Here is a 144,179-nt window from a genome sequence, read left to right as displayed (position 1 = left end):
AACACACACTCTCACTAACACACACTCACACTCTCTCACACTCACCAACACACACACACACCAACGCACACCCTCACTAACACACACTCACCAACACACACCCTCACTAACACACACTCTCATTAACACACACCCTCACTAACACACACTCACATTTACACACACACCAACACACACACTCACTAACAGACATTCACCAATACACACACCCTCACTAACACACACCAACACACACCCTCACTAACACACACACCAACACACACACTCACTAACACACACACCCTCACTAACACACACATACCAACACACAGCCTCACTAACACACACACACCAACACACACACCATCGCTAACACACTCACCAACACTCACACACCAACACACACCCTCACCAACACACACCTTCACTAACACACACTCACCAACACACACCCTCACTAACACACACTCACCAACACACACATCCTCACTATCACACTTACACACACACCCTCACTAACACACACTCACTAACACACACACACCAACACACACCCTCACTAACGCGCACACACCAACACAGACACACCAACACACGCCCTCACTAACACACACACACCAACACACACACACACCCTCACTAACACACACACACATCAACACACACCCTCACCAACACACACCCTCACCAACACACACCCTCACCAACACACCCTCACCAACACACCCTCACCAACACACACACACCAACACACACACACCAACACACACACACCAACACACACACACCAACACACACCCTCACTAACACACACACGCACACCCTCAATAACACACACACCCCATCACTAACACACACCCTCACTAACACACACCCTCACTAACATACACACACACTCACTCACACACATCTTCACTAACACACACACACACGCACACCCTCACTAACGCACACACCCCCTCACTAACACTCACACACTCACTAACTCACACACTCACTAACACACACACTCTCACACACCCTCACTAACACACACACACTCACATGCACACATCCTCACTAACACACACACACCCTCACTAACACACACCCTCACTAATATGCACACTCACATACCCTCACTAACACACACTCACACGCACACATCTTCACTAATATGCACACACCAACACATGCTCTCACTAACACACACACTCACTACCACACACCCTCACTAACACACACCCACACTCACGCACACATCCTCACTAACACACACACACCAACACACGCCCTCACTAACAGACACACACCCTCATACTAACACACACACTCACACTAACACACTCACACTGACACACACATGCACACTCACCCTTACACTAACACACACACCCTCACACACATATTCACACTCACACACACTCACACTAACACACACACTCACACTCACTCACACACATGCACTAACATGCTCACTAATACGCACACATTAACACACACACACTAACACACACACATACTCGCTAAAACACAAACACTAACACACTCACTAATACACTCACGCACTAACACACAAAACACCCACACACACATGCTAACACATACACTCACACTCACTCTAACACACACACAAAACACCCCCCACACTCACTAACACACACATGCACTCATTAAAACACACACACACACTCACATGCACTCTAACACACGCACTCACACTTGCTCTAACACACACACTTACTCTAACACACACACACTCACTATCACATACACACATACAATCACATGCACTCTAACACACACACACATTTACACAAACTCACTAATGCGCACACTCATTAACGCACGCGCACACTTTCTCTAACACGCACACTAATTAACACACACACTCTAACACACACACTAACACACACTCACTCTAACAGACACACACTCACTAACACGTGCACACACTCATACTCTAACACAACACACACTAACAGACACTCTAACACACACACTCGCTTTAACACACACACTAACTCTAACACAACACACTCACCAACACACACACACACTAACACACACACTCACCAACACACACACTCACCAACACACACACACACACACTCGCACTCTAACACACTCACTAACACACGCACACTCTAACACACACTCTAATGCGCATACACTCTAATGCACACTCACTCTAACATATATATACACACTAACGCACACACGCTCCCTCTAACACACTCACACTCTTAACACATACTCACGAACACACACACACTCACTGATACACACACACTCACTAACACACACACACTCACTAATACACACACACTCTAACACACACATTCACTCTAATACACACTCCCTCTAACACACACACTCCTTCTAACACACTCTAACACACACTCACTCTAACACACACATTCACACTCTAATACACACACTCACTAACACTCACACTCACTCCCTCTAACACACTCACAGTAACACACTCACACTCTACCACACACACACTCCCTCTAACATACTCTAACACACACTCACTAAAACACACTCTAATAGACACTCTAATATACACACTCACTAACACACATACACACAAATCTAACACACACTCACTCCGAACACACACACATTAATACACACACTCACTAAAACACACGCGCATACTCGCACTCACTAACACACACACAATCTAACACACTAACACACAATCTAACACACACTTGCTAACACACATTCTAACATACACACTCTAACACAAACAATAATGCACATTCACTAAAAACACACACACTAACACACACACCACTAACACACACTCACTAAAAACACACACACGCCAACACACACTCTAACACACATTCACATACACTAACACACGCACTCACTAACACACTCTAACACACTATCTAACAAACGCTCTAACACACGCACATTTGAATACAGTCTCAAACACACACAAGTCTCTAACACGCACATGCTAACACACACTCATTAACACACTTAGTCACTAACAAACACTTAGTCACTAACACACAGTCTCTAACACACACACTAACACGCTAACACACGTACATCCTAACACACACTCACTAACACACTTAGTCACACACTTAGTCACTAACACACACTCTAACACACAAACACTCTAACACTCACACACACACCCCCTAACACAGACACTCACTCTAATCCACATGCACTCACTAACCTAGAGTCATAGAGATGTACAGCATGGAAACAGACCCTTCGGTCCAACCCGTCCATGCCGACCAGGTATCCCAACCCAATCTAGTCCCACCTGCCAGCACCCGGCCCATATCCCTCCAAACCCTTCCTATTCATATACCCATCCAAATGCCTCTTAACTGTTGTAATTGTACCAGCCTCCACCACTTCCTCTGGCAGCTCATTCCATACACGTACCACCCTCTGTGTGAAAAAGTTGCCCCTTTTTTCCCATCTCACCCTAAACCTATGCCCTCTAGCACACACTCACTAATATACACGCACACTCTAACACCCACGCTCACTAACATACACACTCACACACTCTAACACACATACTCACTAACATACACACACCACTAACATACACACACCACTAACACACACACACTCTAATCCACACACACTCACTAACATACATACACACACACTTTAACACACACACTCACTAACATACACACACTCACTAACATACATATATACACTCTAACACACACACACTCACTAACATACACACACTCACAAATATACACACTCTAACACACACTCACTAACATACACACACCACTAACACACACACACTCTAATACACACATACACTCTAATCCATGCACACTCACTAACATACACACTAACATACATACACACACTCTAACACACACTCACTAACATACACACTCACTAACATACACACTCACACTCTAACACACGCACACTCTAACACACACTCTCTAACACACATACTCACTAACATACATACTCACACACTCTAACACACACACACTCACTCTAATCCATGCACACTCACTAACATACACACACTTACTAACATACACACTCACACACTCTTACACACACACTCACTCTAATCCACATACACACACTCACTAACATACACACATCACTAACATACATACACACACACTCTAACACACACACTCACTAACATACACACTCACACACTCTAACACACACTCACTTTAATCCCCACACACTCACTAACATACACACACTTACTAACATACATACACACACACTCTAACACACATACTCATTCACTCTAATCTATGCACACTCACTAACATCCACACATACACTCTAGCACACACACACTCTCAAACACACACACTCTCTAACACACACTCACTAACACAATGTAACATACACACAAACACACACACATTCAAACACATACACTAACACACTGACACACACACACTCACTAACATGTACTCTAACACACACACTCACTGACACACACACACTACTCACTGACACACACACGCTCACCAACACACACTGCCTTTGCTGTTTGAATTCATGTAATGCTGGACATCGGACTGCGTCTGGGAAAATGAACAGTGAAATTCACAACTGATCCTGGAGGAACCTGTTTGGGAAAGGTCACAGCACAGGTCACAGCACAGGAACAGATCAGGGAATAGTTTAAGTGTGGCCTTACAGTAAGTCTGTAGTAGTGAGTAGAGTGAGTTCTTTCTTGATTATATGTTTTATTGAGATATGTCTCTTGATTAAACTTAATATATAAGCCATAAGTATTCATTTAACCTGGAGCAGTGTTTGTAGAGGAATAAGACAGTGCTATTTTCTGGGTATGTAGATTTTGAAGGAGCAAAAATGGCCTTTAGTACATTGATATGTTCTTCTTGTTGGATGTGGGAGTTTAGGGAGAGTTTACGGGTTACTGAATTTGCAGGTTATCTGCAATGAATGCTGTTGGTTGCGAATCCTATCAGATCGAATGGATCAGTTGGAGAGGCTGTTCGAGGCAATGAGGAATTTACAAGAGCAAGGGGAATTGATGGATGACAGGAAGGGGGGAAAGTCTTAGATACAGTCACATAGATGGGTTAACTCCAGGAAAGGTAAGAGAGGTAGGTAGGTGGTGCAGGAGTCTTCTGTGGCTATCCCCATTTCAAACAATATGCTGTTCTGGAAAATGTAGGGGGTGATGGATTCTCAGGGGAACATAGCACGAACAGCCAAGTTTCTGGTATTGAGACTGGCTCTATTGTAATCAGAGGTGCGTCGGGTTCCAAGTGATCGATTGTGTTAGGGTACTCTCTAGTCCGAGGTACAGACAGACGTTTCTGTGGCCAGCAGCAAAAAACCAGCATGGTGTGTTGCTTCCCTGGTGCTAGGATCAAGGATGTCTCAGAGAGGGTGCAGAATGTTCTCACGGGGGAGAGGGGCCAGCAGGAGGTCATTGTCCACACGGGAAGTATATTAGTTCCCTTCCAACTCAGGTACGATCCGTCCTTCTTGTACAGGTCACTTCTACCCCAGAAAAGATCCAATGATCCAAAAATGTGATTTTGGGAAAGCAAATCTTAGCAGGACTTATACACTTAATGGTAGGGTCCTAGGGAGTGTTGCTGAACAAAGAGACCTTGGAGTGCAGGTTCATAGCTCCTTGAAAGTGGAGTCGCAGGTAGATAGGATAGTGAAGAAGGCGTTTGGTATGCTTTCCTTTATTGGTCAGAGTATTGAGTACAGGAGTTGGGAGGTCATGTTGCAGCTGTACAGGACATTGGATAGGCCACTGTTGGAATATTGCGTGCAATTCTGGTCTCCTTCCTATCGGAAAGATGTTGTGAAACTTGAAAGGGTTCAGAAAAGATTTACAAGGATGTTGCCAGGGTTGGAGGATCTGAGCTATAGGGAGAGGCTGAACAGGCTGGGGCTGTTTTCCCTGGAGCGTCGGAGGCTGAGAGGTGACCTTATAGAGGTTTACAAAATCATGAGGGGCATGGATATGGTAAATAGGCAAAGTCTTTTCCCTGGGGTCAGGGAGTCCAGAACTAGAGGTCATAGGTTTAGGGTGAGAGGGAAAAGATATGAAAGAGACCTAAGGGGCAACCTTTTCACCCAGAGGGTGGTACGTGTATGGAATGAGCTGCCAGAGGAAGTGGTGGAGGCTGGTACAATTGCAACATTTAAGAGGCATCTGGATGGGTATATGAATAGGAAGGGTTTGGAGGGACATGGGCCGGGTGCTGGCAGGTGGGACTAGATTGGGTTGGGATATCTGGGTCAGCATGGACGGGTTGGACCGAAGGGTCTGTTTCCGTGCTGTACGTCTCTATGACTCTAAATCACACAACACCAGGTTATCAGCCAACAGGTTCATTTGAAATCGTGAGCCTTCAGAGCACTGAACCTCAGCTGTTTGAGTATAACCATGTGGCTTCAGACCCTTGTCCACTCAGTCCTACAGCAAGCACTTCAGGTTTGGATTGAAGGTGCGGGGTTAATTGGGGGGTTTCAGGGAGATGTATTGCATGTCGGGTAAAACATGATGATATCTTTCTGCGATCTTATAAATGTGTCAATGTTTCAGTCAGTGCTTTGCTAATCTCAAAGTGACCTGCCACTGGAATTGGAATATTTCATTATGATGATCAGATGGCACTGTGCCCCGTGCCCACTGCCCCCTCCCTGTCCTCTGCTATTTCAGGTGGTCTTCATTTCTTCATTAAGATTTTGTCTTGCAGATTGTAACCCCCCCCCCCCACCGTCGTTGACTCTGGTTCCATTCCTGAGCAGGCTAGTTTTGTAAAAATCCTTTCAATTCCAAATTTGTTACAGTCCTGCTCGAGAGGATTCTCTCACTGTCTCAGCCTCATTCTCTTCGCCTTTATCATTTTTAGGGAAATTGTCAAACGGTGCAGCTGAAAAGTATATTTCACAAATCATCTCCTTGTTTCGTCGGCAGAGTGAGGTTCGGCCAGTAACAAGTAGCTGATTGGTAGGTGGGGCTGACTCCAATTGTGGATGACAAAGGCTCTCAGCCTGACAACAGTGATCTGATTGGCTCCTGGAAAGTTGAATCGCTTGTGGGTGTGAACGATCCTCCCAGAAGCCTTGGGATCTCAGGAAGGGGAAGGTGGTGTGTCTTTCTCTCCAGTAACATACCGACAACCTGAAGAGAACCGTTTTATTATCCCTCACCAGTTGTTGTAAGCTTTGGCTTTAAACAGGACCAGAGAGACTTTGCAGTGAATGTACCAGTTGGCCTGTGCCTCCTGGGACCTGGAGAAGGGAGATTGAAAACCAGCGACCCCTGGCAAACAGAACAATCTTCACAGAGAACCCTGAGGGCAGGGCCCCAGTACTGCTCCCCCAGTTTACCCCCCTATCCATAACACCAATATCTTTTAGTGTCTATGTCAATGTTTGTGTGTGAGAATGCATTTATGAGTGTGTGTTAGCGTGAGCACAGGTGTGTGAATGTGGGAGAGTGTATGATTGTGTGTGTGTGTGTCAGGTTGGGAGTGGGGGATGGTTGAAAAGGGGATTAGGGTTTGAACTGGGAGAGTTACATAGTGATAATTAATTCTCATATACCTGTGGCTTGAATCTATTAATTCATAATAACTAGTTCCCCTGGTACAGAGCAGAGGCCAGCTCTCTGCTCTCTGTCACCGGGTCTAAAAACACCGCTGCAGCCGGTGTGGCCTCCTCTATATTGGGGAGACAGGCCGCCTACTTGCGGAGCGATTCAGAGAGCACCTCTGGGCCACCCGGACGAACCAACCCAACCAACCTGTAGCACAGCATTTCAACTCCCCCTCCCACTCCACCGAGGATATGCAGGTCATTGGACTCATCCACCGCCAAACCACAACAACCCGACGGTCGGAGGAGGAGCGTCTTATCTTCCGACTGGGAACCCTCCAACCGCAGGGGATGAACTTGGACTTCACCAGTTTCTTCATCCCCCCTCCCCCCACCTTGTCTCAGCCGAATCCCTCCAGCCCGGCACCGCCTTCCTGACCTGCAGTCGTCTTCTTGACCTCTCCGCCTCCATCCTACTCCGACCTATCACCCTCACCTTGACCTCTTTCCACCTATCACATTTCCAACTCCCCTCCTCCAAGTCCCTCCTCCCTACCTTTTATCTTCTCCTGCTGAACACTCTCTGCTCATTCCTGAAGAAGGGCCTGTGCCCGAAACGTCGAATCTCCTGTTCCCTGGATGCTGCCTGACCTGCTGTGCTGTTCCAGCAATAAAGTTTCAACTTTGATCTCCAGCATCTGCAGACCTCACTTTCTCCTCCTAAAAACACAGCCCCATGGAGGAAATCTGCATACTTTGATAAAAGATTTCACTTCTGTGGTGATGCTGGGCCTTAATCTCCTATAGATTACTGACCTCAGTGAGGAAGGACGGTCTGTGTGGACTGTGGACATTCTCTCTCTCTCTCTCTCTCTGTCCTGTTCTCTCTCTGTCCTGTTCTCTCTCTCTGTCCTGTTCTCTCTCTCTGTCCTGTTCTCTCTCTCTGTCCTGTTCTCTCTCTGTCCTGTTCTCTCTCTCTCTCTGTCCTGTTCTCTCTCTCTCTCTGTCCTGTTCTCTCTCTCTGTCCTGTTCTCTCTCTCTCTGTCCTGTTCTCTCTCTCTCTGTCCTGTTCTCTCTCTCTGTCCTGTTCTCTCTCCCTGTCCTGTTCTCTCTCTCTGTCCTGTTCTCTCTCCCTGTCCTGTTCTCTCTCCCTGTCCTGTTCTCTCTCTCTGTCCTGTTCTCTCTCTCTCTCTCTCTGTCCTGTTCTCTCTCTCTCTCTGTCCTGTTCTAACTCTCTCTCTCTCTCTGTCCTGTTCTCTCTCTGTCCTCTTCTCTCTCGCTCTCTCTGACCTGTTCTCTCTCTCTCTCACTGTCCTGTTCTCTCTTTCTGTCCTCTACTCTCTCTCTCTGTCCTCTTCTCTCTCTCTCTGTCCTGTTCTCTCTCTCTGTCCTGTTCTCTCTCTCTCTCTCTGTCCTGTTCTCTCTCTCTCTCTCTGTCCTGTTCTATCTCTCGGTGTCCTGTTCTCTCTCTCTGTCCTGTTCTCTCTCTCTGTCCTGTTCTCTCTCTCTGTCCTGTTCTCTGTCCTGTTCTCTTTCCCTGTCCTGTTCTCTCTCCCTGTCCTGTTCTCTCTCCCTGTCCTGTTCTCTCTCTGTCCTGTTCTCTCTCTCTCTCTGTCCTGTTCTCTCTCTCTCTGTCCTGTTCTCTCTCTCTCTCTGTCCTGTTCTCTCTCTCTGTCCTGTTCTCTCTCTCTGTCCTGTTCTCTCTCTCTGTCCTGTTCTCTCTCCCTGTCCTGTTCTCTCTCCCTGTCCTGTTCTCTCTCTCTGTCCTGTTCTCTCTCCCTGTCCTGTTCTCTCTCCCTGTCCTGTTCTCTCTCTCTGTCCTGTTCTCTCTCCCTGTCCTGTTCTCTCTCCCTGTCCTGTTCTCTCTCTGTCCTGTTCTCTCTCTCTCTCTCTCTGTCCTGTTCTCTCTCTCTCTCTGTCCTGTTCTAACTCTCTCTCTCTCCCTGTCCTGTTCTCTCTCTGTCCTCTTCTCTCTCTCTCTCTCTGTCCTGTACTCTCTCTCTCTCTGTCCTGTTCTCTCTTTCTGTCCTCTTCTCTCTCTCTCTGTCCTGTTCTCTCTCTCTGTCCTGTTCTCTCTCTCTCTCTGTCCTGTTCTCTCTCTCTCTCTCTGTCCTGTTCTCTCTCTCGGTGTCCTGTTCTCTCTCTCTGTCCTGTTCTCTCTCTCTGTCCTGTTCTCTCTCCCTGTCCTGTTCTCTCTCCCTGTCCTGTTCTCTCTCCCTGTCCTGTTCTCTCTCCCTGTCCTGTTCTCTCTCCCTGTCCTGTTCTCTCTCTGTCCTGTTTTCTCTCTCTCTCTCTCTGTCCTGTTCTAACTCTCTCTCTCTCTCTGTCCTGTTCTCTCTCTCTGTCCTGTTCTCTCTCTCTCTCTCTGTCCTGTTCTCTCTTTCTGTCCTGTTCCCTCTCTCTCTCTCTGTCCTGTTCTCTCTCTCTCTCTCTGTCCTGTTCTCTCTCTCTCTCTCTCTCTCTGTCCTGCTCTCTCTCTCTCTCTCTCTCTCTGTCCTGTTCTCTCTCTCTGTCCTGTTCTCTCTCCCTGTCCTGTTCTCTCTCCCTGTCCTGTTCTCTCTCCCTGTCCTGTTCTCTCTCCCTGTCCTGTTCTCTCTCCCTGTCCTGTTCTCTCTCCCTGTCCTGTTCTCTCTCTCTGTCCTGTTCTCTCTCTCTCTCTCTCTCTCTCTGTCCTGTTCTCTCTCTCTCTCTGTCCTGTTCTAACTCTCTCTCTCTCTGTCCTGTTCTCTCTCTGTCCTCTTCTCTCTCTCTCTCTCTGTCCTCTTCTCTCTCTCTCTCTCTGTCCTGTTCTCTCTCTCTGTCCTCTTCTCTCTCTCTCTGTCCTGTTCTCTCTCTCTGTCCTGTTCTCTCTCTCTGTCCTCTTCTCTCTCTCTCTGTCCTGTTCTCTCTCTCTCTCTCTGTCCTGTTCTCTCTCTCGGTGTCCTGTTCTCTCTCTCTGTCCTGTTCTCTCTCTCTGTCCTGTTCTCTCTCTCTGTCCTGTTCTCTCTCTCTGTCCTGTTCTCTCTCTCTCTGTCCTGTTCTCTCTCCCTGTCCTGTTCTCTCTCCCTGTCCTGTTCTCTCTCCCTGTCCTGTTCTCTCTCTCTGTCCTGTTCTCTCTCTCTCTGTCCTGTTCTCTCTCTCTGTCCTCTCTCTCTGTCCTGTTCTCTCTCTCTGTCCTGTTCTCTCTCTCTCTGTCCTGTTCTCTCTCTCTGTCCTGTTCTCTCTCTCTCTCTCTGTCCTGTTCTCTCTCTCTCTGTCCTGTTCTCTCTCTCTGTCCTGTTCTCTCTCCCTGTCCTGTTCTCTCTCCCTGTCCTGTTCTCTCTCCCTGTCCTGTTCTCTCTCCCTGTCCTGTTCTCTCTCTCTCTCTCTGTCCTGTTCTCTCTCTCTCTCTGTCCTGTTCTAACTCTGTCCTCTTCTCTCTCTCTCTCTCTGTCCTGTTCTCTCTCTCTCTGTCCTGTTCTCTCTTTCTGTCCTCTTCTCTCTCTCTCTCTCTGTCCTGTTCTCTCTCTCGGTGTCCTGTTCTCTCTCTCTGTCCTGTTCTCTCTCTCTGTCCTGTTCTCTTTCCCTGTCCTGTTCTCTCTCCCTGTCCTGTTCTCTCTCCCTGTCCTGTTCTCTCTCTCTCTCTGTCCTGTTCTCTCTCTCTCTCTGTCCTGTTCTCTCTCTCTCTCTGTCCTGTTCTCTCTCTCTCTCTGTCCTGTTCTCTCTCTCTGTCCTGTTCTCTCTCTCTGTCCTGTTCTCTCTCTCTGTCCTGTTCTCTCTCTCTGTCCTGTTCTCTCTCTCTGTCCTGTTCTCTCTCCCTGTCCTGTTCTCTCTCCCTGTCCTGTTCTCTCTCCCTGTCCTGTTCTCTCTCTGTCCTGTTCTCTCTCTCTCTCTGTCCTGTTCTCTCTCTCTCTCTGTCCTGTTCTCTCTCTCTGTCCTGTTCTCTCTCCCTGTCCTGTTCTCTCTCCCTGTCCTGTTCTCTCTCCCTGTCCTGTTCTCTCTCCCTGTCCTGTTCTCTCTCTCTGTCCTGTTCTCTCTCTGTCCTGTTCTCTCTCTCTCTCTCTGTCCTGTTCTCTCTCTCTCTCTGTCCTGTTCTCTCTCTGTCCTGTTCTCTCTCTCTCTCTCTGTCCTGTTCTCTCTCTCTCTCTGTCCTGTTCTCTCTCTGTCCTCTTCTCTCTCTCTCTCTCTGTCCTGTTCTCTCTCTCTCTGTCCTGTTCTCTCTTTCTGTCCTCTTCTCTCTCTCTCTCTGTCCTGTTCTCTCTCTCTCTCTGTCCTGTTCTCTCTCTCTCTCTCTGTCCTGTTCTCTCTCTCGGTGTCCTGTTCTCTCTCTCGGTGTCCTGTTCTCTCTCTCGGTGTCCTGTTCTCTCTCTCTGTCCTGTTCTCTCTCCCTGTCCTGTTCTCTCTCCCTGTCCTGTTCTCTCTCCCTGTCCTGTTCTCTCTCCCTGTCCTGTTCTCTCTCCCTGTCCTGTTCTCTCTCTCTCTCCCTGTCCTGTTCTCTCTCTCTCTCTGTCCTGTTCTAACTCTCTCTCTCTCTCTGTCCTGTTCTCTCTCTGTCCTCTTCTCTCTCTCTCTCTGTCCTGTTCTCTCTCTCTCTCTCTGTCCTGTTCTCTCTCTCTGTCCTGTTCTCTCTCTCTCTGGGTCCTGTTCTCTCTCACTCTCTCTGTCCTGTTCTCTCTCTCTCTCTCTCTCTCTCTCTGTCCTGCTCTCTCTCTCTCTCTGTCCTGTTCTCTCTCTCTGTCCTGTTCTCTCTCTCTGTCCTGTTCTCTCTCTCTGTCCTGTTCTCTCTCTCTGTCCTGTTCTCTCTCCCTGTCCTGTTCTCTCTCCCTGTCCTGTTCTCTCTCTCTGTCCTGTTCTCTCTCTGTCCTGTTCTCTCTCTCTCTCTCTCTGTCCTGTTCTCTCTCTGTCCTGTTCTCTCTCTCTCTCTCTCTGTCCTGTTCTCTCTCTGTCCTGTTCTCTCTCTCTCTCTGTCCTGTTCTCTCTCTCTCTCTCTGTCCTGTTCTCTCTTTCTGTCCTCTTCTCTCTCTCTCTGTCCTGTTCTCTCTCTCTGTCCTGTTCTCTCTCTCTCTGTGTCCTGTTCTCTCTCTCTCTCTGTCCTGTTCTCTCTCTCTCTCTCTCTGTCCTGTTCTCTCTCTCTCTCTGTCCTGTTCTCTCTCTCGGTGTCCTGTTCTCTCTCCCTGTCCTGTTCTCTCTCCCTGTCCTGTTCTCTCTCCCTGTCCTGTTCTCTCTCTGTCCTGTTCTCTCTCTCTCTGTCCTGTTCTCTCTCTCTCTCTGTCCTGTTCTAACTCTGTCCTGTTTTCTCTCTCTCTCTCTCTGTCCTGTTCTCTCTTTCTGTCCTCTTCTCTCTCTCTCTCTCTGTCCTGTTCTCTCTCTCGGTGTCCTGTTCTCTCTCTCTGTCCTGTTCTCTTTCCCTGTCCTGTTCTCTCTCCCTGTCCTGTTCTCTCTCCCTGTCCTGTTCTCTCTCCCTGTCCTGTTCTCTCTCCCTGTCCTGTTCTCTCTCTCTCTCTGTCCTGTTCTCTCTCTGTCCTGTTCTCTCTCTCTCTCTGTCCTGTTCTCTCTCTCTCTCTGTCCTGTTCTCTCTCTCTCTCTGTCCTGTTCTCTCTCTCTCTCTGTCCTGTTCTCTCTCTCTCTCTGTCCTGTTCTCTCTTTCTGTCCTGTTCTCTCTCCCTGTCCTGTTCTCTCTCCCTGTCCTGTTCTCTCTCCCTGTCCTGTTCTCTCTCTCTGTCCTGTTCTCTCTCTGTCCTGTTCTCTCTCTCTCTCTCTGTCCTGTTCTCTCTCTCTCTCTGTCCTGTTCTCTCTCTCTCTCTCTGTCCTGTTCTCTCTCTCTCTCTCTGTCCTGTTCTAACTCTCTCTCTCTCTCTCTCTGTCCTGTTCTCTCTCTGTCCTCTTCTCTCTCTCTCTCTCTGTCCTGTTCTCTCTCTCTCTGTCCTGTTCTCTCTTTCTGTCCTCTTCTCTCTCTCTCTGTCCTGTTCTCTCTCTCTCTCTGTCCTGTTCTCTCTCTCTCTCTCTGTCCTGTTCTCTCTCTCGGTGTCCTGTTCTCTCTCTCGGTGTCCTGTTCTCTCTCTCGGTGTCCTGTTCTCTCTCTCTGTCCTGTTCTCTCTCTCTCTCTCTGTCCTGTTCTCTCTCTCTCTCTGTCCTGTTCTCTCTCTGTCCTGTTCTCTCTCTCTCTCTCTGTCCTGTTCTCTCTCTCTCTCTCTGTCCTGTTCTCTCTCTCTCTCTCTGTCCTGTTCTAACTCTCTCTCTCTCTCTCTGTCCTGTTCTCTCTCTGTCCTCTTCTCTCTCTCTCTCTCTGTCCTGTTCTCTCTCTCTCTGTCCTGTTCTCTCTTTCTGTCCTCTTCTCTCTCTCTCTGTCCTGTTCTCTCTCTCTCTCTGTCCTGTTCTCTCTCTCGGTGTCCTGTTCTCTCTCTCGGTGTCCTGTTCTCTCTCTCTGTCCTGTTCTCTCTCCCTGTCCTGTTCTCTCTCCCTGTCCTGTTCTCTCTCCCTGTCCTGTTCTCTCTCCCTGTCCTGTTCTCTCTCTCTCTCTGTCCTGTTCTCTCTCTCTCTCTGTCCTGTTCTAACTCTCTCTCTCTCTCTGTCCTGTTCTCTCTCTGTCCTCTTCTCTCTCTCTCTCTGTCCTGTTCTCTCTCACTCTCTCTGTCCTGTTCTCTCTCTCTCTCTCTCTCTGTCCTGCTCTCTCTCTCTCTCTGTCCTGCTCTCTCTCTCTCTCTGTCCTGTTCTCTCTCTCTGTCCTGTTCTCTCTCCCTGTCCTGTTCTCTCTCCCTGTCCTGTTCTCTCTCTCTGTCCTGTTCTCTCTCTGTCCTGTTCTCTCTCTCTCTCTCTCTGTCCTGTTCTCTCTCTCTGTCCTGTTCTAACTCTCTCTCTCTCTCTGTCCTGTTCTCTCTCTGTCCTGTTCTCTCTCTCTCTCTGTCCTGTTCTCTCTCTCTCTCTCTGTCCTGTTCTCTCTTTCTGTCCTCTTCTCTCTCTCTCTGTCCTGTTCTCTCTCTCTGTCCTGTTCTCTCTCTCTCTCTGTCCTGTTCTCTCTCTCTCTCTCTGTCCTGTTCTCTCTCTCTGTCCTGTTCTCTCTCTCTGTCCTGTTCTCTCTCTCTCTGTCCTGTTCTCTCTCTCTGTCCTGTTCTCTTTCCCTGTCCTGTTCTCTCTCCCTGTCCTGTTCTCTCTCCCTGTCCTGTCCTCTCTCTGTCCTGTTCTCTCTCTCTCTCTGTCCTGTTCTCTCTCTCTGTCCTGTTCTCTCTCTCTGTCCTGTTCTCTCTCCCTGTCCTGTTCTCTCTCCCTGTCCTGTTCTCTCTCCCTGTCCTGTTCTCTCTCCCTGTCCTGTTCTCTCTCTCTCTCCCTGTCCTGTTCTCTCTCTCTCTCTGTCCTGTTCTAACTCTCTCTCTCTCTCTGTCCTGTTCTCTCTCTGTCCTCTTCTCTCTCTCTCTCTGTCCTGTTCTCTCTCTCTCTCTCTGTCCTGTTCTCTCTCTCTGTCCTCTTCTCTCTCTCTCTCTGTCCTGTTCTCTCTCTCTCTCTCTGTCCTGTTCTCTCTCTCTCTCTCTCTCTCTCTCTGTCCTGCTCTCTCTCTCTCTCTGTCCTGTTCTCTCTCTCTGTCCTGTTCTCTCTCTCTGTCCTGTTCTCTCTCTCTGTCCTGTTCTCTCTCTCTGTCCTGTTCTCTCTCCCTGTCCTGTTCTCTCTCCCTGTCCTGTTCTCTCTCCCTGTCCTGTTCTCTCTCTCTGTCCTGTTCTCTCTCTGTCCTGTTCTCTCTCTCTCTCTCTCTGTCCTGTTCTCTCTCTGTCCTGTTCTCTCTCTCTCTCTGTCCTGTTCTCTCTCTCTCTCTCTGTCCTGTTCTCTCTTTCTGTCCTCTTCTCTCTCTCTCTGTCCTGTTCTCTCTCTCTGTCCTGTTCTCTCTCTCTCTGTGTCCTGTTCTCTCTCTCTCTCTGTCCTGTTCTCTCTCTCTCTCTCTCTGTCCTGTTCTCTCTCTCTCTCTCTGTCCTGTTCTCTCTCTCGGTGTCCTGTTCTCTCTCTCTGTCCTGTTCTCTCTCTCTGTCCTGTTCTCTCTCCCTGTCCTGTTCTCTCTCCCTGTCCTGTTCTCTCTCCCTGTCCTGTTCTCTCTCTGTCCTGTTCTCTCTCTCTCTGTCCTGTTCTCTCTCTCTCTCTGTCCTGTTCTAACTCTGTCCTGTTCTCTCTCTCTCTCTCTGTCCTGTTCTCTCTTTCTGTCCTCTTCTCTCTCTCTCTCTCTGTCCTGTTCTCTCTCTCGGTGTCCTGTTCTCTCTCTCTGTCCTGTTCTCTTTCCCTGTCCTGTTCTCTCTCCCTGTCCTGTTCTCTCTCCCTGTCCTGTTCTCTCTCCCTGTCCTGTTCTCTCTCTCTCTCTCTGTCCTGTTCTCTCTCTGTCCTGTTCTCTCTCTCTCTCTGTCCTGTTCTCTCTCTCTCTCTGTCCTGTTCTCTCTCTCTCTCTGTCCTGTTCTCTCTCTCTCTCTGTCCTGTTCTCTCTCTCTCTCTGTCCTGTTCTCTCTCTCGGTGTCCTGTTCTCTCTCCCTGTCCTGTTCTCTCTCCCTGTCCTGTTCTCTCTCCCTGTCCTGTTCTCTCTCCCTGTCCTGTTCTCTCTCCCTGTCCTGTTCTCTCTCCCTGTCCTGTTCTCTCTCTCTGTCCTGTTCTCTCTCTGTCCTGTTCTCTCTCTCTCTCTCTGTCCTGTTCTCTCTCTCTCTCTGTCCTGTTCTCTCTCTGTCCTGTTCTCTCTCTCTCTCTCTGTCCTGTTCTCTCTCTCTCTCTCTGTCCTGTTCTCTCTCTCTCTCTGTCCTGTTCTAACTCTCTCTCTCTCTCTCTCTGTCCTGTTCTCTCTCTGTCCTCTTCTCTCTCTCTCTCTCTGTCCTGTTCTCTCTCTCTCTGTCCTGTTCTCTCTTTCTGTCCTCTTCTCTCTCTCTCTGTCCTGTTCTCTCTCTCTCTCTGTCCTGTTCTCTCTCTCTCTCTGTCCTGTTCTCTCTCTCTCTCTCTGTCCTGTTCTCTCTCTCGGTGTCCTGTTCTCTCTCTCGGTGTCCTGTTCTCTCTCTCGGTGTCCTGTTCTCTCTCTCTGTCCTGTTCTCTCTCTCTCTCTCTGTCCTGTTCTCTCTCTCTCTCTGTCCTGTTCTCTCTCTGTCCTGTTCTCTCTCTCTCTCTCTGTCCTGTTCTCTCTCTCTCTCTCTGTCCTGTTCTCTCTCTCTCTCTGTCCTGTTCTAACTCTCTCTCTCTCTCTCTCTGTCCTGTTCTCTCTCTGTCCTCTTCTCTCTCTCTCTCTCTGTCCTGTTCTCTCTCTCTCTGTCCTGTTCTCTCTTTCTGTCCTCTTCTCTCTCTCTCTGTCCTGTTCTCTCTCTCTCTCTGTCCTGTTCTCTCTCTCTCTCTGTCCTGTTCTCTCTCTCTGTCCTGTTCTCTCTCTCTGTCCTGTTCTCTCTCCCTGTCCTGTTCTCTCTCCCTGTCCTGTTCTCTCTCCCTGTCCTGTTCTCTCTCCCTGTCCTGTTCTCTCTCTCTCTCTGTCCTGTTCTCTCTCTCTCTCTGTCCTGTTCTAACTCTCTCTCTCTCTCTGTCCTGTTCTCTCTCTGTCCTCTTCTCTCTCTCTCTCTGTCCTGTTCTCTCTCACTCTCTCTGTCCTGTTCTCTCTCTCTCTCTCTCTGTCCTGCTCTCTCTCTCTCTCTGTCCTGCTCTCTCTCTCTCTCTGTCCTGTTCTCTCTCTCTGTCCTGTTCTCTCTCCCTGTCCTGTTCTCTCTCCCTGTCCTGTTCTCTCTCTCTGTCCTGTTCTCTCTCTGTCCTGTTCTCTCTCTCTCTCTCTCTGTCCTGTTCTCTCTCTCTGTCCTGTTCTAACTCTCTCTCTCTCTCTGTCCTGTTCTCTCTCTGTCCTGTTCTCTCTCTGTCCTGTTCTCTCTCTCTCTCTGTCCTGTTCTCTCTCTCTCTCTCTGTCCTGTTCTCTCTTTCTGTCCTCTTCTCTCTCTCTCTGTCCTGTTCTCTCTCTCTGTCCTGTTCTCTCTCTCTCTCTGTCCTGTTCTCTCTCTCTCTCTCTGTCCTGTTCTCTCTCTCTGTCCTGTTCTCTCTCTCTGTCCTGTTCTCTCTCTCTCTGTCCTGTTCTCTCTCTCTGTCCTGTTCTCTCTCTCTGTCCTGTTCTCTTTCCCTGTCCTGTTCTCTCTCCCTGTCCTGTTCTCTCTCCCTGTCCTGTCCTCTCTCTGTCCTGTTCTCTCTCTCTCTCTGTCCTGTTCTCTCTCTCTGTCCTGTTCTCTCTCTCTGTCCTGTTCTCTCTCCCTGTCCTGTTCTCTCTCCCTGTCCTGTTCTCTCTCCCTGTCCTGTTCTCTCTCCCTGTCCTGTTCTCTCTCTCTCTCCCTGTCCTGTTCTCTCTCTCTCTCTGTCCTGTTCTAACTCTCTCTCTCTCTCTGTCCTGTTCTCTCTCTGTCCTCTTCTCTCTCTCTCTCTGTCCTGTTCTCTCTCTCTCTCTCTGTCCTGTTCTCTCTCTCTGTCCTGTTCTCTCTCTCTCTGGGTCCTGTTCTCTCTCACTCTCTCTGTCCTGTTCTCTCTCTCTCTCTCTCTCTCTCTCTGTCCTGCTCTCTCTCTCTCTCTGTCCTGTTCTCTCTCTCTGTCCTGTTCTCTCTCTCTGTCCTGTTCTCTCTCTCTGTCCTGTTCTCTCTCTCTGTCCTGTTCTCTCTCCCTGTCCTGTTCTCTCTCCCTGTCCTGTTCTCTCTCTCTGTCCTGTTCTCTCTCTGTCCTGTTCTCTCTCTCTCTCTCTCTCTGTCCTGTTCTCTCTCTGTCCTGTTCTCTCTCTCTCTCTGTCCTGTTCTCTCTCTCTCTCTCTGTCCTGTTCTCTCTTTCTGTCCTCTTCTCTCTCTCTCTGTCCTGTTCTCTCTCTCTGTCCTGTTCTCTCTCTCTCTGTGTCCTGTTCTCTCTCTCTCTCTGTCCTGTTCTCTCTCTCTCTCTCTCTGTCCTGTTCTCTCTCTCTCTCTCTGTCCTGTTCTCTCTCTCGGTGTCCTGTTCTCTCTCTCTGTCCTGTTCTCTCTCTCTGTCCTGTTCTCTCTCCCTGTCCTGTTCTCTCTCCCTGTCCTGTTCTCTCTCCCTGTCCTGTTCTCTCTCTCTCTGTCCTGTTCTCTCTCTCTCTCTGTCCTGTTCTAACTCTGTCCTGTTCTCTCTCTCTCTCTCTGTCCTGTTCTCTCTTTCTGTCCTCTTCTCTCTCTCTCTCTCTGTCCTGTTCTCTCTCTCGGTGTCCTGTTCTCTCTCTCTGTCCTGTTCTCTTTCCCTGTCCTGTTCTCTCTCCCTGTCCTGTTCTCTCTCCCTGTCCTGTTCTCTCTCCCTGTCCTGTTCTCTCTCTCTCTCTCTGTCCTGTTCTCTCTCTGTCCTGTTCTCTCTCTCTCTCTGTCCTGTTCTCTCTCTCTCTCTGTCCTGTTCTCTCTCTCTCTCTGTCCTGTTCTCTCTCTCTCTCTGTCCTGTTCTCTCTCCCTGTCCTGTTCTCTCTCCCTGTCCTGTTCTCTCTCCCTGTCCTGTTCTCTCTCCCTGTCCTGTTCTCTCTCCCTGTCCTGTTCTCTCTCCCTGTCCTGTTCTCTCTCTCTGTCCTGTTCTCTCTCTGTCCTGTTCTCTCTCTCTCTCTCTGTCCTGTTCTCTCTCTCTCTCTGTCCTGTTCTCTCTCTGTCCTGTTCTCTCTCTCTCTCTCTGTCCTGTTCTCTCTCTCTCTCTCTGTCCTGTTCTCTCTCTCTCTCTGTCCTGTTCTAACTCTCTCTCTCTCTCTCTCTGTCCTGTTCTCTCTCTGTCCTCTTCTCTCTCTCTCTCTCTGTCCTGTTCTCTCTCTCTCTGTCCTGTTCTCTCTTTCTGTCCTCTTCTCTCTCTCTCTGTCCTGTTCTCTCTCTCTCTCTGTCCTGTTCTCTCTCTCTCTCTGTCCTGTTCTCTCTCTCTCTCTCTGTCCTGTTCTCTCTCTCGGTGTCCTGTTCTCTCTCTCGGTGTCCTGTTCTCTCTCTCGGTGTCCTGTTCTCTCTCTCTGTCCTGTTCTCTCTCCCTGTCCTGTTCTCTCTCCCTGTCCTGTTCTCTCTCCCTGTCCTGTTCTCTCTCCCTGTCCTGTTCTCTCTCTCTCTCTGTCCTGTTCTCTCTCTCTCTCTGTCCTGTTCTAACTCTCTCTCTCTCTCTGTCCTGTTCTCTCTCTGTCCTCTTCTCTCTCTCTCTCTGTCCTGTTCTCTCTCACTCTCTCTGTCCTGTTCTCTCTCTCTCTCTCTCTCTGTCCTGCTCTCTCTCTCTCTCTGTCCTGCTCTCTCTCTCTCTCTGTCCTGTTCTCTCTCCCTGTCCTGTTCTCTCTCCCTGTCCTGTTCTCTCTCCCTGTCCTGTTCTCTCTCTCTGTCCTGTTCTCTCTCTGTCCTGTTCTCTCTCTCTCTCTCTCTGTCCTGTTCTCTCTCTCTGTCCTGTTCTAACTCTCTCTCTCTCTCTGTCCTGTTCTCTCTCTGTCCTGTTCTCTCTCTCTCTCTGTCCTGTTCTCTCTCTCTCTCTCTGTCCTGTTCTCTCTTTCTGTCCTCTTCTCTCTCTCTCTGTCCTGTTCTCTCTCTCTGTCCTGTTCTCTCTCTCTGTCCTGTTCTCTCTCTCTCTCTGTCCTGTTCTCTCTCTCTCTCTCTGTCCTGTTCTCTCTCTCTGTCCTGTTCTCTCTCTCTGTCCTGTTCTCTCTCTCTCTGTCCTGTTCTCTCTCTCTGTCCTGTTCTCTCTCTCTGTCCTGTTCTCTTTCCCTGTCCTGTTCTCTCTCCCTGTCCTGTTCTCTCTCCCTGTCCTGTCCTCTCTCTGTCCTGTTCTCTCTCTCTCTCTGTCCTGTTCTCTCTCTCTCTCTCTGTCCTGTTCTCTCTCTCTCTCTCTGTCCTGTTCTCTCTCTCTCTCTCTGTCCTGTTCTCTCTCTCTCTCTGTCCTGTTCTCTCTCTCTCTCCTGTTCTCTCTCCCTGTCCTGTTCTCTCTCTCTGTCCTGTTCTCTCTCTGTCCTGTTCTCTCTCTCTGTCCTGTTCTCTCTCTCTCTCCTGTTCTCTCTCCCTGTCCTGTTCTCTCTCCCTGTCCTGTTCTCTCTCTCTGTCCTGTTCTCTCTCTGTCCTGTTCTCTCTCTCTCTCTCTGTCCTGTTCTCTCTCTCTCCCTGTCCTGTTCTCTCTCCCTGTCCTGTTCTCTCTCCCTGTCCTGTTCTCTCTCTGTCCTGTTCTCTCTCTCTCTCTCTCTCTGTCCTGTTCTCTCTCTCTCTCTGTCCTGTTCTAACTCTCTCTCTCTCCCTGTCCTGTTCTCTCTCTGTCCTCTTCTCTCTCTCTCTCTCTGTCCTGTTCTCTCTCTCTCTCTCTCTCTGTCCTGTTCTCTCTTTCTGTCCTCTTCTCTCTCTCTCTGTCCTGTTCTCTCTCTCTGTCCTGTTCTCTCTCTCTGTCCTGTTTTCTCTCTCTCTCTCTGTCCTGTTCTCTCTCTCTCTCTGTCCTGTTCTCTCTCTCTCTCTCTGTCCTGTTCTCTCTCTCGGTGTCCTGTTCTCTCTCTCGGTGTCCTGTTCTCTCTCTCTGTCCTGTTCTCTCTCTCTGTCCTGTTCTCTCTCTCTGTCCTGTTCTCTCTCCCTGTCCTGTTCTCTCTCCCTGTCCTGTTCTCTCTCCCTGTCCTGTTCTCTCTCCCTGTCCTGTTCTCTCTCTCTCTCTGTCCTGTTCTCTCTCTCTCTCTCTGTCCTGTTCTAACTCTCTCTCTCTGTCCTGTTCTAACTCTCTCTCTCTCTCTCTGTCCTGTTCTCTCTCTGTCCTCTTCTCTCTCTCTCTCTCTCTCTGTCCTGTTCTCTCTCTCTCTCTCTCTCTGTCCTGTTCTCTCTCTCTCTCTCTCTGTCCTGTTCTCTCTTTCTGTCCTGTTTTCTCTCTCTCTCTCTCTGTTCTGTTCTCTCTCTCTGTCCTGTTCTCTCTCTCTCTCTCTCTGTCCTGTTCTCTCTCTCTCTCTCTCTCTCTCTCTGTCCTGTACTCTCTCTCTCCCTGTCCTGTTCTCTCTCTCTCTCTGTCCTGTTCTCTCTCTCTGTCCTGCTCTCTCTTTCTCTCTGTCCTGCTCTCTCTCTGTCCTGCTCTCTCTCTCCTGTTCTCTCTCTCTCTCTCCTGTTCTCTCTTTATCTCTGTGTCCTGTTCTCTCTTTCTCTCTCTGTCCTGTTCTCTCTCTCTCTCTCTGTCCTGTTCTCTCTCTCTCTCTGTCCTGTTCTCTCTCCTCTCTGTCCTGTTCTCTCTCTCTCTGTCCTGTTCTCTCTCTCTCTCTGTCCTGTTCTCTCTCTCTCTCTGTCCTGTTCTCTCTCTCTGTCCTGTTCTCTCTCCATCTCTGTCCTGTTCTCTCTCTCTCTCTGTCCTGTTCTCTCTCTCTCTCTGTCCTGTTCTCTCTCCTCTCTGTCCTGTTCTCTCTTTCTGTCCTGTTCTCTCTCTGTCCTGTTCTCTCTCTCTCTCTGTCCTGTTCTCTCTCTCTCTCTCTCTGTCCTGTTCTCTCTCTCTCTGTGTCCTGTTCTCTCTCTCTCTCTCTCTCTCTGTCCTGTTCTCTCTCTCTCTCTCTCTCTGTCCTGTTCTCTCTCTCTCTCTGTCCTGTTCTCTCTCTCTCTCTGTCCTGTTCTCTCTCTCTCTCTGTCCTGTTCTCTCTCTCTCTCTCTGTCCTGTTCTCTCTCTCTCTGTCCTGTTCTCTCTCTCTGTCCTGTTCTCTCTCCCTGTCCTGTTCTCTCTCCCTGTCCTGTTCTCTCTCCCTGTCCTGTTCTCTCTCTCTCTCTGTCCTGTTCTCTCTCTCTGTCCTGTTCTCTCTCTCTGTCCTGTTCTCTCTCTCGGTGTCCTGTTCTCTCTCTCTGTCCTGTTCTCTCTCTCTGTCCTGTTCTCTCTCTCTGTCCTGTTCTCTCTCTCTGTCCTGTTCTCTCTCCCTGTCCTGTTCTCTCTCCCTGTCCTGTTCTCTCTCTGTCCTGTTCTCTCTCTCTCTCTCTGTCCTGTTCTCTCTCTCTCTGTCCTGTTCTCTCTCTCTCTCTCTCTGTCCTGTTCTCTCTCTCTCTGTGTCCTGTTCTCTCTCTCTCTCTCTCTCTCTGTCCTGTTCTCTCTCTCTCTCTCTCTCTGTCCTGTTCTCTCTCTCTCTCTGTCCTGTTCTCTCTCTCTCTCTGTCCTGTTCTCTCTCTCTCTCTGTCCTGTTCTCTCTCTCTCTCTCTGTCCTGTTCTCTCTCTCTCTGTCCTGTTCTCTCTCTCTGTCCTGTTCTCTCTCCCTGTCCTGTTCTCTCTCCCTGTCCTGTTCTCTCTCCCTGTCCTGTTCTCTCTCCCTGTCCTGTTCTCTCTCTCTGTCCTGTTCTCTCTCTCGGTGTCCTGTTCTCTCTCTCTGTCCTGTTCTCTCTCTCTGTCCTGTTCTCTCTCTCTGTCCTGTTCTCTCTCCCTGTCCTGTTCTCTCTCCCTGTCCTGTTCTCTCTCCCTGTCCTGTTCTCTCTCTGTCCTGTTCTCTCTCTCTCTCTCTGTCCTGTTCTAACTCTCTCTCTCTCTCTCTCTGTCCTGTTCTAACTCTCTCTCTCTCTCTCTCTCTGTCCTGTTCTCTCTCTGTCCTCTTCTCTCTCTCTCTCTCTGTCCTGTTCTCTCTCTCTCTCTGTCCTGTTCTCTCTTTCTGTCCTATTCTCTCTCTCTCTCTCTGTCCTGTTCTCTCTCTCTGTCCTGTTCTCTCTCTCTCTGTCCTGTTCTCTCTCTCTCTCTCTGTCCTGTTCTCTCTTTCTGTCCTATTCTCTCTCTCTCTCTCTCTGTCCTGTTCTCTCTCTCTGTCCTGTTCTCTCTCTCTCTGTCCTGTTCTTTCTCTCTCTGGGTCCTGTTCTCTCTCACTCTCTCTGTCCTGTTCTCTCTCTCTCTCTCTCTCTCTGTCCTGTTCTCTCTCTCTCTCTCTGTCCTGTTTTCTCTCTCTCTCTCTCTCTCTGTCCTGTCTCTCTCTCTCTGTCCTGTTTTCTCTCTCTATCTCTCTCTGTCCTGCTCTCTCTCTATCTCTCTCTGTCCTGTTCTCTCTCTCTGTCCTGTTTTCTCTCTCTGTCCTATTCTCTCTTTCTCTCTCTGTCCTGTTTTCTCTCTCTCTCTCTCTGTCCTGTTCTCTCTTTCTCTCTCTGTCCTGTTCTCTCTCTCTCTTTATCCTGTTCTCTCTCTCTCTGTCCTGTTCTCTCTCTCTGTCCTGTTTTCTCTCTCTCTCTCTCTGTCCTGTTCTCTCTTTCTCTCTCTGTCCTGTTCTCTCTCTCTCTGTCCTGTTCTCTCTCTCTGTCCTGTTTTCTCTCTCTCTCTCTCTCTGTCCTGTTCTCTCTTTCTCTCTCTGTCCTGTTCTCTCTCTCTCTCTGTCCTGTTCTCTCTCTCTCTGTCCTGTTCTCTCTCTCTGTCCTGTTCTATCTCTCTCTCTGTCCTGTTCTCTCTCCTCTCTCTCTGTCCTGTTCTCTCTCTCTCTCTCTGTCCTGTTCTCTCTCCTCTCTGTCCTGTTCTCTCTCCTCTCTCTCTGTCCTGTTCTCTCTCTCTGTCCTGTTCTCTCTCTCTGTCCTGTTCTCTCTCTCTCTCTCTGTCCTGTTCTCTCTCTCTCTCTCTCTGTCCTGTTCTATCTCTCTCTCTGTCCTGTTCTCTCTCTCTCTCTGTCCTGTTCTCTCTCCTCTCTCTCTGTCCTGTTCTATCTCTCTCTGTCCTGTTCTCTCTCTCTCTCTGTCTCTCTCTCATGTCCCTCTCTCTCTGTTCCTCTCTCTCTCTGTCCTTCTCTCTCTGTCGCTCTCTCTGTGTCTCTCTATCTCTCTATCTGTGTCTCTCTCCGTCTCTCTCTATCCCTCTCTCTGTCCCTCTCTCTCTCTGTCTTGTTCTCACTCTCTCTGTCCTGTTCTCTCTCTCTCTCTAGAACATAGAACATAGAACATAGAAGAATACAGCGCAGTACAGGCCCTTTGGCCCTCGATGTTGCGCCGATCCAAGCCCACCTAACCTACACTAGCCCACTATCCTCCATATACCTATCCAATGCCCGCTTAAATGCCCATAAAGAGGGAGAGTCCACCACTGCTACTGGCAGGGCATTCCATGAACTTACGACTCGCTGAGTGAAGAACCTACCCCTAACTTCAGTCCTATATCTACCCCCCCTTAACTTAAAGCTATGCCCCCTTGTAATACCCGACTCAATACGCGGGAAAAGGTTCATACTGTCGACCCTATCTAACCCCCTAATCATCTTGTACACCTCAATCAAGTCACCCCTAAACCTTCTTTTCTCTAATGAAAACAGCCCCAAGTGTCTCAGTCTTTCCTCATACGATTTTCCTTCCATACCAGGCAACATCCTGGTAAACCTCCTCTGCACCCGTTCCAATGCCTCCACATCCTTCCTATAGTATGGCGACCAAAACTGCACACAATATTCCAGATGCGGCCGTACCAGAGTCTTATACAACTGCATCATGACCTCAGGACTCCGGAACTCAATTCCTCTACCAATAAAAGCCAGTACGCCATATGCCTTCTTCACCGCACTATTTACCTGGGTGGCAACTTTCAAAGATCTGTGTACATGGACACCAAGATCCCTCTGCTCTTCCACACTACCAAGTATCCGACCATTAGCCCAGTACCCCATCTTTTTGTTATTCTTCCCAAAGTGAATCACCTCGCACTTAGCTACATTGAATTCCATTTGCCACCTTTCTGCCCAGCTCTGCAGCTTCTCTATATCCTGCTGTAACCTGCCACATGCTTCCTCACTGTCAACAACTCCTCCGACTTTCGTGTCATCCGCAAACTTGCTCACCCAACCTTCTAACCCCTCTTCCAGGTCATTTATAAAAATGACAAACAGCAATGGTCCCAAAACAGATCCTTGCGGAACACCGCTAGTGACGGCACTCCATGAAGAAACTTTGCCATCAACTACTACCCTCTGTCTTCTTCCATCCAGCCAATTCCTAATCCAAACCTCCAACTCACCCTCAATGCCATATCTCTCTCTGTCCTGTTCTCTCTTTCTCTGTCCTGATCTCTCTTTCTCTCTGTCCTGTTCTCTCTCTCTCTGTCCTGTTCTCTCTCTCTGTCCTGTTTTCTCTCTCTCTCTCTCTCTGCCCTGTTTTCTCTCTCTCTGTCTGTCCTGTTCTGTCTCTCTGTCCTGTTCTCACTCTCTCTGTCCTGTTCTCTCTCTCTGTCCTGTCCTCTCTCTCTCTGTCCTGTCCTCTCTCTCTCTGTCCTGTCCTCTCTCTCTCTGTCCTGTTCTCACTCTCTCTCTCTGTCCTGTTCTCACTCTCTCTCTCTGTCCTGTTCTCACTCTCTCTCTCTGTCCTGTTCTCACTCTCTCTCTCTGTCCTGTTCTCTCTCTGTCCTGTTCTCTCTCCACTCTCTCTGTCCTGTTCTCTCTCTCTCTCTCTGTCCTGTTCTATCTTTCTCTGTCCTGTTCTCACTCTCTCTCTCTCTCTCTCTCTGTCCTGTTCTCTCTCTCTCTGTCCTGTTGTCTCTCCTCTCTCTCTGACCTGTTCTCTCTCTCTGTCCTATTCTCTCTCTCTCTGTCCTGTTCTATCTTTCTCTCTGTCCTGCTCTCTCTCTCTCTCTCTCTGTCCTGTTCTTACTCTCTCTCTGTCTCTCTCTCTCATGTCCCTCTCTCTCTGTTCCTCTCTCTCTCTGTCCCTCTCTCTCTGTCCTGTTCTTTCTCTCTCTCTCATGTCCCTCTCTCTCTCTCCCCCCTCTCTCTCTGTATCTCTCTCTCTTTATCCCTCTCTCTCTCTCTTTATCTATCTCTCTCTCTGTCCCTCTCTCTCTCTATCCCTGTCTCTCTCTCTCTCTGTCTCTCTGTGTGTCTATCTCTCTCTCTCTCTGTCCCTCTCTCTCTATCCCTCTCTCTCTCTCTCTCTCTCTCTCTCTATCCCTCTCTCTCTCTCTGTGTCTCTGTGTGTGTGTGTCTCTCTCTCTCTCTGTCCCTCTCTCTCTCTTTAGCCCTCTCTCTCTCTTTATCTCTCTCTCTCTCTCTCTCTGTCCTGTTCTCTCTCTCTCTGTCCTGTTCTCTCTCTCTCTGTCCTGTTCTCTCTCTCTGTCCTATTCTCTCTCCTCTCTCTCTGTCCCTCTCTCTCTGTCCCTCTCTCTCTCTCTCTGTCCCTCTCTCTCTCTGTCCCTCTCTCTCTCTCTCTATCCCTTTCTCTCTCTCTCTGTGTCTCTCTGTGTGTGTCTCTCTCTCTCTCGGGTTGATCAGTTTCAGCTTGTTGCTCACATTAATCCCAGGAGCAGTCTCCTGTCCCGTTTGTCTGTCAGCGGTTCTCTGAGGGGGATTACTGCTGGGGGATTAGAGTAATCAGTGATGAGGTGACAGAAAAACAAGCTGTTTAAGGTTGACCCAGCAACTAAACAAATGATGGGAGATAAGCCATCAATAATCCAGCTTTATGACAACAGGCTATCGGTAGCTAATTTAATAAACTATACACGATCTTACAGATAGATACAGATAGATTTTACAGAGAAATAACTGAAAACCACAAAAAAATTACATTCACGTTTCTCCATGAACTGCAGTCTGCAACAGGAAAAAAAGACAGCTCAAGATTTCAGGTTCTACAGTGTTCACCCCGAATAGATTCCCACCGTCGGAGGGTCAGTGCTGAGGGAGTGGGCACTGTCGGAGGGTCAGTGCTGAGGGAGTGCCGCACTGTCGGAGGGTCAGTGCTGAGGGAGTGCCGCACTGTCAGAGGGTCAGTGCTGAGGGAGTGGGCACTGTCGGAGGGTCAGTGCTGAGGGAGTGCCGCACTGTCGGAGGGTCAGTGCTGAGGGAGTGGGCACTGTCGGAGGGTCAGTGCTGAGGGAGTGCCGCACTGTCGGAGGGTCAGTGCTGAGGGAGTGGGCACTGTCGGAGGGTCAGTGCTGAGGGAGAGGGCACTGTCGGAGGGTCAGTGCTGAGGGAGTGCCTCACTGTCGGAGGGTCAGTGCTGAGGGAGAGGGCACTGTCGGAGGGTCAGTGCTGAGGGAGTGGGCACTGTCGGAGGGTCAGTGCTGAGGGAGGGGGCACTGTCGGAGGGTCAGTGCTGAGGGAGGGGGCACTGTCGGAGGGTCAGTGCTGAGGGAGGGGGCACTGTCGGAGGGTCAGTGCTGAGGGAGGGGGCACTGTCGGAGGGTCAGTGCTGAGGGAGGGGGCACTGTCGGAGGGTCAGTGCTGAGGGAATGGGCACCGTCGGAGGGTCAGGGCTGAGGGAATGGGCACCGTCGGAGGGTCAGGGCTGAGGGAATGGGCACCGTCGGAGGGTCAGGGCTGAGGGAGTGCCGCACTGTCAGAGGGTCAGTGCTGAGGGAATGGGCACTGTCAGAGGGTCAGTGCTGAGGAGTGCCACACTGTCGGAGGGTCAGTGCTGAGGGAGTGGGCTCTGTCGGAGAGTCAGTGCTGAGGGAGTGGGCACTGTCAGAGGGTCAGTGCTGAGGGAATGGGCACCGTCGGAGGGTCAGTGCTGAGGGAATGGGCACCGTCGGAGGGTCAGGGCTGAGGGAGTGCCGCACTGTTGGAGGGTCAGTGCTGAGGGAGTGGGCACTGTCGGAGGGTCAGTGCTGAGGGAGTGGGCACTGTCAGAGGGTCAGTGCTGAGGGAGTGGGCACTGTCAGAGGGTCAGTGCTGAGGGAGTGGGCACTGTCAGAGGGTCAGTGCTGAGGGAGTGGGCACTGTCAGAGGGTCAGTGCTGAGGGAGTGGGCACTGTCGGAGGGTCAGTGCTGAGGGAGTGGGCACTGTCGGAGGGTCAGTGCTGAGGGAGTGGGCACTGTCGGAGGGTCAGTGCTGAGGGAGTGGGCACTGTCGGAGGGTCAGTGCTGAGGGAGTGGGCACTGTCGGAGGGTCAGTGCTGAGGGAGTGGGCACTGTCGGAGAGTCAGTGCTGAGGGAGTGGGCACTGTCGCAGGGTCAGTGCTGAGGGAGTGGGCACTGTCGCAGGGTCAGTGCTGAGGGAGTGGGCACTGTCGCAGGGTCAGTGCTGAGGGAGTGGGCACTGTCAGAGGGTCAGTGCTGAGGGAGTGGGCACTGTCGCAGGGTCAGTGCTGAGGGAGTGGGCACTGTCAGAGGGTCAGTGCTGAGGGAGTGGGCACTGTGGGAGGTGCCAACTTTCAGATGAGACATTGCGAGCCACCATCTGCCCTTTCGGGGTTGGGAGGGAGGGGGCGGGGAGGGGGGGGGGGTGTAAAGGATCCCCGAGCTGCAGAGAACAGGGATCTGGATCATTCCTAAATTGCTGAGTGTGGGATCTTGCTGTGCGCTTGATTTCTGGATCCAAACCGGGATTACAATCCGGGGCAGAAAGTCGGTGATCGGCTGTAAATCCGAGCGGACGTCCTGGAGAGGTGGAAGGCGCTATTGCAATGCAGCAAGCCTTGCCTGTCCATAGGGAAAGGTGGAGTGGTTGCAGTGGGTCGAGTCCGGCCTGGAGCTGCTGTATCTGGGAGGGAGTGCTGCCTCCCCCAGCCGATCAGCCGGCCTACAGTTGCTTGCTGAGCTTGCGGACCTGTCTCTCTCTGGCCTCGAACGCGAGTTTGGTGTCTACCAGCTCGGCCACTGACTTCTTCAGCTCGTCCAGGTCCTGCTGTAGGTTATGGCAGCGCTGCTTCAGCTGCTCACTCTCCTCCCTCACCTCCTGCACTTGCTGCCTGCAGCTGCATTTGGTCAGCTCCAGGTCCTGGCTCAGGGCTTCCAGGGTTTTCACCAGACCATCCACCTGAGCTTTGGACATGCCTGTGGTCCCGGCCGGCACCCTCTGGGCTCTCCCTCTCTCCCTCTCTCCCTCTGTCTCTCTCCCTGGTCTCTTGCTGAGTGTAGGTCAGTGAATGGTCAGGGCTGGCACACACAGGGAGGTTTAAACACAGTACAAATCCCTGGATTACTGCTGACCGCTGCAGAATGTCAGCTTAATCACTCAGGTCTGACCTGGTTGAGCACTGTCAGGGGGTGTCTGACCTCCACATCCCCCCCCCCCCCACACACACACATACCACACACACACCCCCACACACCCCACACACACACACCCCCACACACCCCACACACTCACACACCCCACACACTCACACACCCCACACACTCACACACCCCCACACACACACACCACACACACACCCCCACACACCCCACACACTCACACACCCCACACACTCACACACCCCACACACTCACACACCCCCACACACACACACCACACACACACCCCCACACACCCCACACACTCACACACCCCACACACTCACACACCCCCACACACACACACCACACACACACCCCCACACACCCCACACACTCACACACCCACACACCCCACACACTCACACACCCCCACACACACACACACTCCCACACACACACACCACACACACACCCCCACACACTCACACCCCCACACACCCCACACACACACACCCACACACACACACCCATCACACACATACACACACACACCCCACACACACTCACACTCACACACACACACACACACCCCACACACACTCACACTCACACACTCACACACACACACACCCTCCACACACACACACTCACACACACACACCCTCCACACACACACACCCCACACACACACGCACACCCTCCACACACACACACACACGCACACCCTCCACACACACACACCCATCACACACACCCATCACACACACACACCCCCACACACACAACCCATCACACACACAGAGCCCCCACAAACACACCCCCCACACGCACACACTCACACACACCCCCCACACACACACACCCCACACACGCACTCACACACACACACACCCACACACATACACAGCCCCCACACACACACACCCCCACACACACACACCCCCCCACACACACAACCCATCACACACACAGAGCCCCCACAAACACACCCCCCACACGCACACACTCACACACACCCCCCACACACACACACCCCACACACGCACTCACACACACACACACCCACACACATACACAGCCCCCACACACACACACCCCCACACACACACACCCCCCCACACACACAACCCATCACACACACAGAGCCCCCACAAACACACCCCCCACACGCACACACTCACACACACCCCCCACACACACACACCCCACACACGCACTCACACACACACACACCCACACACATACACACCCATCACACACACACACCCCACAAACACACACACCCATCACACACACACACACACACACACATACACACACACACCCACACACCCATCACACACACAACCCCCACACACACCCCCCACACACACCCCACACACACCCCACACACACACACACACACCACACACACACCCATCACACACACACACCCCCCACACACACGCCCACCACCACACACACATCCATCACACACGCACACCCATCACTCACACACACACACCCACCCCACACACACACCCCACACACACTCACCCCTCCCACACACACCCCACACACACACACATCCCACACACACACACACACACCCCACACACCCACACACCCACACACCCCACACACCCCACACACACATACACACACACCCATCACACACCCCACACACACACACCCATCACACACACACACCCACACACACACCCCACACACACCCCACACACACACCCCACACACACACCCCACACACACACCATCCCACACACACCCACACACACACACCCACACACCCACCCCTCAAACATACACCCCACACACACATACACACCCCACACACACACACCATCCCACACACCCCCCCAACACACATCCTCACACACACACCCCACACACAGACACCCCCCCACACACACCCCCTACACACCCCCCACATACACACCCCCCACATACACACCCCCCACATACACACCCCCCACATACACACCCCCCACACACACACCCCCCACACACACACCGTACACAACACACATCCCCCACACCCCCCCCACACACACACACACCCCACACGCCCCCACACACACACCCCACCCCCCCACACACACACCCACACACATCCCACACACACCCATCACAGACACACACCCCCCACACACACCCATCACACACACCCCCACACACACACGCCCCCCCACACACATCCATCACAAACACACACACCCATCACACTCACACACACACACACCCCACACATACACACCCCACCCACACACCATCCCACACACACCCCCACACACCCCCACAAATACCCCCCACACACACCCCCCACACACAGACACCCCCCACACACACCCCCTACACACCCCACACACACACCCCACACAACACACGCCCCCCCCACACACACCCCCCACACACACACACCCCCCACACACACACACCCCACACACACACACACCCCACACACCGCCCACACACACACACACACATCCCACACACCCATCACACACACACACACACCCACACACACACACACCCATCACACACTCCCCCCCACACACACACCCCACACACACACACCTATCGCAAATACACACACCCATCACACACTCACACACACCCCACACGCGCACACCCCACACACACACCCATCACACACACACACCCCCCACACACACATACCCAGTCACACCCCCCCCACACACACACACACACTCACACTGCAAATGGAGTACATTCGGCCCAGCAGTTCTGTGCTGGCCCTCCAACTATGCACCTCCCCTGATGCAGTTTTCCTGCCTCTCTCCCCACCCCCACCTTCTTCCATCATATCACTCAGACCCCTCGAGTGACCGTCTCTCCCCCCAACACTCTCAGGCAGCACCTTCCAAACCCACGGCCACTTCCATCCAGAAGGACAAGGGGCAGCAGGTACATGGGAACACCACCCCCTGCAAGTTCCCCTCCGAGCCCCTCACCATCCCGACTTGGAAATATCTCACCGTTCCCTCAGTCTGGCTGGGTCAGAATCCTGGGATTCCCTCCCTAAGGGACACTGTGGGTCTACCCACAGCACGCGGACTGTAGCGGGTCAAGAAGGCAGCTCACCCCCACCTTCTTAAGGGGGCAACTAGGGACGGGGGCAGTAAATCCTGGGCCCAGCCAGAGAGACCCACATTCCTTGAGTACTCTTTTGATCTTGATTATTTAATATCTTCTGATAGATTCTGTGCAAGCTCTCACCACCTTGAAAACTTGCGTCCAATCAAACCTGACTTGTCCCGTTCCTGAAGAAGGGCTCCTGTCCGAAACGTCGATTCTCCTGCTCCTCGGATGCTGCCTGACCCGCTGTGTTTTTATTTCTTTCCTTTACATTTCCCCCACACTCCCGTCTAACTGCGGTAGTGCTTATTTTCCCCAGCCCCCATGGTGTGTGTGTGTAGGTGTGAGACACAGTGAGAGACACAAAGTGCACGAATCTTTATTCAGTTTCCACCACCAGGAAGATAGGAAAACACCCGGGTGGCCAGTGACAAACACTGCCCTTCACATCAAAGGGCAGTGCTGTGTGATCAAAACAGTGAAGGGGAGGGTAGGGACTAAATCAAAATAGAGTTGGAGGGGGAAATGATGCACTCCACACCCTGCGGCGCCCACCTCTCCCTGAACAACTCCAGGGTGTTGGTGGACACCGCGTGCTCCTTCTCCAAGGACACCCGGGCTCTAACGTAACCGCGGAAGAGGGGCAGGCAGTCGGCCCTAACGACCCCCTTCACGGCCCGCTGCCTGGACCTGTTGATGGCCAGTTTGGCCAGGCCCAGGAGCAGACCCACGAGGAGGTCTTCAGACCTGCCCTCCCTCCTCCGTACCGGGTGCCCGAAGATCAGGAGCGTGGCCTGCTGTGCTTTTCTATTCTAGACTCTGATCTCCAGCATCTGCAGCCCTCACTTTCACCTGATCATTACAACTTATCCATTGAGTGAGAAATGCAATCTCTTACAAATAACCAGGTTCTTCCACAGAAGCGAGATTGTTTACCTCTTGTTTTCTTTTACAAAAAAGGTTCATTGAGATTTTCTCACCAGTGCAATGTCTATTATTGTTTTTTCTCAAAAACCTCAGCTCTTGCATTTTAATTGCAATTAAAATCAACTGATTGACTTCAGAATATGGGTCGAAATCACCTCAGACTGTAGTGACGGGCTATGTCCACCAGGAGGTGGTATTGCTCCACCAAAGGCAGGAGGATAGTTTGACGTGGAGCAACACCGCCACCTGCTGCTGGACAAGGGAAGGGTTGCAACTGATACCAACCTTGACAGCAATCCAGGTTTGCTCAATGTATTGTTTCAGTTACATGACACTATGATCTTTTGTTATAAATTCTGTGTCTTATGATTGTGTTCCATAGCAACCTGAATAAGGAGCAGCACTCCGAAAGCATAGTGCTTCTAAATAAACCGGTTGGACTATAACCTGATGTTGTGTGATTTTTAATTTTGCCCACCCCAGTCCAACCCTGGTATCACCACATCAAGAATAAATTCAAACAAACACCCTCTGGTTTCTGTTAAAATCACAGAAGCACTATCAGAGGGTCAGTGCTGAGGGGGTGGGCACTGTCGGCGGGTCAGTGCTGAGGGAGCGGGCACTGTCGGAGGGTCAGTGCTGACGGAGCGGGCACTGTCAGAGGGTCAGTGCTGAGGGAGCGGGCACTGTCGGAGGGTCAGTGCTGAGGGAGCGGGCACTGTCGGAGGGTCAGTGCTGACGGAGCGGGCACTGTCAGAGGGGCAGTGCTGAGGGAGCGGGCACTGTCGGAGGGTCAGTGCTGACGGAGCGGGCACTGTCAGAGGGTCAGTGCTGAGGGAGCGGGCACTGTCGGAGGGTCAGTGCTGAGGGAGCAGACACAGTCGGAGGGTCAGTGCTGAGGGAGCGGGCACTGTCGGAGGGTCAGTGCTGAGGGAGCGGGCACTGTCGGAGGGTCAGTGCTGAGGGAGCGGGCACTATCAGAGGGTCAGTGCTGACGGAGCGGGCACTGTCAGAGGGTCAGTGCTGAGGGAGCGGGCACTGTCGGAGGGTCAGTGCTGAGGGAGCAGACACAGTCAGAGGGTCAGTGCTGAGGGAGCGGGCACTGTCGGAGGGTCAGTGCTGAGGGAGCGCCGCACTGTCAGAGGGTCAGTGCTGAGGGGGTGCCGCACTGTCGGAGTGTCAGTGCTGAGGGAGCGCCGCACTGTCGGAGGGTCAGTGCTGAGGGAGTGGGCACTGTCGGAGGGTCAGTGCTGAGGGAGTGGGCACTGTCGGAGGGTCAGTGCTGAGGGAGTGGGCACTGTCGGAGGGTCAGTGCTGAGGGAGCGGGCTCTGTCGGCGGGTCAGTGCTGAGGGAGTGTTGCACTGTTGGAGGGTCAGTGCTGAGGGAGTGGGTACTGTCAGAGGGTCAGTGCTGAGGGAGTGCCGCACTGTCGGAGGGTCAGTGCTGAGGGAGTGTTGCACTGTCGGAGGGTCAGTGCTGAGGGAGTGTTGCACTGTCGGGGGGTCAGTGCTGAGGGAGCGGGCACTGTCGGAGGGTCAGTGCTGAGGGAGTGGGCACTGTCGGAGGGTCAGTGCTGAGGGAGTGGGCACTGTCGGAGGGTCAGTGCTGAGGGAGTGGGCACTGTCGGAGGGTCAGTGCTGAGGGAGCGGGCTCTGTCGGAGGGTCAGTGCTGAGGGAGTGGGCACTGTCGGAGGGTCAGTGCTGAGGGAGAAGGCACAGTCGGAGGGTCAGTGCTGAGGGAGTGGGCACTGTCGGAGGGTCAGTGCTGAGGGAGTGGGCACTGTCGGAGGGTCAGTGCTGATGGAGCGGGCACTGTCAGAGGGTCAGTGCTGATGGAGCGGGCACTGTCGGAGGGTCAGTGCTGAGGGAGCAGACACAGTCGGAGGGTCAGTGCTGAGGGGGCGGGCACTGTCGGAGGGTCAGTGCTGAGGGAGCGGGCACTATCAGAGGGTCAGTGCTGACGGAGCGGGCACTGTCAGAGGGTCAGTGCTGAGGGAGCGGGCACTGTCGGAGGGTCAGTGCTGAGGGAGCAGACACAGTCGGAGGGTCAGTGCTGAGGGAGCGGGCACTGTCGGAGGGTCAGTGCTGAGGGAGCGGGCACTGTCGGAGGGTCAGTGCTGAGGGAGCGGGCACTATCAGAGGGTCAGTGCTGACGGAGCGGGCACTGTCAGAGGGTCAGTGCTGAGGGAGCGGGCACTGTCGGAGGGTCAGTGCTGAGGGAGCAGACACAGTCGGAGGGTCAGTGCTGAGGGAGCGGGCACTGTCGGAGGGTCAGTGCTGAGGGAGCGGGCACTGTCGGAGGGTCAGTGCTGAGGGAGCGGGCACTGTCGGAGGGTCAATGCTGAGGGAGCGGGCACTATCAGAGGGTCAGTGCTGACGGAGCGGGCACTGTCAGAGGGTCAGTGCTGAGGGAGCGGGCACTGTCGGAGGGTCAGTGCTGAGGGAGCAGACACAGTCGGAGGGTCAGTGCTGAGGGAGCGGGCACTGTCGGAGGGTCAGTGCTGAGGGAGCGCCGCACTGTCAGAGGGTCAGTGCTGAGGGGGTGCCGCACTGTCGGAGTGTCAGTGCTGAGGGAGTGTTGCACTGTTGGAGGGTCAGTGCTGAGGGAGTGGGTACTGTCAGAGGGTCAGTGCTGAGGGAGTGCCGCACTGTCGGAGGGTCAGTGCTGAGGGAGTGTTGCACTGTCGGAGGGTCAGTGCTGAGGGAGTGTTGCACTGTCGGGGGGTCAGTGCTGAGGGAGCGGGCACTGTCGGAGGGTCAGTGCTGAGGGAGTGGGCACTGTCGGAGGGTCAGTGCTGAGGGAGTGGTCACTGTCGGAGGGTCAGTGCTGAGGGAGTGGGCACTGTCGGAGGGTCAGTGCTGAGGGAGCGGGCTCTGTCGGAGGGTCAGTGCTGAGGGAGTGGGCACTGTCGGAGGGTCAGTGCTGAGGGAGAAGGCACAGTCGGAGGGTCAGTGCTGAGGGAGTGGGCACTGTCGGAGGGTCAGTGCTGAGGGAGTGGGCACTGTCGGAGGGTTAGTGCTGAGGGAGCGGGCTCTGTCGGAGGGTCGGCGCTGAGGGAGTGGGCACTGTCGGAGAGTCAGTGCTGAGGGAGTGCCGCACTGTCGGAGGGTCAGTGCTGAGGGAGTGCCGCACTGTCAGGGGGTCAGCGCTGAGGGAGTGCCGCACTGTCGGAGGGTCAGTGCTGAGGGAGTGCCGCACTGTCAGGGGGTCAGCGCTGAGGGAGTGCCGCACTGTCGGAGGGTCAGTGCTGAAGGAGTGGGCACTGTCGGAGGGTCAGTGCTGAGGGAGCGCCACACTGTCAGAGGGTCAGTGCTGAGGGAGTGCCGCACTGTCGGAGGGTCAGTGCTGAGGAAGCAGGCACAGTCGGAGGGTCAGTGCTGAGGGAGCAGGCACTGTCGGAGGGTCAGTGCTGAGGGAGCGGGCACTGTCGGAGGGTCAGTGCTGAGGGAGTGGGCACTGTCAGAGGGTCAGTGCTGAGGGAGCGGGCACTGTCGGAGGGTCAGTGCTGAGGGAGTGGGCACTGTCGGAGGGTCAGTGCTGAGGGAGCGGGCACTATCAGAGGGTCAGTGCTGACGGAGCGGGCACTGTCGGAGGGTCAGTGCTGAGGGAGTGTCGCACTGTCGGAGGGTCAGTGCTGAGGGAGTGGGCACTGTCGGAGGGTCAGTGCTGAGGGAGTGGGCACTGTCGGAGGGTCAGTGCTGAGGGAGCGCCACACTGTCAGAGGGTCAGTGCTGAGGGAGTGCCGCACTGTCGGAGGGTCAGTGCTGAGGAAGCAGGCACAGTCGGAGGGTCAGTGCTGAGGGAGCAGGCACTGTCGGAGGGTCAGTGCTGAGGGAGCGGGCACTGTCGGAGGGTCAGTGCTGAGGGAGTGGGCACTGTCGGAGGGTCAGTGCTGAGGGAGCGGGCACTGTCGGAGGGTCAGTGCTGAGGGAGTGGGCACTGTCGGTGGGTCAGTGCTGAGGGAGCGGGCTCTGTCGGAGGGTCAGTGCTGAGGGAGTGGGCACTGTCGGAGGGTCAGTGCTGAGGGAGCAGGCACAGTCGGAGGGTCAGTGCTGAGGGAGTGGGCACTGTCGGAGGGTCAGTGCTGAGGGAGTGGGCACTGTCGGAGGGTCAGTGCTGAGGGAGCGGGCTCTGTCGGAGGGTCGGCGCTGAGGGAGTGGGCACTGTCGGAGGGTCAGTGCTGAGGGAGTGGGCACTGTCGGAGGGTCAGTGCTGAGGGAGTGGGCACTGTCGGTGGGTCAGTGCTGAGGGAGCGGGCTCTGTCGGAGGGTCAGTGCTGAGGGAGTGGGCACTGTTGGAGGGTCAGTGCTGAGGGAGTGCCGCACTGTCGGAGGGTCAGTGCTGAGGGAGTGGGCACTGTCGGAGGGTCAGTGCTGAGGGAGTGGACACTGTCGGAGAGTCAGTGCTGAGGGAGTGCCGCACTGTCGGAGGGTCAGTGCTGAGGGAGTGCCGCACTGTCAGGGGGTCAGCGCTGAGGGAGTGCCCCACTGTCGGAGGGTCAGTGCTGAGGGAGTGCCGCACTGTCAGGGGGTCAGCGCTGAGGGAGTGCCGCACTGTCAGAGGGTCAGTGCTGAGGGAGTGGACACTGTTAGAGAGTCAGTGCTGAGGGAGCGCCACACTGTCAGAGGGTCAGTGCTGAGGGAGTGCCGCTCTGTCGGAGGGTCAGTGCTGAGGGAGTGGGCACTGTCGGAGGGTCAGTGCTGAGGGAGTGGGCACTGTCGGAGGGTCAGTGCTGAGGGAGCGCCATACTGTCAGAGGGTCAGTGCTGAGGGAGTGCCGCACTGTCAGAGGGTCAGTGCTGAGGGAGTGGGCACTGTCGGAGAGTCAGTGCTGAGGAAGTGGTCACTGTCGGAGGGTCAGTGCTGAGGGAGTGGGCACTGTCGGAGGGTCAGTGCTGAGGGAGCAGGCAAAGTTGGAGGGTCAGTGCTGAGGGAGTGTTGCACTGTCGGAGGGTCAGTGCTGAGGGAGTGGGCACTGTCAGAGGGTCAGTGCTGAGGGAGCAGGCACTGTCGGAGGGTCAGTGCTGAGGGAGCAGGCACTGTCGGAGGGTCAGTGCTGAGGGAGTGGGCACTGTTGGAGGGTCAGCGCTGAGGGAGCGGGCACTGTCGGAGGGTCAGTGCTGAGGGAGCAGGCACTGTCGGAGGGTCAGTGCTGAGGGAGTGGGCACTGTCGGAGGGTCAGCGCTGAGGGAGCAGGCACTGTCGGAGGGTCAGTGCTGAGGGAGTGGGCACTGTCGGAGAGTCAGTGCTGAGGGAGCGGGCTCTGTCGGAGTGTCAGTGCTGAGAGAGTGGGCACAGTCGGAGGGTCAGTGCTGAGGGAGCGCCGCACTGTCAGAGGGTCAGTGCTGAGGGGGTGCCGCACTGTCGGAGGGTCAGTGCTGAGGGAGCGCCGCACTGTCGGAGGGTCAGTGCTGAGGGAGTGGGCACTGTCGGAGGGTCAGTGCTGAGGAAGCGGGCACTGTCGGAGTGTCAGTGCTGAGGGAGTGTTGCACTGTCGGAGGGTCAGTGCTAAGGGAGTGGGTACTGTCAGAGGGTCAGTGCTGAGGGAGTGCCGCACTGTCGGAGGGTCAGTGCTGAGGGAGTGACGCACTGTCGGAGGGTCAGTGCTGAGGGAGAGGGCACTGTCGGAGGGTCAGTGCTGTGGGAGTGCCGCACTGTCAGAGGGTCAGTGCTGAGGGAGTGCCGCACTGTCGGAGGGTCAGTGCTGAGGGAGTGCCGCACTGTCGGAGGGTCAGTGCTGAGGGAGAGGGCACTGTCGTAGGGTCAGTGCTGAGGGAGTGCCGCACTGTGGGAGGGTCAGTGCTGAGGGAGAGGGCACTGTCGGAGGGTCAGTGCTGAGGGTGTGCCGCACTGTCGGCGGGTCAGTGCTGAGGGAGAGGGCACTGTCGAAGGGTCAGTGCTGAGGGAGTGCCGCACTGTTGGAGGGTCAGTGCTGCACTGTCGGAGGGTCAGTGCTGAGGGAGTGGGCACTGTCGGAGGGTCAGTGCTGAGGGAGTGCCGCACTGTCGGAGGGTCAGTGCTGATGGAGTGCCGCACTCTCGGAGGGTCAGTGCTGAGGGAGTGCCGCACTATCAGAGGGTCAATGCTGAGGGAGTGGGCACTGTCGGAGGGTGAGTGCTGAGGGAGTGCAGCACTGTCGGAGGGTCAGTGCTGAGGGAGTGCCGCACTGTCGGAGGGTCAGTGCTGAGGGAGTGCCGCACTGTCGGAGGGTCAGTGCTGAGGGAATGCTGCCCTGTTGAAAGTGCAATCTTTCAGCTGAGGCATTAAACTGAGAGCGTGTCTGCCCTCTTGGTGGATGGGAGGTGTAAAAGATCCCACAGCCCCTACTGAAGTAGAGGGGGTGGAGTACTCCCCAGCTTCCTGGGGCCTCAACCAACATCACTGTCTCCTGCAGCTGCCTGCAGCTGGAATTGGTTAGTTCCATCTCTTTGGGTCAGCACTTCCTGCGTCTTCACTAGCCCATCCAGCTGACCCAACCAGATTGTCACTGCAGATTCACCTGTCACAGCCTTCTCCTGCTCGTCCTCTCTCTCTGTTTCCCTACCTGTCTCACTCTCTCTGTATTTCTCTGTTTCCTATCTCTCTGTCTCTCTCACTCTCCCTATCTCTCATTGTGCTTCTCTCTCTCTGATTACTGAGTCACTACATCAGTATCTTGTCAGGAGCTGTTGTGTGGACAGTGAAGACTGAAGTTCACAAAGACATATGAGAGATTTTAATGCCAGCACTGGAGTTGAGCAGAGAGAGAGTTTTAAATGGAGCATAAATCCCTGGATTACTGTTCACTGATCCCCATATCGCAGAGCCTGACTGTGAGAGGAATGTTGTAAGGTTGTGAGAGTACATCTAACTTCACCCATCCTGAAAGAACTGTGAATGCTGAAAATTAAAACCAAAAACCCTGGGATGGCAGACATTAATCATCGAGCACATTCCCTTGGACTTTTTTACACACATGGTGCACCACACAACAGACCATTTTTATAAGACATGGCAACCCTACTTGAGTTATTTGGATATAGATTTGTCTGTTATCTTAACTAGGGCATTTGTTTAACCAGGATTGTTAGGTATGTCAAGCCCTGGGCCCTGGAGGGGGGGTCTCCTGAGTTAATACAGGTATATAGACAATGCTTCCAATCCTTTGTTTGGGAGCTTTTCACTGAGCATAACTGTTCTGTATTCTGTGCTTTTTTTTTGCTTTTCTTTCTTTTTTTTGATCTATTAGTTATTTACTTATTTATTGGTGTTGCTTGCACAGTGTTAGGGTTTGTTTTGTATTATAGGGTAGGTTAGTAGTTAGTAGACAGTAATTGTATTGTAATTTGTGTTTTTTTCTTTTTATTATACTGATATTTGTTATTGATCATATTTTTCAATAATTTTATATGCTTGTAAAGTTAAGAACATTTGCTAATAAATATATTTGCAAAAAAAACCACAGACACAATTTGCAGCAAGTTCGGTTTTTGTTGCTGTAAGAGAGCTTATGTCCACCAGATGGTGGTATTGCTCCATCCAGTCAGAGAGCCCCTGATATTGGGATGACAAGTGGATAGTACATTCCGATAGCTGTCACATCTTGTAGGGGAACAGGATATTTTGGAAAGAGAGGGAGCTAGGAAAAAGTTGGTGTGGGGAAGATGGCTCTGTCAGTCAATGATGGTATTACCACAACAGGGAGAGGTGAACCCAAGTTTAGGAAACTATGCCCGAAACGTCGATCCTCCTGTTCCCTGGATGCTGCCTGACCTGCTGCGCTTTTCCAACGATACATTTCCAGCTCTGATCTCCAGCATCTGCAGACCTCACTTTCTCCTCAAACAGTCTGTGTAGAAATGGTAAAGACAAGAAGTCACCTTATGGGACTGGAGTTCAGGCTCCTTGACAATAACTTCGTGGCGGGATGAGAGGAAGCAACAATGGGAGCTGGGCACTAAGTTCTGGAGCTGATCAGGATCAGGCCACACTTGGTAAAAACAAGAAACCAGAATCTGGATTAGAGTGGTGCTGGGAAAGCACAGCAGCTCAGGCAGCATCCGAGGAGCAGGAAGATCGACGTTTCGGGCAAAAGCCCTTCATCAGGAATAGAGGCAGGGTGCCTGTAGATTGGAGAGATAAATGAGAGGGGGTGTGGGGGTGGGGAGAAAGTAGCATAGAGTACAATAGGTGAATGGGGGTGAGGATGGAGGTGATAGGTCAGAGAGGAGGGTGGGAGAAGGTAGCAAAGAGTACAATGGGTGAACGGGTGGGGATGAAGGTGATAGGTCAGAGAGGAGGGTGGAGTGGATAGGTGGAAAGGAAGATAGGCAGGTAGGACAGGTCATGAGGGTGGTGCTGAGCTGGAAGGTTGGAGCTGGGGTGAGGTGGGGGGAGGGAAAATGAGGAAACTGGTGAAATCCACATTGATGCCCTGGGGTTGAAGTGTTCCGAGGTGGAAGATGAGGCGTTCTTCCTCCAGGTGTCTGGTGGTGAGGGAGCGGCGGTGAAGGAGGCCCAGGACCTCCATGTCCTCGGCAGAGTGGGAGGGAGAGTTGAAATGTTGGGCCACAGGGCGGTGTGGTTGATTGGTGCGGGTGTCCCGGAGATGTTCCCTAAAGCACTCTGCTAGGAGGCGTCCAGAATGTAGAGGAGACCGCATCGGGAGCAACGGATACAATAAATGATATTAGTGGATGTGCAGGTAAAACTTTGATGGATGTGGAAGGCTCCTTTAGGGCCTTGGATGGAGGTGAGGGAGGAGGTGTGGGCGCAGGTTTTACAGTTCCTGCGATGGCAGGGGAAGGTGCCAGGATGGGAGGGTGGGTTGTAGGGGGGCGTGGACCTGACCAGGTAGTCACGGAGGGAACGGTCTTTGCGGAAGGCGGAAAGGGGTGGGGAAGGAAATATATCTCTGGTGGTGGAGTCTGTTTGGAGGTGGCGGAAATGTTGGCGGATGATTTGGTTTATGCGAAGGTTGGTGGGGTGGAAGGTGAGCACCAGGGGCGTTCTGTCCTTGTTACAGGTTGGAGGGGTGGGGTCTGAGGGCGGAGGTGCGGGATGTGGACGAGATGCGCTGCTCCTCGGATGCGGCCTGAACTGCTCTGCTTTTCCAGCACCACTCTAATCCAGAATCAGGCCACACTAGTCCTGGTATTGTGCAAATAAGGTGGATTCATTAACACAACATAGAACAATCACAGAACAGGCCCCTCGGCCCTCGATGTTGTGCCGACCTGTGAACTATTCTCAGCTCGTTCCCCTACACTATCCCAAAATCATCCATGTGCTTATCTAAGGATTGTTTAAATCTCCCTAATGTGGCTGAGTTAACTACATTAGCAGGAAGGGCATTCCACGCCCTTACCACTCTCTGAGTAAAGAACCTGCCCCTGACATCTGTCTTAAATCTATCACCCCTCAATTTGTAGCTATGTCCCCTCGTACACACTGACGTCATCATCCTAGGAAAAAGACTCTCACTGTCTACCCTATCTAACCCTCTGACCATCTTGTACGTCTCTATCAAATCTCCCCTTAGCTGCCTTCTTTCCAATGAGAACAGACCCAAGTCCCTCAGCCTTTCCTCATAAGACCTTCCCTCCAGACCAGGCAACATCCCGGTAAATCTCCTCTGCACCTTTTCCAATGCTTCCACCTCCTTCCCGAAATATGGCGACCAGAACTGAACACAATATTCCAAGTGTGGCCGCACCAGTGTTTTGTATAGCTGCAGCATGATATTGCAATTCCTGAACTTAATCCCTCTACCAATGAAACCTAACACACTCCAAGATCCCTCTGCACATCCACACTACCAAGAATCTTTCCATTGACCCATACTCTCTGCCTTCCTGTTATTCTTCCCAAAGTGCATCACCTCACATTTAGCTGCATTGAACTCCATTTGCCACCTCTCAGCCCAATTCTGCAGTTTATCCAAGACCCCCTGCAACCTGTAACACTCTTCCAAACTGTCCACTACTCCACCGACTTTAGTGTCGTCTGCAGATTTACTAATCCATCCACCTATGCCTGCGTCTAAGTCATTTATAAAAATGACAAACAGCAGTGTCCCAAAACAGATCCACGTGGCACACCACTAGTAACCGGATTCTAGGCTGAATATTTTCCATCAACCACCACTCGCTGCCTTCTTTCAGAAAGCCAGTTTCTAATCCAAACTGCTAAATCACCCTCAATCCCATGCCTCTGCATTTTCTCCAACAGCCTTCCATGTGGAACCTTATCAAAGGCTTCACTGAAGTCCATGTATACCACGTCAACTGCCCTACCCTCATCTACATGCTTGGTCAGCTTCTCAATGAGGTTTGTGAGACACAACCTGCCCTTGACGAATCTACGTTGCTTGCATGATGATTGTAAAAACTGGACAAAAAAAATTAATGATTTCTTTATATTTGTGAATATACCCCTAGGCACCAGTGATCATAATATGATTGAATTTTACCTTCAGTTTGAGAGAGAGAGGATTAAATTAGGGGAAATGCTGGCCTAGTGGTAATAGTGAGCTGTTAATCCAGAAACCCAGGTGGTGTCGAGGGGACCCTGGTTCAAATCCTGCCAAGGCAGATGCTGGAATTTGAATTCAATAAAAATCTGGAATTAAGAATCTAATGATAACCATTGCCAATTGTCAGGGGGGAAAAAAACCCACCTGGGTCACTAATGTTCTTTCGGGAGGGAAATTGCTGTCCTTATCAGGCCTGGCCTCCAGGTGACTCCAGACCCCAGCAATGGGGTTGACTCTTGATGGGCAATAAATGCTGGCCTAGCCAGTGATGCTCACATCCTGTGAAAGAATTTTTAAAAATTAATTTTAACCAAATGAATATATGTGTGAAAATAAAAAATCAGAAGCAGCAGTAGTCTATTCAGCCCCTCCAGCCTGCTCCACCATTCAATAAGATCATGGCTGATCTATTTATAATTTGCATTCCACATTTCCATCTATCCCAGTAACCTCTGATACCCTTTCATAAGAAAAGTCTATCTACCTCTGCCTTAAAAATATTCAATGACCCTGCCTCCAAGACCACCTGAGGCTGAGATTCCAAAGGGTAAAACCTTCAGAGAAAATATTTCTCCTCATCTCTGTCCAAAGGGGAAAACCCTCATTTTAAAGCAGTGCAAACACAACAGGGCAGGATTACCCCTCCTTTCAGCCCTTACTCTGAATTCTAGGGATGTGTGGTAGTTTTTCAGTTCAGTAAGTGTTCAACACTCTGAGGTCTAGATCCCACTAACCCCACTGTATGCCCCCTCTCCCCCAATATTGTCTGTTCCTGTGGCTGTCCCTCAGTTACTCTGCAATGATCTCACTCCAGTTCCTTATGTGCATGCCTGGTGCTTTAGTGAGGGCCGGTGCCGTACAGAAACGAAGCCTTTCATGGCAAAATGTATTTATTTTTTAATTTTCCGAATTCTTTTTGTTTCCTACAAATGTGATCTTACGTATCTGTATCTAAGTACCTTTCTACCTACGATGGTGCTGTAAATTTGAGTATGTGACAAAAATGTGTCTTATTTCTAACTTACTCTTTAAACATTGTAATGCAACCACTTTTCTTTTTATTCCTCGTTTGTATCTAAGATTTCTTCCCACAGACGATGCACTGAGGATGGTGCCACAACAGGTAACGTAAACCTTTTCATTGTACTCCTGTACTTGAGTACACACGACAATAAAGGATATTCTGATTCAAATTCTAAAACTAATTCAATTCAAAAAGGATCAATGTTAACGGAAAGCAATTTGCAAAGTCCTGGGACATTGCAATGGGACACTGTTTGAAAGCAATCTCTCGTCACCACTCCACCATTTCAAACCCCTGTCATTTCCTTGGGCAGGTGGTTGTCAGGCCCTGATGGCAGGTGGCGTTAGGGTGCTATATAAATGCAAAAGGGAAACCTTTGCATTTGGTTCAGCATTCGGTGGACCTTGTAGGAAACCCATTAAGTTAAAACTCATTAAAGTTATATTTACTTTCGTCTGACATATCCTGCCCAAGGTCATGGAACAGGCAATATTTCATGTCCCACCAGTTTGCTGATGGGGAGGGGGGGAACATTCTTAATCCCGGAACCAGACTCAAGGCAAAGGGGCGCTCCAGCCGGAACCTTTATAGAGAGGGACAGGCCGCGGCCGGAAGCGGGTTGAGGGGGAGCGGATTGCGGGCGGCTCCCGCTGGGAATCAATCGATCGAGTCAGTGAGGGGGCGGCGGCGGCGGCAGAGCGCCCGGGACTCGGAGTGCGCTCGGGCCGTCTCCGTCCTGCGGGGTTATCCCACGGTGCGGCTCCGGGTTCCGGCGGGTTCATGGCGGCGGCGGCGGCGGCGATGGAGGGAAACTGCAGCCTGCGGGCGGCCATCAGGCGAGTGGGCGCATGCGCGGCTCCGGGCCCGGGGGTACGCGTGCGCACCGCTCCCCACGCTGCTGCACCGCCCCCTCTGGAAGAGGGAGGAAGTGCAACGTGACTGTTTTGTTGACGTTGACATTTCCCATTGTCAACCTGCAGGGGGCAGTCTAGCACACTCCCCCCCCCCCCACCCCCAAACCCCCACCACCACACCATCCCCCCCCAACCCCCCCACGCCAGCCTCTGTCCCTCAGCACTGACCCTCTGACAGTGCCCACTCCCTCAGCACTGACCCTCCGACAGTGCCCACTCCCTCAGCACTGACCCTCCGACAGTGCCCGCTCCCTCAGCACTGACCCTCCGACAGTGCCCGCTCCCTCAGCACTGACCCTCTGACAGTGCCCACTCCCTCAGCACTGACCCTCTGACAGTGCCCACTCCCTCAGCACTGACCCTCGGACAGTGCCCACTGCCTCAGCACTGACCCTCCGACAGTGCGGCACTCCCTCAGCACTGACCCTCTGACAGTGCCCACTCCCTCAGCACTGACCCTCGGACAGTGCCCGCTCCCTCAGCACTGTCCCTCTGACAGTGCCCGCTCCCTCAGCACTGTCCCTCTGACAGTGCCCACTCCCTCAGCACTGACCCTCGGACAGTGCCCGCTCCCTCAGCACTGACCCTCCGACAGTGCCCGCTCCCTCAACACTGACCCTCCGACAGTGCCCACTCCCTCAGCACTGACCCTCCGACAGTGCCCACTCCCTCAGCGCTGACCCTCTGACAGTGCCCACTCCCTCAGCACTGACCCTCTGACAGTGCGGCACTCCCTCAGCACTGACCCTCCGACAGTGCCCACTCCCTCAGCACTGACCCTCCGACAGTGCCCACTCCCTCAGCACTGACCCTCCGACAGTGCCCACTCCCTCAGCACTGACCCTCCGACAGTGCCCACTCCCTCAGCACTGACCCTCCGACAGTGCCCGCTCCCTCAGCACCGACCCTCTGACAGTGCCCGCTCCCTCAGCACTGACCCTCTGACAGTGCGGCACTCCCTCAGCACTGACCCTCCGACAGTGCCCACTCCCTCAGCACTGACCCTCCGACAGTGCCCACTCCCTCAGCACTGACCCTCCGACAGTGCCCGCTCCCTCAGCACTGACCCTCCGACAGTGCCCGCTCCCTCAGCACTGACCCTCCGACAGTGCCCACTCCCTCAGCACTGACCCTCCCACAGTGCCCACTCCCTCAGCACTGACCCTCCGACAGTGCCCACTCCCTCAGCACTGATCCTCCGACAGTGCGGCACTCCCTCAGCACTGACCCTCTGACAGTGCGGCACTCCCTCAGCACTGACCCTCCCACAGTGCCCACTCCCTCAGCACTGACCCTCCGACAGTGCCCACTCCCTCAGCACTGACCCTCCGACAGTGCCCACTCCCTCAGCACTGACCCTCGGACAGTGCCCACTCCCTCAGCACTGACCCTCTGACAGTGCAGCACTCCCTCAGCACTGACCCTCTGACAGTGCAGCACTCCCTCAGCACTGACCCTCTGACAGTGCAGCACTCCCTCAGCACTGACCCTCCCACAGTGCCCACTCCCTCAGCACTGACCCTCCCACAGTGCCCGCTCCCTCAGCACTGACCCTCCCACAGTGCCCACTCCCTCAGCACTGACCCTCGGACAGTGCCCGCTCCCTCAGCACTGTCCCTCCGACAGTGCCCACTCCCTCAGCACTGACCCTCTGACAGTGCAGCACTCCCTCAGCACTGACCCTCCCACAGTGCCCACTCCCTCAGCACTGACCCTCCGACAGTGCCCGCTCCCTCAGCACTGACCCTCCGACAGTGCCCACTCCCTCAGCACTGACCCTCCCACAGTGCCCACTCCCTCAGCGCTGACCCTCCGACAGTGCAGCACTCCCTCAGCGCTGACCCTCTGACAGTGCAGCACTCCCTCAGCGCTGACCCTCCGACAGTGCCCTCTCCCTTAGCACTGACCCTCGGACAGTGCCCGCTCCCTCAGCACTGTCCCTCCGACAGTGCCCACTCTCTTAGCACTGACCCTCGGACAGTGCCCGCTCCCTCAGCACTGACCCTCTGACAGTGCCCACTCTCTCAGCACTGACCCTCCGACAGTGCGGCTCTCCCTCAGCACTGACCCTCCGACAGTGCCCACTCCCTCAGCACTGACCCTCCGACAGTGCCCACTCCCTCAGCACTGACCCTCGGACAGTGCCCGCTCCATCAGCACTGACCCTCTGACAGTGCAGCACTCCCTCAGCACTGACCCTCTGACAGTGCCCGCTCCCTCAGCCTTGACCCTCGGACAGTGCCCGCTCCCTCAGCACTGACCCTCTGACAGTGCAGCACTCCCTCAGCGCTGACCCTCTGACAGTGTCCACTCCCTCAGCACTGTCCCTCCGACAGTGCCCACTCCCTCAGCGCTGACCCTCTGACAGTGCAGCACTCCCTCAGCGCTGACCCTCTGACAGTGTCCACTCCCTCAGCACTGTCCCTCCGACAGTGCCCACTCCCTCAGCACTGACCCTCTGACAGTGCAGCACTCCCTCAGCACTGACCCTCTGACAGTGCCCACTCCCTCAGCACTGACCCTCGGACAGTGCCTGCTCCCTCAGCCTTGACCCTCGGACAGTGCCCGCTCCCTCAGCACTGACCCTCTGACAGTGCAGCACTCCCTCAGCGCTGACCCCCTGACAGTGTCCACTCCCTCAGCACTGTCCCTCCGACAGTGCCCACTCCCTCAGCGCTGACCCTCTGACAGTGCAGCACTCCCTCAGCGCTGACCCTCTGACAGTGTCCACTCCCTCAGCACTGTCCCTCCGACAGTGCCCACTCCCTCAGCACTGACCCTCTGACAGTGCAGCACTCCCTCAGCACTGACCCTCTGACAGTGCCCACTCCCTCAGCACTGACCCTCGGACAGTGCCCGCTCCCTCAGCACTGACCCTCCGACAGTGCCCACTCCCTCAGCACTGACCCTCTGACAGCGCCCGCTCCCTCAGCACTGACCCTCCGACAGTGCCCACTCCCTCAGCGCTGACCCTCCGACAGTGCCCACTCTCTCAGCGCTGACCCTCCAACAGTGTCCACTCCCTCAGCACTGACCCTCGGACAGTGCCCGCTCCCTCAGCACTGTCCCTCCGACAGTGCCCGCTCCCTCAGCACTGTCCCTCCGACAGTGCCCACTCCCTCAGCACTGACCCTCTGACAGTGCCCACTCCCTCAGCACTGACCCTCTGACAGTGCCCGCTCCCTCAGCACTGACCCTCGGACAGTGCCCGCTCCCTCAGCACTGACCCTCCGACAGTGCCCACTCCCTCAGCACTGACCCTCCGACAGTGCCCAATCCGTCAGCACTGACCCTCCCACAGTGCCCACTCCCTCAGCACTGACCCTCCCACAGTGCCCACTCCCTCAGCACTGACCCTCTGACAGTGCAGCACTCCCTCAGCACTGACCCTCCGACAGTGCCCACTCCCTCAGCACTGACCTTCCGACAGTGCCCACTCCCTCAGCACTGACCCTCCGACAGTGCCCACTCCCTCAGCACTTACCCTCCGACAGTGCCCGCTCCCTCAGCACTGTCCCTCTGACAGTGCCCACTCCCTCAGCACTGACCCTCTGACAGTGCCCACTCCCTCAGCACTGACCCTCCGACAGTGCCCGCTCCCTCAGCACTGACCCTCCGACAGTGCCCGCTCCCTCAACACTGACCCTCCGACAGTGCCCGCTCCCTCAGCACTGACCCTCCCACAGTGCCCACTCCCTCAGCACTGACCCTCCGACAGTGCCCACTCCCTCAGCACTGACCCTCCGACAGTGCCCACTCCCTCAGCACTGACCCTCCGACAGTGCCCGCTCCCTCAGCACTGACCCTCCGACAGTGCCCACTCCCTCAGCACTGACCCTCCCACAGTGCCCACTCCCTCAGCACTGACCCTCCGACAGTGCCCACTCCCTCAGCACTGACCCTCCGACAGTGCCCACTCCCTCAGCACTGACCCTCTGACAGTGCAGCACTCCCTCAGCACTGACCCTCCGACAGTGTCCACTCCCTCAGCACTGTCCCTCCGACAGTGCCCACTCCCTCAGCACTGTCCCTCCGACAGTGCCCACTCCCTCAGCGCTGACCCTCTGACAGTGCAGCACTCCCTCAGCGCTGACCCTCTGACAGTGCAGCACTCCCTCAGCGCTGACCCTCTGACAGTGTCCACTCCCTCAGCACTGTCCCTCCGACAGTGCAGCACTCCCTCAGCACTGACCCTCCGACAGTGCCCACTCCCTCAGCACTGTCCCTCCGACAGTGCCCACTCCCTTAGCACTGACCCTCGGACAGTGCCCGCTCCCTCAGCACTGTCCCTCCGACAGTGCCCACTCCCTTAGCACTGACCCTCGGACAGTGCCCGCTCCCTCAGCACTGACCCTCTGACAGTGCCCACTCCCTCAGCACTGACCCTCCGACAGTGCGGCTCTCCCTCAGCACTGACCCTCCGACAGTGCCCACTCCCTCAGCACTGACCCTCCGACAGTGCCCACTCCCTTAGCACACACCCTCCGACAGTGCCCACTCCCTCAGCACTGACCCTCGGACAGTGCCCACTCCCTCAGCACTGACCCTCGGACAGTGCCCACTCCCTCAGCACTGACCTTCCGACAGTGCCCACTCCCTCAGCACTGACCCTCGGACAGTGCCCGCTCCCTCAGCGCTGACCCTCTGACAGTGCCCGCTCCCTCAGCGCTGACCCTCCGACAGTGCCCGCTCCCTCAGCGCTGACCCTCCGACAGTGCCCACTCCCTCAGCGCTGACCCTCCGACAGTGCCCACTCACTCAGCACTGTCCCTCCGACAGTGCCCACTCCCTCAGCACTGTCCCTCCGACAGTGCCCACTCCCTCAGCACTGACCCTCTGACAGTGCCCACTCCCTCAGCACTGACCCTCTGACAGTGCCCACTCCCTCAGCACTGACCCTCGGACAGTGCCCGCTCCCTCAGCACTGACCCTCCGACAGTGCCCACTCCCTCAGCACTGACCCTCCGACAGTGCCCAATCCCTCAGCACTGACCCTCCCACAGTGCCCACTCCCTCAGCACTGACCCTCCCACAGTGCCCACTCCCTCAGCACTGACCCTCTGACAGTGCAGCACTCCCTCAGCACTGACCCTCCGACAGTGCCCACTCCCTCAGCACTGACCTTCCGACAGTGCCCACTCCCTCAGCACTGACCCTCCGACAGTGCCCACTCCCTCAGCACTGACCCTCTGACAGTGCCCACTCCCTCAGCACTGACCCTCCGACAGTGCCCGCTCCCTCAGCACTGTCCCTCCGACAGTGCCCGCTCCCTCAGCGCTGACCCTCTGACTGTGCCCACTCCCTCAGCGCTGACCCTCCGACAGTGCCCACTCCCTCAGCACTGACCCTCCGACGTTGCGGCGCTCCCTCAGCACTGACCCTCCGACGTTGCGGCGCTCCCTCAGCACTGACCCTCCAACAGTGCCCACTCACTCAGCACTGACTCTCGGACAGTGCCCGCTCCCTCAGCACTGTCCCTCCGACAGTGCCCACTCCCTCAGCACTGTCCCTCCGACAGTGCCCACTCCCTCAGCACTGACCCTCGGACAGTGCCCGCTCCCTCAGCACTGACCCTCGGACAGTGCCCGCTCCCTCAGCACTGACCCTCCGACAGTGCCCACTCCCTCAGCACTGACCCTCCGACAGTGCCCAATCCCTCAGCACTGACCCTCCCACAGTGCCCACTCCCTCAGCACTGACCCTCCCACAGTGCCCACTCCCTCAGCACTGACCCTCTGACAGTGCAGCACTCCGTCAGCACTGACCCTCCGACAGTGCCCACTCCCTCAGCACTGACCTTCCGACAGTGCCCACTCTCTCAGCGCTGACCCTCCAACAGTGTCCACTCCCTCAGCACTGACCCTCGGACAGTGCCCGCTCCCTCAGCACTGTCCCTCCGACAGTGCCCACTCCCTCAGCACTGACCCTCTGACAGTGCCCACTCCCTCAGCACTGACCCTCTGACAGTGCCCACTCCCTCAGCACTGACCCTCGGACAGTGCCCGCTCCCTCAGCACTGACCCTCCGACAGTGCCCACTCCCTCAGCACTGACCCTCCGACAGTGCCCAATCCGTCAGCACTGACCCTCCCACAGTGCCCACTCCCTCAGCACTGACCCTCCCACAGTGCCCACTCCCTCAGCACTGACCCTCTGACTGTGCAGCACTCCCTCAGCACTGACCCTCCGACAGTGCCCACTCCCTCAGCACTGACCTTCCGACAGTGCCCACTCCCTCAGCACTGACCCTCCGACAGTGCCCACTCCCTCAGCACTTACCCTCCGACAGTGCCCGCTCCCTCAGCACTGTCCCTCCGACAGTGCCCGCTCCCTCAGCGCTGACCCTCTGACTGTGACCACTCCCTCAGCGCTGACCCTCCGACAGTGCCCACTCCCTCAGCACTGACCCTCCGCCGTTGCGGCGCTCCCTCAGCACTGACCCTCCGACGTTGCGGCGCTCCCTCAGCACTGACCCTCCGACAGTGCCCACTCCCTCAGCACTGACTCTCCGACAGTACCCGCTCCCTCAGCACTGACCCTCTGACAGTGCCCACTCCCTCAGCACTGACCCTCTGACAGTGCCCACTCCCTCAGCACTGACCCTCTGACAGTGCCCGCTCCCTCAGCACTGACCCTCCGACAGTGCCCGCTCCCTCAACACTGACCCTCCGACAGTGCCCGCTCCCTCAGCACTGACCCTCCCACAGTGCCCACTCCCTCAGCACTGACCCTCCGACAGTGCCCACTCCCTCAGCACTGACCCTCCGACAGTGCCCACTCCCTCAGCACTGACCCTCCGACAGTGCCCGCTCCCTCAGCACTGACCCTCCGACAGTGCCCACTCCCTCAGCACTGACCCTCCCACAGTGCCCACTCCCTCAGCACTGACCCTCCGACAGTGCCCACTCCCTCAGCACTGACCCTCCGACAGTGCCCACTCCCTCAGCACTGACCCTCTGACAGTGCAGCACTCCCTCAGCACTGACCCTCCGACAGTGTCCACTCCCTCAGCACTGTCCCTCCGACAGTGCCCACTCCCTCAGCGCTGACCCTCTGACAGTGCAGCACTCCCTCAGCGCTGACCCTCTGACAGTGCAGCACTCCCTCAGCGCTGACCCTCTGACAGTGTCCACTCCCTCAGCACTGTCCCTCCGACAGTGCAGCACTCCCTCAGCACTGACCCTCCGACAGTGCCCACTCCCTCAGCACTGTCCCTCCGACAGTGCCCACTCCCTTAGCACTGACCCTCGGACAGTGCCCGCTCCCTCAGCACTGTCCCTCCGACAGTGCCCGCTCCCTCAGCACTGACCCTCTGACAGTGCCCACTCCCTCAGCACTGACCCTCCGACAGTGCGGCTCTCCCTCAGCACTGACCCTCCGACAGTGCCCACTCCCTCAGCACTGACCCTCCGACAGTGCCCACTCCCTTAGCACAGACCCTCCGACAGTGCCCACTCCCTCAGCACTGACCCTCGGACAGTGCCCACTCCCTCAGCACTGACCCTCGGACAGTGCCCACTCCCTCAGCACTGACCTTCCGACAGTGCCCACTCCCTCAGCACTGACCCTCGGACAGTGCCCGCTCCCTCAGCACTGACCCTCTGACAGTGCCCACTCCCTCAGCACTGACCCTCCGACAGTGCCCGCTCCCTCAGCGCTGACCCTCCGACAGTGCCCACTCCCTCAGCGCTGACCCTCCGACAGTGCCCACTCACTCAGCACTGACCCTCGGACAGTGCCCGCTCCCTCAGCACTGTCCCTCCGACAGTGCCCACTCCCTCAGCACTGTCCCTCCGACAGTGCCCACTCCCTCAGCACTGACCCTCTGACAGTGCCCACTCCCTCAGCACTGACCCTCTGACAGTGCCCACTCCCTCAGCACTGACCCTCGGACAGTGCCCGCTCCCTCAGCACTGACCCTCCGACAGTGCCCACTCCCTCAGCACTGACCCTCCGACAGTGCCCAATCCCTCAGCACTGACCCTCCCACAGTGCCCACTCCCTCAGCACTGACCCTCCCACAGTGCCCACTCCCTCAGCACTGACCCTCTGACAGTGCAGCACTCCCTCAGCACTGACCCTCCGACAGTGCCCACTCCCTCAGCACTGACCTTCCGACAGTGCCCACTCCCTCAGCACTGACCCTCCGACAGTGCCCACTCCCTCAGCACTGACCCTCCGACAGTGCCCACTCCCTCAGCACTGACCCTCCGACAGTGCCCGCTCCCTCAGCACTGTCCCTCCGACAGTGCCCGCTCCCTCAGCGCTGTCCCTCCGACAGTGCCCGCTCCCTCAGCGCTGACCCTCTGACTGTGCCCACTCCCTCAGCGCTGACCCTCCGACAGTGCCCACTCCCTCAGCACTGACCCTCCGACGTTGCGGCGCTCCCTCAGCACTGACCCTCCGACGTTGCGGCGCTCCCTCAGCACTGACCCTCCAACAGTGCCCACTCACTCAGCACTGACCCTCGGACAGTGCCCGCTCCCTCAGCACTGTCCCTCCGACAGTGCCCACTCCCTCAGCACTGTCCCTCCGACAGTGCCCACTCCCTCAGCACTGACCCTCTGACAGTGCCCACTCCCTCAGCACTGACCCTCGGACAGTGCCCGCTCCCTCAGCACTGACCCTCCGACAGTGCCCACTCCCTCAGCACTGACCCTCCGACAGTGCCCAATCCCTCAGCACTAACCCTCCCACAGTGCCCACTCCCTCAGCACTGACCCTCCCACAGTGCCCACTCCCTCAGCACTGACCCTCTGACAGTGCCGCACTCCGTCAGCACTGACCCTCCGACAGTGCCCACTCCCTCAGCACTGACCTTCCGACAGTGCCCACTCCCTCAGCACTGACCCTCCGACAGTGCCCACTCCCTCAGCACTGACCCTCCGACAGTGCCCACTCCCTCAGCACTGACCCTCCAACAGTGCCCGCTCCCTCAGCGCTGACCCTCTGACTGTGCCCACTCCCTCAGCGCTGACCCTCCGACAGTGCCCACTCCCTCAGCACTGACCCTGCGACGTTGCGGCGCTCCCTCAGCACTGACCCTCCGACGTTGCGGCGCTCCCTCAGCACTGACCCTCCGACAGTGCCCACTCCCTCAGCGCTGACCCTCCGACAGTGCCCACTCCCTCAGCACTGACCCTCCGATGTTGCGGCGCTCCCTCAGCACTGACCCTCCGACGTTGTGGCGCTCCCTCAGCACTGACCCTCCGACAGTGCCCGCTCCCTCAGCACTGACCCTCCGACAGTGCTCACTCCCTCAGCACTGACCCTCCGACAGTGCTCACTCCCTCAGCACTGACCCTCCGACAGTGCTCACTCCCTCAGCACTGACCCTCCGACAGTGCTCACTCCCTCAGCACTGACCCTGCGACAGTGCCCACTCCCTCAGCGCTGATCCTCCGACAGTGCCCACTCCCTCAGCACTGACCCTCCGACAGTGCGGCCCCCCCTGACAGTGCGGCCCCCCTGACAGTGCGGCCCCCCGACAGAGCGACCCCCCCGACAGTGGAGAAAAGAGGCAGTGGGAGGCGTGGCTGGGGGTGGGGAAGGTTGAGGAGAATGTTTTGTTTGTGGAAGTGAGTTGTTGTGAAAAGGGAGGGAGAGAAACTGGAGGAGGAGGAATCTGCGGTGAGGTGTGGTGTTGGGGGGATGACTCGGGGAGATCTCTCGGAGGGCAAGCATGGTATGTGATGGGCTGAATGGCCTGGTACTGATTTCCCCATTCGGTTGCAGTTCGCAGGAGCTGCTGCAGGAGATGAAGGCGTTTATCAGCGGCATTGACCAGGTACACGGTCACAAGCTGTCGGTGAAGGAGCACGCCCGCTGCGGGATCTTGCTGCTCCGGAACCTGCCCCCAGCCCGGGCCGCAGTCCTCGAGCACCTGCGGGGGGTCTTCGACGAGTACGTGAGCGGCTACATCCTGGAGCTGAACCGGGAAGGGGCGGGCGGACCCCCAGGAATGTCTCAGCCCGGCCTGGACGACGTCACCCAGGAGATTCAGGGCGTGCTGTCTGAGTTTGTGCAGTCCAACCCCAAGGCCTGGGCTCCGCTGGTCTCGGCCTGGTCCATCGAGCTGATGGGGCAGCTCAGCAGTAAATATTCCAGCTGGCACCAGGTGCCACACACCAGCAGCCTGAACGAGCTGCTCCATCTCTGGATGTCATGCAAGGCCACCCGGGTGCTGATGGAGATCTATGTGCAGTGCCTGTCCTCTATGATCAGCAGCTGCCCAGACGCCTGCGTGGACGCCCTCCTGGACACTTCGGTGCAGCACTCACCACACTTTGACTGGGTGGTGGCTCACATCGGCTCCTCCTTCCCCAACACCATCATCAGCCGGGTGCTGTCCTGTGGCCTGAAGGATTTCTGTATGCACGGAGCCTCCTCTGTGATGGACCCCCTCTTCCCATCACTGGCAGACAAGCGGGTGCCCAAGATGGCGTCGGTCGTGGGCATTCTGGGCCACCTGGCCACTCGTCACTCGGACAGCATTAGGCAGGAGCTGCTGCTGATGTTCCAGGAGAGCCTGAGGCCTAGCCGGGAGCCCCAGCACAACGCCACGGTTCCCTTCCTGCTGCAGCTGGCTGCCATGTCCCCGGCGCTGCTGGGCACGGTCTCCGGTGAGCTGGTGGACTCTCTGACCCCTCCGGTGTTGGAGCAGCTCCAGCAGCAGTTTGCCGGGCTGAGCCGGGACGATGCCGATAACCTGCTGGGGCTGGTGGTGCACCTGATCTGCCAGGCCGGGCCCGGGGCCTACCACATCCTCCAGTTCCTGGTCAACACCGCCATGCCGGCCTCGGTCATCACCACGCCAGGCCTGGTGGTCAGGGATGGGGTCCGGGAGGCCTGTCACCGTATCATCCAGCTGCTCCTCCTCAACCTGCAGAAGCTGGTCTATAACCGTCCCCTGGGAGGCCCTGGGGAGAGCCAGACCCCTCGCACCGTCCCCTTCTTTGAGGAGCTGAAGTCCCGGGTCAGGGACCTGTGCCAGGAGACCCTGAGGCTGGAGCGGAAGAGGCATCTCTGGCAGCACCAGCTGCTGGCCTTGCTCTGCGTCTACAGCGGGCAGAGCTGTGCCACTGAGGCTCTGGGCCACCTCCTGGTGCTGGCACGGAGCCCCGAGGAGCTGACCTTGGCCATCAGGCTGCACGACCAGCTCTCAGCCTCGGTGCCAGGGCTGCTGCAGGCCACTGTCAGGCGCTGCGTGGACGGGCTGCACTCCTCCAGCCTGCCTGAGACCCAGGCCGCCCAGCTCCTGACTAACCTGGCCCTGCTGCTGCAGCGGGACGGGGAGGAGAGGGAAGCTGAAGGGGAGGACGGCGAGCTGAGTGAGGAGGAAGGGTCCGCTCTCCCCTCCCCCTCCGCCATAGGTCGGGGCCTAGCTGAGGCCCTGTCCTCCCATGTGAGGGACCTGGGCCAGCTGCTGAGGCGCCCAGAGGCTCGGCTCTCTGAGGTGGCCGCCGCTCTGCTCTCGGCGGTGCCCCTTCCCCCTTCCCCGGGCCCCGCCCTGCTCTCGGGCCTAGCCCAGGCCGGAGTCTGTCACTTCCTGAGGGCCCTGAGGCACGGCCGGCATGGCTCAGCCCAGGACAGCTCCCGGTTGCTGGGCCGGCTCAGCTCAGTCTCTCCCAGCGCCCTGCGGGTCGTCCTGCAGCAGCTGGTCCGCTCTGCCACCCAGGAACCTGGCCTGTTCGGCGGGACCCCCTGGGGAAGCCCCAGGCCCCAGGAGCCCCTGGCCCCTGCTCCCGGAGACTCCCTGCTGGACGTGAACCGCCGCTTTGGCACTGCCGTCAACTTCGGGGGCAGCGTTTGGGCCGTCTTCCATGCTGGCATCATCGGGCGTGGTCTGAAACCCTCAGCCTCCTTAGTCTCCCCTTCGCCCTCCTCCCCAGGGCCTCTGGAAGCCTCTGAAAACCTATACCAGCTGCTGAGCCTGTTGGTGAGGTGTGGCAGCCAATGGAGGAGACCCCTAGCACAGCCTGAGGGTGGTCTGGCCGTGCCCCCCATTAACCCAGAGGCTGCCAAGGCTGTGGCCATGGCCCTGGTAGAGGAGCTGTGCCCAGATGTCACTAACAGCGAGCTGGCCTGGCCCACTGAGGACCATGCCCGCAACACTGTAGAACGGGATCTGCAAATCCGCAACCACTTTGAGGGGAACCCGCTGTTCTTCCCCCTGCTGCAGCTGGTGGCCCTGGGGAGGCCAGCTCTCTGTTACTGCTCGGTGCTGCTCCGGGGTCTTCTGGCCACCCTGATGGCCCACTGGGAGGCTTCCCGGGACAGCCTGACCACCAGCACCCGGTGGCAGCTCCAGGCTTCCTGCTGGCTGGTATCCTGTATGGGCGAGGGGCAGCTCCTGCCACCCGTGCTGAGTAACATGCACGAGATCTTCCACCTCCTCACCCCCTTCGAGGTGCACCTCCTGCTGCTCACCGTCTGGGATTACATGAAGGACAATGGCCCCCTGCCCCAGAAGTTCACCTTTGACCCCGAGCAAGGCCAGTTTTACCGGGACTTCACGCGGGACGGTGACACCAGCAAGTACCTGGACGTCCTGCACAGCATCCTCCACAAGAACATCGAGCAACTCGGCCACTTGTGTGGTCGCTTTCAGATCTGATCCGGGCTCTGCCATCGCCATTCGCCATCGCACAGGGCAGGGGCTGCGGGATTCCACAGAGAGGACCATTCACTGACACATCACCAACGGGATCACCCGACACACACCGTCCCCGATCACCCGATCACCCGACACACACCGTCCCCGAACACCCGATCACCCGACACACACCGTCCCCGAACACCCGATCACCCGACACACACCATCCCCACCCCCCGAACACCCGACACACACCGTCCCCGAACACCCGATCACCCGACACACACCGTCCCCGAACACCCGATCACCCGACACACACCGTCCCCGAACACCCGATCACCCGACACACACGGTCCCCGAACACCCGATCACCCGACACACACCGTCCCCACCCCCCGATCACCCGACACACACCGTCCCCACCCCCCGATCACCCGACACACACCGTCCCCGAACACCCGATCACCCGACACACACCGTCCCCGAACACCCGATCACCCGACACACACCATCCCCACCCCCCGATCACCCGACACACACCATCCCCACCCCCCGAACACCCGACACACACCGTCCCCGATCACCCGATCACCCGACACACACCGTCCCCGAACACCCGATCACCCGAAACACACCGTCCCCGAACACCCGATCACCCGACACACACCGTCCCCGAACACCCGATCACCCGACACACACCATCCCCAACCCCCGATCACCCGACACACACGGTCCCCGAACACCCGATCACCCGACACACACCGTCCCCGAACACCCGAACACCCGACACACACCGTCCCCGATCACCCGATCACCCGACACACACCGTCCCCACCCCCCCCGATCACCCGACACACACCGTCCCCGAACACCCGATCACCCGACACACACCGTCCCCGAACACCCGATCACCCGACACACACCGTCCCCGAACACCCGATCACCCGACACACACCGTCCCCGAACACCCGATCACCCGACACACACCGTCCCCACCCCCCCCGATCACCCGACACACACCGTCCCCGAACACCCGATCACCCGACACACACCGTCCCCGAACACCCGATCACCCGACACACACCGTCCCCGAACACCCGATCACCCGACACACACCGTCCCCGAACACCCGAACACCCGACACACACTGTCCCCACCCCCCCCGATCACCCGACACACACCGTCCCCACCCCCCCCCGATCACCCGACACACACCGTCCCCACCCCCCGATCACCCGACACACACCGTCCCCACCCCCCGATCACCCGACACACACGGTCCCCGAACACCCGATCACCCGACACACACCGTCCCCGAACACCCGATCACCCGACACACACAGTCCCCACCCCCCGATCACCCGACACACACCGTCCCCACCCCCCGATCACCCGACACACACCGTCCCCACCCCCCGATCACCCGACACACACCGTCCCCGAACACCCGATCACCCGACACACACCGTCCCCGAACACCCGATCACCCGACACACACCGTCCCCACCCCCCCCCGAACACCCGATCACCCGACACACACCGTCCCCGAACATCCGATCACCCGACACACACCGTCCCCACCCCCCCCGAACACCCGATCACCCGACACACACCGTCCCCGAACACCCGATCACCCGACACACACCGTCCCCACCCCCCGATCACCCGACACACACCGTCCCCACCCCCCGATCACCCGACACACACCGTCCCCGAACACCCGATCACCCGACACACACGGTCCCCGAACACCCGATCACTCGACACACACGGTCCCCGAACACCCGATCACCCGACACACACTGTCCCCACCCCCCGATCACCCGACACACACTGTCCCCACCCCCCGAACACCCGACACACACCGTCCCCACCCCCCCCGATCACCCGACACACACCGTCCCCACCCCCCCCCCGATCACCCGACACACACCGTCCCCACCCCCCCGATCACCCGACACACACCGTCCCCACCCCCCCCGATCACCCGACACACACCGTCCCCACCCCCCCCCGATCACCCGACACACACCGTCCCCACCCCCCCGATCAACCGACACACACCGTCCCCACCCCCCCGAACACCCGATCACCCGACACACACCGTCCCCACCCCCCCGAACACCCGATCACCCGACACACACCGTCCCCACCCCCCGAACACCCGATCACCCGACACACACCGTCCCCACCCCCCCGAACACCCAACACACACCGTCCCCACCCCCCCGATCACCCGACACACTGTCCCCAACCCCCCGATCACCCGACACACACTGTCCCCACCCCCCCGAACACCCGACACACACTGTCCCCACCCCCCCGAACACCCGACACACTGTCCCCAACCCCCCGATCACCCGACACACACTGTCCCCACCCCCCCGAACACCCGACACACACTGTCCCCACCCCCCCGAACACCTGACACACACTGTCCCCACCCCCCCGATCACCCGACACACTGTCCCCAACCCCCGATCACCCGACACACACTGTCCCCACCCCCCCGATCACCCGACACACTGTCCCCACCCCCCCGATCACCCGACACACACTGTCCCCACCCCCCCGATCACCCGACACACACTGTCCCCACCCCCCCGAACACCCGACACACTGTCCCCAACCCCCCGATCACCCGACACACACTGTCCCCACCCCCCCGAACACCCGACACACACTGTCCCCACCCCCCCGAACACCTGACACACACTGTCCCCACCCCCCGATCACCCGACACACTGTCCCCAACCCCCGATCACCCGACACACACTGTCCCCACCCCCCCGATCACCCGACACACTGTCCCCACCCCCCCGATCACCCGACACACACTGTCCCCACCCCCCCGATCACCCGACACACACTGTCCCCAACCCCCGATCACCCGACACACACTGGCCCCAACCCCCCGATCACCCGACACACACTGTCCCCACCCCCCCGAACACCCGACACACACTGTCCCCGATCACCCGACACACACTGTCCCCACCCCCCGATCACTCGACACACACTGTCCCCGATCACCCGACACACACCGTCCCCGATCACCCGATCACCCGACACACACCGTCCCCACCCCCCGATCACCCGACACACACCGTCCCCACCCCCCGATCACCCGACACACACTGTCCGCACCCCCCGAACACCCGACACACACTGTCCCCGATCACCCGACACACACCGTCCCCGAACACCCGATCACCCGACACACTGTCCCCAACCCCCCGATCACCCGACACACACTGTCCCCACCCCCCCGAACACCCGACACACACTGTCCCCACCCCCCCGAACACCTGACACACACTGTCCCCACCCCCCCGATCACCCGACACACTGTCCCCAACCCCCGATCACCCGACACACACTGTCCCCACCCCCCCGATCACCCGACTCACTGTCCCCACCCCCCCGATCACCCGACACACTGTCCCCAACCCCCGATCACCCGACACACACTGTCCCCAACCCCCCGATCACCCGACACACACTGTCCCCAACCCCCCCGATCACCCGACACACACTGTCCCCACCCCCCGATCACCCGACACACACTGTCCCCACCCCCCCGAACACCCGACACACACTGTCCCCGATCACCCGACACACACTGTCCCCACCCCCCGATCACTCGACACACACTGTCCCCGATCACCCGACACACACTGTCCCCGATCACCCGACACACTGTCCCCACCCCCCGATCACTCGACACACACTGTCCCCGATCACCCGACACACACCGTCCCCGATCACCCGATCACCCGACACACACCGTCCCCACCCCCCGATCACCCGACACACACTGTCCCCACCCCCCGATCACCCGACACACACTGTCCCCAACCCCCCGATCACCCGACACACACTGTCCCCACCCCCCCGAACACCCGACACACACTGTCCCCGAACACCCGACACACACTGTCCCCACCCCCCGATCACCCGACACACTGTCCCCAACCCCCGATCACCCGACACACACCGTCCCCAACCCCCCGACACACACCGTCCCCAACCCCACGAACACCCGACACACACTGTCCCCGAACACCCGAACACCCGACACACACCGTCCCCGATCACCCGACACACACTGTCCCCACCCCCCGATCACCCGACACACACTGTCCCCACCCCCCCGATCACCCGACACACACTGTCCGCACCCCCCGAACACCCGACACACACTGTCCCCGATCACCCGACACACACCGTCCCCGAACACCCGATCACCCGACACACACCGTCCCCGATCACCCGACACACATGGTCCCCGAACACCCGATCACCCGACACACGGTCCCCGAACACCCGATCACCCGACACACACCGTCCCCGAACACCCGATCACCCGACACACACCGTCCCCACCCCCCCCCGATCACCCGACACACACCGTCCCCACCCCCCCGATCACCCGACACACACTGTCCCCGATCACCCGATCACCTGACACACACGGTCCCCGAACACCCGATCACCTGACACACACGGTCCCCGAACACCCGATCACCCGACACACACCGTCCCCGAACACCCGATCACCCGACACACATCGTCCCCACCCCCCCGATCACCCGACACACACCGTCCCCACCCCCCGATCACCCGACACACACCGTCCCCACCCCCCCCGATCACCCGACACACACGGTCCCCACCCCCCGATCACCCGACACACACCGTCCCCACCCCCCGATCACCCGACACACACCGTCCCCGATCACCCGACACACACCGTCCCCACCCCCCGATCACCCGACACACACCGTCCCCACCCCCCGAACACCCGACACACACCGTCCCCGAACACCCGACACACACCGTCCCCACCCCCCGAACACCCGACACACACTGTCCCCGAACACCCGACACACACCGTCCCCACCCCCCCGATCACCCGACACACACTGTCCCCAATCACCCGACACACACTGTCCCCACCCCCCGATCACCCGACACACACCGTCCCCACCCCCCCGATCACCCGACACACACTGTCCCCACCCCCCCGATCACCCGACACACACTGTCCCCACCCCCCGAACACCCGACACACACCGTCCCCACCCCCCCGATCACCCGACACACACTGTCCCCGATCACCCGACACACACTGTCCCCACCCCCCCCGATCACCCGACACACACCGTCCCCACCCCCCGATCACCCGACACACACTGTCCCCACCCCCCCGATCACCCGACACACACTGTCCCCACCCCCCCGATCACCCGACACACACTGTCCCCGATCACCCGACACACACTGTCCCCACCCCCCCGATCACCCGACACACACTGTCCCCACCCCCTCCGATCACCCGACACACACCGTCCCCACCCCCCGATCACCCGACACACACTGTCCCCACCCCCCCGATCACCCGACACACACTGTCCCCACCCCCCCGATCACCCGACACACACTGTCCCCGATCACCCGACACACACTGTCCCCACCCCCCGATCACCCGACACACACTGTCCCCACCCCCCCAAACACCCGACACACACTGTCCCCACCCCCCGATCACCCGACACACACTTTCCCCGATCACCCGACACACACTGTCCCCACCCCCCGATCACCCGACACACACTGTCCCCACACCCCCCGATCACCCGACACACACTGTCCCCACCCCACCCCGATTACCCGACACACACTGTCCCCAACCCCCGATCACCCGACACACACTTTCCCCGATCACCCGACACACACTGTCCCCACCCCCCGATCACCCGACACACACTGTCCCCACCCCCCCGATCACCCGACACACACTGTCCCCACCCCACCCCAATCACCCGACACACACTGTCCCCACCCCCCGATCACCCGACACACACTGTCCCCAACCCCGATCACCCGACACACACTGTCACCACCCCCCCGATCACCCGACACACACTGTCCCCACCCCCCCGATCACCCGACACACACTGTCCCCACCCCCCGATCACCCGACACACACTGTCCCCAGCCCCCCCGATCACCCGACACACACTGTCCCCACCCCCCGATCACCCGACACACACTGTCCCCAGCCCCCCCGATCACCCGACACACACTGTCCCCACCCCCCGATCACCCGACACACACTGTCCCCACCCCCCGATCACCCGACACACACTGTCCCCAACCCCCCGATCACCCGACACACACTGTCCCCACCCCCCCGATCACCCGACACACACTGTCCCCACCCCCCGATCACCCGACACACACTGTCCCCACCCCCCGATCACCCGACACACACTGTCCCCGATCACCCGACACACACTGTCCCCAACCCCCGATCACCCGACACACACTGTCCCCACCCCCCGATCACCCGACACACACTGTCCCCACCCCCCGATCACCCGACACACACTGTCCCCAACCCCCGATCACCCGACACACACTGTCCCCACCCCCCGATCACCCGACACACACTGTCCCCACCCCCCGATCACCCGACACACACTGTCCCCACCCCCCGATCACCCGACACACACTGTCCCCAACCCCCGATCACCCGACACACACTGTCCCCACCCCGCGATCACCCGACACACACTGTCCCCACCCCCCGATCACCCGACACACACTGTCCCCACCCCCCGATCACCCGACACACACTGTCCCCAGCCCCCCCGATCACCCGACACACACTGTCCCAGCCCCCCGATCACCCGACACACACTGTCCCCACCCCACCGATCACCCGACACACACTGTCCCCACCCCCCGATCACCCGACACACACTGTCCCCACCCCCCGATCACCCGACACACACTGTCCCCACCCCCCGATCACCCGACACACACTGTCCCCACCCCCCGATCACCCGACACACACTGTCCCCAGCCCCCCCGATCACCCGACACACACTGTCCCCACCCCCCGATCACCCGACACACACTGTCCCCACCCCCCGATCACCCGACACACACTGTCCCCACCCCCCGATCACCCGACACACACTGTCCCCAGCCCCCCCGATCACCCGACACACACTGTCCCCACCTCCCGATCACCCGACACACACTGTCCCCACCCCCCGATCACCCGACACACACTGTCCCCACCCCCCCGATCACCCGACACACACTGTCCCCGATCACCCGACACACACTGTCCCCACCCCCCGATCACCCGACACACACTGTCCCCGATCACCCGACACACACTGTCCCCACCCCCCGATCACCCGACACACACTGTCACCGATCTCCCGACACACACTGTCCCCACCCCCCGATCACCCGACACACACTGTCCCCACCCCCCCGATCACCCGACACACACTGTCCCCGATCACCCGACACACACTGTCCCCACCCCTCCGATCACCCGACACACACTGTCCCCACCCCCCCGATCACCCGACACACACTGTCCCCACCCCCCGATCACCCGACACACACTGTCCCCACCCCCCTGATCACCCGACACACACTGTCCCCAACCCCCGATCACCCGACACACACTGTCCCCACCCCCCGATCACCCGACACACACTGTCCCCAACCCCCGATCACCCGACACACTGTCCCCAACCCCCGATCACCCGACACACACTGTCCCCACCCCCCGATCACCCGACACACACTGTCCCCACCCCCCGATCACCCGACACACACTGTCCCCACCCCCCGATCACCCGACACACACTGTCCCCGATCACCCGACACACACCGTCCCCACCCCCCGATCACCCGACACACACTGTCCCCGATCACCCGACACACACCGTCCCCACCCCCCGATCACCCGACACACACTGTCCCCGATCACCCGACACACACTGTCCCCACCCCCCCGATCACCCGACACACACTGTCCCCACCCCCCGATCACCCGACACACACTGTCCCCACCCCCCGATCACTCGACACACACTGTCCCCAACCCCCCATCACACGACACACACTGTCCCCACCCCCCGATCACCCGACACATACTGTCCCCGATCACCCGACACACACTGTCCCCACCCCCCGATCACCCGACACACACTGTCCCCACCCCCCCGATCACCCGACACACACTGTCCCCGATCACCCGACACACACTGTCCCCACCCCCCGATCACCTGACACACACTGTCCCCGATCACCCGACACACACTGTCCCCACCCCCCGATCACCCGACACACACTGTCCCCACCCCCCCGATCACCCGACACACACTGTCCCCACCCCCCGATCACCCGACACACACTGTCCCCACCCCCCCGATCACCCGACACACACTGTCCCCGATCACCCGACACACACTGTCCCCACCCCCCCCGATCACCCGACACACACTGTCCCCACCCCCCGATCACCCGACACACACTGTCCCCAGCCCCCCGATCACCCGACACACACTGTCACCGATCTCCCGACACACACTGTCCCCACCCCCCGATCACCCGACACACACTGTCCCCACCCCCCGATCACCCGACACACACTGTCCCCATCCCCCGATCACCCGACACACACTGTCCCCGATCACCCGACACACACTGTCCCCACTCCTCCGATCACCCGACACACACTGTCCCCACCCCCCCGATCACCCGACACACACTGTCCCCGATCTCCCGACACACACTGTCCCCACCCCCGATCACCCGACACACACTGTCCCCACCTCCTCCGATCACCCGACACACACTGTCCCCACCCCCCCGATCACCCGACACACACTGTCCCCGATCACCCGACACACACTGTCCCCGATCTCCCGACACACACTGTCCCCACCCCCCGATCACCCGACACACACTGTCCCCACCTCCCCCGATCACCCGACACACACTGTCCCCGATCACCCGACACACACTGTCCCCACCCCCCCCGATCACCCGACACACACTGTCCCCACCCCCCCGATTACCCGACACACACTGTCCCCACCCCCCCGATCACCCGACACACACTGTCCCCACCCCATGATCACCCGACACACACTGTCCCCAACCCCCGATCACCCGACACACACTGTCCCCACCCCCCGATCACCCGACACACACTGTCCCCACCCCCCGATCACCCGACACACACTGTCCCCGATCACCCGACACACACCGTCCCCACCCCCCGATCACCCGACACACACTGTCCCCGATCACCCGACACACACCGTCCCCACCCCCCGATCACCCGACACACACTGTCCCCGATCACCCGACACACACTGTCCCCACCCCCCCGATCACCCGACACACACTGTCCCCACCCCCCGATCACCCGACACACACTGTCCCCACCCCCCGATCACTCGACACACACTGTCCCCAACCCCCCATCACACGACACACACTGTCCCCACCCCCCGATCACCCGACACATACTGTCCCCGATCACCCGACACACACTGTCCCCACCCCCCGATCACCCGACACACACTGTCCCCACCCCCCCGATCACCCGACACACACTGTCCCCGATCACCCGACACACACTGTCCCCACCCCCCGATCACCTGACACACACTGTCCCCGATCACCCGACACACACTGTCCCCACCCCCCGATCACCCGACACACACTGTCCCCACCCCCCCGATCACCCGACACACACTGTCCCCACCCCCCGATCACCCGACACACACTGTCCCCAGCCCCCCGATCACCCGACACACACTGTCCCCACCCCCCGATCACTCGACACACACTGTCCCCACCCCGCGATCACCCGACACACACTGTCCCCACCCCGCGATCACCCGACACACACTGTCCCCACCCCCCCGATCACCCGACACACACTGTCCCCGATCACCCGACACACACTGTCCCCACCCCCCCCGATCACCCGACACACACTGTCCCCACCCCCCGATCACCCGACACACACTGTCCCCAGCCCCCCGATCACCCGACACACACTGTCACCGATCTCCCGACACACACTGTCCCCACCCCCCGATCACCCGACACACACTGTCCCCACCCCCCGATCACCCGACACACACTGTCCCCATCCCCCGATCACCCGACACACACTGTCCCCGATCACCCGACACACACTGTCCCCACTCCTCCGATCACCCGACACACACTGTCCCCACCCCCCCGATCACCCGACACACACTGTCCCCGATCTCCCGACACACACTGTCCCCACCCCCGATCACCCGACACACACTGTCCCCACCTCCTCCGATCACCCGACACACACTGTCCCCACCCCCCCGATCACCCGACACACACTGTCCCCGATCACCCGACACACACTGTCCCCGATCTCCCGACACACACTGTCCCCACCCCCCGATCACCCGACACACACTGTCCCCACCTCCCCCGATCACCCGATACACACTGTCCCCGATCACCCGACACACACTGTCCCCACCCCCCCGATCACCCGACACACACTGTCCCCACCCCCCCGATTACCCGACACACACTGTCCCCACCCCCCCGATCACCCGACACACACTGTCCCCACCCCATGATCACCCGACACACACTGTCCCCAACCCCCCGATCACCCGACACACACTGTCCGCACCCCCCGAACACCCGACACACACTGTCCCCGATCACCCGACACACACCGTCCCCGAACACCCGATCACCCGACACACACTGTCCCCGATCACCCGACACACACTGTCCCCACCCCCCCGATCACCCGACACACACTGTCCCCACCCCCCCCGATCACCCGACACACACCGTCCCCACCCCCCGATCACCCGACACACACTGTCCCCACCCCCCCGATCACCCGACACACACTGTCCCCACCCCCCCGATCACCCGACACACACTGTCCCCGATCACCCGACACACACTGTCCCCACCCCCCGATCACCCGACACACACTGTCCCCACCCCCCCAAACACCCGACACACACTGTCCCCACCCCCCGATCACCCGACACACACTTTCCCCGATCACCCGACACACACTGTCCCCACCCCCCGATCACCCGACACACACTGTCCCCACCCCCCCCGATCACCCGACACACACTGTCCCCACCCCACCCCGATCACCCGACACACACTGTCCCCAACCCCCGATCACCCGACACACACTTTCCCCGATCACCCGACACACACTGTCCCCACCCCCCGATCACCCGACACACACTGTCCCCACCCCCCCGATCACCCGACACACACTGTCCCCACCCCACCCCAATCACCCGACACACACTGTCCCCACCCCCCGATCACCCGACACACACTGTCCCCAGCCCCCCCGATCACCCGACACACACTGTCCCCACCCCCCGATCACCCGACACACACTGTCCCCACCCCCCGATCACCCGACACACACTGTCCCCACCTCCCGATCACCCGACACACACTGTCCCCAGCCCCCCCGATCACCCGACACACACTGTCCCCACCCCCCGATCACCCGACACACACTGTCCCCACCCCCCGATCACCCGACACACACTGTCCCCAACCCCCCGATCACCCGACACACACTGTCCCCACCCCCCCGATCACCCGACACACACTGTCCCCACCCCCCGATCACCCGACACACACTGTCCCCACCCCCCGATCACCCGACACACACTGTCCCCGATCACCCGACACACACTGTCCCCAACCCCCGATCACCCGACACACACTGTCCCCACCCCCCGATCACCCGACACACACTGTCCCCACCCCCCGATCACCCGACACACACTGTCCCCAACCCCCGATCACCCGACACACACTGTCCCCACCCCCCCGATCACCCGACACACACTGTCCCCAACCCCCGATCACCCGACACACACTGTCCCCAACCCCCGATCACCCGACACACACTGTCCCCACCCCCCGATCACCCGACACACACTGTCCCCACCCCCCGATCACCCGACACACACTGTCCCCACCCCCCGATCACCCGACACACACTGTCCCCAACCCCCGATCACCCGACACACACTGTCCCCACCCCGCGATCACCCGACACACACTGTCCCCACACCCCCGATCACCCGACACACACTGTCCCCACCCCCCGATCACCCGACACACACTGTCCCCACCCCCCGATCACCCGACACACACTGTCCCCAGCCCCCCCGATCACCCGACACACACTGTCCCAGCCCCCCGATCACCCGACACACACTGTCCCCACCCCCCGATCACCCGACACACACTGTCCCCAGCCCCCCCGATCACCCGACACACACTGTCCCCAGCCCCCCCGATCACCCGACACACACTGTCCCCACCCCCCGATCACCCGACACACACTGTCCCCACCCCCCGATCACCCGACACACACTGTCCCCACCCCCCGATCACCCGACACACACTGTCCCCAGCCCCCCCGATCACCCGACACACACTGTCCCCACCTCCCGATCACCCGACACACACTGTCCCCACCCCCCGATCACCCGACACACACTGTCCCCACCCCCCCGATCACCCGACACACACTGTCCCCGATCACCCGACACACACTGTCCCCACCCCCCGATCACCCGACACACACTGTCCCCGATCACCCGACACACACTGTCCCCACCCCCCGATCACCCGACACACACTGTCACTGATCTCCCGACACACACTGTCCCCACCCCCCGATCACCCGACACACACTGTCCCCACCCCCCCGATCACCCGACACACACTGTCCCCGATCACCCGACACACACTGTCCCCACCCCTCCGATCACCCGACACACACTGTCCCCACCCCTCCGATCACCCGACACACACTGTCCCCACCCCCCCGATCACCCGACACACACTGTCCCCACCCCCCCGATCACCCGACACACACTGTCCCCACCCCCCGATCACCCGACACACTGTCCCCAACCCCCGATCACCCGACACACACTGTCCCCGATCACCCGACACACACTGTCCCCACCCCCCCGATCACCCGACACACACTGTCCCCACCCCCCCGATCACCCGACACACACTGTCCCCGATCACCCGACACACACTGTCCCCACCCCCCCGATCACCTGACACACACTGTCCCCACCCCCCCGATCACCCGACACACACTTTCCCCGATCACCCGACACACACTGTCCCCACCCCCCGATCACCCGACACACTGTCCCCAACCCCCGATCACCCGACACACACTGTCCCCACCCCCCGATCACCCGACACACACTGTCCCCGATCACCCGACACACACTGTCCCCACCCCACCCCGATCACCCGACACACACTGTCCCCAACCCCCGATCACCCGACACACACTGTCCCCACCCCCCGATCACCCGACACACTGTCCCCACCCCCCGATCACCCGACACACACTGTCCCCACCCCCCGATCACCCGACACACACTGTCCCCACCCCCCGATCACCCGACACACACTGTCCCCGATCACCCGACACACACCGTCCCCACCCCCCGATCACCCGACACACACTGTCCCCGATCACCCGACACACACCGTCCCCACCCCCCGATCACCCGACACACACTGTCCCCGATCACCCGACACACACTGTCCCCGATCACCCGACACACACTGTCCCCACCCCCCGATCACCCGACACACACTGTCCCCAGCCCCCCCGATCACCCGACACACACTGTCCCAGCCCCCCGATCACCCGACACACACTGTCCCCACCCCACCGATCACCCGACACACACTGTCCCCACCCCCCGATCACCCGACACACACTGTCCCCACCCCCCGATCACCCGACACACACTGTCCCCACCCCCCGATCACCCGACACACACTGTCCCCACCCCCCGATCACCCGACACACACTGTCCCCAGCCCCCCCGATCACCCGACACACACTGTCCCCACCCCCCGATCACCCGACACACACTGTCCCCACCCCCCGATCACCCGACACACACTGTCCCCACCCCCCGATCACCCGACACACACTGTCCCCAGCCCCCCCGATCACCCGACACACACTGTCCCCACCTCCCGATCACCCGACACACACTGTCCCCACCCCCCGATCACCCGACACACACTGTCCCCACCCCCCCGATCACCCGACACACACTGTCCCCGATCACCCGACACACACTGTCCCCACCCCCCGATCACCCGACACACACTGTCCCCGATCACCCGACACACACTGTCCCCACCCCCCGATCACCCGACACACACTGTCACCGATCTCCCGACACACACTGTCCCCACCCCCCGATCACCCGACACACACTGTCCCCACCCCCCCGATCACCCGACACACACTGTCCCCGATCACCCGACACACACTGTCCCCACCCCTCCGATCACCCGACACACACTGTCCCCACCCCCCCGATCACCCGACACACACTGTCCCCACCCCCCGATCACCCGACACACACTGTCCCCACCCCCCTGATCACCCGACACACACTGTCCCCAACCCCCGATCACCCGACACACACTGTCCCCACCCCCCGATCACCCGACACACACTGTCCCCAACCCCCGATCACCCGACACACTGTCCCCAACCCCCGATCACCCGACACACACTGTCCCCACCCCCCGATCACCCGACACACACTGTCCCCACCCCCCGATCACCCGACACACACTGTCCCCGATCACCCGACACACACCGTCCCCACCCCCCGATCACCCGACACACACTGTCCCCGATCACCCGACACACACCGTCCCCACCCCCCGATCACCCGACACACACTGTCCCCGATCACCCGACACACACTGTCCCCACCCCCCCGATCACCCGACACACACTGTCCCCACCCCCCGATCACCCGACACACACTGTCCCCACCCCCCGATCACTCGACACACACTGTCCCCAACCCCCCATCACACGACACACACTGTCCCCACCCCCCGATCACCCGACACATACTGTCCCCGATCACCCGACACACACTGTCCCCACCCCCCGATCACCCGACACACACTGTCCCCACCCCCCCGATCACCCGACACACACTGTCCCCGATCACCCGACACACACTGTCCCCACCCCCCGATCACCTGACACACACTGTCCCCGATCACCCGACACACACTGTCCCCACCCCCCGATCACCCGACACACACTGTCCCCACCCCCCCGATCACCCGACACACACTGTCCCCACCCCCCGATCACCCGACACACACTGTCCCCAGCCCCCCGATCACCCGACACACACTGTCCCCACCCCCCGATCACTCGACACACACTGTCCCCAGCCCCCCGATCACCCGACACACACTGTCCCCACCCCCCGATCACCCGACACACACTGTCCCCACCCCCCGATCACCCGACACACACTGTCCCCACCCCGCGATCACCCGACACACACTGTCCCCACCCCGCGATCACCCGACACACACTGTCCCCACCCCCCCGATCACCCGACACACACTGTCCCCGATCACCCGACACACACTGTCCCCACCCCCCCCGATCACCCGACACACACTGTCCCCACCCCCCGATCACCCGACACACACTGTCCCCAGCCCCCCGATCACCCGACACACACTGTCACCGATCTCCCGACACACACTGTCCCCACCCCCCGATCACCCGACACACACTGTCCCCACCCCCCGATCACCCGACACACACTGTCCCCATCCCCCGATCACCCGACACACACTGTCCCCGATCACCCGACACACACTGTCCCCACTCCTCCGATCACCCGACACACACTGTCCCCACCCCCCCGATCACCCGACACACACTGTCCCCGATCTCCCGACACACACTGTCCCCACCCCCGATCACCCGACACACACTGTCCCCACCTCCTCCGATCACCCGACACACACTGTCCCCACCCCCCCGATCACCCGACACACACTGTCCCCGATCACCCGACACACACTGTCCCCGATCTCCCGACACACACTGTCCCCACCCCCCGATCACCCGACACACACTGTCCCCACCTCCCCCGATCACCCGACACACACTGTCCCCGATCACCCGACACACACTGTCCCCACCCCCCCGATCACCCGACACACACTGTCCCCACCCCCCCGATTACCCGACACACACTGTCCCCACCCCCCCGATCACCCGACACACACTGTCCCCACCCCATGATCACCCGACACACACTGTCCCCAACCCCCCGATCACCCGACACACACTGTCCGCACCCCCCGAACACCCGACACACACTGTCCCCGATCACCCGACACACACCGTCCCCGAACACCCGATCACCCGACACACACTGTCCCCGATCACCCGACACACACTGTCCCCACCCCCCCGATCACCCGACACACACTGTCCCCACCCCCCCCGATCACCCGACACACACCGTCCCCACCCCCCGATCACCCGACACACACTGTCCCCACCCCCCCGATCACCCGACACACACTGTCCCCACCCCCCCGATCACCCGACACACACTGTCCCCGATCACCCGACACACACTGTCCCCACCCCCCGATCACCCGACACACACTGTCCCCACCCCCCCAAACACCCGACACACACTGTCCCCACCCCCCGATCACCCGACACACACTTTCCCCGATCACCCGACACACACTGTCCCCACCCCCCGATCACCCGACACACACTGTCCCCACCCCCCCCGATCACCCGACACACACTGTCCCCACCCCACCCCGATCACCCGACACACACTGTCCCCAACCCCCGATCACCCGACACACACTTTCCCCGATCACCCGACACACACTGTCCCCACCCCCCGATCACCCGACACACACTGTCCCCACCCCCCCGATCACCCGACACACACTGTCCCCACCCCACCCCAATCACCCGACACACACTGTCCCCACCCCCCGATCACCCGACACACACTGTCCCCAGCCCCCCCGATCACCCGACACACACTGTCCCCACCCCCCGATCACCCGACACACACTGTCCCCAGCCCCCCCGATCACCCGACACACACTGTCCCCACCCCCCGATCACCCGACACACACTGTCCCCACCCCCCGATCACCCGACACACACTGTCCCCAACCCCCCGATCACCCGACACACACTGTCCCCACCCCCCCGATCACCCGACACACACTGTCCCCACCCCCCGATCACCCGACACACACTGTCCCCACCCCCCGATCACCCGACACACACTGTCCCCGATCACCCGACACACACTGTCCCCAACCCCCGATCACCCGACACACACTGTCCCCACCCCCCGATCACCCGACACACACTGTCCCCACCCCCCGATCACCCGACACACACTGTCCCCAACCCCCGATCACCCGACACACACTGTCCCCACCCCCCCGATCACCCGACACACACTGTCCCCAACCCCCGATCACCCGACACACACTGTCCCCAACCCCCGATCACCCGACACACACTGTCCCCACCCCCCGATCACCCGACACACACTGTCCCCACCCCCCGATCACCCGACACACACTGTCCCCACCCCCCGATCACCCGACACACACTGTCCCCAACCCCCGATCACCCGACACACACTGTCCCCACCCCCCGATCACCCGACACACACTGTCCCCAGCCCCCCCGATCACCCGACACACACTGTCCCAGCCCCCCGATCACCCGACACACACTGTCCCCACCCCCCGATCACCCGACACACACTGTCCCCAGCCCCCCCGATCACCCGACACACACTGTCCCCAGCCCCCCCGATCACCCGACACACACTGTCCCCACCCCCCGATCACCCGACACACACTGTCCCCACCCCCCGATCACCCGACACACACTGTCCCCACCCCCCGATCACCCGACACACACTGTCCCCAGCCCCCCCGATCACCCGACACACACTGTCCCCACCTCCCGATCACCCGACACACACTGTCCCCACCCCCCGATCACCCGACACACACTGTCCCCACCCCCCCGATCACCCGACACACACTGTCCCCGATCACCCGACACACACTGTCCCCACCCCCCGATCACCCGACACACACTGTCCCCGATCACCCGACACACACTGTCCCCACCCCCCGATCACCCGACACACACTGTCACCGATCTCCCGACACACACTGTCCCCACCCCCCGATCACCCGACACACACTGTCCCCACCCCCCCGATCACCCGACACACACTGTCCCCGATCACCCGACACACACTGTCCCCACCCCTCCGATCACCCGACACACACTGTCCCCACCCCTCCGATCACCCGACACACACTGTCCCCACCCCCCCGATCACCCGACACACACTGTCCCCACCCCCCCGATCACCCGACACACACTGTCCCCACCCCCCGATCACCCGACACACTGTCCCCAACCCCCGATCACCCGACACACACTGTCCCCACCCCCCCGATCACCCGACACACACTGTCCCCGATCACCCGACACACACTGTCCCCACCCCCCGATCACCCGACACACACTGTCCCCGATCACCCGACACACACTGTCCCCACCCCCCGATCACCCGACACACACTGTCACCGATCTCCCGACACACACTGTCCCCACCCCCCGATCACCCGACACACACTGTCCCCACCCCCCCGATCACCCGACACACACTGTCCCCGATCACCCGACACACACTGTCCCCACCCCTCCGATCACCCGACACACACTGTCCCCACCCCTCCGATCACCCGACACACACTGTCCCCACCCCCCCGATCACCCGACACACACTGTCCCCACCCCCCCGATCACCCGACACACACTGTCCCCACCCCCCGATCACCCGACACACTGTCCCCAACCCCCGATCACCCGACACACACTGTCCCCGATCACCCGACACACACTGTCCCCACCCCCCCGATCACCCGACACACACTGTCCCCACCCCCCCGATCACCTGACACACACTGTCCCCGATCACCCGACACACACTGTCCCCACCCCCCCGATCACCTGACACACACTGTCCCCACCCCCCCGATCACCCGACACACACTTTCCCCGATCACCCGACACACACTGTCCCCACCCCCCGATCACCCGACACACTGTCCCCAACCCCCGATCACCCGACACACACTGTCCCCACCCCCCGATCACCCGACACACACTGTCCCCGATCACCCGACACACACTGTCCCCACCCCACCCCGATCACCCGACACACACTGTCCCCACCCCCCGATCACCCGACACACACTGTCCCCACCCCCCGATCACCCGACACACTGTCCCCAACCCCCGATCACCCGACACACACTGTCCCCACCCCCCGATCACCCGACACACACTGTCCCCACCCCCCGATCACCCGACACACACTGTCCCCGATCACCCGACACACACCGTCCCCACCCCCCGATCACCCGACACACACTGTCCCCGATCACCCGACACACACTGTCCCCGATCACCCGACACACACTGTCCCCACCCCCCGATCACCCGACACACACTGTCCCCACCCCCCGATCACCCGACACACACTGTCCCCACCCCCCGATCACTCGACACACACTGTCCCCAACCCCCCGATCACCCGACACACACTGTCCCCACCCCCCGATCACCCGACACACACTGTCCCCACCCCCCCGATCACCCGACACACACTGTCCCCGATCACCCGACACACACTGTCCCCACCCCCCCGATCACCCGACACACACTGTCCCCACCCCCCGATCACCCGACACACACTGTCCCCACCCCCCGATCACTCGACACACACTGTCCCCAACCCCCCATCACACGACACACACTGTCCCCACCCCCCGATCACCCGACACATACTGTCCCCGATCACCCGACACACACTGTCCCCACCCCCCCGATCACCCGACACACACTGTCCCCGATCACCCGACACACACTGTCCCCACCCCCCGATCACCTGACACACACTGTCCCCGATCACCCGACACACACTGTCCCCACCCCCCGATCACCCGACACACACTGTCCCCACCCCCCCGATCACCCGACACACACTGTCCCCACCCCCCGATCACTCGACACACACTGTCCCCAGCCCCCCGATCACCCGACACACACTGTCCCCACCCCCCGATCACCTGACACACACTGTCCCCGATCACCCGACACACACTGTCCCCACCCCCCGATCACCCGACACACACTGTCCCCACCCCCCCGATCACCCGACACACACTGTCCCCACCCCCCGATCACTCGACACACACTGTCCCCAGCCCCCCGATCACCCGACACACACTGTCCCCAGCCCCCCGATCACCCGACACACACTGTCCCCACCCCCCGATCACTCGACACACACTGTCCCCAGCCCCCCGATCACCCGACACACACTGTCCCCACCCCCCGATCACCCGACACACACTGTCCCCACCCCCCGATCACCCGACACACACTGTCCCCACCCCGCGATCACCCGACACACACTGTCCCCACCCCGCGATCACCCGACACACACTGTCCCCACCCCCCCGATCACCCGACACACACTGTCCCCGATCACCCGACACACACTGTCCCCACCCCCCGATCACCCGACACACACTGTCCCCACCCCCCGATCACCCGACACACACTGTCCCCACCTCCCCCGATCACCCGACACACACTGTCCCCGATCACCCGACACACACTGTCCCCACTCCTCCGATCACCCGACACACACTGTCCCCACCCCCCCGATCACCCGACACACACTGTCCCCGATCTCCCGACACACACTGTCCCCACCCCCCGATCACCCGACACACACTGTCCCCACCTCCCCCGATCACCCGACACACACTGTCCCCGATCACCCGACACACACTGTCCCCACTCCTCCGATCACCCGACACACACTGTCCCCACCCCCCCGATCACCCGACACACACTGTCCCCACCCCCCCGATTACCCGACACACACTGTCCCCACCCCCCCGATCACCCGACACACACTGTCCCCACCCCCCGATCACCCGACACACACTGTCCCCACCCCCCCGATCACCCGACACACACTGTCCCCACCCCCCCGATCACCCGACACACACTGTCCCCACCCCCCCGATCACCCGACACACACTGTCCCCACCCCCCCGATCACCCGACACACACTGTCCCCAACCCCCCCGATCACCTGACACACACTGTCCCCAACCCCCCCGATCACCTGACACACACTGTCCCCAACCCCCCGATCACCTGACCCACAGTGTACCCAACCCCCGATCACCTGACCATACCAACCCCCCAATCATCTGACCCTACGCAAACCCTGATCACCTGACCATACCCAACCCCCCCGATCACCTGACTGTACCCAAAACCCGATCACCTGACTGTACCCAAACCCCAGATCACGTGACTGTACCCAATCCCTGATCACCTGACCGTACCCAACCCCCCCGATCACCTGACCGTACCCAACCCCCCGATCACCTGACCGTACCCAACCCCCCGATCACCTGACCGTACCCAAACCCTGATCAGCTGGCATGTTCAGAGCAGTGATCTCCTGAAGACAATGATATTGAGCTGTTGCAGGTGACTTAGCCCACAGCAGTGATATGGGACAGTTCTCTGCACATTCCTGTTGTGTTGCGAGCTGTAATTTTAAAATATGCTGCATTCTCAGATTATCAACGACTAGCCCATATGATCCTGAAGGTGTCAGGGACAATGGGATCTTGCTGTGCCAAACGTTATTCTCTGCTCCTTGGGATATGCAGTGCCTCTGTGTTTTCTCTCTCTATCTCACATTCTTTCTCTCTCTCTCTCTCCTGTCTTTCAGTCTCTGACCCGTGCTGTTAACCCCACCATTTCCTCTTTCTCTTTGTTTCGCCCTGTCTCCATTTCTTTCTCATTCTCTCTCTCTCTTTTTGTTCTTTTTATCCTTCTCTCTGATTCTCTGTCTCATGCTCTCTCTTTCTCTCAGTCTCACGTTCTCACTTTCGGTCTCTTGCTGATTTCCCATTTGACTCCAGTAGCTCCCCACGTGAAGATGGACTAACCTACAACTGCCAGCAATTTGAGGTGAAGCCCACGAGGCTGGAGTACTCTTGTAAATAGAATATTGAAGTTTGTGAATATTAACCTTTCTGTTTTGTAAATTGTTCCCTCGAAGGTTTTGAAAGAGAAACGTTGAGAGTTGAAATAAATGTTAATGTGTGTGCTGCTGGTATTGAACACTCCAACCTGACCCTCTACTGGGAGACCATCCGAAAGTCAGTCAGTCCCGTGAGACATTACTTCACCATGAATGTTTAAAACTCTCTGCCCCAGAGGACACTCCACCTCAAGGGGCTATCAGTGCTCAGACACAGTATGTCCATAACGGATACATGCTTGTACAATGAGATAATTAATGATCAGGCTGAAAGGTGAGAACACGGCACTGTGCTAGGAGATCGGTTGTGATTCTATTGAGTGACAGAGCATGCTCGAGGGGCTGAATGGCTACTAATAGGGAAGTAGCTCCCAGTTCCACATATACCGTGACTGCTACCTGCTCACTCACTCTATACCCCCTCCTCTCTCACTCTATACCCCCTCCTCTCTCACTCTATACCCCCTCCTCTCTCACTCTATCCCCCCATATCTCGCACTCTATCCCCCCCGCTCTCTCACTCTATACCCCCTCCTCTCTCACTCTATCCCCCATCTCTCTCACTCTATCCCCCCCGCTCTCTCACTCTATCCCCCCCTGCTCTCTCACTCTATCCCCCCCGCTCTCTCACTCTATCCCCCCCGCTCTCTCACTCTATCCCCCCCTGCTCTCTCACTCTATCCTCCCTGCTCTCTCACTCTATCGCCCCCGCTCTCTCACTCTATCCCCCCCTGCTCTCTCACTCTATCCCCCCCTGCTCTCTCACTCTATCCCCCCCCGCTCTCTCACTCTATCCCCCCCGCTCTCTCACTCTATCCCCCCCGCTCTCTCACTCTATCCCCCCCTGCTCTCTCACTCTATCCCCCCCTGCTCTCTCACTCTATCCCCCCCTGCTCTCTCACTCTATTCCCCCCTGCTCTCTCACTCTATTCCCCCCTGCTCTCTCACTCTATTCCCCCCTCCTCTCTCACTCTATCCCCCCCTCCTCTCTCACTCTATACCCCCCCGCTCTCTCACTCTATCCCCCCCTGCTCTCTCACTCTATCCCCCCCTGCTCTCTCACTCTATCCCCCCCTGCTCTCTCACTCTATCCCCCCCTGCTCTCTCACTCTATCCCCCCCCTGCTCTCTCACTCTATCCCCCCTGCTCTCTCACTCTATCCCTGCTCTCTCACTCTATCCCCCCCTGCTCTCTCACTCTATCCCCCCTGCTCTACCTATCGGTCTACAGAGCATTGTTTAAAAGTTTGTGAATGATGTGAAATGCTGTGAACTGTGAGGAAGCCATCGACAGGTTGACAGAGCATGGAGGGTAGGTCACAGATAAAGTTGAGTGCAGAGACCTGATGGATTTGTGGTTTGAAGAAATATGGAAATACAATATCCAATATTGGGTACAATTCTGAGGGACTGTGGCTGCACAGGGATCTGGGTGTGTATGTTCACAGATAGTTAAAGATTCCATTCCCAGAGCCACCTGATGAAGGAGCGTCACTCCGAAAGCTAGTGCTTCCAAATGAACCTGTTGGACTATAACCTGGTGTGGTGTGATTTTTTAACCTCGTCCACCCCAGTCAAACACCCGCACCTCCAAGTCATGGTGGATATTTATGGCTGAGATTAATAGACTCTGGATCAGGCGGGGGATTGAGGGTCATGGGGAAGGGGCAGCAAAGTGAGAGTGAGGAATGTTGGATCAGCCATGATCCTATTGAATGGTGGAGCAAACTCCAGTGGCCTATTCCTGTTCCTTTTTGTTATGGATGTAAAGCAGGGGCAGATTGAGTTATAGGGGCTCTAGAAAATACTCTGAGATGCCCAGCATAGAATCCTTGTAGTGTGGAAACAGACCATTTGGCCCAGCAGGTCTGGACAGGATGGGCTGAACAGCCTCCTGCAATGACTCTGTCTGAGCTGTCAATCACCCCTGGCCGTGACCCCGCCCCCAGTGAAGCACAGGAACATGTCAATCACCGAGATCTGACCACGCCCCGGTAGACGTACAGAGCCAAGTCAATCACCCCGCTCTGACCCCGTTCCCAGTGACGTACGACGTCGTGTCAATCAAATCGCCGTGAGCCCGCCACCCGTGATGCTCCGCGTCTTGCCTGTGACCCCGCCCCTGCCCGCGCATGCCAATCAGATTGAGCTGACGTGTCCGCGCTCCGTGCCGGCTGAGGGGCGGGGCTTGTCCGCGGGTAAAGTTCAGGGGCGCGCTGACGTCACGCGGGCGGCTCGAGCTCGGCCAAGATGGCGGCGGTGGAGCTGAGGCTGAGGCTGAGGTGAAGCGGGTCCTGGGCTTTAGGGTTTCCCTTTGAGTCTGTTGTCCGTAGGTCCCGGACGGGGGGGAGCAAATGTAGGGAGAGAGACCAGAACCTCGCTCCTTCCGCGTGGGGACACGGACTTGTGCGTTATCAGGGGTTTCTAATGGAGCCGGGCTCAGGGGGAGCAGGATTTCCTGCCGCCAGGAGGTTAGCAACAGGAGCGGCCTGGAGGCGGCAGGCCCCTCCCCCACAGACAGGCCCCTCCCCCACAGACAGGCCCCTCCCCCACAGACAGGCCCCTCCCCCCACAGACAGGCCCCTCCCCCACAGACAGGCCCCTCCCCCACAGGCAGGCCCCTCCCCCACCCCTACAGACAGTCCCCCACCCCTACAGACAGGCCCCTCCCCCACCCCCACAGACAGGCCCCTCCCCCACAGACAGGCCCCCCCACCCCCACAGACAGGCCCCTCCCCCACAGTCAGGCCCCTCCCCCACCCCCACAGCTAGGCCCCTCCCCCACAGGCAGGCCTCTCCCCCACCCCTACAGACAGGCCCCTCCCCCACAGTCAGGCCCCTCCCCCACCCCCACAGCTAGGCCCCTCCCCCACAGTCAGGCCCCTCCCCCACCCCCACAGCTAGGCCCCTCCCCCACAGGCAGGCCTCTCCCCCACCCCTACAGACAGGCCCCTCCCCCACAGTCAGGCCCCTCCCCCTCCCCCACAGACAGGCCCCTCCCCCACAGACAGGCCCCTCCCCCACAGACAGGCCCCACCCCCACAGACAGGCCCCCCCCACCCCCACAGACAGGCCCCACCCCCACAGACAGGCCCCCCCCCCCACCCCCACAGACAGGCCCCCCCCACCCCCACAGACAGGCCCCTCTCCCACAGGCAGGCCCCACCCCCCACAGACTGACCCCTCTCCCACCCCCCACAGACAGGCCCCCTCCCCCACAGACAGACCCCCCCATCCCCTCCCCCACATGCAGACCCTCATCCCCACCCCCACAGGCAGGCCCCCACATGCAGACCCTCATCCCCACCCCCACAGGCAGGCCCCCCCATCCCCTCCCCCACAGGCAGACCCACACCCCAACTCCCCAATCCCCACGTCCACAGACAGACCTTGACCCTCACTCCCTAATCCCCACCCCCACAGACAGGCCCCATTCCCCACCCCCCATCCCACAGACCCCTATTCCCAATGGAACCCCAATCACCATCCCACAGACAGGCCCCCAACCCCAAACTCCGCCTCCATGGACAGAACCCATACCCCCCCCTCCCCCCCCGTCTTCACCCACAGACAGACCTCCAATAATCCAAATGGACCCCTCAATCCCCATCCTGCAGACAGAACCCCCACCCCACTAACTCACCTTCACCCACAGATAGACCCCCACTCCGCATGAACCGCCCACAGATGACTTCCTCTTCACCCCCAGCTCAACCCATTTATTCTCCTACTCCCCAACTCCCCTCACCATCCCCATTACCTCATACTACCTCTCAACTCCTATTCCCCTGCCTGTGAATCCAGCTTCCTAATCAACGTGATGGCTCAGTGGTTAGCACTGCTGCCACACAGCGCCTGGAACCTGGGTTCAATTCCAGCCTTGGGCAATTGTGTGGAAGTTGCACATTCTCCCTGCGTCTGTGTGGGTTTCCTCCCACAGTCCAAAAATGTGCAGGTTAGATAAATTGGTCAATGTAAATTGTCCATAGTGTTCAGGGATGTGTAGCTTAGGTGCATTAGTTGGGAGTAAATGTAGAATAATAGGATAGGGGAATGGATCTGGGTGAGTTACTCTTCAGTGGGTCGGTGAGGACACATTGGGTCGAATGGCCTGTTTCCACATTGTAGTGATTCTATGATAAAACATAATCTGATCATTTACGCCTTGAACTAGAGGTGTGAAAATTGACTGCTGCGTTTTCCAAATAATGACTGATCACGAGAAACACTTTTTTAAAAATGTTGAGGCTTTAAATCGTAATTTGTGGGGAGGGGGAAGTACTTTCAACTTATGATAATGCTGTACACCTCTAATTTTGATGTGTTTGTGACTGGCTTATCAGATTTGATGCTGTTGGATGTGGTGATTTGTACATTGATGTAGCATTGACTCTGGTATTTGTGAGTACAGTGTTCCAAACTCTAGGTGTGTGAGGAGTCATTGGTGGGTGTCCTACACTTGATCAGTTAGTTTAAAAATAGGTTCACTTACTGTCTCTCTTTCCAGTGTGCGATGGATATTCCTAACTTGGGTGGCTCTTCATATCACTACAACAGAAGCTGTGGACAGAAGTAACTTTAAAACCTGTGAACAAAGTGCATTCTGCAAGTAAGTATTCACAAAATACAAGGGTCAAAATCTTTCTCAATCCATGTCCTTTGTCTCCAAGTGTTTTGTCTTTTATGTTTTAGAAGCTGTAAAATTGATGCAAATGGGTTTTACTTTAAACTTGTAGGCTGAGCGAGTCGAATAATGAGTATTAACGTGAGGGCACCTTTCGGTGTATTAGTTCATAGACTGGTGAGATTGTTTGATTTAACCTGATTTGATTTATTATTGTCACATGTATCTAGGTACAGTCAAAAGTCTTGTTTTGTGTGTAATACAGGCAGATCATAACATACGAAGTGCGTTAGGGTAATAGAACTGAACGAGGATTACAATGTTACAGTTGCAGAGAAGGTGCACAAAGAGCAAGATCAACATTCAATTTAAAATTAAGGGGTCTATCCAGAAGTATAACAGTGGGGAAAAAGCTGTTCTTGTATCAGTTGGTCCATGTGTTTAAGCTTTTGTATCTTCTGCCCAATGGCAGAGATTGGAAGAGATTATGACCAGAGTGAGAGGGGTCTTTGGCAATGGCTGCCTTTGAGGCAGTGGGAAGCACAAATAGTCAATGGATGGAAGACCAGATTGCGTGATAGACTGGGCTGTGTTCTCAATTCTGTCGTTTCTTTGGGTCCTGGGCAGACTACCAAGCCATACCAGATGCATCCAGATAAAATGGTGCCTTTCTGCAAAAATTGGTAAGAGTCTTTATGGACATACTGAATTTCCATAGCTGCCCGAGGAAGTGGAGACATGGCTATGGATTCTTGATTGTAGCATCAACGTGGATGGACCAGGTGATCCGAGGAGCTTGACGCTCGCACCCGTCTCCACCATCTCCAATGATATAGACAGCGACGTACCATCCACCTTGCTTCCTGAAGTTAATGACCAGATCTTCTGTTTTGCTGATGTTGAGGGTGAGCTTGTTCTCTTGATACCACACCACCAAGCACTCTGTCTCAGGCCTACAGCGATGGTGTCGTCAGCGAAGCTGTGGATGGAGTTAGGACAGTGTTTGCCTGCACAGCCATGGATGTATAATGGGGTATAGTAAGAGGTTGGGTACACAGCCTATGGGGTGCTGCTGTTGAAGGTTATCATGAGGGAGCTGGTGCTGCCTATTCTCACTGTTCGTGGGCTGTGCATCAGGAAGTCGAAGATCTAGTTGCCGGGGATGAAGCAGAGACCTGCTCTCAGAGTTTGGAGATTAGTTTGGAATGATGGTGTTGAAAGAGGAGCTGTAGTCAGTAAGTCCGAGACATTCCAGGGATGAATGCAGGGGCAGGAAGATGGTGTCGGCCATGGACCTTTCTGACTGGAGGTGAATTGCAGGGGATTGAGGCAGGCTGGAGTTGATGTGAGCTCTGACTAACCTCTGGAAGCACTCCCATAATGTTGGAGGTCAGAGCCACTGAGCTGGAGTCATTGAGGCATGCTGCATGAGGGATTTTTGGCACCAGGATGATGTTGGTCTTTTTGAAGCAGGAGGGGACTTCAGGTCGTAGTCAGGAGTGGTGAAAGATGTCAGCAAATACTCCTGCATCATCTTGCATTTTGACATTGTCTTTTTTGTTTTGTAAGCCTTCACATGTTTCTCTCCATATCTTATTAATGTCCAACTTTGCCTTCCTAAACCTGTCTGTCCCTCTCTCTTTAAAGAAGCTTCTTAAAACCAGTGCCATTGACTGTGTTGTGGAATACCTTTCTTTGATACCCCCTGAGCAGCATTTCTGTCCGATTTATACTCCTGTGAAGCGCCTATAAAGGTTTGACTGTTGGAAAGTGTTGTGTGTGGATTAGATGTGCTTAGTTACCTATCCGTAAGGAAAAGCAGCTGGCTATTTGTTCCCTGGGACCTGCAAATGCTAATTCCTGAGCCAGGTTAGAGAAATTCCTGACGAGCTAGATTTCAGTGCCCGGAATCATGTATTTCTGTGTCTGTCTGGATTGAGTATAGGAGTTGGGAGGTCATGTTGTGACTGTACAGGACGTTGGTTAGGCCACTTTTGGAATATTGTGTACAATTCTGGTCTCTTTTCTATCGGAAAGATGTTGTGAAACTTGAAAGGGTTCAGAAAAGATTTACAAGGATGTTGCCAGGGTTGGAGGATTTGAACTATAGGGAGAGGCTGAACAGGCTAGGGCTGTTTTCCCCGGAGCGTTGGAGGCTGAGGGGTGACCTTATAGAGGTTTACAAAATTATGAGGGGCATGGATAGGATAAATAGGCAAAGTCTTTTCCCTTGGGTCGGGGAGTCCAGAACTAGAGGGCATAGGTTTAGGGTGAGAGGGGAAAGATATAAAAGGCACCTAAGGGGCAACTTTTTTCACGCAGAGGGTGTACGTGCCAGAGAAAGTGATGGAGGCTGGTACAATTGCAACATTTAAGAGGCATTTGGATGGGTCTCTGAATAGGAAGGGTTTGGAGGGATATGGGCCGGGTGCTGGCAGGTGGGACTAGATTGGGTTGGGATATCTGGTCGGCATGGATGGGTTTGACCGAAGGGTCTGTTTCCATACTGTACATCTTTATGACATAACACCAGGATATTGTCCAGCAGGTTCAATTGGAAGTACAGGCTTTCAAATAAACTGTTGGACCATAACCTGGTGTGGTGTGGATTTTTAACTTTGTCCATCCCAGTCCAACACCTCTACATTGTGGAGCAGAGTCACAGAGATGTACATCACAGATACAGACCTTTCAATCCAACTCGTCCATGCTAACCAGATATCTGAAATTAATCTAGTTCCTTTTGCCAGCACCCGGCCCATATCCCTCTAAGTGCCCTTTCTGTTCATATACCCATCCAAATGCCTCTTAAATGTTGCAATTGTACCAGCCTCCACCACATCCTCTGGCAGCTCATTCCATACACGTACCACCCTCTGCCTGAAAAAGTTTCCCCTTAGGTTCCTTTTATATCTTTCCCCTCTCTTCCTAAACCTATGCCCTCTACTCTGGACACCCCCACCCCAGGGAAAACACCTTGACTATTTACCCTATCCATGCCCCTCATGATTTCATAAATCTCTATAAGGTCACTCCTCAGCCTCCGACGCTCCAGGGAAAACAGCCCCAGCCTGTTCAGCCTCTCCCTGTAGCTCAAACCCTCCAACCCTGGCAACATCCTTGCAAATTTTTTCTGAACCATTTCAAGTTTTACAACATCCTTCCTACAGGAAGGAGACCAGAATTGCACACAATTGCTCCTGTACTCAATACTCTGACCAATAAAGGAAAGCATACCAAACGCTGCCTTCACTATCCTATCTACCTGCAACTCCACTTTCATGTGATTTATAACTCTGTGCTCCATCTGTGAGCCAGTTTGCTTTGAGCTGTTGCTGCACCCACCACTTGGCTGAAGAGAGTTCTATTTCAGAACAATTGGACTGAGATGCAAACTGTCCGATGACTGCAATTATTCTTTCCCAGGCGACAGAGGAATATTAAACCGGAGAATTCTCCCTATCGCGCTCTGCTCAACTCATTGGATGTGACCCATGAAAGCGTGAAGCTGCAGCTGATTAATGAAGTGAATAAGGTGAGTGGTGCTGTGTCTTTGGGAGTGGGGTGAGAATTTTATTTCTGTTGTGCTCTGGAATGCACTGATTGATATCAAAGAGCCAGCATGGAAATAATGGGCGGATTGGTCGTCTCCTGTGCTGTGGTTTAGAAGCATTTGGGAATACAGGTGAATATTTTAGCTGAGACTCTGTGTTGACTGTTGGGATCCCACCTCCAGCTGAAGGGAACGCAACCCCTGAAGCCAGCTCTAAATCTCTCCATCCAAAGCCCCAGTCCCTGTCCTCACAGGGAGTCAGGTACAGCCCCAAACCATGTTTGTTCTTCTCTAGGGCATTTCAGCTTGGGCTTCCCATCCTCCATGGTCATTTCTCAGCCACCTTCCTGATTTCCATTCAGCTATTGTCATCAAACAGCGAGCAGAGCTGGGAATGGTGGAAAGTCCAACCTGGAACAAATAGCAGCAGCGATGGGAGGAGAAACTGCTGTGGGCCAAGCCCACTTACATTGAACTCTTTTGCTGCTACCTCTGGAGCTGAACCTCAACATCAGCATCACAATGTTGGCCACAGCCAGACAGAGAGCTAAACAAGTGGGAGGGAAGGGGAGGGGTGGGGTGGACATTACTGTGGAGCCTGTTTGTCACCCCTGGTTGGAGTTGGATAGAGATGTGAATCCTTGCATCTTTCACAGGTTCCGCTCCTACTTGAAGTATATGGTCTGCAAGGGAATATGACCAGGATTAAAATCAATGAATTAAATCCACTGAAAACAAGATATGAAGTTCGGGACGTGTTAGTGCAAGAGCCGCCTACTGTACCGTAAGTTGCTAGCCGACTTGTTTTGGTTCCTTACTCCACAGTATTCCGATACGTACACTCCTTTTTGTGAAGCTGTTGAAGGAATTGAAGTACCTATTTATTGAATGTGAATTTTAAACTGACGATTGGTTTCGGGAATTAAATCAACATGGGGTCGAATGCAGTTCTGAGGCAGGGTCGCTCTCCCTGAAACGTTAACCCTGATTTCTCTCTACGGATACTGTCAGACATGGTGAGCTTTTCCAGCCATTTCTGTTTCAGTCTGGGGTCAAATACAGGGTACTCCTTTTTTTAATCAGAAACTCAAACTTCCTCAACACCATCCCCATCAAACGCTCCCAGGACGGGATTAGATGCAGAGTAAAGCTATCTCTCCTCTCTCAAGCAGAAAGTCACAAACTATACTGTCCCCATAGGTAGGTACGGTACAGAGTGAAGCTCTGTGTACACTGTCCCAATCAAACATTTGCAGGACAGGAACAACACTATGTTAGCTAAGAGTAAAGCTCCTTCTACCCTTTTAAACTGAAGTTGAAGCTCCCTTAAGAGTTTTAAGCTGAACACTGAACTTAAACTGTCCCGTCAAACACTCAGAGGACAGGGATAACAGTGGACCAGGTACAGAGTAAAGCTTTCTTTACTCTTTTAGGTTGAAAATAACAATAACTCAACACTGTCTGCAACAAACTGTACCAGGCTAGGTATAGCATGGGGGTAAAGATGCAGAGGAAATCTACTCCTATCCTTTTAAACTGAAGTTAAAGCTCTCTCAACACTGTCCCCATCAGATCCTCCCAGGACAGGGATAGCACAGGATTAGGTACAGAATAAAGAGTTTTTTTTATAATGTTTTCCCACCTTGCATTCTGGAACAGCTGTCTGGTGGTTTGCTCAAATATTTTGAGACCATGGCATGGAGGTGTTGGTGTTGGTGTTGGACTGGGTGGGCAAAATCAGAAATTACCAGGTAATGGTCCAATGGGTTTATTTGAAATTGCAAGCTTTTGGAGCGCTGCTCCTTTGTCAGGAGAAGTCACTTCCTGTTGAACTGTAACCTGGTGTCGTGTGACTTCTGACCAGATTGTTAATAGATTTTAAATCGGACCATCCTGCATAAAGGTAATGGATGTGTTTTCTGGCTTTCAGCTTAACAGTTGTAGGCAGGGATGAAGACAGTGTGGAACTGGGCTTTGAAAACAAGTTGTACAAAGTGATCATCACCTCCAAGCCGTTCAGAATGGACATCATGACTGGGAATGAGCTGCTGCTGAGTATCAACTCGCGGGGGCTGATGGTGTTTGAGCACTTACGAAAAAGGAAGGACTCGTGAGTACTCACTCAGCTGTCTCAGTTACAGAATTAAAACTCCAGGGTGTGAAAAATTCACCAACTATTTCCCAGTGTCCCTCTTTCTCGTCCCTGAGTTGACCGAAATGAAGGATGTTTACTTGCAGATTTCTTTTATTTCTGCTTCTGTAAAAATATTAATTATTTGACCCAGCGGTATAGAATGTGCAGTTATTATCAAGGTCTTCATCTGTTTCAGTTATAACTTCCTGCGAGTCTCTTATTGGCTTGTCATTATCCAACTTGTTACCTAACTGTTTTAGTAACTCCTCCCTTGTTCCCCTCCAAGTTGAATGTCATCCTGAGTCAGCACCATATTGTTGTTCCTTCACTGTTGCTGGGTCTGAATCTAGAACACCCTCCATAATAGCCCTCTGACTGTACCTTCCAAACATACAAATTAGGAGCAGAGAAGGCCCTCAGCTATTCAATAAGATCATGGTCAATTCCACATTCTTATTTAAACTAATAACCTTTGATTCTCTTAACAAGAATGTATTCACTGAGCCAAACACTCTGAATGCTGGAGACCTGAAACAAACGCAAAGTGCTACAGAAACTCTGTTAATGCTTCAGTTTTGAAGAAGTCATATCAGGCTCGAAATGTTGACTGTTTCTTGTCTCCATGGACGATGCCAGACCTGCTGAGTTTCTGCAGAATTTGTAGTTTTAAAAGCCCAGCCCACTCCTGTCTTTAAAAATAAATCTAGAAGTCCCCCCTCTTCTGAGGCAGAGTTCCAAACGCTCTCAACGCAGAGGAAAAAAATTCTCCTCATCTCTATCCTGAAAGAGCCATCCCTACAGATAAAACTTACTCCCTTAGCCTTGGACTGAGCCACGAGGAAACATTATTTCCATATCCAACCATTTGGAGTCTTGGGCACTTTAATCAAGGCTCCCCACCTCAGCCCCCAACTCATGTTTCTAATGTTGAAGCCCAGTCTGTCCAACCTTTCTTCATAATACCAGCCACCCACTCCAGACATCAATCTTGTAACCCTTCGCTGAACTTACTCCAATGTGTTCCTTCTTTCCTTGAAAGCTGCTCAGTATTTGAGATCTGGTCTCACTAATGCCTTGTATTACTGAAGGACAACATCTTCCTTTTGTGTTCAGTACTTCTCATAACAAAGGTTAACACCCGACTGACCACCTCAATTACTTCCTGCATCTCTGCCTCATGGACTGGGATTGTTCAAGTAGACAGCTCACTGCCACCACCTTAAGGGACAAATCAGGAAGGGCCATAAACACTGGCCGTGCCACTGATGCCTCGATCTTGAGAATAAATTGTTTTTTAAAATTGCTGCTTTTAGTCTTGTCATTCAGTCCAGCCAATGGGTGCCCGTGTTCATCTGTGTCAACACCCTCTTCCATGGTCCTTTCTCCTTTGCCCGGTCTCATCTTGAATGTTGATTTTTGCCTGTATTTCCACCTCAACCTGGGAGTGGACTCCTGTCTCAGTCGAAAGCAGGTTGTACCCTCTGTTCTTAAATATCTTACGTTTTAGCCCTGTATCCATTTTCCCCTTGTTTTAGACACCACAGTTACTGGGAGCAGTCTCTACTCTCTGCCGTCAGAGCTGCCCCATGGTTTTGTTCAGACTAAGCAGCAGCCCTAGTGAGTCCATTATTGCAGCTGGCAAGCTCTACATTCCCTCATCCTCTATAGCATGAAGCTTGCAGTCCCATCTGGGTTTTTGTGGCCTATGAAATAGGAGTGGTGGGAGGCCATTCAGCCCCTCTCGTGTTCTGCTGAATCATGGCTGATCTAATTGTGCTCTCAGCACCAGATTCTCCCCGCTTCCCCCCCATATATATCACATACAGTCCCTTCCTTTGTCCATCTATCTTGGCCTTGAATGTATATTCAGTGATCCTGAGTCCACTGTTCCCAGGAGATGAGTGTGTTCCACAGCCCGTCTGAGTGAAGAACATCCTTCCAACATCTCACCTTAAATGAGGAGCCCCTTTTGAAAGCATGTCCCTTACTCCAGGAGGAGAAGCCATCTCTCAGCATCCACCAAGTCAATCCCCTCAGGGTGTCCTGTCTCTCAGTAAGAACTGCATTCATTCTCCCAAGTTCTGATGGATACAGATCCAACCTTTCCTTGTGAGATAATCTTCCGTTTTAGGTATCAGGCAGGTGGGATCTCTAAACTGCTAACACATTTTGTAGTTTCCTGTAATTAACCTGTCCAGTGATTGTTATGGCACACCTTTGGGATAATTGGACTTGAACCTGGGCCTCTAACCCTGAGGTAGGGACGCTGCCACCGATCCACTGTTACTGCAATAAGCAGTCACCCATGATCTTGTCGCTTCTTTTAATATCCTCTTGTGATATCTCCGAGTTTTTGGTCTCCTGTGCTGATCACTCTCATGCTCCAGGGAGCTGAGACTCTGTTTTCTCCTGACTCTGAAACACTTTGGGATGTTTGATAACATTCTAGAAATACATGATGTTGCTGTTTCCCTTGCAGCTCTTTGTTTGCCATGTAAAAGCAGGGCTGTTCCCCATGCAATTGATGGATTTTTCTCACCCACTTTTCTCCAAATAGCTCTGCTATTTTGTTGTGTTTTTGAATGTCTTCTGTGTGTGGTTTTGTTATTGGGAAGGGGTCTGCTGGTCTTTCTCTCTCTTTCAGCTATTGCAGTTTTCCCAGTCATCAGATCTGTTCATATCCTACTTGGGCTTTATTCCCAAGTCTGGACTGATGATCAGCCAATGACTGCAGCCTGGGGTATGCAGTAGGCATGGCATTCCTGGCTTCCCTGCTGGACAGCTCAGATGTTACATGTGACCCAGAGAGGACTTGCCTGAGATGTTTGGAGATCCTGCTGTCATCAGCCATTTGATGTATTCACTGGGGCCAGGTAGCAGAGGACTACTGCTGCCTGGAGACCCTCCCATCACTCTGAGGGGAATCAGCTTCAGCGATCTGTTTTAACTGTCAAGCTCCTTGTGAGTCATTCCCTTTACATAGCTGTCCCAGTGTCATGGTTTGCCAGTTGGTTTGACCATTAGAGCTGGGGAGTCTCGCGTTCTCTCTCTCTCTCGCGTTCTCTCTCTCTCGCGCGTTCTCTCTCTCTCTCTCTCTCTCTCTCTCTCTCTCTCTCTCTCTCTCTCTCGCGTTCTCTCTCTCTCTCTCTCTCTCTCTCTCGCGCGTTCTCTCTCTCTCTCGCGTTCTCTCTCTCTCTCGCGTTCTCTCTCTCTCTCGCGTTCTCTCTCTCTCTCGCGTTCTCTCTCTCTCGCGTTCTCTCTCTCTCGCGTTCTCTCTCTCTCGCGTTCTCTCTCTCGCGTTCTCTCTCTCTCGCGTTCTCTCTCTCTCGCATTCTCTCTCTCTCGCGTTCTCTCTCTCTCGCGTTCTCTCTCTCTCTCTCGCGTTCTCTCTCTCTCGCGTTCTCTCTCTCGCGCGTTCTCTCTCTCGCGCGTTCTCTCTCTCGCGCGTTCTCTCTCTCGCGCGTTCTCTCTCTCGCGCGTTCTCTCTCTCGCGCGTTCTCTCTCTCGCGCGTTCTCTCTCTCGCGCGTTCTCTCTCTCGCGCGTTCTCTCTCTCGCGCGTTCTCTCTCTCGCGCGTTCTCTCTCTCTCGCGTTCTCTCTCTCTCGCGTTCTCTCTCTCTCTCGCGTTCTCTCTCTCTCTCGCGTTCTCTCTCTCTCTCGCGTTCTCTCTCTCGCGCGTTCTCTCTCTCTCGCGTTCTCTCTCTCTCTCGCGTTCTCTCTCTCGCGCGTTCTCTCTCTCGCGCGTTCTCTCTCTCGCGCGTTCTCTCTCTCGCGCGTTCTCTCTCTCGCGCGTTCTCTCTCTCGCGCGTTCTCTCTCTCGCGCGTTCTCTCTCTCGCGCGTTCTCTCTCTCGCGCGTTCTCTCTCTCGCGCGTTCTCTCTCTCGCGCGTTCTCTCTCTCGCGCGTTCTCTCTCTCTCTCGTTCTCTCTCGCGCGTTCTCTCTCTCTCTCTCGCGTTCTCTCTCTCTCTCTCGCGTTCTCTCTCTCTCTCTCGCGTTCTCTCTCTCTCTCTCGCGTTCTCTCTCTCTCTCTCGCGTTCTCTCTCTCTCTCTCGCGTTCTCTCTCTCTCTCTCGCGTTCTCTCTCTCTCTCTCTCGCGTTCTCTCTCTCTCGCGTTCTCTCTCTCTCTCTCTCGCGTTCTCTCTCTCTCTCGCGTTCTCTCTCTCTCTCTCGCGTTCTCTCTCTCTCTCTCGCGTTCTCTCTCTCTCTCTCGCGTTCTCTCTCTCTCTCTCGCGTTCTCTCTTTCTCTCTCTCGCGTTCTTTCTTTCTCTCTCTCGCGTTCTCTTTCTCTCTCTCGCGTTCTCTTTCTCTCTCTCTCGCGTTCTCTTTCTCTCTCTCTCTCGCGTTCTCTTTCTCTCTCTCTCTCGCGTTCTCTTTCTCTCTCTCTCTCGCGTTCTCTTTCTCTCTCTCTCTCGCGTTCTCTTTCTCTCTCTCTCTCGCGTTCTCTTTCTCTCTCTCTCTCGCGTTCTCTTTCTCTCTCTCTCTCGCGTTCTCTTTCTCTCTCTCTCTCGCGTTCTCTTTCTCTCTCTCTCTCGCGTTCTCTTTCTCTCTCTCTCTCGCGTTCTCTTTCTCTCTCTCTCTCGCGTTCTCTTTCTCTCTCTCTCTCGCGTTCTCTTTCTCTCTCTCTCTCGCGTTCTCTTTCTCTCTCTCTCTCGCGTTCTCTTTCTCTCTCTCTCTCGCGTTCTCTTTCTCTCTCTCTCTCGCGTTCTCTTTCTCTCTCTCTCTCGCGTTCTCTTTCTCTCTCTCTCTCGCGTTCTCTCTCTCCTCTCTCGCGTTCTCTCTCTCCTCTCTCGCGTTCTCTCTCTCCTCTCTCGCGTTCTCTCTCTCCTCTCTCGCGTTCTCTCTCTCCTCTCTCGCGTTCTCTCTCTCCTCTCTCGCGTTCTCTCTCTCCTCTCTCGCGTTCTCTCTCTCCTCTCTCGCGTTCTCTCTCTCCTCTCTCGCGTTCTCTCTCTCCTCTCTCGCGTTCTCTCTCTCCTCTCTCGCGTTCTCTCTCTCCTCTCTCGCGTTCTCTCTCTCCTCTCTCGCGTTCTCTCTCTCCTCTCTCGCGCTCTCTCTCTCCTCTCTCGCGCTCTCTCTCTCCTCTCTCTCTCTCGCGTTCTCTCTCTCTCTCTCTCGCGTTCTCACTCTCTCTCTCTCTCGCGTTCTCTCTCTCGCGTTCCCTCTCTCTCTCTCGCGTTCTCTCTCTCTCTCTCTCTCTCGCGCTCTGTCTGTCTGGCTCCCCTGCTTTCAGTGTTGGGTGTGATGGGTGCCAATAGCTGTGGTGTGCAGGAGATAGGCAGATTTCTTCCCTTGTTGTGTGACTGCTGGTAAAAATTGTATAAGCTCTTGGTGTTTTACTGTCTGAACAACCACAACTGAAACTCATTTTGTTTTTTATTTGTTATTTTATTCCATTTTGTTTCTCCCCACCCCTCCCACCTCTTTGCAACTTCCACCCCCTCAGTTACACGGAAAAAATTAGTAGCACAGTCGGTAGCATGTGGAGTAAAATCAAGAACATGTTCATTAGGTAAATGCTGCACCAACGCTGTCTTTTTAGTCCTGTTTGTGCACCTAATGATACTAATGCTTGGGGTTGCAACGATATTAAAGCAGAGGGGAGATCAGAATCTCTCTGCACACCACACTGATGTGAAAACATAGACCTGATCAATGGATAAAACATCGATCCAATCCCAAACTTCTCCAGCGAGCTTAACTCCTACTGCTCTGTGCAGTGTTCCACGATGAGAGACTCTATTCAGGGTGCCCCCTGCTAAGCTGCTGTGGAGTTATTAACTGATCACGGTGATCTCTCTCTTATCAGAGAATCGACAGCAGACCCAGGCAGGAGGTGAGGCGGATTCTGTGGTAGAGATGCTCATGAGATACAGCGACCCTGAACCTTGTACCTCCCTGGCTGTGCTAAACTCTGCACCTGTTGCATCCCCTTCATCACCAGTGCATGCACGCTTCTGTTCTGGCTTTTTGCTTATGGCGAAGGGACTGAGTAAAGCCTCGAGCAGCTTTGAACATGCCCTTGTAAACTTTGGTTTGAAAGTACCATCAGTGGGTGTCTGCTGGCTGCCCAGTGTGGAATGCTTGGAGTTGGAGGATGAGCAGTCAGGTTAGACATGTCTCTGTAGATTCATTCATTCATGTAATGTTCTCACTTGGCAGGAGAAGCTTACTTGAACACCAGAGTGCCTCTTTCAGGTAGGGTGATGAATTGCAGGGACCTTGTCACAGTGATGGTTGTAGTTTTTTGTAGGATCACCCCCCACTCCGGAGTTGAGAGCCACCATGCAGACTAATCCAATCTGGCTCTGGCGTTTGCTGCTGGCCCTGGAATGTCAGCTTTCTCTACAAAAATAACCTGGCTTCTGCCTTTTGTAGAAGATGGTTTTGAGAGAGACCTTTGTTAACCAAGAGCAATCCTAATGGGGCTGTTTAATCTCCCCAACCTCATGAGAGGCTGTTCAGATGCAGCAGTGTACCTGCTGAGTCGATCTGTTGAAGTCGATGAGGTGAGCGAGGTTGTAAACGTCCTCCCCTCTGTCCTGAGAGGCCGTAGGATTGCTGTTGGGAAGGGAGATATCATGTTTCCACCATCCCGTCCCAGGGACCGAGTCAAGTGGTTGGTTCATAACATCACTAAGTTGAGCACCGCTAACCTGTTACATTGGTTTCTCTGTTCGCCGAGTTGGGAATCTGTGTTGCAGACGTTTCGTCCCCTGTCTAGGTGACATCCTCAGTGCTTGGTAGCCTCCTGTGAAGCGCTTCTGTGATCTTTCCTCCGGCATTTATAGTGATTTAAATCTGCCGCTTCCGGTTGTCAGTTCCAGCTGTCCGCTGCAGTGGCCGGTATATTGGGTCCAGGTCGATGTGCTTATTGACTGAATCTGTGGATGAGTGCCATGTCTCTAGGAATTCCCTGCCTGTTCTCAGCTGGAACTGACAACTGGAAGCGGCAGATTCAAACCACTATAAATGCCGGAGGAAAGATCACAGAAGCGCTTCACAGGAGGCTCCCAAGCACTGAGGATGTCACCTAGACAGGGGATGAAACGTCTGCAACACAAATTCCCAGCTCGGCGAACAGAACCACAACAACGAGCACCCGAGCTACAAATCTTCTCTCAGACTTTGAATTGTTTCTCCATCATCACCACCTTCGATCCCTCCCTAAATCTCTCATAGCCCTGGTGCTTTTCTCTCTGCCTGTCACCGGCCTGACATCTCCCCACAGATGCTATGTGCTTGGTAGGGATCTATATATCCACGAACACAGCATCTGACACCAGTCTGCCTGCCTGTACCCCTTCTGTGTTCACACTCTGCCTGCACCAGCTCTGACTGATGCATGTGCACACATTCACACGCTGTCCTTTACCCCCATCCCCAAATACACACGTGCGCGTGCACAGACACACACACTGCACATCGGCCCTCCAACATACACAGCACGCCCTGTCCCCAAGTACATGTGCGCGCGTGCGCATACTCCGCACAAGGGCCCTCCAACGCACAGCATGCCCTGTCCATAATCCCCTCCCCAAATACATGCACGCACCCACACCCACCCCTACATGGTGTCCCTGGCCCCCTCCCCAAATGCACGCACCTGCACACAGGCACACGTCACACATGGGCCCTCCAACACACTCAAGCTGAACTTGGCACCCTCCCTAAATACATGCACCTACACGCACTGTCCCTGGCCACTCCCCGAATACACGCATGTGCGCACACAGACAGGCACACGCCACATTCGGCCCTCCAACCCTCGGGCCCCTGTGTTCCCTCCGACTAACCGGAGAGATTTATCTGACACTGTTGTGGGGCACCGTGTTGAATTATTAAATTTTAACAGGTAAAAGGAGGTGGCCTCTGGAACCACAGGATATAACCTGGAGAAGAGGTGAGCAGGTGTTTTACATGACCTGACACTTTGACTCTTCATCCTGTTTGAATTGAGTGTAAGTTAACATGTCCACCTAGACAGGGCCGTGCCCCGCTCCTAGCCTAGAGCTTGCTGACTGCTTTAGCTTTTGCATTAGTTTTCACTCCCAGCTCATTCTGCCCAACTTTTCGGTGTTCCTGCTGCTGTCACATCACAGCTAGTTCATTACCACTTGCTTGTCCCTTTTTATTCTGACTTTTCATCTTGTTAATCTGTCTTTGGTGGGACTAATGCATTTGCTTCTGCCCCTTGCTAATCTGTGTTTGCTGCTGGCTGACATACAGCATTAGTCCTGAAAGCTGTGAGTCAGTTTATTGCTTCCCCAGCACCGTCTGCTCATTGGTCTTTATTCCCCCGCTGTCTCCCCTTGCCCTCACTCCAAAGGTACTGTCTGATTGTCATGGTGCCCCTAGGTACGCCTAGTGGGCTAGCCTCAGCAGTAGCCAGCTCTCCCGCTCCCTGGGTTGTTGAAAAGGGGTGGATGGAAGCACTGGGTGATCCGTTCCCTGGCTGGGCCTGAGCTGGTAATGTGACAATGGGTCAGTCAGTGGTAAAACGCTGCTCCTCTTCAATCTTCCTTGATCTGGGTTCAGTTCAGCTGCACTTGGCATCTGTTGCTCAGGCACACGCACAGACACACCATAACTAAGCCCTATACAAAGTTATCGCTGCAGCCCTAATGTTAAAAATGGGAGTCTTCATGTTCTGTGACATGTGTTATTCAGAGCGAGCACTGTCCTGCGATGCCGTGTGGTTTCCAGAGTGGGTGTGATCCAATCGGATGAAATGACCCCCTCAGAGCTCAGTTTAAAGATGGGCTAGTGCAGTCCATAGTGAATCCATTGGCTCAAAGCTACGACACCCAGGGTAATTATATCAAACACATCCAATGGTTTGCTGCACGTTTTACAGAGTGTAACCTTCTAATATTCTGAGGCATGGTGTGTTGAAAGTATGAGAGCACTTTAACACTTAGTTCTACTGAGCTGCACATGCCCCACCGTTGCTTCATCACTGTTTGCTAGTGCAGGGTCTGAGGCTGCACTTGGCCTTAGCACAGAGGCTGAGCCAGGAGAAGAGGTGTCTGCACTGAGATTAGTTGGAAGGGTGTCCCAGTCGGTGATTGACCGTATGTGTTAGGCCATGCAATCAACTTACTGCATGGGACCCAGTAACCAGGTGAGATGCAGAGGGTGTTCTCCTCCACAATGTGTGAAGATGCTGTGAGATGAGTCCTGAAATTTAACTTGTCATTGTCTCTTGCAAGATTTTGAACTTAATCCTGTACTGCTTTACCACTTTTCTCCCCCTTTGAAAGGGCACGACATTTTGAGGTTTGAATTTACAGATAGATGTCTCCTAAGATTCCTCACGTCCACGTGCCCAGCCTCAGGAAGGGCAGAGGTGTATGTAAGCACTGAGCTTAACTTCCTGGTTTGGGGCAAGTTTTCAGGTTAACTGTTCCGGTGCTGTCTGATGCTAGTCTCTTGAATATTCTGTGCAAGGCTTTGTGGCAAACATTTTGTGGAGTTTCTGTAAGCTGCAATGTGCCCAACGTGGGAGGGGTTTGGTGAAACCTACAGGACAGCCAGCAGCATTCCCATAACTGGCTGTGTTACTGAACCAGATCTGCAGGAGTTTGTGAGGAAGACACAGTGAGCTCGCATTTCTGATTGGACCTGGACTGGGGGAGCTCTTTGTGAGCTTTTCAAATGGATTGTTGGGAAGATTCAGTAGCTCTTGCAGCAAGGGTGGTGCCGTAAACCCGGAATTCTGGAGCAGCCTGGACTGCTGCTCCTCCACATTGCAGTCTCCCCTCGAGTATGAAGGAAGGTGCAGCTTGAGCGAATGTGTAATATTGACAAGGGCCGTGGCTGGTCAGCAATGGAACTGGAGCAGGAGCCGAGAACAGGAATCGTGAGCTTGTGCGGTCAGAGGATATTGTTGTAATGAGGCATTTCTGCAACAAGAAGGCAGTGTTTTCTGTACGCGCACTGTACCATACGTCTCTGCAGTGCCCAGTTCCCCCCCTTCTTCTGTCAGTTCAACTCCAATATTATTCAGGGGGTCCTCTCTCTCTCGCACACACTGAACCAACCTGAGGGGAAGTGAAAGGAGATTGAACAGGATCGGTGCAAGTCAGTGTGAACCTGTTCCCAGCAGCAGGAAGGTCAGCCACCCCCAGACGGACACAGATTGAAGAGCATTCAGGCCACTTGTAGATATAGCGTAGTTTTGGTGATACACGCTCAATAGGATGAAGGGCCTTCTCTGTGTTTTGTGATTCTGAGGAGAACGTTTTAACGGAGGCAGCGAGCTGTTGTGATCTGGGATGCGCTGCCTGAAAGTGCAGTGGGAGCAGGTTCAAAAGGAGGCAGCGGAGATCAGAGAAATGGTAGGTCAGAATACATTCACCAGATCTGGAGCTGGGGAAGGAGCACTGGTGGCTGGGTGTGAGATGGGTGGGTGGGACCAATCGGAGAGCTCCCTCGTGGTCTGACTTGATATTGTGGAACAAGCCAGGGAGGGGGAGGTGGTGTATGTCTGATTTGATATTGCTGAATGGGGCGGGGGGAGGAGATATATCTCTGATTTGATATTGCTGAATGGGGCGGGGGGAGGGGGTATATCTCTGATTTGATATCTCTGAATGGGGCGGGGGTGAGGAGGTATATCTCTGATTTGATATCGCTGGGTGGGAGGGGGGGAAGGTGTATGTGTGGTTTGATATCGCTGGGTGGGAGGGGGGGGAGGTGTATGTGTGGTTTGATATCGCTGGGTGGGGTGGGGAGGGGGGAAGGTGTATGTGTGGTTTGATATCGCTGGGTGGGGTGGGGAGGGGAGGAGGTGTACGTGTGGTTTGATATCGCTGGGTGGGGTGGGGTGGGGAGGAGGTGTATGTGTGGTTTGATATCGCTGGGTGGGGTGGGGAGGGGGGGGAGGTGTATGTGTGGTTTGATATCGCTGGGTGGGGTGGGGAGGGGGGGGAAGCGTATGTGTGGTTTGATATCGCTGGGTGGGGTGGGGAGGGGGGGAAGGTGTATGTGTGGTTTGATATCGCTGGGTGGGGTGGGGAGGGGGGAAGGTGTATGTGTGGTTTGATATCGCTGGGTGGGGTGGGGTGGGGAGGAGGTGTACGTGTGGTTTGATATCGCTGGGTGGGGGGGGAGGGGGGAGGAGGTGTATGTGTGGTTTGATATCGCTGGGTGGGGTGGGGAGGGGGGGAGGAGGTGTATGTGTGGTTTGATATCGCTGGGAGGGGGGGAGGTGTACGTGTGGTTTGATATCGCTGGGTGGGGGGGGGGGGGTGGAAGGAGGTGTATGTGTGGTTTGATAATGCTGGGTGGGGAGGGGGGGTGAAGGAGGTGTATGTGTGGTTTGATATCGCTGGGTGGGGAGGGGAGGGGGGGAGGTGTATGTGTGGTTTGATATCGCTGGGTGGGGAGGGGAGTGGGGGGAGGTGTATGTGTGGTTTGATATCGCTGGGTGGGGTGGGGAGGGGGGGGAGGTGTATGTGTGGTTTGATATCGCTGGGTGGGGTGGGGAGGGGGGGGAGGAGGTGTATGTGTGGTTTGATATCGCTGGGAGGGGGGGAGGTGTACGTGTGGTTTGATATCGCTGGGTGGGGAGGGGAGTGGGGGGAGGTGTATGTGTGGTTTGATATCGCTGGGTGGGGAGGGGAGTGGGGGGAGGTGTATGTGTGGTTTGATATCGCTGGGTGGGGTGGGGAGGGGGGGGAGGTGTATGTGTGGTTTGATATCGCTGGGTGGGGAGGGGAGTGGGGGGAGGTGTATGTGTGGTTTGATATCGCTGGGTGGGGTGGGGAGGGGGGGGAGGTGTATGTGTGGTTTGATATCGCTGGGTGGGGTGGGGAGGGGGGGAGGAGGTGTATGTGTGGTTTGATATCGCTGGGAGGGGGGGAGGTGTACGTGTGGTTTGATATCGCTGGGTGGGGTGGGGAGGGGGGGGAAGGAGGTGTATGTGTGGTTTGATATCGCTGGGTGGGGAGGGGAGGGGGGGGAGGTGTACGTGTGGTTTGATAATGCTGGGTGGGGAGGGGAGGGGGGGAGGTGTATGTGTGGTTTGATATCGCTGGGTGGGGAGGGGAGTGGGGGGAGGTGTATGTGTGGTTTGATATCGCTGGGGTGGGGAGGGGGGGTGAAGGAGGTGTATGTGTGGTTTGATATCGCTGGGTGGGGAGGGGAGGGGGGGAGGTGTATGTGTGGTTTGATATCGCTGGGTGGGGAGGGGAGTGGGGGGAGGTGTATGTGTGGTTTGATATCGCTGGGTGGGGAGGGGAGTGGGGGGAGGTGTATGTGTGGTTTGATATCGCTGGGTGGGGAGGGGGGGGGAGGTGTATGTGTGGTTTGATATCGCTGGGTGGGGGGTGAGGGGGGAGGTGTATGTGTGGTTTGATATCGCTGGGTGGGGTGGGGAGGGGGGGGAGGTGTATGTGTGGTTTGATATCGCTGGGTGGGGAGGGGAGTGGGGGGAGGTGTATGTGTGGTTTGATATCGCTGGGTGGGGTGGGGAGGGGGGGAGGTGTATGTGTGGTTTGATATCGCTGGGTGGGGGGGGGAGGGGGGAGGTGTATGTGTGGTTTGATATCGCTGGGTGGGGGGGGAGGGGGGAGGTGTATGTGTGGTTTGATATCGCGGGGTGGGGAGGGGGGGGAGGTGTATGTGTGGTTTGATATCGCGGGGTGGGGAGGGGGGAGGTGTATGTGTGGTTTGATATCGCTGGGTGGGGGGGGAGGGGGGGGAGGTGTATGTGTGGTTTGATATCGCTGGGTGGGGAGGGGGGGAGGTGTATGTGTGGTTTGATATCGCTGGGTGGGGAGGGGGGAGGGGGGGAGGTGTATGTGTGGTTTGATATCGCTGGGTGGGGGGGGAGGGGGGGAGGTGTATGTGTGGTTTGATATCGCTGGGGGAGGGGGGGAGGTGTACGTGTGGTTTGATATCGCTGGGTGGGGTGGGGAGGGGGTGGGAGGTGTATGTGTGGTTTGATATCGCTGGGTGGGGAGGGGGGGAGGTGTACGTGTGGTTTGATATCGCTGGGTGGGGTGGGGAGGGGGGGAGGTGTATGTGTGGTTTGATATCGCTGGGTGGGGAGGGGGGGAGGTGTATGTGTGGTTTGATATCGCGGGGTGGGGAGGGGGGGAGGTGTATGTGTGGTTTGATATCGCTGGGTGGGGGGGGGGAGGGGGGGAGGTGTATGTGTGGTTTGATATCGCTGGGTGGGGAGGGGGGGGAGGTGTATGTGTGGTTTGATATCGCTGGGTGGGGAGGGGGAGGGGGGGAGGTGTATGTGTGGTTTGATATCGCTGGGTGGGGAGGCGGGGAGGTGTATGTGTGGTTTGATATCGCTGGGTGGGGAGGGGGGGAGGTGTATGTGTGGTTTGATATTGCTGGGTGGGGAGGGGGGGAGGTGTATGTGTGGTTTGATATCGCTGGGTGGGGTGGGGTGGGGAGGAGGTGTATGTGTGGTTTGATATCGCTGGGTGGGGTGGGGTGGGGAGGAGGTGTATGTGTGGTTTGATATCGCTGGGTGGGGTGGGGAGGGGGGAGGTGTACGTGTGGTTTGATATCGCTGGGTGGGGTGGGGAGGGGAGGAGGTGTACGTGTGGTTTGATATCGCTGGGTGGGGTGGGGTGGGGAGGAGGTGTATGTGTGGTTTGATATCGCTGGGTGGGGTGGGGAGGGGGGGGAGGTGTATGTGTGGTTTGATATCGCTGGGTGGGGTGGGGAGGGGGGGGGAAGCGTATGTGTGGTTTGATATCGCTGGGTGGGGTGGGGAGGGGGGAAGGTGTATGTGTGGTTTGATATCGCTGGGTGGGGTGGGGAGGGGGGAAGGTGTATGTGTGGTTTGATATCGCTGGGTGGGGTGGGGTGGGGAGGAGGTGTACGTGTGGTTTGATATCGCTGGGTGGGGGGGGAGGGGGGAGGAGGTGTATGTGTGGTTTGATATCGCTGGGTGGGGTGGGGAGGGGGGGAGGAGGTGTATGTGTGGTTTGATATCGCTGGGAGGGGGGGAGGTGTACGTGTGGTTTGATATCGCTGGGTGGGGGGGGGGGGTGGAAGGAGGTGTATGTGTGGTTTGATAATGCTGGGTGGGGAGGGGGGGTGAAGGAGGTGTATGTGTGGTTTGATATCGCTGGGTGGGGAGGGGAGGGGGGGAGGTGTATGTGTGGTTTGATATCGCTGGGTGGGGAGGGGAGTGGGGGGAGGTGTATGTGTGGTTTGATATCGCTGGGTGGGGAGGGGAGTGGGGGGAGGTGTATGTGTGGTTTGATATCGCTGGGTGGGGTGGGGAGGGGGGGGGAGGTGTATGTGTGGTTTGATATCGCTGGGTGGGGAGGGGAGTGGGGGGAGGTGTATGTGTGGTTTGATATCGCTGGGTGGGGTGGGGAGGGGGGGGAGGTGTATGTGTGGTTTGATATCGCTGGGTGGGGTGGGGAGGGGGGGAGGAGGTGTATGTGTGGTTTGATATCGCTGGGAGGGGGGGAGGTGTACGTGTGGTTTGATATCGCTGGGTGGGGTGGGGAGGGGGGGGGAAGGAGGTGTATGTGTGGTTTGATATCGCTGGGTGGGGAGGGGAGGGGGGGGAGGTGTACGTGTGGTTTGATAATGCTGGGTGGGGAGGGGAGGGGGGGAGGTGTATGTGTGGTTTGATATCGCTGGGTGGGGAGGGGAGTGGGGGGAGGTGTATGTGTGGTTTGATATCGCTGGGTGGGGAGGGGGGGTGAAGGAGGTGTATGTGTGGTTTGATATCGCTGGGTGGGGAGGGGAGGGGGGAGGTGTATGTGTGGTTTGATATCGCTGGGTGGGGAGGGGAGGGGGGGAGGTGTATGTGTGGTTTGATATCGCTGGGTGGGGAGGGGAGTGGGGGGAGGTGTATGTGTGGTTTGATATCGCTGGGTGGGGAGGGGAGTGGGGGGAGGTGTATGTGTGGTTTGATATCGCTGGGTGGGGAGGGGGGGGAGGTGTATGTGTGGTTTGATATCGCTGGGTGGGGGGGGAGGGGGGAGGTGTATGTGTGGTTTGATATCGCTGGGTGGGGTGGGGAGGGGGGGGAGGTGTATGTGTGGTTTGATATCGCTGGGTGGGGAGGGGAGTGGGGGGAGGTGTATGTGTGGTTTGATATCGCTGGGTGGGGTGGGGAGGGGGGGAGGTGTATGTGTGGTTTGATATCGCTGGGTGGGGGGGGAGGGGGGGAGGTGTATGTGTGGTTTGATATCGCTGGGTGGGGGGGGAGGGGGGAGGTGTATGTGTGGTTTGATATCGCGGGGTGGGGAGGGGGGGAGGTGTATGTGTGGTTTGATATCGCGGGGTGGGGAGGGGGGAGGTGTATGTGTGGTTTGATATCGCTGGGTGGGGTGGGGAGGGGGTGGGAGGTGTATGTGTGGTTTGATATCGCTGGGTGGGGAGGGGGGGAGGTGTACGTGTGGTTTGATATCGCTGGGTGGGGTGGGGAGGGGGGGAGGTGTATGTGTGGTTTGATATCGCTGGGTGGGGAGGGGGGGAGGTGTATGTGTGGTTTGATATCGCGGGGTGGGGAGGGGGGGAGGTGTATGTGTGGTTTGATATCGCTGGGTGGGGGGGGGAGGGGGGGAGGTGTATGTGTGGTTTGATATCGCTGGGTGGGGAGGGGGGGGAGGTGTATGTGTGGTTTGATATCGCTGGGTGGGGAGGGGGAGGGGGGGAGGTGTATGTGTGGTTTGATATCGCTGGGTGGGGAGGCGGGGAGGTGTATGTGTGGTTTGATATCGCTGGGTGGGGAGGGGGGGAGGTGTATGTGTGGTTTGATATTGCTGGGTGGGGAGGGGGGGAGGTGTATGTGTGGTTTGAGATCGCTGGGTGGGGTGGGGAGGGGGGGAGGTGTACGTGTGGTTTGATATCGCTGGGTGGGGTGGGGTGGGGAGGAGGTGTACGTGTGGTTTGATATCGCTGGGTGGGGTGGGGAGGGGGGGGAGGTGTATGTGTGGTTTGATATCGCTGGGTGGGAGGGGGGGGGAGGTATCGCTGGGTGGGGTGGGGAGGGGGGGGAGGCGTATGTGTGGTTTGATATCGCTGGGTGGGGTGGGGAGGGGGGGGAGGTGTACGTGTGGTTTGATATCGCTGGGTGGGGGGGGAAGGGGGAGGAGGTGTATGTGTGGTTTGATATCGCTGGGTGGGGTTGGGAGGGGGGGGAGGTGTACGTGTGGTTTGATATCGCTGGGTGGGGTGGGGAGGGGGAGGAGGTGTATGTGTGGTTTGATATCGCTGGGTGGGGTGGGGAGGGGGGGGAGGTGTACGTGTGGTTTGATATCGCTGGGTGGGGAGGGGAGTGGGGGGAGGTGTACGTGTGGTTTGATATCGCTGGGTGGGGTGGGGAGGGGGGGGAGGTGTACGTGTGGTTTGATATCGCTGGGTGGGGGGGGAGGGGGGAGGAGGTGTATGTGTGGTTTGATATCGCTGGGTGGGGGAGGGGGGGAGGTGTATGTGTGGTTTGATATCGCTGGGTGGGGTGGGGAGGGGGGGGAGGAGGTGTATGTGTGGTTTGATATCGCTGGGAGGGGGGGGGAGGTGTACGTGTGGTTTGATATCGCTGGGTGGGGGGGGGGGGGAAGGAGGTGTATGTGTGGTTTGATATCGCTGAGTGGGGAGGGGAGGGGGGGGAGGTGTATGTGTGGTTTGATATCGCTGGGTGGGGAGGGGAGGGGGGGGAGGTGTACGTGTGGTTTGATATCGCTGGGTGGGGAGGGGGGGGGAAGGAGGTGTATGTGTGGTTTGATATCGCTGGGTGGGGGGGAGGGGGGGAGGTGTATGTGTGGTTTGATATCGCTGGGTGGGGAGGGGGGGAAGGAGGTGTATGTGTGGTTTGATATCGCTGGGTGGGGAGGGGGGGGAGGTGTATGTGTGGTTTGATATCGCTGGGTGGGGAGGGGGGGAGGTGTATGTGTGGTTTGATATCGCTGGGTGGGGAGGGGGGGAGGTGTATGTGTGGTTTGATATCGCTGGGTGGGGAGGGGGGGAGGTGTATGTGTGGTTTGATATCGCTGGGTGGGGAGGGGGGGAGGTGTATGTGTGGTTTGATATCGCTGGGGGAGGGGGGGGAGGTGTACGTGTGGTTTGATATCGCTGGGGGAGGGGGAGAGGTGTACGTGTGGTTTGATATCGCTGGGTGGGGTGGGGAGGGGGTGGGAGGTGTATGTGTGGTTTGATATCGCTGGGTGGGGAGGGGGGGAGGTGTACGTGTGGTTTGATATCGCTGGGTGGGGGGGGGGGAGGTGTACGTGTGGTTTGATATCGCTGGGTGGGGTGGGGAGGGGGGAGGTGTATGTGTGGTTTGATATCGCTGGGTGGGGAGGGGGGGGGAGGTGTTTGTGTGGTTTGATATCGCTGGGTGGGGGGGGAGGTGTATGTGTGGTTTGATATCGCTGGGTGGGGTGGGGGGGAGGTGTACGTGTGGTTTGATATCGCTGGGTGGGGAGGGGGGGAGGTGTATGTGTGGTTTGATATCGCTGGGTGGGGAGGGGGGGGAGGTGTATGTGTGGTTTGATATCGCTGGGTGGGGTGGGGAGGGTGGGAGGTGTACTTGTGGTTTGATATCGCGGGGTGGGGGGGGGAGGTGTATGTGTGGTTTGATATCGCTGGGTGGGGGGGGGAGGTGTATGTGTGGTTTGATATCGCTGGGTGGGGAGGGGGGGAGGTGTATGTGTGGTTTTGATATCGCTGGGTGGGGTGGGGAGGGTGGGAGGTGTACGTGTGGTTTGATATCGCTGGGTTGGGGGGGGAGGGGGGGGAGGTGTATGTGTGGTTTGATATCGCTGGGTGGGGGGGGGAGGTGTACGTGTGGTTTGATATCGCTGGGTGGGGAGGCGGAGGGGGGGAGGTGTATGTGTGTTTTGATATCGCTGGGTGGGGAGGGGGGGAGGTGTACGTGTGGTTTGATATCGCTGGGTGGGGTGGGGAGGGTGGGAGGTGTACGTGTGGTTTGATATCGCTGGGTTGGGGGGGGAGGGGGGGGAGGTGTATGTGTGGTTTGATATCGCTGGGTGGGGGGGGGAGGTGTACGTGTGGTTTGATATCGCTGGGGTGGGGGGGGAGGGGGGGAGGTGTATGTGTGGTTTGATATCGCTGGGTGGGGTGGGGAGGGGGGAAGGTGTACGTGTGGTTTGATATCGCTGGGTGGGGAGGGGGGTGGGAGGTGTATGTGTGGTTTGATATCGCGGGGTGGGGAGGGGGAGGAGGTGTATGTGTGGTTTGATATCGCGGGGTGGGGTGGGGAGGGGGGGGAGGTGTATGTGTGGTTTGATATCGCTGGGGGGGGGAGGTGTATGTGTGGTTTGATATCGCTGGGAGGGGGGGGAGGTGTACGTGTGGTTTGATATCGCTGGGTGGGGAGGGGGGGGAGGTGTACGTGTGGTTTGATATCGCTGGGTGGGGGGGAGGGGGGGGAGGTGTATGTGTGGTTTGATATCGCTGGGTGGGGAGGGAGGGAGGTGTATGTGTGGTTTGATATTGCTGGGGGGGGGGGAGGTGTACGTGTGGTTTGATATCGCTGGGTGGGGAGGGGGGGGAGGTGTACGTGTGGTTTGATATTGCTGGGGGGGGAGGTGTATGTGTGGTTTGATATCGCTGGGTGGGGGGGGAGGGGGGGGAGGTGTATGTGTGGTTTGATATCGCTGGGTGGGGGGGGAGGGGGGGGAGGTGTACGTGTGGTTTGATATCGCTGGGTGGGGGGGGAGGGGGGGAGGTGTCCGTGTGGTTTGATATTGCTGGGGGGGGGGGGGAGGTGTATGTGTGGTTTGATATCGCTGGGTGGGGTGGGGAGGGGGTGGGAGGTGTATGTGTGGTTTGATATCGCTGGGTGGGGAGGGGGGGGAGGTGTATGTGTGGTTTGATATCGCTGGGTGGGGAGGGAGGGGGGAGGTGTATGTGTGGTTTGATATCGCTGGGTGGGGTGGGGAGGGGGGGAGGTGTACGTGTGGTTTGATATCGCGGGGTGGGGAGGGGGGGAGGTGTATGTGTGTTTTGATATCGCTGGGTGGGGAGGGGGGGGAGGTGTATGTGTGGTTTGATATCGCTGGGTGGGGGGGAGGGGGGGGAGGTGTACGTGTGGTTTGATATCGCTGGGTGGGGAGGGGGGGGAGGTGTATGTGTGGTTTGATATCGCTGGGTGGGGAGGGAGGGGGGAGGTGTATGTGTGGTTTGATATCGCTGGGTGGGGAGGGGGGGAGGTGTATGTGTGTTTTGATATCGCTGGGTGGGGAGGGGGGGGAGGTGTATGTGTGGTTTGATATCGCTGGGTGGGGGGGAGGGGGGGGAGGTGTACGTGTGGTTTGATATCGCTGGGTGGGGAGGGGGGGGAGGTGTATGTGTGGTTTGATATCGCTGGGTGGGGAGGGAGGGGGGAGGTGTATGTGTGGTTTGATATCGCTGGGTGGGGTGGGGAGGGGGGGAGGTGTACGTGTGGTTTGATATCGTGGGGAGGGGGGGCAGGTGTATGTGTGGTTTGATATCGCTGGGTGGGAGGGGGGGTGGAGGTGTATGTGTGGTTTGATATCGCTGGGTGGGGTGGGGAGGGGGGGGAGGTGTACGTGTGGTTTGATATCGCTGGGTGGGGTGGGGAGGGGGGGGAGGTGTACGTGTGGTTTGATATCGCTGGGTGGGGTGGGAGGGGGGAGGAGGTGTATGTGTGGTTTGATATCGCTGGGAGGGGGGGGGAGGTGTACGTGTGGTTTGATATCGCTGGGTGGGGGGGGAGGGGGGAGGAGGTGTATGTGTGGTTTGATATCGCTGGGAGGGGGGGGGAGGTGTACGTGTGGTTTGATATCGCTGGGTGGGGAGGGGGGGGGGAAGGAGGTGTATGTGTGGTTTGATATCGCTGAGTGGGGAGGGGAGGGGGGGGAGGTGTATGTGTGGTTTGATATCGCTGGGTGGGGGGGGGAGGTGTATGTGTGGTTTGATATCGCTGGGTGGGGAGGGGGGGAGGTGTATGTGTGGTTTGATATCGCTGGGTGGGGAGGCGGAGGGGGGGAGGTGTATGTGTGTTTTGATATCGCTGGGTGGGGAGGGGGGGGAGGTGTACGTGTGGTTTGATATCGCTGGGTGGGGTGGGGAGGGTGGGAGGTGTACGTGTGGTTTGATATCGCTGGGTTGGGGGGGGAGGGGGGGGAGGTGTATGTGTGGTTTGATATCGCTGGGTGGGGGGGGGAGGTGTACGTGTGGTTTGATATCGCTGGGTGGGGAGGGGGGGGGAAGGTGTATGTGTGGTTTGATATCGCTGGGTGGGGTGGGGAGGGGGGAAGGTGTACGTGTGGTTTGATATCGCTGGGTGGGGAGGGGGGTGGGAGGTGTATGTGTGGTTTGATATCGCGGGGTGGGGAGGGGGAGGAGGTGTATGTGTGGTTTGATATCGCGGGGTGGGGTGGGGAGGGGGGGGAGGTGTATGTGTGGTTTGATATCGCTGGGGGGGGGAGGTGTATGTGTGGTTTGATATAGCTGGGAGGGGGGGGAGGTGTACGTGTGGTTTGATATCGCTGGGTGGGGAGGTGTACGTGTGGTTTGATATCGCTGGGTGGGGGGGAGGGGGGGGGAGGTGTATGTGTGGTTTGATATCGCTGGGTGGGGAGGGAGGGAGGTGTATGTGTGGTTTGATATCGCTGGGTGGGGTGGGGAGGGGGGGAGGTGTATGTGTGGTTTGATATCGCTGGGTGGGGAGGGGGGGGAGGTGTATGTGTGGTTTGATATCGCTGGGTGGGGAGGGGGGGAGGTGTATGTGTGGTTTGATATCGCTGGGTGGGGGGGGAGGGGGGGGAGGTGTACGTGTGGTTTGATATCGCTGGGTGGGGAGGGGGGGGAGGTGTACGTGTGGTTTGATATCGCTGGGTGGGGAGGGGGGGGAGGTGTACGTGTGGTTTGATATTGCTGGGGGGGGAGGTGTATGTGTGGTTTGATATCGCTGGGTGGGGGGGGAGGGGGGGGAGGTGTACGTGTGGTTTGATATCGCTGGGTGGGGGGGGAGGGGGGGAGGTGTCCGTGTGGTTTGATATTGCTGGGGGGGGGGGGGAGGTGTATGTGTGGTTTGATATCGCTGGGTGGGGTGGGGAGGGGGTGGGAGGTGTATGTGTGGTTTGATATCGCGGGGTGGGGAGGGGGGAGGTGTATGTGTGTTTTGATATCGCTGGGTGGGGAGGGGGGGAGGTGTATGTGTGGTTTGATATCGCTGGGTGGGGGGGAGGGGGGGGAGGTGTACGTGTGGTTTGATATCGCTGGGTGGGGAGGGGGGGGAGGTGTATGTGTGGTTTGATATCGCTGGGTGGGGTGGGGAGGGGGGGAGGTGTACGTGTGGTTTGATATCGCGGGGGTGGGGAGGGGGGGGAGGTGTATGTGTGGTTTGATATCGCTGGGTGGGAGGGGGGGTGGAGGTGTATGTGTGGTTTGATATCGCTGGGTGGGGTGGGGAGGGGGGGAGGTGTACGTGTGGTTTGATATCGCTGGGTGGGGTGGGGAGGGGGGGGAGGTGTACGTGTGGTTTGATATCGCTGGGTGGGGTGGGGAGGGGGGGGAGGTGTATGTGTGGTTTGATATCGCGGGGTGGGGAGGGGGGGGAGGTGTATGTGTGGTTTGATATCGCTGGGTGGGAGGGGGGGTGGAGGTGTATGTTGTGGTTGATATCGCTGGGTGGGGGGAGGGGGGGAGGTTGTATGTGTGGTTTGATATCGCGGGGTGGGGAGGGGGGGGAGGTGTATGTGTGGTTTGATATCGCTGGGTGGGGGGGGAAGGGGGAGGAGGTGTATGTGTGGTTTGATATCGCTGGGGGGGGAGGTGTACGTGTGGTTTGATATCGCTGGGTGGGGTGGGGAGGGGGGGGAGGTGTACGTGTGGTTTGATATCGCTGGGTGGGGTGGGGAGGGGGAGGAGGTGTATGTGTGGTTTGATATCGCTGGGTGGGGGGGGAGGGGGGAGGAGGTGTATGTGTGTTTTGATATCGCTGGGTGGGGGAGGGGGGAGGTGTATGTGTGGTTTGATATCGCTGGGTGGGGTGGGGAGGGGGGAGGAGGTGTATGTGTGGTTTGATATCGCTGGGAGGGGGGGGAGGTGTACGTGTGGTTTGATATCGCTGGGTGGGGAGGGGGGGGGGAAGGAGGTGTATGTGTGGTTTGATATCGCTGAGTGGGGGAGGGGAGGGGGGGAGGTGTATGTGTGGTTTGATATCGCTGGGTTGGGGAGGGGAGGGGGGGGAGGTGTACGTGTGGTTTGATATCGCTGGGTGGGGAGGGGGGGGGGAAGGAGGTGTATGTGTGGTTTGATATCGCTGGGTGGGAGGGGGGGAAGGAGGTGTATGTGTGGTTTGATATTGCTGGGTGGGGAGGGGGGGAGGTGTATGTGTGGTTTGATATCGCTGGGTGGGGAGGGGGGAGGTGTATGTGTGGTTTGATATCGCTGGGTGGGGAGGGGGGGAGGTGTATGTGTGGTTTGATATCGCTGGGTGGGGAGGGGGGGAGGTGTATGTGTGGTTTGATATCGCTGGGTGGGGAGGGGGGGAGGTGTATGTGTGTTTGATATCGCTGGGTGGGGGGGGAGGTGTACGGTGGTTTGATATCGCTGGGGAGGGGGGGAGGTGTACGTGTGGTTTGATATCGCTGGGGGAGGGGGGAGAGGTGTACGTGTGGTTTGATATCGCTGGGTGGGTGGGTGGGGAGGGGTGGGAGGTGTATGTGTGGTTTGATATCGCTGGGGAGGGGGGGAGGTGTACGTGTGGTTTGATATCGCTGGGGGAGGGGGGAGAGGTGTACGTGTGGTTTGATATCGCTGGGTGGGGTGGGGAGGGGTGGGAGGTGTATGTGTGGTTTGATATCGCTGGGTGGGGAGGGGGGGAGGTGTACGTGTGGTTTGATATCGCTGGTGGGGAGGGGGGAAGGTGTATGTGTGGTTTGATATCGCTGGGTGGGTGGGGGGGGAGGTGTACGTGTGGTTTGATATCGCTGGGTGGGGGAGGGGGGGAGGTGTATGTGTGGTTTGATATCGCTGGATGGGGAGGGGGAGGAGGTGTATGTGTGGTTTGATATCGCGGGGTGGGGGTGGGAGGAGGGGGGGGAGGTGTATGTGTGGTTTGATATCGCTGGGGGGGGGGGAGGTGTACGTGTGGTTTGATATCGCTGGGTGGGGAGGGGGGGGGAGGTGTACGTGTGGTTTGATATCGCTGGGTGGGGGGGAGGGGGGGGAGGTGTATGTGTGGTTTGATATTGCTGGGGGGGGAGGTGTACGTGTGGTTTGATATCGCTGGGTGGGGAGGGGGGGGAGGTGTACGTGTGGTTTGATATTGCTGGGGGGGGGAGGTGTATGTGTGGTTTGATATCGCTGGGTGGGGGGGGAGGGGGGGGAGGTGTACGTGTGGTTTGATATCGCTGGGTGGGGGGGGAGGGGGGGAGGTGTCCGTGTGGTTTGATATTGCTGGGGGGGGGGGGAGGTGTATGTGTGGTTTGATATCGCTGGGTGGGGTGGGGAGGGGGTGGGAGGTGTATGTGTGGTTTGATATCGCGGGGTGGGGAGGGGGGGGAGGTGTATGTGTGTTTTGATATCGCTGGGTGGGGAGGGGGGGGAGGTGTATGTGTGGTTTGATATCGCTGGGTGGGGGGGAGGGGGGGGGAGGTGTACGTGTGGTTTGATATCGCTGGGTGGGGAGGGGGGGGGAGGTGTATGTGTGGTTTGATATCGCTGGGTGGGGTGGGGAGGGGGGGAGGTGTACGTGTGGTTTGATATCGCTGGGTGGGGTGGGGAGGGGGGGAGGTGTACGTGTGGTTTGATATCGCTGGGTGGGGAGGGAGGGGGAGGTGTATGTGTGGTTTGATATCGCTGGGTGGGGGGGGGAGGTGTATGTGTGGTTTGATATCGCTGGGTGGGGAGGGGAGGGGGGGGAGGTGTATGTGTGGTTTGATATCGCGGGGTGGGGAGGGGGGGGAGGTGTATGTGTGGTTTGATATCGCTGGGTGGGAGGGGGGGTGGAGGTGTATGTGTGGTTTGATATCGCTGGGTGGGAGGGGGGATGGAGGTGTATGTGTGGTTTGATATCGCTGGGTGGGGGGGGGAGGGGGGGAGGTGTACGTGTGGTTTGATATCGCGGGGTGGGGAGGGGGGGGAGGTGTATGTGTGGTTTGATATCGCTGGGTGGGGGGTGGGGAGGGGGGTGAGGTGTCTGTGTGGTTTGATATCGCTGGGTGGGGAGGGGAGGAGGTGTATGTGTGGTTTGATATCGCTGGGTGGGGTGGGGGAGGGGGGGAGGTGTATGTGTGGTTTGATATCGCTGGGTGGGGTGGGGAGGGGGGAAGGTGTATGTGTGGTTTGATATCGCTGGGCGGGGTGGGGAGGGGGGGAGGTGTACGTGTGGTTTGATATCGCTGGGCGGGGTGGGGGGGGGTGAGGTGTACGTGTGGTTTGATATCGCTGGGGGGTGGGGGGGGGTGAGGTGTACGTGTGGTTTGATTACGCTGGGGGGTGAGGTGTACGTGTGGTTTGATATCGCTGGGGGGTGGGGGGGGTGAGGTGTACGTGTGGTTTGATATCGCTGGGCGGGGTGGGGGGGAGGTGTATGTGTGGTTTGATATCGCTGGGGGGGGGGAGGGGGGGGGAGGTGTACGTGTGGTTTGATATCGCTGGGCGGGGTGGGGAGGGGGGGAGGTGTACGTGTGGTTTGATATCGCTGGGGGGTGGGGGGAGGTGAGGTGTACGTGTGGTTTGATATCGCTGGGCGGGGTGGGGGGGAGGTGTATGTGTGGTTTGATATCGCTGGGCGGGGTGGGGGGGAGGTGTATGTGTGGTTTGATATCGCTGGGTGGGGTGGGGAGGGGGGGGAGGTGTATGTGTGGTTTGATATCGCTGGGGGGTGGGGAGGGGGGGAGGTGTATGTGTGGTTTGATATCGCGGGTTGGGGGGGGTGAGGTGTACGTGTGGTTTGATATCGCTGGGTGGGGAGGGGGGAGGTGTACGTGTGGTTTGATATCGCTGGGTGGGGAGGGGGGAGGTGTATGTGTGGTTTGATATCGCTGGGGGGTGGGGAGGGGGGGAGGTGTATGTGTGGTTTGATATCGCTGGGTGGGGAGGGGGGAGGTGTACGTGTGGTTTGATATCGCTGGGGGGTGGGGAGGGGGGGAGGTGTATGTGTGGTTTGATATCGCTGGGTGGGGTGGGGAGGGGGGGGAGGTGTATGTGTGGTTTGATATCGCTGGGTGGGGGGGAGGGGGGGGGAGGTGTATGTGTGGTTTGATATTGCTGGGGGGGGGAGGTGTACGTGTGGTTTGATATCGCTGGGTGGGGAGGGGGGGGAGGTGTACGTGTGGTTTGATATTGCTGGGGGGGGGAGGTGTATGTGTGGTTTGATATCGCTGGGTGGGGGGGGAGGGGGGGGAGGTGTACGTGTGGTTTGATATCGCTGGGTGGGGGGGGAGGGGGGGAGGTGTCCGTGTGGTTTGATATTGCTGGGGGGGGGGGAGGTGTATGTGTGGTTTGATATCGCTGGGTGGGGTGGGGAGGGGGTGGGAGGTGTATGTGTGGTTTGATATCGCGGGGTGGGGAGGGGGGGGAGGTGTATGTGTGTTTTGATATCGCTGGGTGGGGAGGGGGGGGAGGTGTATGTGTGGTTTGATATCGCTGGGTGGGGGGGAGGGGGGGGAGGTGTACGTGTGGTTTGATATCGCTGGGTGGGGAGGGGGGGGGAGGTGTATGTGTGGTTTGATATCGCTGGGTGGGGTGGGGAGGGGGGGAGGTGTACGTGTGGTTTGATATCGCTGGGTGGGGTGGGGAGGGGGGGGGAGGTGTATGTGTGGTTTGATATCGCTGGGTGGGGGGGGAGGGGGAGGAGGTGTATGTGTGGTTTGATATCGCGGGGTGGGGAGGGGGGGGAGGTGTATGTGTGGTTTGATATCGCTGGGTGGGGAGGGGGGGGAGGTGTATGTGTGGTTTGATATCGCTGGGTGGGGGGGGGAGGTGTATGTGTGGTTTGATATCGCTGGGTGGGGAGGGGAGGGGGGGGAGGTGTATGTGTGGTTTGATATCGCGGGGTGGGGAGGGGGGGGAGGTGTATGTGTGGTTTGATATCGCTGGGTGGGAGGGGGGATGGAGGTGTATGTGTGGTTTGATATCGCTGGGTGGGAGGGGGGATGGAGGTGTATGTGTGGTTTGATATCGCTGGGTGGGGAGGGGGGGAGGTGTACGTGTGGTTTGATATCGCTGGGTGGGGGGGGAGGGGGGGAGGTGTATGTGTGGTTTGATATCGCGGGGTGGGGAGGGGGGGGAGGTGTATGTGTGGTTTGATATCGCTGGGTGGGGGGTGGGGAGGGGGGTGAGGTGTCTGTGTGGTTTGATATCGCTGGGTGGGGAGGGGAGGAGGTGTATGTGTGGTTTGATATCGCTGGGTGGGGTGGGGAGGGGGGAAGGTGTATGTGTGGTTTGATATCGCGGGGTGCGGAGGGGGAGGAGGTGTATGTGTGGTTTGATATCGCTGGGTGGGGTGGGGAGGGGGGAAGGTGTATGTGTGGTTTGATATCGCTGGGCGGGGTGGGGAGGGGGGGAGGTGTACGTGTGGTTTGATATCGCTGGGCGGGGTGGGGGGGGGTGAGGTGTACGTGTGGTTTGATATCGCTGGGGGGTGGGGGGGGGGGTGAGGTGTACGTGTGGTTTGATTACGCTGGGGGGTGAGGTGTACGTGTGGTTTGATATCGCTGGGGGGTGGGGGGGGTGAGGTGTACGTGTGGTTTGATATCGCTGGGCGGGGTGGGGGGGAGGTGTATGTGTGGTTTGATATCGCTGGGGGGGGGGGGGGAGGGGGGGGGAGGTGTACGTGTGGTTTGATATCGCTGGGCGGGGTGGGGAGGGGGGGAGGTGTACGTGTGGTTTGATATCGCTGGGGGGTGGGGGGAGGTGAGGTGTACGTGTGGTTTGATATCGCTGGGCGGGGTGGGGGGGAGGTGTATGTGTGGTTTGATATCGCTGGGCGGGGTGGGGGGGAGGTGTATGTGTGGTTTGATATCGCGGGTTGGGGGGGGTGAGGTGTACGTGTGGTTTGATATCGCTGGGTGGGGAGGGGGGAGGTGTACGTGTGGTTTGATATCGCTGGGGGGTGGGGAGGGGGGGAGGTGTATGTGTGGTTTGATATCGCTGGGTGGGGAGGGGGGGAGGTGTACGTGTGGTTTGATATCGCTGGGGGGTGGGGAGGGGGGGAGGTGTATGTGTGGTTTGATATCGCTGGGGGGTGGGGAGGGGGGGAGGTGTATGTGTGGTTTGATATCGCGGGGTGGGGAGGGGGGGAGGTGTACGTGTGGTTTGATATCGCTGGGGGGTGGGGAGGGGGGGAGGTGTATGTGTGGTTTGATATCGCGGGGTGCGGAGGGGGAGGAGGTGTATGTGTGGTTTGATATCGCGGGGTGGGGAGGGGGGGGGGAAGGTGTATGTGTGGTTTGATATCGCTGGGTGGGGAGGGGGGAGGTGTATGTGTGGTTTGATATCGCTGGGTGGGGAGGGGGGAGGTGTATGTGTGGTTTGATATCGCTGGGGGGTGGGGAGGGGGGGAGGTGTATGTGTGGTTTGATATCGCTGGGTGGGGAGGGGGGAGGTGTACGTGTGGTTTGATATCGCTGGGGGGTGGGGAGGGGGGGAGGTGTATGTGTGGTTTGATATCGCGGGGTGCGGAGGGGGAGGAGGTGTATGTGTGGTTTGATATCGCTGGGTGGGGAGGGGAGGAGGTGTATGTGTGGTTTGATATCGCGGGGTGGGGAGGGGAGGAGGTGTATGTGTGGTTTGATATCGCTGGGTGGGGAGGTGAGTGGGGGGAGGTGTATGTGTGGTTTGATATCGCTGGGTGGGGTGGGGAGGGGGGGGAGGTGTATGTGTGGTTTGATATCGCTGGGTGGGGTGGGGAGTGGGGGGAGGTGTATGTGTGGTTTGATATCGCTGGGGGGGGGAGGGGGAGGAGGTGTATGTGTGGTTTGATATCGCTGGGTGGGGAGGTGAGTGGGGGGAGGTGTATGTGTGGTTTGATATCGCTGGGTGGGGAGGTGAGTGGGGGGAGGTGTATGTGTGGTTTGATATCGCGGGGTGCGGAGGGGGAGGAGGTGTATGTGTGGTTTGATATCGCTGGGTGGGGTGGGGAGCGGGGGAGGTGTATGTGTGGTTTGATATCGCTGGGGGGGGGAGGGGGAGGGTGAGGAGGTGTATGTGTGGTTTGATATCGCTGGGGGAGGGGGGGGAGGTGTACGTGTGGTTTGATATCGCTGGGGGGTGGGGGGGGTGAGGTGTACGTGTGGTTTGATATCGCTGGGCGGGGTGGGGGGGAGGTGTATGTGTGGTTTGATATCGCTGGGCGGGGTGGGGGGGAGGTGTATGTGTGGTTTGATATCGCTGGGTGGGGTGGGGGGGGAGGTGTATGTGTGGTTTGATATCGCGGGGTGGGGGGGGGTGAGGTGTACGTGTGGTTTGATATCGCTGGGTGGGGAGGGGGGGAGGTGTACGTGTGGTTTGATATCGCTGGGTGGGGAGGGGGGGAGGTGTACATGTGGTTTGATATCGCTGGGTGGGGAGGGGGGGAGGTGTACGTGTGGTTTGATATCGCTGGGTGGGGTGGGGGGGAGGTGTATGTGTGGTTTGATATCGCGGGGTGGGGGGGGGTGAGGTGTACGTGTGGTTTGATATCGCTGGGTGGGGAGGGGGGGAGGTGTACGTGTGGTTTGATATCGCTGGGGGGTGGGGAGGGGGGGAGGTGTATGTGTGGTTTGATATCGCTGGGTGGGGAGGTGAGTGGGGGGAGGTGTATGTGTGGTTTGATATCGCTGGGTGGGGGGGGGAGGGGGGGGAGGTGTATGTGTGGTTTGATATCGCTGGGTGGGGAGGGGAGTGGGGGGAGGTGTATGTGTGGTTTGATATCGCTGGGTGGGGTGGGGAGGGGGGGAGGTGTATGTGTGGTTTGATATCGCTGGGTGGGGAGGGGGGAGGGGGGAGGTGTATGTGTGGTTTGATATCGCTGGGTGGGGTGGGGAGGGGGGGGAGGTGTATGTGTGGTTTGATATCGCTGGGTGGGGAGGGGAGTGGGGGGAGGTGTATGTGTGGTTTGATATCGCGGGGTGGGGAGGGGGGGAGGTGTATGTGTGGTTTGATATCGCGGGGTGGGGAGGGGGGGAGGTGTATGTGTGGTTTGATATCGCGGGGTGGGGAGGGGGGAGGTGTATGTGTGGTTTGATATCGCTGGGTGGGGGGGGAGGGGGGGAGGTGTATGTGTGGTTTGATATCGCTGGGTGGGGAGGGGGGGAGGTGTATGTGTGGTTTGATATCGCTGGGTGGGGGGGGAGGGGGGGAGGTGTATGTGTGGTTTGATATCGCTGGGGGAGGGGGGGAGGTGTACGTGTGGTTTGATATCGCTGGGTGGGGTGGGGAGGGGGTGGGAGGTGTATGTGTGGTTTGATATCGCTGGGTGGGGAGGGGGGGAGGTGTACGTGTGGTTTGATATCGCTGGGTGGGGTGGGGAGGGGGGGAGGTGTATGTGTGGTTTGATATCTCTGGGTGGGGAGGGGGGGAGGTGTATGTGTGGTTTGATATCGCTGGGTGGGGAGGGGGGGAGGTGTATGTGTGGTTTGATATCGCGGGGTGGGGAGGGGGGAGGTGTATGTGTGGTTTGATATCGCTGGGTGGGGGGGGGAGGGGGGGAGGTGTATGTGTGGTTTGATATCGCGGGGTGGGGAGGGGGGGAGGTGTATGTGTGGTTTGATATCGCGGGGTGGGGAGGGGGGAGGTGTATGTGTGGTTTGATATCGCTGGGTGGGGGGGGGAGGGGGGGAGGTGTATGTGTGGTTTGATATCGCTGGGTGGGGAGGGGGGGAGGTGTATGTGTGGTTTGATATTGCTGGGTGGGGAGGGGGGGAGGTGTATGTGTGGTTTGATATCGCTGGGTGGGGTGGGGAGGGGGGGAGGTGTATGTGTGGTTTGATATTGCTGGGTGGGGTGGGGAGTGGGGGGAGGTGTACGTGTGGTTTGATATCGCTGGGTGGGGGGGGAGGGGGGAGGAGGTGTATGTGTGGTTTGATATCGCTGGGTGGGGTGGGGAGGGGGGGGAGGTGTACGTGTGGTTTGATATCGCTGGGTGGGGTGGGGAGGGGGAGGAGGTGTACGTGTGGTTTGATATCGCTGGGAGGGGGGGGAGGTGTACGTGTGGTTTGATATCGCTGGGGGAGGGGGGGAGGTGTATGTGTGGTTTGATATCGCTGGGGGAGGGGGGGAGGTGTATGTGTGTTTTGATATCGCTGGGTGGGGGAGGGGGGGAGGTGTATGTGTGGTTTGATATCGCTGGGTGGGGTGGGGAGGGGGGGAGGAGGTGTATGTGTGGTTTGATATCGCTGGGAGGGGGGGGGAGGTGTACGTGTGGTTTGATATCGCTGGGTGGGGAGGGGGGGGGAAGGAGGTGTATGTGTGGTTTGATATCGCTGGGTGGGGAGGGGAGGGGGGGGAGGTGTATGTGTGGTTTGATATCGCTGGGTGGGGAGGGGAGGGGGGGGAGGTGTACGTGTGGTTTGATATCGCTGGGTGGGGAGGGGGGGGGAAGGAGGTGTATGTGTGGTTTGATATCGCTGGGTGGGGGGGAGGGGGGGAGGTGTATGTGTGGTTTGATATCGCTGGGTGGGGAGGGGGGGGAAGGAGGTGTATGTGTGGTTTGATATCGCTGGGTGGGGAGGGGGGGGAGGTGTATGTGTGGTTTGATATCGCTGGGTGGGGAGGGGGGGAGGTGTATGTGTGGTTTGATATCGCTGGGTGGGGAGGGGGGGAGGTGTATGTGTGGTTTGATATCGCTGGGTGGGGAGGGGGGGAGGTGTATGTGTGGTTTGATATCGCTGGGTGGGGAGGGGGGGAGGTGTATGTGTGGTTTGATATCGCTGGGTGGGGAGGGGGGGAGGTGTATGTGTGGTTTGATATCGCTGGGTGGGGAGGGGGGGAGGTGTACGTGTGGTTTGATATCGCTGGGGGAGGGGGGGAGGTGTACGTGTGGTTTGATATCGCTGGGGGAGGGGGGAGAGGTGTACGTGTGGTTTGATATCGCTGGGTGGGGTGGGGAGGGGGTGGGAGGTGTATGTGTGGTTTGATATCGCTGGGTGGGGAGGGGGGGAGGTGTATGTGTGGTTTGATATCGCTGGGTGGGGAGGGGGGGAGGTGTATGTGTGGTTTGATATCGCTGGGTGGGGAGGGGGGGAGGTGTATGTGTGGTTTGATATCGCTGGGTGGGGAGGGGGGGAGGTGTATGTGTGGTTTGATATCGCTGGGTGGGGAGGGGGGGAGGTGTATGTGTGGTTTGATATCGCTGGGTGGGGAGGGGGGGAGGTGTACGTGTGGTTTGATATCGCTGGGGGAGGGGGGGAGGTGTACGTGTGGTTTGATATCGCTGGGGGAGGGGGGAGAGGTGTACGTGTGGTTTGATATCGCTGGGTGGGGTGGGGAGGGGGTGGGAGGTGTATGTGTGGTTTGATATCGCTGGGTGGGGAGGGGGGGAGGTGTACGTGTGGTTTGATATCGCTGGGTGGGGAGGGGGGGAGGTGTACGTGTGGTTTGATATCGCTGGGTGGGGTGGGGAGGGGGGAGGTGTATGTGTGGTTTGATATCGCTGGGTGGGGAGGGGGGGGAGGTGTTTGTGTGGTTTGATATCGCTGGGTGGGGGGGGGAGGTGTATGTGTGGTTTGATATCGCTGGGTGGGGTGGGGGGGAGGTGTACGTGTGGTTTGATATCGCTGGGTGGGGAGGGGAGGTGGGGGAGGTGTATGTGTGGTTTGATATCGCTGGGTGGGGAGGGGGGGGGGTGTATGTGTGGTTTGATATCGCTGGGTGGGGAGGGGGGGGAGGTGTATGTGTGGTTTGATATCGCTGGGTGGGGGGGGAGGTGTATGTGTGGTTTGATATCGCTGGGTGGGGTGGGGAGGGTGGGAGGTGTACGTGTGGTTTGATATCGCGGGGTGGGGGGGGGAGGTGTATGTGTGGTTTGATATCGCTGGGTGGGGGGGGAGGTGTATGTGTGGTTTGATATCGCTGGGTGGGGAGGGGGGGAGGTGTATGTGTGGTTTGATATCGCTGGGTGGGGAGGCGGAGGGGGGGAGGTGTATGTGTGTTTTGATATCGCTGGGTGGGGAGGGGGGGAGGTGTACGTGTGGTTTGCTATCGCTGGGTGGGGGGGGAGGGGGGGAGGTGTACGTGTGGTTTGATATCGCTGGGTGGGGGGGAGGGGGGGAGGTGTATGTGTGGTTTGATATCGCTGGGTGGGGTGGGGAGGGTGGGAGGTGTACGTGTGGTTTGATATCGCTGGGTTGGGGGGGGAGGGGTGCAGGTGTATGTGTGGTTTGATATCGCTGGGTGGGGGGGGAGGGGGAGGAGGTGTATGTGTGGTTTGATATCGCTGGGTGGGGGGGGGAGGTGTACGTGTGGTTTGATATCGCTGGGTGGGGAGGGGGGGGGAAGGTGTATGTGTGGTTTGATATCGCTGGGTGGGGTGGGGAGGGGGGAAGGTGTACGTGTGGTTTGATATCGCTGGGTGGGGAGGGGGGTGGGAGGTGTATGTGTGGTTTGATATCGCGGGGTGGGGAGGGGGAGGAGGTGTATGTGTGGTTTGATATCGCGGGGTGGGGTGGGGAGGGGGGGGAGGTGTATGTGTGGTTTGATATTGCTGGGGGGGGGGAGGTGTACGTGTGGTTTGATATCGCTGGGTGGGGAGGGGGGGGAGGTGTACGTGTGGTTTGATATTGCTGGGGGGGGGAGGTGTATGTGTGGTTTGATATCGCGGGGTGGGGAGGGGGGGGAGGTGTATGTGTGGTTTGATATCGCGGGGTGGGGAGGGGGGGAGGTGTATGTGTGGTTTGATATCGCTGGGTGGGGAGGTGAGTGGGGGGAGGTGTATGTGTGGTTTGATATCGCTGGGTGGGGGGTGGGGAGGGGGGTGAGGTGTATGTGTGGTTTGATATCGCTGGGTGGGGAGGGGAGGAGGTGTATGTGTGGTTTGATATCGCTGGGTGGGGTGGGGGAGGGGGGGAGGTGTATGTGTGGTTTGATATCGCGGGGTGCGGAGGGGGAGGAGGTGTATGTGTGGTTTGATATCGCGGGGTGCGGAGGGGGGGAGGTGTATGTGTGGTTTGATATCGCGGGGTGCGGAGGGGGGGAGGTGTATGTGTGGTTTGATATCGCTGGGTGGGGAGGGGGGAAGGTGTATGTGTGGTTTGATATCGCTGGGCGGGGTGGGGAGGGGGGGAGGTGTACGTGTGGTTTGATATCGCTGGGCGGGGTGGGGGGGGTGAGGTGTACGTGTGGTTTGATATCGCTGGGGGGTGGGGGGGGGGGTGAGGTGTACGTGTGGTTTGATATCGCTGGGGGGTGGGGGGGGTGAGGTGTACGTGTGGTTTGATATCGCTGGGGGGTGGGGGGGGGTGAGGTGTACGTGTGGTTTGATATCGCTGGGCGGGGTGGGGGGGAGGTGTATGTGTGGTTTGATATCGCTGGGGGGGGGGAGGGGGGGGGAGGTGTACGTGTGGTTTGATATCGCTGGGGGGTGGGGGGGGGTGAGGTGTACGTGTGGTTTGATATCGCTGGGGGGGTGGGGGAGGGGGGGGAGGTGTACGTGTGGTTTGATATCGCTGGGCGGGGTGGGGAGGGGGGGAGGTGTACGTGTGGTTTGATATCGCTGGGCGGGGTGGGGAGGGGGGGAGGTGTATGTGTGGTTTGATATCGCTGGGGGGGTGGGGGAGGGGGGGGAGGTGTACGTGTGGTTTGATATCGCTGGGCGGGGTGGGGAGGGGGGGAGGTGTACGTGTGGTTTGATATCGCTGGGGGGTGGGGGGAGGTGAGGTGTACGTGTGGTTTGATATCGCTGGGCGGGGTGGGGGGGAGGTGTATGTGTGGTTTGATATCGCTGGGCGGGGTGGGGGGGAGGTGTATGTGTGGTTTGATATCGCTGGGTGGGGTGGGGGGGGAAGTGTGAGGTGTACGTGTGGTTTGATAACGCTGGGTGGGGAGGGGGGAGGTGTACGTGTGGTTTGATATCGCTGGGTGGGGAGGGGGGAGGTGTACGTGTGGTTTGATATCGCTGGGTGGGGAGGTGAGTGGGGGGAGGTGTATGTGTGGTTTGATATCGCTGGGTGGGGAGGTGAGTGGGGGGAGGTGTATGTGTGGTTTGATATCGCGGGGTGCGGAGGGGGAGGAGGTGTACGTGTGGTTTGATATCGCTGGGGGGGGAGGGGGAGGGTGAGGAGGTGGTGTATGTGTGGTTTGATATCGCTGGGGGGGGGAGGGGGAGGGTGAGGAGGTGGTGTATGTGTGGTTTGATATCGCTGGGGGAGGGGGGGAGGTGTACGTGTGGTTTGATATCGCTGGGCGGGGTGGGGAGGGGGGGAGGTGTACGTGTGGTTTGATATCGCTGGGGGGTGGGGGGGGTGGGGGGGGTGAGGTGTACGTGTGGTTTGATATCGCTGGGCGGGGTGGGGGGGAGGTGTATGTGTGGTTTGATATCGCTGGGCGGGGTGGGGGGGAGGTGTATGTGTGGTTTGATATCGCTGGGTGGGGTGGGGGGGAGGTGTATGTGTGGTTTGATATCGCGGGGTTGGGGGGGGTGAGGTGTACGTGTGGTTTGATATCGCTGGGTGGGGAGGGGGGGAGGTGTACGTGTGGTTTGATATCGCTGGGTGGGGAGGGGGGGAGGTGTACATGTGGTTTGATATCGCTGGGTGGGGAGGGGGGGAGGTGTACGTGTGGTTTGATATCGCTGGGTGGGGAGGGGGGGAGGTGTATGTGTGGTTTGATATCGCGGGGTGGGGGGGGTGAGGTGTACGTGTGGTTTGATATCGCTGGGTGGGGAGGGGGGGAGGTGTACGTGTGGTTTGATATCGCTGGGGGGTGGGGAGGGGGGGAGGTGTATGTGTGGTTTGATATCGCTGGGTGGGGAGGTGAGTGGGGGGAGGTGTATGTGTGGTTTGATATCGCTGGGTGGGGGGGGGGAGGGGGGGGAGGTGTATGTGTGGTTTGATATCGCTGGGTGGGGTGGGGAGGGGGGGAGGTGTATGTGTGGTTTGATATCGCTGGGTGGGGGGAGGGAGGGGGGGGAGGTGTATGTGTGGTTTGATATCGCTGGGTGGGGGGAGGGAGGGGGGGGAGGTGTATGTGTGGTTTGATATCGCTGGGTGGGGAGGGGGAGGGTGAGGAGGTGTATGTGTGGTTTGATATCGCTGGGTGGGGAGGGGAGTGGGAGGAGGTGGTGTATGTGTGGTTTGATATCGCTGGGTGGGGTGGGGTGGGGGAGGAGGTGTATGTGTGGTTTGATATCGCTGGGTGGGGAGGGGAGGGGGGGGAGGTGTATGTGTGGTTTGATATCGCTGGGTGGGGAGGGGAGGGGGGGGAGGTGTATGTGTGGTTTGATATCGCTGGGTGGGGAGGGGAGGGGGGGGAGGTGTATGTGTGGTTTGATATCGCGGGGTGGTGTGGGGTGGGGGAGGAGGTGTATGTGTGGTTTGATATCGCTGGGTGGGGTGGGGAGGGGGGGAGGTGTATGTGTGGTTTGATATCGCGGGGTGCGGAGGGGGGGAGGTGTATGTGTGGTTTGATATCGCTGGGTGGGGGAGGGGGGGAGGTGTATGTGTGGTTTGATATCGCTGGGTGGGGTGGGGAGTGGGGGGAGGTGTACGTGTGGTTTGATATCGCTGGGTGGGGTGGAGGGGGGGAGGTGTACGTGTGGTTTGATATCGCTGGGTGGGGTGGGGAGGGTGGGGAGGTGTATGTGTGGTTTGATATCGCTGGGCGGGGTGCGGAGGGGGAGGAGGTGTATTTCTCGTTCACTCTGAGACGTAATCAGCAGGCACATCCTAACAGCAGTAGGAACATCGTGAATCTATTCTGCCTTCATTGCAGCATCTGCAAGAATTAGAAGTCACAATGCACTCAACTGCAGCAGAGTTAAATGGTCAGGGTATACTGTTGGATTCCAAACCTACCCTCCTCTCACCTCCTCTTCCCTGGTGCAGCTAGCGTTTGCTGTGAATTGCTAGTCACTTACTCCGTTTAGCAATATGGTGACCTGAAAGTGCCTGTGGACTGTAAATTATGACCCAGCGATGATACAAGCCAGCTGGATATTGATTTGGATTGTTACCTGGTCTGTTTGACAATTATTAAAATGGACATTCAGATACGTTTCAGATTAAATTTCTTTCTCGCCTGCTTTGTCTTTTTCATCAGGGACTGAAGCGATTATCATGAATGTGGGCTGGAATGTATACGGCTGGCACATGTAATGGGGACAGCATTGATTCAGTAGGTTCCGTCTCCCTCCCTGCTCTGTCACTTCAGAACCAAGTGCTCGGGCTTGGGTTCTCGGAGGTCTGTCCCAAGGCCCAGCTTGAGGGTTTTGGTAAATTGTCAGAAAATGAGCTGGCGCTGGAGCCATGATCCTGAGCCCACTCTCTCTCCCCTCCTGTGGTGTTAGGTTCTGAAAACCTCAGACTTTGTCGCTGTGCATGTACAGGCTGCCATTCACTCTCGCTGTTTAGCTTGTGCGACCATTTGAGAGAATGGGATGCAGGAAAGGATGTTACTAGCTCCTTTCATGGAGCCTGCAGTTTAGAATATCATACAAATTAGGAGTAGGCCACTCAGCCCCTCCAGAGCCTTTCAGTCCGGTCACTGCCTTGCATTGCCACCTACCCTGCTATCCCTGACACTCTCTGACTCGCTAGTCAGTCAAGAATTTGTCACCCGCTGCCCCTAAAAAAACTGCCATCTGGTTAAAGCTGTCTCTGTGCTAGAAATCTGAGGAGACTGGGATGTGAGGGTGAGAGTAAAGCTGCAGGACTGTATCGTTTCACCTTCCTGTGTTTTAGTGAGGAGAAGGAAGAGGAGACTGTGGAGGATCAGGAGGTGAAGGGAGAGAGCGAGGCTGCTGATGAAGGAACACTGGAGAAGGTAAGTGGTAGCTGCAGGACACTGTGTGTGAGTGCACGCGTGTGCCCATGCCCCTGTATGTCTAAGCGATGGTAAACATGTGCCCACGCTCCCATGGTAAATATGTGCAGAACAAGCTGTTCATACCTTCTGCTTTGCAGGAAATGACTTCTCCTAATACCCACTGCTGCCCAAGCAGGCACTTCCTACGCAATCTCTACTACTTACAGGGAACTGAAACCCAGGGTATCCTGGAGAATTCACCCACAAGCCCCTCAACACTGCCTATGCCCCTTTCATACTGGAAGAGTCTAGTGCCTTTGTGTTGTCTTTATCCAGTATGATTCAGGGTTGGGGGTGGGGGCGTGCGACTCAGCAGTTAACACTGCTGCCTCAGTGCCAGGGACCCTAGTTCAATACAGCCTCGGGTGACTGTCTGTTTGGAGTTTGCACATTCTCCCCTCATGTTTGCGTGGGTTTCCTCCCACAATCCAAAGGTGTGCAGGTTAGAGTGGATTGGTCATACTAAAGTGTCCTTCATGTTCAGGCTAGGTGGATTAGCTATGGGAAATACAGGGATCAATTAAGGAGGGTGACTCTCAATGGGCCAAATAGGCTCTGTCAGCACTGTAGGGATTCTATCATCCCTGCCCTGCCCTGGTCTGGTTTTGTCTTGGAAGTAAACCTTCATCATGCAGTGTAGAAGTTGACTGGTGAGAGCCAGACATTCTCCACTTCTGCACTTCAACGTCTGTCCACATTCCCTGGTGTGTCAGTGAAGGCACTGTCCCATCTAGTTATGGTCTTGTAGATAGCTGTCAGGTTGACCTTACCTTGTGTCTGGGAGCTGAGAGATCATGTGCTGACACAGCAAGAATGTTCCTCTTTTAGATCTCAGGGACCGATCCCTGCCTTATCCCAGGGCCAACCTTTCAACTCGACACCGTCCTTATGATCTATCCTACTTGTCCATCTTCCTTCCTACCTATCCACTCCACCCTCCTCTCTCTGACCCATTGCCATTGCCCCCACCTTCATCACCTATCTCACACTCCGCCACCTCTCCACCCCCTCGGCTCACACCCTCATTCCTGATGAAGGGCTTTTCCTGCTCCTCAGCTGCTGTCTGACCTGCTGTGCTTTTCCAGCACCACACTCTCGACTTGGGTCTCGGGGGCCATCAGTGTAAGAATCTGATCAGGAATACCAGAGAAACTTCCTCACTCAAAGTGGGTGGGCCTCTCTCCCACAGCGCTGGTCAAGGTGAATAATGTTGATGTATGTTTGAAGGGTGGGGGGATGCACAAGAGAGACAAGGGAATATGGTGGGGGTGGAGTGAGAATGGGTAGAGTAAAAATGACCGCGTGGATCTGATATGTTTGTTATAATTGTATATTCCGTTATCAGCCTGAAGATAAAGACTCCCAGAAGGAGAGTGAAGAGAAAGAGGACGAGTCTGCAATGTGGGAGGAAACGTTTAAAACTCACACTGACTCCAAACCCAATGGTAATGTCAGGGGAACCGGCTTCAGTCCCATTACTGCCTGGTCACTGAGCAATACTCGGGCAGGGGTGGGGGCTACCCTGACTTCAGTCTCATTTCTGTGATCAGGGAGTAAACTGTACAAACACTGTTGTATTAAGGTTCCGGGGCATGGGGTGGGTTAAGTGAAATATTGATTCCTTGATTGAGTTTACTACATCGTTCACGCCAGCACAATTTCCTTCAGGAATGGTGGTTTGTAACTTGACCTGGATATATCTGAGGTACTAGGTCAGGTCCTAATTGACTTAGCTGCTAGACTGGGTCTGCAGCTGATGGTAATGGACTCCCTCACCAATCTGCCAGCTGCAGATGTCTCTGTCCATGAGAGGATCGGTAAGGGTAAGCACCACACAATCCCTGTGGAGACAAATTTCCACCATCACATTGAGAATACCCTCCATCGTGTTGTGTCGTTCTAACACTCTGCTAAATGGGGCACCATTAGCTGACACTGAAGTATTCAAATGCAGCAAGATCTGGACAATATCCAGGGTTGGGCTGGCATGTGGCAAATAACATTGGTGCCACACAAAAGCCAGGCTATGAGCATCTCCAGTAAGAGACAATCTAACCACGATCAACATCCTGAGGGATATTGTTGACCAGAAACTCAGTTGGACTCCACATAAATACATGGCTGCAAGGGCAGGTCAGAGGCTGGGAATCCTGCAGTGAGTAACTCCCCAAAGCTTGTCCATCATATACAAAGCATGAGCATGATGGAGTACAGACTCCAACAACACTCAAGAAACTTGACACAGTCTAGGACAATGTAGCCCACTTGATTGCCCTCTCATCTACATTCATCTACCTCCCCCCCCCCCCTTCTACAAGATACACTGCAGAAACTCACCAAAGACCCTCCGGCAGCACCTTCCAAACCCACGGCTACTTCCATCCAGAAGGACGAGGGGCAGCAGGTACATGGGAACACCATCCCCTGCAAGTTCCCCTCTGAGCCCCTCGCCATCCCGACTTGGAAATATCTCGCCGTTCCCTCAGTGTGGCTGGGTCAGAATCCTGGAATTCCCTCCCTAATGGCATTGTGGATCACCCCATGGTAGGGACTGCAGCATTCGAAAAGGCAGCTCACCACTAACTTTTCGAGGGCAACTAGGAATGGGCAATAAATGCTGGGCTGGACAATGACACCCACATTCCACAATGGATTTTAAAAACTGCAGCTGGGACACTTGACCCAGTGTCCAAAGCTATAGAAAAATGTGACGTCTGCAGGTGCTGGAAATCAGAGTTGAGAGCGTGTTGCTGGGAGAGCACAGCAGGTCAGGCAGCATCCGAGCAGCAGGAGAATCAACGTTTCAGGCATAATCCTGATGAAGCGATTATGCCCAAAATGTCGATTCTCCTGCTCCTCAGATGCTGCCTGACCTGCTGTGCCTTCCCAGCACCACACTCACTGCTCCAAAGCTGTAGACCCAAGATTCACCCAGAGACCAGAGAACATATTCTTGGCTCAGTGTCCAAGTAACGCCGCACTGTGGGAGAGTGGCCAGGCATTTTCCACATAAATTGCGTCCCGTTTGGTGCTCAGATGATGACTGTCAGGGTGGACTGAGCTCTGTCTGGTTTGAGTGTACAGTGTTGATTCACACATGTTTATCTCTGCTTCAGGACCGTCCTCTGTTGGCCTGGACTTCTCTCTTCCTGGTTTTGAACATGTTTATGGGATTCCTGAGCATGCTGACAGCCTGAAACTCAAGACCACGGAGTAAGTGCCAGCCACTGAGGCTGACAGAGATTCTTTTAAAGACTTTGTCTGTGCAGACTCTGGGAAACCAGCAGTGAGGCTTTTGCCTGTTGTCTGAACATTGAGTAGAGGGTAGGTTGGGTCAGGGAGTTGTTGAGGGATTCTCCTTACTTTACTGATTGTTCTCCCCAGTGATGAGGTCATTTCTATCGCTATGCATTGAAGCTTGCTGTGTTTAAATTGGCTGCCTTTTTCCTTCATAATCACAGGACCCACCGTTAAGATCCACTTCACAAAATGGCTGATTCTCACTACTCCCAGAAGGACTACAATAGTTCATTATTTAATTCAAGATGCAAAGTCCCTGACAGTCCCGACTGAGAATCTGGTTAACAGAGGACGCCAACAAGGGTCCGGTACTCAACAAATAAGTAAATTCTAATCACAAAGGAGCAGCTATGAACTATCACCACGTTCTGATGGCTGAAACCATGTTTTAAACCCCAGGCCATATATAGACAAGCACAACATGTTCAATTCTAGTTTCTCTCCTATCGGAAGGATGTTGGGAAACTTGAAAGGGTTCAGAAAAGACTCTCCAGGATGTTGCCAGGGTTGGAGGATCTGAGCTACAGGGAGAGGCTGAAAAGGCTGGGGCTGTTTTCCCTGGAGCATCGGAGGCTGAGGGGTGCCCTTATAGAGGCTTATAAAATCATGAGGGGCATGGATAGGGTAAATAGACAAAATCTTTTCCCTGAAGTCGGGGAGTACAGAACTAGAGGGCATAGGTTTAGGGTGAGAGGGGAAAGATATAAAAAGGGACCTAAGGGGCAACTGTTTCACACAGAGGGTGGTACGTGTGTAGAATGAGCTGTCAGAGGAAGTGGTGGAGACTGGTACAATTACAGCATTTAAAAGGCATCTGGATGGTAAATGGATAGGAAGGGTTTAGAGGGATATGGGCCGGGTGCTGGCAAATGGGACTAGATTAATTTAGGATATCTGGTTGGCATGGATGAGTCTGACTGAAGGGTCTGTTTCCGTGCTGTACATCTCTCTGACTCCATAATGTTTCTTTACCCTCTGCCCAAAAAAACCCCAAGGTAACACAGTTCCACAGCCTCATTGCACAGGCTCTGTTGAGAAGTTCCTTTTGCTCATCCACACTTTTGTTTTTCAACTGCCTTTCTCTAGGTTCTTCAGGAGGCACCGGGAGGTTGGTACACTAACTACAAAGTCTCTTTGTTATTCTTGAAGGCAACTGCTTACAGCAACTGATAGAAGGAGAAATAACTGGCTTTCTTCTGGATACCACACAGAGAGGGAGAAAGCCAGCTCGCCCTTCCAGCAGTCTGAAGGACTCTGTTAATTGTTAGCACCCACAATCTGCCCAGTAACCAATCAGAGAGCTGTCATTGGGCTGAGGACCTTTTACATCCAGACTGGTCACAGTTGTACAAACCAACCCCAGTGACTTGTTGCCTGCCAAACCTCCCTTCCTGGTGCAGTGATGTCTACAAACACCACCCCTCCCAAACACACTCAGCATCTCAATTCCTTGTTTTGAAAAGGACAGCAATTCATTCCACACTCCTTGGTTCTTAAACAGTCTTCTTTTTTCACCCCCACCTTTGCCCAAAATCCAAAATACAGGAAATAAAATGACATGGTCTTTACACCATGCTTCAAAACAAAGTCCTGCATTAGCTGTGAAATCCTGGGCTGGCTTTTAAAGGGACACTACCTATCTCTCCCTGACTGATCCGTGCTGAGATTAGGAAGATCCCCACAGGTCAGTCAACAGTTGGCGTTTTGAAGTGTGTGCATATTTACTATTTCTTTCCCTTCTGTTCAGTGGTGGTGACCCGTACCGTCTGTATAACCTGGATGTGTTCCAGTACGAGATATTTAACCCCATGGCTCTGTATGGTGCTGTACCTCTTCTGCTAGCGCACAATCTCCGCAGGACTCTGGGCATCTTCTGGCTGAATGCTGCTGAGACTTGGGTAGACATCAGCTCCAACACAGCAGGCAAGGTGGGTACCATAGGCCCTCGCTTTCCAGAACTTCGGGTATTAATTGGGAGCCTTCCCTGTCTCTCCCAGCCCCCAACTCGCCATCCATCGAGGAGCTGCCTCAAACAGTCTGTGGGCTCTCCGTGTGGGTCGGAGGGAGTAGGATGGCAGAAGGACGCTGGGAAGTAGTTACGTGGTGATGCTGGAGGGGGTTCAGACTTTGGGAAAAGGAGGTTGTCTACTCTGACCGTTCTTCCTGGGGATTGTAAAGAGTTGTTGGATTCTGTGTGTCTGTGTACAGATGAAGGTGATTGAGGATCACTGAGGGGTTCTGTAACAGGAGAAAGGCCCCCCCCCCCCACCAGGTTCAAATGGATGCTCAGCATAAGACCATTTTGGAGCAAGACTAGAATAGGCAGAGGCCATTCAGCCCCTCCAGCCTGGTCTAGCACTCAGGTCATGCCTCCATTTTTTTTTAAGGTAGGCAATGGCCTAGTGCTATTATTGCGAGACTATTAATCCAGGGATCCAAGTAATGTTCGGGAGACCCAGGTTCAAATCCCACCACAGCAAATGGAGGCATTTGAATTCAATAAAACAGTCTGGAGTTGTGGGTCTAATGGATGTTGCGACAGCATAGTCTATTGTCAGGAAAGCCCATCTGGCTCATTAATGTCCTTTCGGGAAAGAGATCTGTCATCTTTATCTGGTCTGGCCTGTATGTGACTCCAGACCCACAGCAATGTGGTTGACACTGAACTGCCCTCTGGGCAATTAGGGATGGGCCATAAATGCTGGTCCAGCCAGTGACACCCACATGATGTTAAGGCAATAAACCCCCCCCGCCCCCCTCATATCTGAGAGATCCTAGACTATTGCCTGGTGAATAAAGACTGCCTGTGGTTCAGTCGTTCTGGTTCTCACTGACCTCAATCCCTCCACAGACTCTGTTTGGGAAGATGCTGGATTATGTTCAGGGGGCGAATGAAATTCCACAGACTGACGTGCGCTGGATTTCTGAGAGTGGGATCATCGATGTTTTCCTGCTCCTGGGCCCTTCTCCGTTTGATGTCTTCAGACAGTACACCTCACTGACCGGTAAGTCAGCCACAGTGGGTGAGGGTTTGACTGGGTTACTGCTGGTATCCTGGGGTGAATGCTCAGACAGGATCTCTGGAACGTTGCCAGTGCCTTACTGATATGTCTGTGACTGTCATAGGAACAGGAAGGGGCACTGTCTGTGTCCCTCGAGCATGTTCTTGTGTGTGAACATGGGCCTCCTGACAACACCTCTGAATGATCTGGCCTCCCACAGCAGAATGTAACTCCTTCCTCTTTGGGAGCTTCTAATAGAACATTTCCTGTGTCCGCGTCCTCTTTGTACCTTTATTTACGTCTTGAATTCCCATCACCACAGCCCTGATTCCTGTGCTCATTTTAACGCTCCCTATTAGCTCATTAGCAAGTGATAGAAAGAGGACAGATGTGAGAGGTAGTTTGTTTACTCAGGGAGTAGTAGGGGGCGTGGAAAGCAGTGCCTGCAGCAGTCATAGACTCGCCAACCTTCAGGGCATTTAAATGGTCATTGGATAGGCGTATGGATGAGAATGGAACAGTGTAGGACAGATGGGCTTCAGATTGGTTTCACAGGTCAGCATGACATCGAGGACCAAAGGACCTGTATTGCGCTGTAATGTTCTAAGACCTTTCAATCTCAACCTTTAAATATCATCTTAACCGTCCCTGCTCCAATGGGAACGATCCTAGTGTCTCCAGTCTCTCTGCACATGCTGTGAAGTCCCTCTTGCTTGGTCCTGTCCCAGTAAATCTCCCTGCACACCCTGTCCAAGGCCTTGATGGCCTTCCTGAAGTATTGACATACAGGACTCCACCTGGTTCATTGCTTTTGCAAACAATGCCTCTGTTTATAAAGCCTGGGAACGAGGATGTGTTTTCTTCTAAACAGCCTTTTCAACCTGTCTTACTGGTTCCAGAGGTTAGTGTATGTACAGCGCCCTGTAACCCCTCCCAGGTCCCTCTGTTCCTGCATCATTTTGATCACTACATATCAGCTAATGCAACTGGAAGCTCAGTTCAACTGGAATGTGGGTGGTTTGATTGCGCGAGCTAGTACATGGCTGAGGGGCCGAACAGCTTTTTCCTATGCTGCATGATTGGAGAGCTGATTGAGCTGGATGATATACACAAGCCTGACTGCTGATTTAACTAAAAGACCTTGTTTGTGGGATGTGGGAAGGTGGAGAAGGTGGGGATCAGCAGCTGCCTTGACTAGGGATAGGGTACGGTGCTGTTGGGGAGGGAATTCCAGGATTTTTCAGCAAGTGATATATTTCCAAGTCAGGATGGTGAATGGCTTGGAGGGGAACTCGGAGGGAGTTGGTATTGCTATGTATCTGCTGCCTTTGTCCCTCTCGGCTGTAGAGGCTGCAGGTTTGGAAGGTGCTGTTAATTCTAGTGACTGTCTCTCTTGGCCTGCCCCAGGAACACAGGCTCTGCCCCCTCTCTTCGCCATCAGCTACCACCAGTGCCGCTGGAATTACAACGACGATGAAGATGTCCATACTGTAGATGCTGGTTTTGATGAGCATGACATTCCCTATGATGTTATCTGGCTGGACATCGAGCACACTGATGGGAAGCGGTACTTCACCTGGGATCCCAACAAATTCCCCAATCCCAAGGAGATGCTGCAAAACCTGGCTGCCAAGAAACGGAAGGTAAGGGAGCGGGAATGAGGAAGGCTGGGGGATAATGGGTTAGCGGTTGTTCTTTGGAAAGCTGTACTGTCTGTGGATCACTAACTCCATGTCACCCCTCCAGATGGTCAGTATAGTGGACCCCCACATTAAGATTGACAGCAGCTACAAGATTCACACCACCATCCAATCTCGCAACTTCTACGTTAAGACGAAGGATGGAAATGATTACGAAGGCTGGTGTTGGCCAGGTAATTGTTCACAATAACTGCTCGGTAACTGTTCGTCCATCCTGCTCAGCCCAGACCTTTCTCGAGCTTCCTCCTGTCTGTGTAACAATCAGGACCTCAACAGTAATTGTGACTTGCATTTGCATAGCGCCTTGTCAGTAGTAAAACGGCTCCGGGCTTCGTAAGTGCGGAAATGACACTGCATTTGATGTTGTGATCATTTGAGGACAAAACGCACAACCGAGGAATGAGTTTTAATGGAGGATCTGAAAAGAAGGTAATAAATCGTGGAAACAGTTCCAGGTTTTTGTAGCTGGGTGTCTGTAAGGCCAGCCAGGAGCAGGGAGGGGCTCGGATCTCAAAGGCGTACGGCTAAGAGGGAGAGAATGTAGGGGCTGGAGGGGGTGTACAGAGACGGCGGAGGGGGGGGGGGGGGGTTAGAGAGACGGGGAGGGGGTGGTACAGACTGGGAGGGGGCAGAGGGGCCGGGCAGGTTACAGTGACAGGGAGGGGGTGGTACAGACTGGGAGGGGGCAGAGGGGCCGGGCAGGTTACAGTGACAGGGAGGGGGTGGTACAGACTGGGAGGGGGCAGAGGGGCCAGGCAGGTTACAGAGACGGGGAGGGGGTGGTACAGACTGGGAGGGGGCAGAGGGGCCGGGCAGGTTACAGAGACGGGGAGGGGGTGGTACAGACTGGGAGGGGGCAGAGGGGCCGGGCAGGTTACAGAGACGGGGAGGGGGTGGAACAGATGGGGAGGTGGTTGCGGAGATGGGGAGTGGCGCTCGGGGATTGGGAGAGTGTCAATGGGACAGTGGAAGGGTTTGTGCAGAGGGAGGGTAGTTGATAGTCTGTCAGTAAATGCAGTGATGGGAGTCTAGGGTGCACAGGTGGACCGGGTTTTGTTGGGTCAGGTTTGGTGCAGTGGAAGTTGTGCCGCAGATTGTTCCACATCTGGATTACATCCGGCCGCCTCTGAGATCTCACCCCCGGCCGCCTCTGAGATCTCACCCCCGGCCGCCTCTGAGATCTCGCCCCCGGCCGCCTCTGAGATCTCGCCCCCGGCCGCCTCTGAGATCTCGCCCCCGGCCGCCTCTGAGATCTCGCCCCCGGCCGCCTCTGAGATCTCGCCCCCGGCCGCCTCTGAGATCTCGCCCCCGGCCGCCTCTGAGATCTCACCCCCGGCCGCCTCTGAGATCTCACCCCCGGCCGCCTCTGAGATAACACTGAGATAGCCGAGGGACCTGAGCTGAGCCCTGTTGCTGTATGTGATCTGACCCGCTACAGTTGCTCACTGCTTCCCCGCTGTGGTCTTGTATGCGGTGATCCCTGCATTCTTTGTTCATGAGCTGCTTCTCCTTTGTCTCTCGGTCTTCATCGCCTCTCAGTGAGTGGCTTACAGGTCTCATTGGCACTTGTTAAGCTGTGGGTGATTGTTCTGACTCTGTGTGAGCTGTTAGTTGATGCTGTGGGTACGGTGAGCTGCTGGGTGTCTGAGGTACAGACCTGCTGTGTAATCCTTGTTTGTCTGTCTGTCCTAGGTTCAGCTGGTTATCCTGACTTCACCAATCCGGAGATGCGATCTTGGTGGGCCAGCATGTTTGCTTACGATCAGTATGAGGTCAGTCAGAACATTCCCTATCATTACCTTTTACAGCCTGCCTTCTCACTCCAACTTCAGTCTAGGGGAGGGGGTTGGGTTTAGTTTTCAAAATCTGCACCTCTGTAACCAGCTGACAAAATCCCCCATCCAGATATGAAATGTACAAAGGGACAGAGTATACAAAAATGTTCTCTTGGGCTCAGCCTTGTACCAAAAATAGCTTTATTCTACATCCAGTTTGGTATTGCCCAAATTCACAGTCCCCTTACAATAAAGTCTGAGGCTGGAAAAGGGTTCTCACTGATAGCTGTGACACAGTGAGAGCCTGGAGAGAAAGTGGGAGTCAGTCAGAGCTCCTCAACGCCCCAATGCTGCCTCAGAGCTTGTGGAAGCCCATTGGAGACCCTGACCCACCCCTTTGGAAAGCTCGGTTCTCCTTGTTTTACAGGTAACCCCCTGACTTGCCTCTTAGTGCTGACTGCTGTAAAGGGTAAGGGGGCTGTTATCTATCCCAGCTCAGATGTTTCCTTTCCTTTTAGAGAAAGGAATTACAGTTTGTACCTCCCATCCCAGAGTTGCTTCATAGCCAATGCAGGGCTGTTTTTGGGCGCCCTGCAGCCTTTGTTGTTTTTTGTCCGCACAGCAAGATCCCAGTAAGGGTCATGTGGTTGAGATCCAGGTAGCTGTATTTTTTTTTATATTTAGACATGTTGGTTGAGGGACAGATTCTGGCTTTGGGAAACCAGGGAGAATTCCTCAAATCCCACTGCTGTTCAAGGACAGCTGGATGGCAATATCTGTCCAGCCTCAGGAACAGTGAGCTGGAATGTGGGTCTGTGAAACTGCACAGGCAGTCCACGGAGCTCAACCCTAGCACCACTGCGGAAACAGCAATCCTGAGGGTACTCGCTGCACCACTCCAAAACAGAATGGTGTTCGAGTCAAACTTTGGGACTGCTGGTGAATAGGTATCCAGCCAAACAAAAGTGAATTATCCTCCGATGCTGGATCCATACTGGGGGAAGCTGGATTAAAAACCACCAGAGGGTAGCCATCTCAGATGAAAATGAGGATTCCTTTCTTCAAAGGGTGATGAAACTGTGAGACTCTTTCCCAGAGAAATGAGAGTGTGCCTGTGTCTCTGTGTGCACTTGATTCGAGTGGAAGAAAGTATTTGCATGCCTACGGTGAATGGACTTCCCTTTTGAGAATGTCTAACTCTGTGTTTTCTGTACCCATCCCTACCCTGTGTGATAAGGGCTCCATGGATAATCTGTACACGTGGAATGATATGAATGAGCCCTCTGTGTTCAATGGGCCAGAGGTGACCATGCACAAGGACGCTGTTCACATGGGTGGCTTTGAACACCGAGATGTTCACAACCTTTATGCTTTGTATGTGGTGAGTAATGGAGTGGGAGCCAACTCTGTTACAGCGCAGGTGACCCTTTAGTATTTCACCTTGTACACATATCTGGAATATTCAACCTATTCAGAACCTGAACTGGGCTCGCCACATAAACATGGTGGCCATGAGGTCAGGTCAGAGGCTGGGAATCCTGCAGTGAGTAACTCCCCCCAGAGCATGTCCCACCATCTACAAGTCAGGAGGGTGAGGGAATACTCCCCACTTGCCCCTGGATGGGGGCAACTCCAACAACACTCAAGAAGTTCGACATAATCCAGGAGAAAGCAGCCCCCGCTGGATTGGCCCCACCCCCACCATTTTCAACACAGTGACCGTAGAACCCACCACCACAGTGCCCTTATGTTGACTGCACCTTGGGAGGGAGAGAGCGAGATACCAACACACTGTCTCTAAACTGACAGTGGGGCTAATAGGATTACTTGGCATGGACAGGTTCCACAGACTGAACTAGAATTCCCAAGAATTGAAGAGATTAAAGGTGAGTGTTAGCAAGGTGTTTAAAGGATTTGATAGGATCGATCCTAACAGTTTGTTCCCTGGAGTACAGGTAGACCAGAACATGGGGCAGAATCTTGTCATTTGACCAGAGTGCTCAGGGGTCCTGTCAGGAAGCACTTCCTCAAACAAAAGGCCCACCTCAGGGCCTTCACGGTCTATTGGAAATGTTCAGATTTAAGTGGAAATGTTTCTGATGAACCAAGGCTAGTAAGGTTATGGAACAAAGGTGAGTAAGGTGGAGTTAAAGTACAGATCAGGCGAGTGCTGTATGAATGATGGGATAGGCCTGAGGGGCCGAATAACCACCATCTGTTGTTTCGGTTTAATATTAGTGATCTTTGGTCATACTGTACAGAAACTGACCCTTCGGCTCAACTCCATGCCGACCAGATATCCTAACCTAATCTAGTCCCATTTGTCAGCACTTGGCCCATATCCCTCGCAACACTTCCTATTTATATACCCATCCAGATGCCTTTTTAATGTTGCAATTGTACCAGCTTCCACCATTTCCTCTGGCAGCTCGTTCCATACATGTACCACCCTCTGCATGAAAAGGTTACCCATCCCACCTTAAACCTATGCCCTCTAGTTCAGGACTCCCCCACCCTAGAAGGAAGGTCTTGCCTATTTACCCTGTCCATGCCCCTCATGATTTTATAAACCTCTATAAGGTCACCCCTCAGCCTCTGACACTCCAGGGAAAACAGCCTCAGTCTATTCAGTCTCGCGCTCGCTCCGTCTCGCGCTCGCTCCGTCTCGCGCTCGCTCCGTCTCGCGCTCGCTCCGTCTCGCGCTCGCTCCGTCTCGCGCTCGCTCCGTCTCGCGCTCGCTCCGTCTCGCGCTCGCTCCGTCTCGCGCTCGCTCCGTCTCGCGCTCGCTCCGTCTCGCGCTCGCTCCGTCTCGCGCTCGCTCCCTCAAGTCCTCCAACTCTGGCAACATCCTTGTAAATCTTTTCTACGTCCTTTCCAGTTTAACAACAACTTTCCTATAGCAGGGAGACCAGAACTGAACACACTATTCCAACAGTGGTCTAACCAATAGCCTGTACAACTGCAATATGACCTCCCAACTCCTGTACTCAGTGTTCTGACCAGTGAAGACAAGTGTGCCAAATCACTATCCTGTTTACCTGTGACTCCACTTTCAAGGAGCTATGCATCTGCACTCCAAGGTCTCTTTGTTCAGCAACACTCCCCAGGACCTGTGTGTAAGTGTATAACTCCTGCTCTGATTTGTCTTTCCAAAATGCAGCACCTCACATTTATCTGAATTAAACTCCATCTGCCACTCCTTGCCCCATTGACCCATCTGATCAAGATCCCCATTGTAATCTGAGGTAACCTTCTTGACTGTCCACTACACCTCCAAATTCTCATCCAACTTGTTTACTTGAATGACAAAAAGCAGGAGACCCAGCACCAATCCTTGCAGCACATCAATGGTCACCAGCCTCCACTCCACAAACCATCCCTGCACCACCACCCTCTGTGTCTCCTACCTTCAAGCCAAATTTCTATCCAGATGGCTAGCTCTTGCTGGATCCCATGTGATCTAACCTTACTAACCAGTCGATCAGGTGGAACCCTGTCAAACGCTTTACTGAAGTCCATCAAGACAGCATCTACTGCTCTGCCTTCACCAATCTTCTTTGTCACCTCTTCAATAAAAAACTCCAATGTTCTTCTCCCTCTGCTTACTTTACAGCAAATGGCCACGTCAGATGGTCAGATCCAGCGGTCTGGCGGGACAGAGAGGCCCTTTGTCCTCACCAGGGGTTTCTTTGCTGGCTCCCAACGTTACGGTGAGTTCTTCCCCCTTCCCCCATCCCCAGTTCATTAAAGCCTTCGTGTACCTTGGTTAGATTTGGAGTGCACTGTGTACGTATAGCCACAACATTGTTGCACCGATACAGGGGTTCTGCCTTGCCCCCAAACCTGCCCTGCCCTGCCTGCTGAGGGGATAGACAGAGCCAAGATCGAGGGATCTGAGGAGAATCTTTTATACCCTGGGGGATGATGGGGCTCTGGAATGTACCATGTGGGAGGATAGTTTAGGTGGGAATCCCCATCAATATCTGACATTCCCAAATAAATCCAGTGGGGACTTTGGGAGAAAGATTCCTGACCCCCACCAGAGAATGGGAAAAATGTGGAACTAACTCCTGCAGGGAAGGCTCAAGGAGAGTCCTGAGGATTATGTTTAAGGCAGAAACTGGATAAACTGATGGGGGGAGAAAGAAATTGGGGTCAGGGTGAGGAATGAGATGGTGGGGAGTGCGGGGGATGCTCTGAAACACCAGGGATATCAGCCAATGGCTGAATGGCCTGCTTCTGTGCTGTGTAATCTCACCTGGTAATTGAAGGCATAGAGTCATACACCACGGACACAGACCCTACAGCCCAACTAGTCCATGCTGATCCTAACCCCAAACTAAACTAGTCCCAGCTGCCTGCTCCTGGCCCATATCTCCAACCCTTTCCCAGTCATGTCGCTTAATTGTCGTAACTGTACCCACACCCACCACTTCCTCTGGAAGTTCATTCCACACACGAACCACCGTCTGTATTAAAATAAGTTATCCCTCCTGTAAGACTAATCTTTCAGCAAATGTTGTCTGCAATGTTGTGTTTGGGAATACTGTAGACGTACAGGAAAGGCAGTGTGCTGGGTGTAACCTCCGATCTCTTAGTGGCAACCCACCCTCCTTGATCCCCAAATCCTCCTCCTTTGGAGAGTGAAGAGAGAGGAGTGAGAGTATGTCTAATCGGAGTGATGCTGGAGCACAGTGCTGATATTTGGAGGGTGAAGAGTGAGAGAGGAGTGAGAGTGTGTCTAATCGGAGTGATGCTGGAGCACGGTGCTGTTATTTGGAGGTTGAAGAGAGGAGTGAGAGTATGTCTGATCGGAGTGATGCTGGGGCACGGTGCTGATATTTGGAGGGTGAAGAGAGTGAGAGAGGAGTGAGAGTGTGTCTAATTGGAATGATGCTGGAGCACGGTGCTGATATTTGGAGGGTGAAGAGAGAGGAGTGAGGAGTGTGTCTAATCGGAGTGATGCTGGGGCACTGTGCTGATATTTGGAGGGTGAAGAGAGAGGAGTGAGAGTGTGTCTGATCGGAGTGATGCTGGAGCACAGGTGCTGATATTTGGAGGGTGAAGAGAGAGGAGTGAGAGTGTGTCTGATCGGAGTGATGCTGGAGCACGGTGCTGATATTTGGAGGGTGAAGAGAGGAGTGAGAGTGTGTCTAATCGGAGTGATGATGGAGCACGGTGCTGATATTTGGAGGGTGAAGAGAGAGGAGTGAGTGTGTCTGGTCGGAGTGATGCTGGAGCACGATGCTGATATTTGGAGGGTGAAGAGAGAGGAGTGAGAGTGTGTCTAATCGGAGTGATGCTGGAGCACGGTGCTGATATTTGGAGGGGTGAAGAGAGAGGAGTGAGAGTATGTCTGATCGGAGTGATGCTGGAGCACGGTGCTGTTATTTGGAGGGTGAAGAGAGAGAGTGAGAGTGTGACTGATCGGAGTGATGCTGGAGCACGATGCTGTTATTTTGGAGGGTGAAGAGTGAGAGAGGAGTGAGAGGTGTCTGATCGGAGTGATGCTGGAGCACGGTGCTGATATTTGGAGGGTGAAGAGAGAGGAGTGAGAGTATGTCTGATCGGAGTGATGCTGGAGCACGGTGCTGATATTTGGAGGGTGAAGAGAGAGGAGTGAGAGTGTGTCTAATCGGAGTGATGCTGGAGCATGGTGCTGATATTTGGAGGGTGAAGAGAGAGCAGCGAGTGTGTGTCTAATCGGAGTGATGCTGGAGCACGGTGCTGATATTTGGAGGGTGAAGAGTGAGAGAGGAGTGAGAGTGTGTCTAATCGGAGTGATGCTGGAGCACGGTGCTGATATTTGGAGGGTGAAGGAGAGGAGTGAGAGTATGTCTGATCGGAGTGATGCTGGAGCACGGTGCTGATATTTGGAGGGTGAAGAGAGAGCAGTGAGAGTGTGTCTAATCGGAGTGATGCTGGAGCACGATGCTGTTATTTGGAGGGTGAAGAGAGAGCAGTGAGAGTGTGTCTAATCGGAGTGATACTGGAGCACGATGCTGTTATTTGGAGGTGAAGAGAGGAGTGAGAGTGTGTCTAATCGGAGTGATGCTGGAGCACGGTGCTGTTATTTGGAGGGTGAAGAGTGAGAGAGGAGTGAGAGTGTGTCTAATCGGAGTGATGCTGGAGCACGGTGCTGTTATTTGGAGGGTGAAGAGAGAGGAGTGAGAGTATGTCTGATCGGAGTGATGCTGGAGCACGGTGCTGATATTTGGAGGGTGAAGAGTGAGAGAGGGAGTGAGAGTATGTCTAATCGGAGTGATGCTGGAGCACCGGTGGCTGATATTTGGAGGGTGAAGAGAGAGAGAGGAGTGAGAGTGTGTCTGATCGGAGTGATGCTGGGAGCACGGTGCTGATATTTGGAGGGTGACGAGTGAGAGAGAGGAGTGAGAGTATGTCTGATCGGAGTGATGCTCGAGCACGGTGCTGATATTTGGAGGTTGAGGAGTGAGAGTGTGTCTAATCGGAGTGATGCTGGAGCACGGTGGCTGATATTTGGAGGTTGAGGAGTGAGAGTGTGTCTAATCGGAGTGATGCTGGAGCACGGTGCTGATATTTGGAGGTTGAGGAGTGAGAGTGTGTCTAATCGGAGTGATGCTGGAGCACGGTGCTGATATTTGGAGGTTGAGGAGTGAGAGTGTGTCTAATCGGAGTGATGCTGGAGCACGGTGCTGTTATTTGGAGGGTGAAGAGAGAGGAGTGAGAGAGAGGAGTGAGAGTGTGTCTAATCGGAGTGATGCTGGAGCACGGTGCTGTTATTTGGAGGGTGAAGGAGAGGAGTGAGAGTATGTCTGATCGGAGTGATGCTGGAGCACGGTGCTGTTATTTGGAGGGTGAAGAGAGAGGAGTGAGAGTGTGTCTGATCGGAGTGATGCTGGAGC

General features: G+C 56.4%; 2 protein-coding genes across 2 annotated transcripts; both read left to right on the top strand.

Moving 5' to 3' along the window:
- The first annotated feature begins 44,838 nt into the window (after window positions 1-44,838).
- Window positions 44,839-58,512, top strand: ints5 (integrator complex subunit 5). The gene is made up of 2 exons (XM_043682581.2): window positions 44,839-45,678; window positions 55,491-58,512. Exons 1-2 carry the CDS (start codon window positions 45,623-45,625, stop codon window positions 58,369-58,371), a joined length of 2,937 nt encoding a protein of 978 aa, XP_043538516.2. The 5' UTR covers window positions 44,839-45,622; the 3' UTR covers window positions 58,372-58,512.
- Window positions 58,513-82,533: 24,021 nt separating this feature from the next.
- On the top strand, window positions 82,534-141,043 carry LOC122543974 (neutral alpha-glucosidase AB-like). Its single transcript, XM_087983586.1, has 17 exons — window positions 82,534-82,566; window positions 84,792-84,893; window positions 88,335-88,443; window positions 89,118-89,245; window positions 90,392-90,571; window positions 96,035-96,100; window positions 96,751-96,786; window positions 127,395-127,476; window positions 128,864-128,963; window positions 130,635-130,731; window positions 132,566-132,746; window positions 133,670-133,823; window positions 135,228-135,463; window positions 135,567-135,693; window positions 137,213-137,292; window positions 138,533-138,676; window positions 140,909-141,043. Exons 1-17 carry the CDS (start codon window positions 82,535-82,537, stop codon window positions 141,041-141,043), a joined length of 1,989 nt encoding a protein of 662 aa, XP_087839712.1. The 5' UTR covers window position 82,534.
- Window positions 141,044-144,179: the final 3,136 nt, after the last annotated feature.

This window comes from Chiloscyllium plagiosum, unplaced genomic scaffold (genome assembly GCF_037043375.1).
Source record: "Chiloscyllium plagiosum isolate Xiang-an unplaced genomic scaffold, Cpla_swu_hap1 HiC_scaffold_46, whole genome shotgun sequence".
NCBI lineage: Eukaryota > Metazoa > Chordata > Chondrichthyes > Orectolobiformes > Hemiscylliidae > Chiloscyllium > Chiloscyllium plagiosum.
This window is presented reverse-complemented; position numbering and strand designations above follow the sequence as displayed.

What these genes read in the sequence shown, in the direction of transcription:
- LOC122543974 (XM_087983586.1), top strand. Translation starts at nt 82,535, where the DNA reads ATGGCGGCGGTGGAGCTGAGGCTGAGGCTGAG. An exon ending in GAGCTGAGGCTGAGGCTGAG is followed by an intron (nt 82,567 to 84,791) that starts GTGAAGCGGGTC and finishes CTCTCTTTCCAG; the next exon opens with TGTGCGATGGATATTCCTAA. An exon ending in GAACAAAGTGCATTCTGCAA is followed by an intron (nt 84,894 to 88,334) that starts GTAAGTATTCAC and finishes ATTCTTTCCCAG; the next exon opens with GCGACAGAGGAATATTAAAC.
- ints5 (XM_043682581.2), top strand. Translation starts at nt 45,623, where the DNA reads ATGGCGGCGGCGGCGGCGGCGATGGAGGGAAACTGCAGCCTGCGGGCG. An exon ending in AGCCTGCGGGCGGCCATCAG is followed by an intron (nt 45,679 to 55,490) that starts GCGAGTGGGCGC and finishes ATTCGGTTGCAG; the next exon opens with TTCGCAGGAGCTGCTGCAGG.